We start from the raw sequence: 142,228 nt of genomic DNA on the forward strand, positions 1-142,228 counted from the left end.
TTTATATTTTTATTTCTTATGTAATTTTATTTTGTGGGTCAGCATAACTAAGCTACACGCGACTAACCAACTCTAATAGAGTTAGAGTTGGTAGGTATTTTATCCATGACCAAAGAGGTCATATGTTTAATTTTAACCCCAAATAATATTGTGGAGAAATTGTTTCGTGATTTTGTGGCTTGACTCGATTCGGTTGATGGCTTAGCAGTGCGATTGGCTTAGAGGAGTAACTCAACAGTTTAAAGCAAGTCTCGACGGTATTTGATTCAAAAGAATTATTCGGCAACGCATATGACTTAAAGCCTAGATTAGGAAGCTAAAAGCTTGGTGAGACCTAAGTGCCTCTATATCTAGGGAGGGTTGACCCTTTATCTAGTCCATATCTAGTCTTCGAGTTCATAAATGATTAAAAAACAAACTAAGCCACATGCGTATTTAAAATTGGACTACAGCGGAATCACGTAATCAATTTTAAGCAAATATAATTAAAATATACGTAATCGAATCCTAATTTTATGTGTTTATTACTATCTATCATTCTATCTTTTTATTATTAATTTAACTTTTTTAATAAAAATATTTATAAAATATTTCTTTTGAAAAAAAAAGAAGAAATGCTACGATACAAGACGCTAAAATGTGCTTTTTATAATTTAATAAAGAAATAAAGGGTCAAATTAACAATTAAGAAACTTCATAAAAGAAAGTTTAAACTATTTGGCACATAATATATATATATATATATATATATATATATATATATATATATATATATAGGGTGTGAAATGTGAGTCACATAATAACTTATTCTTCCACGTCATATATAAAATTCAACGTACCATTTTGTACAAAGGAGCGCCGCCACGCTTAGATATTCATTTGGTTGGGTGGACTTCTAGAAGTTTCTCTCTCTCTCTAAAATTAGTAGTTAACGTATATATCCTTATGACCTCCGGCCTTTGACTTTTGAGTACACTTCATTTCTTTAGGCGGAGTTCACTGTGTTAATCTTTCCTTCACATATAAATCAGGATTCAAATAGAAATAGTAATTCCTAATTTTTATTTTCGACAATAAGATTTATTCTAAAAGTAACTATTTTTATGTTTATTTATATTATAAAATAAAAATATAATAATCATGTTTGCTATGATATAAAATGAAGATAAATTTTTTTTTTTACTGAAATACTCTTCAATTGAATTAAAAATAGATCGATAGTATAGACGGAGTAAAATTTACTATATTCTATTTAAGTAATGCATTATTATAGAGCGTTAGGCTTCCAATAATAGAGCACTCTGTATGCAAAGCTAGGGTGATAAATATGTAATGCTACGGAGCAATGTATGTAATGCTAGGGCGCGGAAAGCACTACGTATATGTAATATGGCAAGCCATGGGCAATCCAAAACCGTTACTCGGATCAATAAAAGTATTATAGGAATTTTCGTCCACTGCTTTGAAAGATTCAGATCAGTAATTTTATAAAAAAAGAAAGAGGGGGGGGGAAAGAAAAATCCCCAGATCGAATCGTACGACAGTCAACGCATGAGGAACGCGTGGAGGAGAAGTCTCAAACGTGAGATATCCGGCACTTGATAGGAATAAACAAAGAAGAAAGAAGGAATTAATAGAGGAATTAGTATACTTTGTGACGCATGAGATGATGATGCATTTTGGACGCAGCCAAAGATAAGTATGAACTCGTTCAGACGTTTGGTTGCAGGATTGGGTAGCTCCAGATGGGATGGCATCTCTCATAGATTCTAATTAATTTTAGTCTACTGTTTCATTTATGCAGCATTATGGATGGAATAACTAAACGAAATAATGTTATATTGTCTTTTAAAATAAATAAATTATCAGCTGTTTTTTTTTCTTTTAGCAAAATGAAATAAAAAAAATGTTTTATTCTACCAATTTTTATTAATTTTTTTGGTGTGCAAATGTAGCGTTAGGAAGTTTATAATGCAACGTTTTTTGTTGTTGAAAATTTCCCTTAAAACACTAGTAGAAATATTTTAACTAAATTAAAATTGAAAATTATAATAAAATGCTTAGATATGTAAATATAAAATTTAAGCAATTGAGAAGTATTATAGTTTATAAATTTATATATGGGTAATATAGTAATAAAATTTTTTTATCTCCTCGCAGCTATTATGCCAGTCTAGGAGTGTAAAATTATCGGATCGTGAATTTAATTATCATATCCGCTGAGTACAACCACAAATATAAAATAACTATATAAGATTATTGAAACCCATAAGTAAATATATGCAAAACTAGATGGGAGAACTATATAAAAGCATAAAAAAGTCTTTTGTATCGTTATATTTATAATATTTTAAACTTAATGATATAGTGTAAATATCAATTTAAATATTAATTTTCAACTAATATTTATGTCACTATCTTGGAGTACGAATTTGGATAACATTTAATCTGACTCATTATTACTCGTAGTCCAGCACATTATCTTCATACCAAATAAAAAAATATATAAATTTCACAAATAATTAATTCAATCATACGCTCTATATCCCCTCATGTAAAAGATGAGAAAATTGTTCATAATGGTAGACGCTTATAAGATATTCACACCTATACTTATATATATATATATATATATATATATATATTAAGATTTTATTTTGCATGTGCAATAATAGATAATGTCACGATCCTCAAGTCAATGGAGAAAGATGCACATAATTATATCTTTAAAGTATATTAATTGTAACACCTAAAAACCGAGGACTTGTTCTATAAAAAAGTTTAAAACAATAAATAGATTAAGGACCACTTATTTTACTCTTCCATTCACATCAATCGACAGAAATGTCCTACCAACTGAGTACGGAATCAACTTGTGGTACTTGGGATCTTTAAAGAGTGATCGACTAAACTAGCCTTATTTTAATTTTTATTTATCTTCCAACTCATTAACTAAAGGAGATTTTTGTATTATTAGTACTACCTAAAACGCCAATTTCATAAGCTTTTTAGGTTTTCACTCAATCGTTATAAAAAGCTGAAATATTTAACATTTTATTTATAAAAATTCGTTTAAGTTAGTGTTTTAGTAGTGTTTTACTCTAGAGATACAATGTAGTAGATCCTTTTTAGTAATACGTTTGTTGAGCAATATATATTAATAAAAAATATTTAGAAGAGAGGCCAATTTGGTCAAAAACTCACCTGTTTTTTTGGGTGGGTACAAGAGAGGCCAATTCTAGGGATGACCCTACAATTAAGATTAGAGGGTCATCCCTAGAATCCAAAAAAATAGATGATCTATCAAAATGGGCAATGCAGTTCGTTCGTTGCCCCATTACATTCACAGTAAGTGTGCGAGAAGCTAACATGGGGGAGAGTGGTCAGTATCTGAGTGCATTGGAATATAATACTCCGGATACTTAGAGGAGGCAGGCGAATCTCCAACACTGATTGATAGTGGTTATGACGGAGGATGAATCTCCTTCAATGATAACCTTCTACCAGTCATATACATACGAGGCAAATAAGGAGAGAGACAAAAGTGGAGAGGGCTAAGGCTTTTTGCCAAGAGAGGGGATGAGGTCGATATGATATTTGAGACTGCAATGAGAACTCTGCTCAAGCCAAAGGGTCAAAAGACTCGTCAAAATTAACCTTGAGCACATCTCTAGCGGAGGAGGAATCCAGCTGACTGACTTCCACCAAACTTCTCTTGTGTTGTGAGGGGGGGAGGGGAAGGGGTTGTAATATTCCATCGCCATCTGCATACTTAGCCAAGCAAGCAATGGTATCTACACTGGGATTAAGGTTTTCAAAACATCTCCTATTTCTAGCTTTCCAGATCATCTATATCATAGTAGCTATGATAGCCTTAAACTTGTCAAAGTTATCATTAATATGTGACCAGTCATAGCCTAACCAGTGGGCATTGATATTAAAGGATACATTCAGATTCAGGTGCTGGGCAATCACACCCCAAACCTGAATAGGAGTTCCAAAGTCTCTTCACATAAGTTCGTCGTAAAGTGTAAAATAAATTTCAAACTAATTTAACTATGCTCATTTCTTGTACATGCACAACATCCATGATATTATTTTTTTTTTAAAAATGTCTAAACTATGCTTTGAAAGGATGGACGACGAGAATAAAGATCGATTAACGTAATCTTTTTTTAAAGATAAAATAGAAGTTAGTAAATATAAAATATATATGGAAGATGAGACTAGAAAAGGAAATATTAATAAACTATTATTAAGATAAGCTATTTTTCAGTTAGTATATTAGTAACATACCTCATTGTACTGGAATAAACTAATACTTAGTTGACAAACAAATAGAGTTCACTAGGGCTTGTAATTAGAAGTGCTGATTTATACTGTCTAATCCACTTAACCTACATTTATACCAATAATTTTTTTTTTTAAAGAGAGTACATTTTGTGCTCATACTTAAATAGTTTATTTAATCAATAAGAAAGTGACTTACTATTTGAGTGCTTGACAATGTATAGTTTTGGAGGCCTTATCCTTTATCCCATTCCCCATGGTGTGATTAAGAAACAAATGAGCGTTTTAGCTGCAAAAGTGAGCAAAAGATGAGCAGCAATGCATACTATTTTCATTTCCTTACCTATTTAAAAGCTTACCTTGGTTTACTCATTGTCATGTTTTATTACTGTGAGAAGTTAATAAAGAAACATAGCCAAAGAGCAAAACCTTTCACAATTCTTGAAATGATGATTTTATTAATATACAAACAGCAATTCGGTAAATTATCATAAACATAATGCTTGTCTCTTAGTATAAATAACAGTAACTCTAAACATCTTAACCTGCAGATGTAAATGATATAAATATTTGAGACTGATCAGAATCAGATCATCATCACAAAGTGTGTTTGGTGAAAATAATAACAGTAACGAATAATTGTATTGACTAAAAAAAGCCATAGAGAAAGAATGCCTCCAATTCGAGTTAAGAGAGTCAGGAAACAGGACCTCAAGACTTACTTGTTGGGAAAGCAGTAAAACAGATTTGAAGAGGTAGGAAAGGAAATGATTTAGTACTAAATTGAGATAAGAGTATACCTTCATCATTCTCATGGTAATTGCCTGCAGAAGTACTAAATCAGAAGCAGTTATGTCAATTAGCTACGTCGCTGTAATCATCGATGAGATGGATGACGGCCTTTGCAGTGAAAAAGGAAAATAGAAAACAATACATGGCATACAAGCTCAAGCTATTTTGTCAGAGTTTCTACTTTCTCTATGCACAGTTTTGGACCATCCAACTAGCAAATAGATTCAGGTTTCAAGTGCACAATGACTTTGTTGTACAGTTATTTTTGTATGCTAATCAACTACTTGATTATCCAACCAATCTGAAAACATTTATTGGTATACAATTATCCAAGGCAACAATTAATAGGGGGAAATGTCCCGCTTATTGAATGCTAAAGAGCCTGACATAAAAGTGTAATCCATCTGTTTAAATCAAGTTAGATCTTCCATTGATCCCACAGCTAAGACCTCAAATTTATGCAGGGAAAGGAACCTGCAGTAAAAATAGAAAATCCAATGCTCTACTGATAAGATGCGGAAATCTTAATAGCTATACCTTAAGTTTTTCTAAGTGTGGAACCGAAGTTCCGCAATCTCTCCATTACAGTTCGGATCTGATCTGAAATTGTGGTGTACAGCCATCTTTGTGCGGCCTCATTAAGACCATCAGGAGAGATACTTGGCCAACCATAACTGTGTACTGATGATTCCTGAGATACCGTCCTCGCTGTGTGCCTCAAGCTCTGAAGATCAAACTCAATTGGTTCGCCAACGATTATCTGAATATCCTTGTTGCAAACAGGTAATGGTGGTCGCCTTCCAAAAAATGATTTTTCAGGCATCACCTGGAAGTCCCACAAAAGATGAAACTAAGAAAATATATAGCTGAAAAGAAAAATTGCCGCTGAGAGGTTGTTTGACAAGAATGAACACAACGAAAAGTAAGCATTCATGCAGGATCAAAGTTGCTTCAAATATAATCAGTTCAATGCATTTGCACTGAATGATGCTGTTTACTTGGTGAAATCAATAGTATTGAGAAGTAAGGAAAGGTATTAATACCGCCAGCGGCACTAGAAGTTTTAGCACAAGTTTGATCAATTCCCAGCACAAAATGAATCAGTTACAGTTACGGTGGAAATATTGGTCCAGAAATGAACCAAGACTAATACAAGGGCTAGTTCTGATATTGGTCATGCTTATGTTGTCAATTCAGGTCTCTTTAGGTCCAACTTCAAAAGAAACATCTACAAATGGCATGAAACCTCTATCTTGCATGGCACAAATGAATTACTAATACTCATGAATCAACTAACATAGGTCTCAACTGACATCTTCGTTGGTTAGTCCTTCAGCATTCAGCTTCTGATATCAACCACCCCATGTCTCCATTCCCATATCTTTCTTTAACATGTGTCTCATTGTAACGATGCTTAAAGGACTAGGAATGTGCATCAAAATTGTAAGCTACCTTTCTTTAAAAGGATCCAACTCACAAAGAATGATGCAAATTATAGTACCTGTTGATTTAAATTAGAAATCCAATTGCCAATGTACACCCGGTTTACATAACACAAACATGCACATCTAATAAGGAATAGATGTTTGATATTTGCATGAAATTTGAAAACATCTTTCGCTTACAAAATCATACATTGAGATAAAAATTAGATGATAGACATAACTTCTGATTTACCAGAGCACGATGAAAAGATGAGGCCAGATTCGCCAGAAGCCAGGACTAGCTATTCTGGAGGATGATTAGGAAGTGAGATCATGATTATACTCGTAATAGACTAATAGTATGATTATATTTTATGGGAGTAATTAATTTCCTCACAGATTTGTCTCAGGATACAAGCTAATGAGATATCAAATGCTTCAAATTTGATGATATGATTTGTAATCATCATATTTGTGAAAAGCATAATTAATTTATTACACCTTGTCAGATGCATTTTCATAAGAGAAGCAGTGAAAAAACATGAGATGCTTAAAGAAAAACAGTGAGCTTCCTGCATACCTTCTCAAAGCCAGAGTGGATAATTGGTAAAACTAGAGGTGTTACAGGTGCTCGGACGATAAGACTGGCAGTTCCCCATTTCAAACGTCTTATAGGTGCACTTTCTTGGGACACTTTTCCTTCAGGAAATGTATGCAACTGCTTGAAAGTTTATACTGAGCTTCAGAAACAAATCGTAGTTACTAACATCATTAGGACACTTCATGATAAAGAAGCCAATTATTGTATTTGGCACAAAGATTCAAGGATAACAAAAGACTTAGTACCCAGCCTCCAGCACTCAGTACTTCAAGAGCTTCATTCATATGTTCTTGGTATATTCCACCACCTCTTGTTATAGGTATGCATTTTCCTGCACAATTAAAGAATCTTTGAAAGGGAACTCATGGCCATAACATAAGCCAAACTATGGACTTAAAGTATGCATTAAGGGAAAAGGGCTTATAAGCAACTCAAAATACACAGGCTAAAGAGAGATACAAATATAAATGCCTTCTGTATCTTTAACATTTTAAAAGTACAAATATCATTCATATAATGAATCAATTCAGTTCAATTAGTAGATCCTTGCTTAAAAGGAAAACAATTATCCATACAAGAAATACTAGAGAAATGTTCTAGAATGTCCTAATTCCTATGGTCACAAAGTTCTGTTTTCACTTTGTCAGCAAAGATATGAAAATTTTGAAGATGAATAGGAAGCTTATAAATTGTGGAAAAGTGAGCAGTCGAAAACACAACACAGACTGGTCTGAAAAAAAACCACTACTTACAACAGGAGATATCCAACAGTACAGCAGATTGTAAAATTGATGGTGGTAGAAAGGGAATAATAGTCATTACAAATGTGAAAATGACAAGAAAGGAGACACCAAAGTCAATGAGGGTTTCTAGTGGTACATCTAATAGGATGATAGCAGCATGGTGGCAGTTGCAAGTGCTGGCAACATGCCGATGACTACCATGTTGTAACTGGCAGCAATAGTGCATTGCAAAAAGGAACTAGTAGAACTGATAGTAGCAAGATATATGATTGAAGATCTACTAGTTGTAATAAGGGCCATCATAGCGGTAGCAGTACATAATGAGTCCTGGAGATGAAATGGCAATTGAGTATGTTAAGAGAATAAAATAACAGGTCATGAATTCAAGTCTAGCGAGGCTATATGTCATTTAAAATATAAACTTCCATCCACTTAATTCAAATTTACTTCCTGGGCCAATTAAAAATTTTGAGCCTAGAAGTGTGGGAAATATTACTATATTAGTGTATAAAAGAATAAAACCACCATTTTAGCAAGTAACAACTTAAGGTTTTAAAGCAATTAGTGAGTTAACAGAGTGGCAAAAATGGTAATAATCATATAAACATTTTTTGTTTCAATAGTTTTAACTTTTGGGTGCCAAAACTTTCCAAAGAAACTCAATTCCAAAATAGAAAGAAAAAACAACTTCACAATCTCTACTACTATGTCAAACCAAATTGATAACAATCTCACATAGGCATGTCCAATTCTATTTATTAATATAACAATAAAGAAATGATGTTTTGACCTCTTTATTACTCGAGCATTTTATCATGATACAAAAGTTGTTGAGCTTTATTATTATACATAAGAAGAATCAAACAATATTTTGGTAATATACTACCTTATGTTGAGGCAAAGAAGAAAAGGAGAAGAATGATATAAAATCATATAGTCTGGCTCCTGAACAAAGCAGACATTATGATTTATTCAGTCAACATTTAAGCGCATATCACCATAAAGAAAACTCCCAAACTTCTCTATGTGAAAAGATTTTGGCAGAAGAGACATTGCAATTAAATATGGGCAGCCATGTCAGTCTAAGGCACAAGTACCGACGCATCAAACGAAAAAAATACCAACTTCATTTGTTATATGACTCGTAAAGCATATTATAAGATGACATTACATGACCAATTCTTTTGACATGTAGTTGGTTTGGCTTAATACTCAACATAGTCTGATTAGCAAAAGCACACTTTTCCCTGATTTTGTCAATAAGAGAATCTGGAAAGAATGAAGTAGCCTGTTTGAAAAAACAGACATGAAGCTTCCACCACATTGCAGGTGAGATCAGTTTATAGAATTATAACTTTGACTATTCAACAAGTCAACAAGAAGATATACTCATAAGATAGGCACATCTAAAAATTAGCATCAAAACTTCACATGAGCATTAGAAGCAAAGATTTCCAACCATCTTATTGGTTGCTTTCCATTTGAAAGGCGATTGAAAAAGCCACATTGACCTCAAGTTATGGATATCAAGAATTCAGCTACAGGAGAAATAAAATTAAGATAACAAATACTGCAAGCAAGCTCATCAAATAAGTTGAAAATGAACATCAAAAGAGGGAAGACTTACCTAGTCGGAATATGTATGATAAAAACTTATTTTTGAAGCATATGTCCTCTGCTGCCAGAACCCATCTTCCAAGTTTTGCATCCGCAGAAGGGAAACCGTTAAATCCCCAAATAAGTGGGTCATCCAACCTGCCTTACAATCAGCACACTTAGTAAGATGTGGTACTTTATAACTAGCAATCATCTGTGTTAATCTTTAAGAACATAGGAGTCTAGATTTTTAAAATCCAAAGAAAATAAATGAAGGATTCGGTTCAGTACTTAATGTTTAACATCTTTTATCTCACTCTCTTCCAATCAATCATTGTATCAAACAAAGAGCCAGCTTTTGCAAATCAATTTCATTATCAAGAATCTGGCAGCAATGCATCACACAAATAGTTTATTTTTATGCCAGGTACCTTGTTATTATTAAGGAGACAAAACTATAAGGAAATCCTTTCTTTGATTCAGCCAAACTAAACAACTTTATCCGTTTAATAGACATCTATGTTTAACTGTAACATATTGTTCAGTGCTTCATGTCCAATATCTTCTTCAATAAAAAAGATTTTTTTTAAAGATCAATAATCGGAACTAGAGAGGAAAAGAAAAAAAATTGCTTCTATTTGAATTAGATCTTTAAAACAATAAGTTTTTGAGATGAGGGTAAAAGAGGAGGAACGCACGTGGACATGTGATTGCTGACGGTGATGAGGGGGCGGCCGAGGGGGCGGTAATTGACGAGGCGGAGGAGGGTGTCGGGGTTGTGGACGGAGGTGGAGTTGAGGAGGTTGGTGACCACCTTGGCCAAAGCCCCCACCGCCGTGAACACCACCGCCCGAGGGATGCCGCCGAGATGGTCCGCCCGCCCCGCCCACCGTAACGTCCGCCGCCCCATCGCATCTCCCATTCCCCCCCACCTCGCTTCTTTTCTCCTCTGAAGCTGCAAGTAGTCTGACCTGGTTGCGCTCACTGCTCTCTCACCAAGCTTCACTATTTCTATTTGGATTTTGGACCTCTCTCTCTCTCTCTCTCTCTCTCTCTCTCAACCCTCCTCTCTATTGACTCTCAGAATATTATTCCAAGTCTGCTCACTAGAAAATGTATCCAGATGGATAATTACAAACTTATTTATTACAATATTTGGTAACTTTTAATCCATGTTAGATGCCAATTAAACTATGTAAATAATTTATACATGCATATAAAAATTATTGTCTATTTCAATAACAACTCTTTAATTTGCTAAAGATTATAAAAAAATTATTAATTAAATTAGTGACTTTTATTGAACTTGACTTATTTACCATATGGGACATAATATTTGGTGCTTACATTTGGAATGGTCAAAGACTCTACTTTGGGTGTTTTTTTTTTTTTTACTTTTTTGTCTAAAATTAAATTATCTCTCCCAACTTTTACTTGTAGCTCTTTGTCATTATAGGTTAGATTAATGTGAAATTATTAAAATTTTCATCCAAACTTAACAGAAAAAGGATACATTTTCATAATACACTTATAATATTAATAATCTCTTTGAGTAAATATAAATTTTCTACCCATATTTTTAAGATGGTTGAAAATTTTCATTCCATGAGGATATATAGAAGAAGATAGAAGAGTTTGAAAGTACAATTTTATTTTAACTTCAAAATATAAGATACAATTTAACAGTCAGTTCTGCATCTATAGATACATCATCTAAGCTTAAATATATTATTTGCTTTGGTGTATAGCAGTATTTTGAGATACTATCTATCATCATAAGCACATATGCAGTTCTTTTGACAAGCATTTAATTAAGTGCATTTCAAAAAACAGCATTTTAAATTAACTCCCTCTCGTTCTCTCTCATATAAAAAAAAACATCTGAAATACAATTTTTTGTTTGACACAATTAAATCCCACTCTCTTCTCTCTCTCTTAACTCAAGTATTCTTCTCCAATTTAAACAACTTTTTAACTAATCTAGAATTGAGTTTTGGGTTTCTATGCTGCAATCTTTTTTTTTTTTTTTTTCAAGTAGCTCTCTCTTATCCAACAAGTACTTTAATATTTGATTCTAAATATTTTACTAAGCATTTTAATATATTTAATCTCAAGAGATTTATAGTAAATTAATATTATCCTTGATACCAAATATATTTTTCACAAATAAACTAATAATGTATAAAGCCAAATATGTGTCAACAGAAAAGGTTTCACAAAATATAAACAACAAAACAAGTGATTTGCTTCTGTAGATATAGTTTCTACAAATACATCTATTTTCTAATACATATGCTTCTATATAAACATGAAATCAAACTTATCCAAACTAGAAAGGTGAGCACATAAGAAAGAGAATTTTTCCTTCTCTTCTGGAGTTCCCCTCTGATGGAATTGTGAGCAAATGTGTCCTATTGTAACACTGCTTTAAACATACTTTGAGAGTGAAGTATAAAAGGAATAACAAATATATGCATCTACTTTTTTTTCTCTTTGTTCTTGTAGATAAATTACATATCATTGGTATAAAATATCAGTTGTTCTCTAAAGTGTTCTCTAGCTTACACATCAGACTGCCATCAGTTTTTTCTTTCTTGGAGAATAAAAAGTAATGATAAATACATTTAATAAAAAACATCTTCATACAAGAAAATTCTCATGCCATTAGCCTGAATCGTCAGCTAATGGACCCACTGGAACTGATCAATGTGATGCGACTTACTTCCTGCAAACCTTATCATCATTGCATATAGCCTGAATGTAATGAAAACTCACTCATGTTAGTATGAAAAAGCATTCGTGGATAATTGTGTGTTAATTAAATCATTTTTGCAATATCTCTGAAACTAGAAAAAATGGCAGATTTTTGAGATGTAAGATGTAACTCCTAAATACCATTATTATTCAAAAATATATGCAAAAGACATCAATAAAAAAGAATAACAAACTTTCATGAATAGTTTATAATGAGTCACAGCTAGGATGGCATTTTTCATAATTTAACTTCTAAAACTTTTATTCTGAAATTGTTGCAGAATGATTCCACTAATTTAAACTCTAAATAAAAGTACTTAAGGCAGACTGATACGAATTGGGTCAGGTCGGATCACATCATGAGAATATTGAACTGGATAAATCGAGTCTATTTATTTTTTAATTAATTCATGCTTATGTAAACTATTAAGTCATATAAATCTTAAGACAAGTCTAAATAACTCAAGTAAGTTTTTAAAGTAAATCCTAGTTCGAGTTGTGTAAGCCTTTATAACTAATTATATTAGGATTTATTGTACCCGACCTCTATATATAGAGGGGTTGGGCTGCTTTATTTAATCATCTAAGCATCCAATGAATAATTAAGAATTATATTTTACTCTTAGACTTCCAAAAGTAGGAATAAGATAATCCAAGAGTACAAGTAAATTAATCGTAGCCATTTATTTTTTTAGGAGTAGATCTAACTTAGAACCGTAATTTTACCTCCAATCCATAGCAACAATCACGTCCAGTAGCCACTCTACCTTACGGCCGTCCACCACCACTGTTGGTCATTCGCCACTCTCCGACGACCATTGCAACGTTAGATAATTATCAATCTGTCCAATTCTGACCTTTCTTCTTTATCTTAATTTCATCTTTTCACTTCGACCTCAAAATTACGTGAAACTAAAGACATTCGATCCGTGACTTCTAATGCTTCCTCTCATTAAAATATCATAATTTTTTTACGTCTAGATCATTCTAGATATGATTCGTAACAGAGACGAGAATGTCTCAACGAAGCTTTGCTCCTGTGATAGATCTTCTTTATTGTTATGTTCATTGGTACAAGAGGTGGCGTGCATGACATTTAGTTGAATTTATATTATTTTTCAAAGAAGATATGGAATTAACACTGAACTCCATACTGTTTTTTATTTTTCTATTCTACCCTTGTTAGACATGCTAGTGGATCTATCATTTCAAGTGTGCTGAGGGTAATCCCTTCAGCAGCATCACTTGAACTTGGCTAGCCACATTTGCAACAACTACACACTCTGCCCCTAGCTAGTGGTGATAGAAGATAACACTGAGAGAGATTGAACAAAGAAGAGGCCTCAGACAAAGATTAACCCAACAAATATCCACAATACCTATTACAGCACAGGAACTTTAACAAACAATCAAAGTTAAACCAACAAGGTATCATGAGTTCTACCAATATCAACAAGTAAAACCTAAATAAGCACCAACCACCAACACAAGTAAAATCTAAACAAGCAAGTAAAGTCTTTCAAGTTTAGTTAAAAAGTCTATTCGGCAATATCCTTAAAATGGTCACTGTACTTGGGATAAATTCAATTTTTGGTCATTTAAAAATGTAAACAAGTATAATTAGCTATATCTTAATCATACTGTGGTAATATCGCTACTCTGATATTTGTTACAAAATGCGGGACAACTTACTGTTAGCTTCCTTCTTGATTCCAGAATGTCTTCCAGCGAAGGTCGACCTATGTATAAATTTTGTTAACAACAAGACATTCAAGAAATAAAGTTTTTAATCAAGTAATGAAAAATCAGGAACTTATAACACAATGAATAGCATGCCAGATAAGTATACATGTCCATCTTCATGGGTGATGATTGCCACCACTAGACATCTCAAATATATATATAATCTTTTCTGTTTAAAGATCGTTATGCCTACAGAATCTATTGCTATAATTAGTAATAAAGTTTAAGATTTAATGTATAAGATTAACCTTAGTTGGACTCCAACTCTATATCATTTATATATTTAACTTTAAAGTTTCTCTTCATCATTTAAATTGTATCTACAACCTCAGTGTGCTATCCATAAGAAAAGAAAAACTTTCAACTTAAGAAACCCTCATGCATTAAGATTGCCTTGAATTTAGTCGCTATTCAGTTCCATGGATGTGACATATAATTTCTATTTGCTATTGTCTTGAGAATTTTAGAGAGAGCATTAGTTGCATATTATTATGCAAGGGAAATATTCATCATAATAATCATCAGGTTTCTATAATACAACTAAGTTCAGTAATATTTAGAATATGAAAACTATTTGGTATTTGTTTAATTATACCCTTATATTAGATAGGTAAAATTTTGAAAGACAAACCTGTGATTTGCAAACGATATTTTGCCCAAACACTATAGATCGCATTTGCTATTGTAGCCACCTGTGAAATGTCAGAAGTATTACTTGAACAAATATACCAAAAGAAGAAAACCGATATTCATGGAAAAGATAAGACCTTAAAACTAAGTCAATTTCTTAAACTAGACATACAGGGTTTAATATTCATCGTATTGGTAAATATCACCAATAAAATAGAGGTGATGTTATTTACATTCTCTGTCAAGCATATCAGATCGAACAAACAAAAGGATGACTGACTAACTAGTTATCAATACTTTTACATGATATATAGCTTTAAACGATAAATACATGCACAGCTACAAACCAATTTTTTAGTTCTTGGGCTAAAGATTGCTAATTATTACTACATATTTTACTCGGATAGTATTTTAGTTTGTTCTTAGGCTTACTTCTAAGTTCTAACTACTGGATAAAACATCACTCCTCAAACCAAAGTTACCATCCCCATGCTTTCTCTTAGTCATTTCATGCCTAGACAAATTTAAATAAGGTTGCTCCAAGTGTGAATCTAACTGAACTAGTAGGACACATACTAGAAGCATCACCCGATAATAGTTGGAGAGAGCTTGCTACAAATTACAGATGCCAAAGATAGGGTCATAAGCTCTCCTTTGAACTAAGAAACAGAATATTGAGCTCAATAGAGGTAGACAGGAAGAAGAAAGGAGAGAGAGTTTTCTCTTTTGTATCAGATCAACTCCAAATCATCAAATTTGCTTCCACAGTGACCTTTTCCTCTATGGCAAATGGTGCCTTATAGGCTTATACATTCCATATTAATAGGTCTTCTTCTATACTTCGTTGCTGGATGATGCAAGGATATTTGATTGGCATGACAGAAAAATCTTCAATGGAGCCTTTGTTAGACATTTAGACCATTTGGGTTAGGGGTGAGAAAACACCATGGTGGACCTTACCAGATCATTCAAGACCATGCAAGTTGGTCTGTGAACATGCTAGTGGAGGCTTCCTAAATCTTCCAACCAGTGAATTTCAGAATGCTGGCATGATGGCTTGATGGCACTTTACATATGATAATTGGAAAAAACAATATAAAGTTCTGGCAAATATTCTGTGGAGCAGGCCAGACTTATAAGAAAATTACTTGACCTAATTCTGTTTTTCTTATTGATGTTAATTCAGTGAATTTCAGATGGAAACTCACATATTTATAAGCGGCAGGACAAGTGATGCTATCACTAAGATTGGGAGTGGCTTTATGCCTATATCTGTCATTCTTCAAGAATTTTTAGACATGGAAACGTGAAAGTGTAATATCTGAAGGAATTAATATCAGCTTAAAGGTAACAGAAGAAATGGAGTGCAAGAAAATAAGGGTGATTCACATAGACAAGACACCATCTACGATTAGCCATGCTGACAACATCATTGAACGATCAACAAATTTCTTTCCATCAAGAGATTGTAATAGGGATCAAGTTGAAATGATAAAAGAGTATAATGCATGTTTGAATTATACACATATTCATAAAGTAGGATGCTCATGTTACTGTAGCTAGTAGCATCTTATACAAGAAGTAAACATCAATTTTAACTATAAATTGAACAGACAGATACCACTTACAGGCTCGTATTTTGTAATGGTATAAACCCATCCAAGCCCAATTTCCTCGTACAATCTTCTGAATGCCTGTAAGCACACACACAAATCAAGTGACCTATTATATCTCAAAACCATCATTGAAATAAGTGTCACTGCAGCTTGTCTAATCAGGTTTGTAATTTGTCCTTCTAGAAGAGATGGCGCTCATTCTCTCATGCAACAGCAGCCCAAATAAGAAATATTCCCATATTGGAGAAATAATGCATTATTCTGATGGACTTCAAACTTTATTGATCCGTTCATTCAGACATTTATTTACCATTAAAAAGGACATTAGTTATTTAGGAGATTAAGACTGTACTGAAGATCGCCCATTTCAGGTGCCTGACAATTTACCTAACATGGAATTCCTACAGAAGCTGTTAAGATGTTACATTATTCATATACAGGACAAATTTAAAACTGAATGTCACCGTTATTAAGAGAAATTCAATTTATATAGTCCAGATATCATCATTAATTGAAGTGCAGAACTGTTACGCTTGTGTCGAATAGATATTCTATTATCAGCCTTATAATTTGGCTTCAAATTTCAGCCAAAATGGATTATTTTTTCCTGCTGATAGCAATCCAAACCAAGACAAAGGCCCACGGTTCAAGGCTGAAACCAACAAGAATGTTGTTTCGACCTTGGTTCTAGATCATCCTCAGTCAAAATTATCTGCTTCAGTTGAAATATCTCAGTTTCCAGGTTCAAAGCCAAAAGCAACCCGAACTATAACTTTGTACTATCATTTTCAATTTAAAGTGACAGGATCACTTGTTATGCTTTTTTTATTTTTTTAATTATTTTCCATGAGATAGGAAAAACTCTTATACTATGTGTTTACATGGAACTTTCCTCCTTTTTCCTTTCACATTGAGGAATTAGGGATTTTAAGCTAATCATCTTGACATGGGGCACCCAATTAAGAATCAGGTTGTTGGGAATCCTACTCAGTTGAAAATGTCAATATATTAAGTTTGTTGCCTTTTATTTTATACCCAAATAATTTCTCTTTTACCTTAATTGCACAAAATATGGACACAATTTCTTGTTGATACATCTTATGTTGCTTACTTTTGAACCAAACTAATGGAAGAATATATTTGCTTTTGCATAGTCACCTTGTCTTGCTAACACAGGTGGATGAATGACCCTAACCCTAACTGTATTGTATCCAATGTAGTTAATTATAAATATTCCTCCAGGAATGGAGTACTTGCTGTTAATTGAGTTATGTTAGCAGGATATCTCTATTTGAGGTGCCAAATCCACTTGTAATCTTGTCAGAACCTCGTTCTCTCACACAAACCTCCCAGGCACTTCCTCTTTTATCTTTCTTTAAGAGTTCCAATTCTTCGCATCATTATTGGAATATACTCACACTTCTCGTAAACATCAAAAATGTACTCTAAAACAGAGAACAAATTGAGGACCAATTTAAAAAGAAAATAATGACATCATACAAGAGGGATGTGAATGTCATACTTCAACATCTCTGACAACAGTTCCATCTGAAAGAATCGCATGAATTCTTCCCATTACCTAGACAAGCAAATGAATATCTTAGTTATTTATATATCATAATCATACAAAATTGGAATGTGACTATTGTAGTCAAAGCCCTTTACTAGGAAACAGATTTTGAAATGATAGCATACCGTCTCATAGTCAAGGCCCTCATTCTCCTCAGGTGAGTAATCATTTGAGCTAATATCAACAAACTTTATAGCTCCATAGGATCTATTCCTCTCCTTAAGCATGTTTACCTGGAAAAATGAAAGTCAAATTTTATCAATATTGCATTTAAGATATAATACTTCAATGGAATAGATCTTCGAGTAATGCACAATACAGAAAGTTTAAAGATTTTTTAAATGTATTCAGGATATGAAAAACAATTCTATTTTTGACAGTAGGTCTTCACATGGAAATATAGCTGTAAAATCATCAAGATGTAGGAAAAATAATTCCAGGTGACCTCAATTAGTACATCTAAAGGAGGGGTACAGGCTAATTACACCACAACAAACATGCTATATATGCATATTAGAAGTCAAACTGAAGCAAGATAGTTTTGCTAAACATTACTGGTTTTGCACTGACAAGTTTCCACATATAATAAGATTCTTATTTTAATGGTCTTCTGTGGGTATTCAACAATAAAAAGTTATCACCAAATTCAAATATAGTTTAACATTGGCCATGTGCTTCTACATGACTTTAAGATTGCAATAGCTTCAACTAGTAAATGATAATGAAAGAAGAGAAACAATGTAAGAAATCACATGCCATTGGAAACAAGGTTCCGAAACTCACTATCGCGATCGGGATTGGCCGCTAGAAAAAGCATGTGTATTAGTCGTATTGGTCACCCCTATTAGATTAAACTATTTTTAATTATGTAAAGTTCTAAATATTATTTAAAAATATAAATTTTCTAAAAATTTAGAAAAAATAACAGAAAAAGAAGGAAATAAAGATTAGTTATATATGAAGCCTAAAAACTTAAAAAAAACTCACTCAAAACTATGATAAATTTTGACTTAATTTTTAATAAATTTTTATGCTCGTAAATTACTATTGTAGAACAACAGTAAAGAGAGAGATAGTTAAAAAGTGAGCGGGAAAAAGATAAGAGAAATGAGAAAAAAAAGAATACTCACCCTAGTTCACCAGAGTAGGGAGTAGACGGAGAGGCTTAGCGGATGAGCTTAGTAAAGTGTGAGGGGTGGGAGGAGAGTGTGTGTGAGAGATAGAAAATAGAAATTGAAAACTTAAAAAGAAGATAGCGAAAAATATCAATTCATAATGTCTTCTAGGTTGGATACATTTTAGATATGATCTAAATCTTAAAAAAGTTTATTTTCGGCCAAGACGGATTAGCCGATCCTAGATCGAAACCGGTCATTAGAATAGTTTTGGGTCAGGATTGGCCGATTTTAGAAACTATGGTTAGATAAAATTTAGATACAACCTAAATCTTAAAAAAATTTATTTTCGACCAAGATAGATTGACTGATCCCAGATCGAAACCAATCACTATAATAGTTTTGGGTCAGAATTGACCGATTTTGGAAACCATGGTTGGAACTTGGAAGTTATGCACGTAAGCTCAAATATATGAAGATCAAAAGAAACAGATTTGATACTCAACAATAATATTACATAAACCTATTAGTTTGTGGTGTACTAGCTTATCATATAGACAAAAGTTCCCAAATCCAATAAAAGTGCAATGGTCTTATTCAAGGCTTAACATTTTGTCCAAAATGAAAGCTTTTAAGATATCCCAAATAGAAGCTTGAGTGGATATGATGATTGTAATATTTTAGTAGATACACTGATTTTAGCTTTATGTAATTGTCTAATGGCTCATCATGAACAATAAGACTCATGTATCTAGATGATTTACAGGCCAAAAAAATCATAACCGTGTGGAAGCAACTACATCACAAGAAAAGAGCATTTTATATAACACGGAGATGAGATCACTTGAGCAGAACTTATGTATCTAACAATACTAATACATGACACTCAAAATATGAAAATATATTTCATAGAACAGACCTCACGCATACAAAGCGGGCAATCTCCATCATATAGCATTTTGATCTTCCATGTCTTAGATGAACAATCATCCTTCAATTCTGTCATTCTTTTTGAGGGGGCGTCCGAATGAACTTGACATCTGAAAGCTAAAAGGAGTATATTTGGCCAAAGTAAATAGTAGAAATAACATGAAACTATGAAAGAAATAAGTTTATAATATAAGATTTCCTAATGAAGCAATAAAGACATAAAATAGAAAGACCTCAATTGTAATACTTAAATACTGCCCAACAACATGAGAAAACTTCTATATTAAAGTAAGAAGATTATAGAGGTAGTTATACTATATGTCATATAACAAAAACATTACAAGAAATCTTTTCCTTGGAAAGCTACTTGGACCTGCAAAGTTGCAAGAAACTCATCATCTTACTAAAAATATTTCACTAACACAAATTGGACAGCAGAGTTATGTTTCAATGAAGCAGGATCATTTGACCTGCTGTTGAAAAAAAAAGTGGATGTTGAACCTATATTTCATTACAATTTGAACTAAGAAAGGTCAATTCTAGTAACCTAGCCTAGGGCTCAGACATTAGTCGTTTAGTCACATGATCATAGTCACCCCATTTATCATAGTAGTAAGAAGTAGGATCATTTTTCTTCAATTTGTTTGTAAGAAGTAAATGAGGAAATCTAAAGTCACCAAAACTTACAAATTATTACTGCTGTGAAAAAGATAAATCTCTGAAAGCAGAGAGAGAGAGAGAAGAGAGAGAGATAAGTCTATAAAGATTTGATTTGCCTTTTGAACTCAATCAGCCATTGCATAGATGAGTTCAGACTCCAGCAAGTGAAGACTTACAAACAAGATCCATCTGATCAGCCAACTAGGAAGCTCAACTAGTCTCCAGCATGCAGCTATAGAGAATTTGAACCTTAGAGGGACATTTTATATAGGAGACCAAATTGTAAGTTCAATTAGTGTGTAATGGCAAATTTGTGGACAAATTCATATGTATTATAATTGCATAATTTATATTCAGGTGTATGATCAAATCACATAGCCTATGAATGATCAGATAGCGCAAAGAAATCAAGATAATTCAAGTAAGTAGATTTTCGATTCAACAATGTAGTTTCAGAACCCCATCCGGACAAAGTCATTAGCGTTCTGACGCCGGCTCGAGAACATTAAATGCGTCCTAACGACACTTAAGAGCATTTAGACAATATGCATAGGACAGAAAACGAGAATTTTTGAAACCAAATCCTCTAGTATAACATAAAGTCCTTCCTTACCTCTATGAAAAAAAAATCCAAAGGCTTTATAGGAAGACACTGTATAGAAAGAGAGCCCAAAACAATTTTATACTCATCTTAGAAGAATTTTCTAGTCCCCTCAAAGAATAAATTCTTATCTATTGTGAGGAGAGTCACCATATATGCCCGAGCACTTGTGCTTCAACAGAAGATCTAAAAGTATTGGAGAAGCTAAACGGATGTCGTCTATATCGGCATCTAAACCATCATCAACACTTGTATTTGAGGTTTATCCCTGGTTCGGGTATGGACTAAAGAGAGGTCTTTTATTTCATAAGAATAGTGAGTTCGACAATTTTTATTCAAGAGTTTACTTAAACATTACAGCATTAGAGTGTCAGAATGGATTATAAGTAAGTTTTGTTTCTATTACTTAGTAAAATAAATCAATCGGCTTTGAATGGGTTTGTAGTTTTTTACCTCTCTATACGAGAAATGTTTTCCATGTTAAAAAAAATGTGTCGTGGTATTTGTTGTACTTTACTTTTCCTAGTCAGTCTTGGATTTTTGTTTTCTACTTTTAATCGGATTTTCACCCACCAACTTGAGTTTCGGTTTTCTTAGTTTCAGTACTATTTGGAGTTTCATCTCTCGCTCGGTTTCAATTTTTAAAGTTTGATTATAAATTTTTTTTTTTCTAAACCCGGTGGGATTCAGTTTTCTAAACCAAATCAATTTTGGTTTAGACTTTCCATATCTCTAAACCTAGTCAAACTAGGAATTCTAACCTAATCTGATCAATACGGAACTTCAAAGTCTCCAACAAATACGAACTTCAAGGTCTCCAACAAACTAGCAAACAGATGAGCTAACTAGAAGTAATAGTTATATCATGTATAAATGTAGAAATTTCCATAAGTACAAGGGTATTTTTTCAATTTTTCATAACTGTAATGAATCTTTAGCATCGTACAATGGTATTATTAATCTCTAATAGATAATGTATTTGTTTTCTCCTTCATAGTTAACACTTGAGAGTAGATAAAGAGACATGCTTGTACTAACATATTCTAGACAAACCCGACAATAATCATCCTTGGTTCTCCTTCTTTAATGCAAAATTTAACAACCAAAAGGTAAATTTGGTAATCTAGAAAGAAGAGAGAGAATTTCTATCATTCAGAAGTTAAAGTATTCATCTAGATATAAATTATTAAAATATATTTATTTGGATGAAAAGTTTCATCAAAATCTAACCTAACAATCTATCAGTTAACAAACTACCGGACGAAAGTGAGTCAAGTTGATAACAAAAAAAAAGGTGAGTAGATTTCATAACTCATTAATCGAGATTTGAATCGCAAAATGCCAACCAATTACTCATCCATATGATCAAAGCAAAAGTAAAGCGGAGAGAGATTGCTTACCGTAAAGGGAATTTGACCGAGGGCATGAAATTTTGAACCGGGAAGGCACAGGAGAACCCCAAATTGGAGTTCGGAGAGCAAGGCGAGGACGCATGGCTCTGCAAGCCATTGATGCCATTCTCTCTCTCTCTCTCTCTCTCTCTCTCTCTCTCCCTCGCTTCCACCGCACCTTGGTTACGGTTATGGGAGGGGCAGGGGAAATGTGGAGACTTGCACAAGGGACAGCTGATAGTCTGCAGCCTCGTTTGCAGGAACTTGCTGCAGTCGCGGATCAAGATTTTGTCCGTAAGGGCCTGCACTTTGAAACAATAGAAAGGTTAGTTTCCAATAACTATTTGGTGGAATTGCTTCACGTTTATTTGGCTCTCTAAGAATCGATATTAGCGAACGATTTGATCTTCTCATTAGTGAACCATTTTCTTTATTACTGTCTTTATTTTGTGTCTTAAAATGACTATCTTAATTCTCAAGTCTATTGTTAGAAAAAGGAAATGATATACGTAGACGAAGGATATCGAATGGTTCCGGTTGCAGAAAAGTCCTACACTCCGGTCTTGCAGACGATCTCTCCCACAATGAGAATGTGTTATTGGTACACCAGCTCTGTACGACCGCACCCTCATCCTGTGAGAGCAATTCTCCGCATAGATTGAAAGGGAGGCGTGTAATATATCACATCTCGAGTTCCATATAGCGGTGGCTAAACCGAAGCAACGAATTCGGAATTCGTGTCGCATTGGTGGCCTTTAATAGTCATTGGACGAGGATTGAAGCTGCCCATTATTTTCTTGGCACGTATAAAATAAAAGGAAATAAACAAGACAATGATTCAATATCTAAGGCCTGAAATATATATACTTTATAATAATTGATTAGAAGTATTGAGAGCAATTTGCAGTAAAAATTATTCAGTTTTTTAATTGGCAGAAATAAACTCTTAATTTATTAAATTATAATTTTAGACCTCTTTTTAATGACTTATTTTTTTTTCTTTAGGAATATTTTCTTCTCTCTTACGTGATGCATAAATTAAAATGAACTTCCTAATCCGAAACAAACTGCTTAAGTTTTCACACTAAATTAATTATTTAGCTAAATCATATAAGTAAAATAAAATATTGTTTCAATAATACATTGCTACTTATCGATATCATTGCCCAATTAAGGAATTATTTATAGTGCATTACAAAAAAAGCAATGAGAACATAGTTAAATTGGATCACATTAATTGGATATTGAGCTCAATGTATTGAGTTTATTTATCTTATCTACTTAAATAATTTAGTTAGAGTGTTAGTATATTAAATTTTTATTTAATTAGTTAAACCCAGCTTTGCATAGTTTTAGAAAAATATTGAGAAGATATTTATTAGATATTTGAATATTAGGAAACTACTTGGATAAGATCGGCAATCTTGATATCTAAAATTTCATGGCGAGATGAAAGAATAATTTGAGAATATAAGAAAGACTAGTTTAATTATGTTTGTTTAGGGCTTTTCGATTTAATCTTTATAAATAGGGTCTCGTGGTTTGTATTTAAAAAATAATTAATAAAGAATTAATAAAGAATTAATGAAGGATTATTTATTTCCTATCTATCTCTATCTCTAGGCCGTCTGCCACCAACGTCATTTTCAACGTCTAAACACGAGAGTGCAAATTTGGAATTTCGACAAAGCGTTCAAACACCTGATGTCGAAGTCATTTTGTATTATGATTAATTTAAATATTTTTGAATTTCTGATTAGCTACTAAATATGTGGAGATCACCTATTTTGAGATTATGAAAAAATATGGGTGATTTGCACTATAAATCAAATTGATTTATAATTATGATATGGTTCGGTCCATATTGGCTCCACTCGCAATATTGGATTCATTGGGATGAATCTATTTATTTAGTTAAATTTTTTTTGAAGAAGTTGATTTTTATTTTTTGAAGAAATAAAAGGATTTTGCCGGGGGAGTTTGAACGCAAGGACCGTGTTCAAATGGGCTATGCGAACGCCTGTGCGCGTTCACAAAAATAGAGAACGTAATTTGCGTGTTCGAATGGGCTCGAGCCATTCGAACGCGTAATTGATAGGTCCCTAAGGTGAGCCTCTATAAATATATGAAGGAAATCATAATTGGAGTTTATCTGATAATTGAAAGCAATATTGTATTTTTATTTCCTTCTCTCTTGCTCTAGCCATTGGTACCCTCTCCCACCTCTTTTCTTCCACCGCCCAAGTTTTTTGTCGGCCTCCTCTAACTCCTAATCCCTCTCTTCTACAATAACTTCCGCCCCTTCATTTTAAGAAATTAACTTAGCACCTATCTAGCTATTGAAAGGCTATCAACTAGGGTTTACCCAACCTTCAGCTACTGTTCGACTGATATCTCAAGATCTAGTTATTCAAACTATGCAATCTTGGATTCATTGGAAAGCTCTTTTCAAAGGCGATAACGGATCCAAAATTCAAGAAGATCCAACAGTTATTCGTAGCTTCCTTCAAAAGTCACGTCCTCAAATCTGTCCAGAATCGTTACGGATTGGATCAAACTAATTTGTAACAAATTATGCCTTACTATGTATTTTAATTTTTCTTTGCAGCTCCCAAAATTTTTTATAAATTTTAAAATTACCCCTATACTAGCTTTGAGGATATATCATATTAAATTCAAGAGATCTCATTTGTAAAATAAATAAAAAATTATTTTTACTCTAGTTCTCCCTCTTCTCTGGTGGAGAAAAAAAATCATAACTAATCTTCTCTAATCTCCTCCTTGCCACCAAACTATCTAATCTCCTCCTTTGCCATCAAGAGCTCTCTTGTTTCCGAAATCCACATTTGGTCGTAGTCAATAGAAGGGGCACTAGTGCATGGAGGGTGAGGCTTCCCTATCCTTCGGCAGCACATCTCCTCTTTGTTTTTGTTCCCTTTTTTGTAATGTTAAGCTTTTAGTTAATAAATTGATTAGATGCTCATTTTAGGTGGGATTGAGGATTCTGTAGGATCTTGGATAAAGTATTAATGAGATACCTTTTACGGAGTGGATTGTGAGATTATTTTTTATGGGGTATTAAAGTCTACTGCAGAGTGTTACGCTAATAACATTTGTACAGGATGATATGGCTAGGCTTCATGTAAAAGTTACGACGGAAATTATTATTGATAGAATCGAAAAAGATAAGCATAATAAGAGATCAAGAAAGGGAAGCGAAGCTACAATTACCGCAATAATAAAGTTGTATTTGGAATAATTTGAATGTTATTTTATAAACTATTTGCATACAACAACAATAGATGTTTTTTTTTGAAATATCTGTGTACAACAATAATAATCTATAAATGTCTAAAATGTTTGTGTATGGCAACAAATAATCTATTTCTAAAATATTTGTGTACTATAGCAAATAATCTAGAAGTTCTAAAATAAAAAAATCTTCTCTCTCCTGATTAGTGTAAAACTAAATGAAGGCAAAAATCACATTTAATGCTACAACCTTGTGTGAGATGGTGACTTAATCCACTTAAATGAGTAGAAGAGCATTACGGACATTTACAACTAAAAAATGGGGAAAGCTGCAAAACAAAACTAAAATGGGTAATGAGGTAAAAACATAAATAATTTTAGTTTATAGTGCAAATTGCCCAAATAATATTGATATTTTCTAACCTCTTATCTCTCTCAATCTTCTGATTCAATCTAAGGCCAACTCTTTCAAGCCACCATTGCATTTCTCCTTGACTGTCGGCCCCATTATCCAATAGAGCCGACCATCTTCTTCCCCATTCCTCAAACCCTAAAAATAATAAAAAATTAAGGCACACATGCTCGACATGTGCATTACAGTTCCATCTTCCTCCCCACCACTATTTTGATAATATTTGATCCAAAATCTCCAACGAGATTTTTGATTCAGTCGTTGCATAATCCATAATGAATTTCATATAGAAATATCTTCCTCTCTCTCTCTCTCGCTCTCTTCTTCTTTCTCCTCTCTCTCTCTCTCTCCTTCTTTCTCCTCTCTCTCGCAACCTATCGTTTTACTTTATTTTATTTTTCTCTTCTCTTTCCCATCTCCATTTGAAGGCAAACTCTACCCGTAGGTGAGCCACCGAACCCCTCTAACCACTACATCCTCTTATCTAATTAGCGAACTTGGCATCCTTACGTTTAATTTTTCATCTAATAATAGAGGGTTATATTATTGATTTTCTTATTTTTTTCTTATTCAGTCAAATTCATAGCCTGACAACCGCTATTCGGGCCCACTTCAACTTGGGAAGTTTCCTCCTAGTGCCACGTTATTAGTGGTACTTTCTACTGGCCAACTCAACCTTTAATTGAGGCTAAGCCATGTGGACGTTTTCCACCGGCTTTGTAGCATGCTTCTGGCCACCGCAGTCTATGCTTCTTCTTCGACTAGTATCGCTCCCCTTGCCATCCTCTACCTTGTTATGGGGTTCTTAGGCCGTAGTTGAGTTGGTTAGATTAATTTTTTCATTAATGGAATTTTTTTTGTCTTTCCTGCATGATCTCATTGAGGAAGATGGTGAAGGAGGTGTGATTTAGGGCTAGACCAAACTCCCTCCTTGTGAGCTTGGACATCAAGCAAGGTCGTCTTGGGCCATGACCCAACTTGAGAGAGAGCTAGTGGTGATAGGCTATGGGCAGCCCACAATCCATCCTTTTTATTTGGGCTATGGGCTACTGACTTAGGAGCTAGTGGTGACTTCGACTTAGGAGTGCTCTTCGGAGTCCCAATAAAGGGACTATTGTTTGGCCTAGCTTCGACTCACGAAGTTTTCTTCCAATTTCGCATTGTTAGTGATACCTTCCACCTCTCTGATTGAGGCTAAGTCATATGAATATTTTTCGCCGACTTAGTAGCATACTTCCAGCCATCATCGTAGCCGCTCATGCTTCTTCTTGGGCTAGTATCTTTCTCTTTGCCATCTTCTACTTTGTTGTAGGGTTTCTAGGCTCAAATTTGAGAATCATTGGTTGGATTGATTTTTCTATCTATGATTCCTCGTGATCCTATCGACGAAGATGGTGAAGGAGATGTGTTTTGTGCTGCGCCAAACCCCTTTCTTATGAGCTTGGACATCAAGCAAGGTCAGGTTAGGCCCATTGTCCAACTTGAGAGCTAGTGGTGATGGGACCCATCCCTTTATTTGGGCTATGAGCCATCCTAATTTGCTGATTTTAGTGTTTTTTTTTAATTTCCTTATTGATTTTGTTTAGCATGACTTTGTTTAAATCCAGAGAATCATCATACAAACATTGTGGTATAAACCATGCATTCAATGATAAGGCTCTTATCAATCCTACAATCTCTCTATTTGCATTTAGACACGAATAGAATTGTCAATTATAGAGTAGCTTGACTTTGGGTTGAGCTCAGTTTTGTTCAAGATCAACTCTTCGATACAACTCAAATTTATTTATAATATTAATTTATACTATGCATAATTTATGATCATTAGTCCAATATTAACTTGAACCAAATCTTATTAAATTTAAACTTTAATCAAGCATAATTTGATTTAATCTTAAATTAAATTTTGATCCCACAGGCTTGAGTAAAGCTTGCATTAGGCTTGAATTGTGCTTCTTTATTATGGTTTGAGCTCGAATTAGGCTTGAATTCCTACCGGGCCGGATCAGGGTTTAAAAAAAATCCAAACCCACATCCGACCCGCATCTCCGCTTCATAGACCCCTCTCCCTCTCCCTCTCCCTCTCCGTCCCACCGACCGTCGAATCCCAACGACGCCAATGGAAGAAGCGAAGGCCGCTGCCTACTACGACGAGTTAACCCGCAAGGGGGAGAGAGCCGCTCGCTTCAAGCAAGGCCTCGGCTTCTCCTCCTCCTCCTCTTCCAAAACCTCTTCTTCCTCCTCTCCTCTCTTCTCCAGCTTCATCCGCGCCTCCAGCCCCGGAAAGACCTCCGAGCTCGAGAAGCAAGCGCAGCTCGCATCCATACAGAACAAGCTCCGAAGCAAACCCCACAAAGATGGTTCCGATCGAGACCACCGTCACCGTTCGGAGGAGAGATCGAGCCATCGGCACCGGTCTCGCGAGAGGGAAAGGCGGCGAAGGTCTCGGAGCGATTCGGATGAGGAGGATAGAGAGAGAAGAAGAGGAAAAGGGGGTGGTGAGCGCCGCGAAAGGGACAGGGAGAGGGAGAGGGAGAGGAACTCGTACAATAGGAGTAGCAGAAGAAGTAACAGGAGTCCGTCGCCTTCGAGGAGGGCGAGTTCGAGCTCGAAGAGCAAGAGTAGTAGGGTTGACTATTCAAGTCTCATCGAGGGTTATGATCGAATGGTTAGTTATTTCTCGCATTTCTCTTTAATTTTTGTCTTTCTTTTTTCCTTGATCAAACACCTAATGATGCTTGGTTCATATCTTCATATGTTGAGATCTATGGTAAATTCGGAATTCTAAATTTCATTTGAATATATATAGTCATTTATAAAGGTCAATTTTTTTTTTTTCACAGTTCAGTTGTAATAAGTGGGTTCTATATCCATTAAATTATACGTGGATTAGAGTGTTTTGATGGTTTGTATCTGTCATATATTACCTTATCATCATCAAACTAGTAAAATGGTGAAAGAGGTCATGGGTTGAGATTATTTGGTGTGAATCTGGACCTGGAGGATGTGTGTGAAGCTTATTTTCTTTGAACTGTAACAGTGATAATGTGATACTCACCAATTTATTGATAACAGACTCCTGCTGAAAGAGTTAAAGCAAAGATGAAGCTTCAGCTTTCAGAAACTGGTACATTATATTTCGCTCTTGTATTCTTATTTCTTCAATTATTCTCATTTATAGCTGACCTGCAATTTTTATGTTCTTCTGTACTGTTACATCGGCTATCTTCAATGCACTATCTATTCCATCAGCTGGAGAGCCTGATGGAAAATTCTCTTTAGGGAAGAAGAAATTTACATGATTGTGATATTTTTAGGTCTTGGAATTATGATTTGTTGAATTGATTAACATAGCAAGTTCAATTATAATTCTTTTTTATGTTATACTTTCACCAAGAAAAGAAAAAATAAGAATAATATATTATTTTCTTGTAAGTGTCAATTTGTATACCTAAAATATGAGTTAACTGCAATCTAGTTGATCTAGAATTGGCACTGTTCTTCATTCAGCAGCCAAAAGGCTTCTGTCCATTACTCTTCAAGCTAAAAGTTTATTGATCCTTTATCAGATTGATCTAATTACTGATTTGGTGCAGTTATTTTTTTTATCTTCTGAAGGGAACATCTGAATTTGAATATGCTAGATACAAGCAGTAACATTACTGATGTGGGACCTGAATGATTGCAGTATGGATAAGTATTATCCATCATAATAGCTTCAATTCGATGTAGTTTCTAGTCTATATTATCTAGTTTTATTTTCTGTGGAAATCCCATTGCACGTTAATTACATTCTAAAGTGATAATCTTCCTAAAAAAATTAACTTTGTGTTTACATCTCCACAGCTGCAAAAGATACATCTAGAGGCATGTCAGCAGGATGGGAACGATTTGATTTCAACAAGGATGCACCACTTGATGATGATGATGAGATTGAGGGTTAGTTTTAATTTCCTCCACTTTTTTTGGACATTCTCGCTGTCTTTGTTAGATGATATCTTTTCTTAGATTTCAGTTACAAAGTAATAATTATTTTGTCGTGATTTCACTTCCTTTATTGATTCTCAATGGAATGCCATGAGTGTCAGTCACTGCTGTTTGACTTATTGGACACCACAATCTTTTATTTTGATGTGACTCTAAGTCCTACTAATATTATCCTTTTAGGGGCATCCATTAATGGCTGATGATGGGTGTTGATACTTATATTGGAATTTATGGTGTAATATCAACTGATGGAAGTTTTTAATTTAAAGATCATTGTGATTTTCTTTTTAACTCATTGACCTATTAGGATGTTAGAAAAAGATATTTGAAAAGCATACAAGCAAAGCAACACAAAAAGGCTGTGATTTTCTTTCTCATGCTATTATAGGTGCTAATGTGATGTAACATCTGATGATTGGAAGTTATGATCATATATAAAATTGATGTGGGACTAATTTGTGAAAGAAAAATAAGATTCGTTCTATATCCTAAAACAGTTATAGTTATTGGAAGAATGGTTGAGAGATAAATAAGGTAAATTAGGAAAAGATGTATATATGTATAAACAAAGCCCTATTTCATCCAATGTTACTGTCAAAGTTCTTAAATTTCCTGACCTTATTTATGTATACCTCAAAAACCATAGAATAGTATTCTCTGATCTGCAAAAGATTTAGAACCACTTACCGTGACCAAATTGTTGCAATTTCATCTTGGTGAGCGCTCAAGAGTATTGTTCAAGTAAAATTTCCAGCTCTCACATGTATAGCTGAAAAGATTTGAAATGTGAATGCATCTTGAAGCCAGAATGCGGTGTCTATAAAGAGAAAGGGGCGATATGCTACTATAGTTTCCAAACTGTAAAAGGTGTGCATGTGCCAGTATGAAGGTTTAATTCGCCTTAAAGTGACATCTATTTTGATTCAACCACTAACGAAGGGCATGTGCCTTCTCTGAAAGAGACATTTTTTAGCGCAAGTATAACATTAATTCATTTGAATCTGATGTCCTCGAGAACTGACCCTATATATTCTCTTCCTGAAAATATTATATCCATGTTATGTTATGTTATGATGTTTGGCATTTTTGCAATTAGCATTCTGTTGCTTTTCTCTGCAGCTGCTGATGATGATGCCTCAGTTGTCAAAGATATTGGGAAAAGCTTCCGACTTTCTGCAGTTGAGGTATGACCATTAGTTGTGGAAAATATTGTTGTGTGAAATGCTAGATTCTTGCTTTCAATCTGCTTTGCGGTTCTCTATTTTCTATTCTTTATCTTTTTATAGGCAAAGCATGAGGAAGAACTTAGGGCTGCCCATGACGAGGCTATGTTTGGTGTTTCGAGATCTTCAGTTCCTGAGATGGGATCTACAGATGATACCCTCACAGAAGATCATGAGGATAACAATAAAAGAGCTGGTGAAGATGTGCATGTCGTCAGTGCTCTCGTTAGTGATAAAGTAAATTGTTCGCGATCTTTTTCTATTAGAAAACCAAGGCAAATTAAAATATCTCACAATGCATCTCTGCTCTAGGTCCTTGCCATGCAACAAGGTTCCTGGCGAGATCGAGCTCGCAAATTTCGAAATGACGGAGGTAACTGAAGTATACTGTCTGTTAATGAAGACAAGCAGATAACTGCAGTATACTGTTTGTTAATGAAGACAAGTGCTCTTCCCCTGGACGAAAATAGTGAAATCCATTCTGATCTCATATCCATATCTGAAGGAGAGAAGACAATGGTACAGAATACCATGGATTCATTGGGGATGCGGCATGTGTCTCACCAAATTTCAAGATAAGGGTCCCCTAGGAGAGAGTGGATGTGATGAGGGTGGGAGATGATAGAAGATTACAGCTCATTATATCCGTAAGAGGTGGTGGTGCGGAGTGTTTAAATTATTTAAACAGTTAAACATTTATTCAGTATGATAAATCTTAGATGTGAATCAGAAGTGAAAAAGAACTTTCAGGTTCCAGACTGTTGTTTCCTTCCTGGTCGTTCCATCAGCATTGTTGTCTTGTAGAATTCTTTTATTTGAGAGAGTTGTTGTTTCAATTATTTTGGTGTAATTATGTTGAGTTGTTGCCTTCGTGACATACCAAGTGTAAATGTCTATCATTAAGTAATTTTTTTCCTATTCATGATATCTATGGAGTAATATCATCCTATATATTGCGGGTGATTACTGGACAATTAGCTATTTAATATCATGCCCAAAAATAAAATAACAACAGAGACAAAATTGTTCTCATTTTCAAATTTAAATAACCAAACATCACAAAACGATCAAGAAAAACTATCATAACACTTCCCGGATTATTTGCAGAAATTTTTTTTAGATTTTAGTAATTATAAGATTTAGCTCTTGAAACTAAATGTCTATCTTGTTTATAATAAAATGTGTATAATTTACACAAAACATGCGTACAATTACTTATAAAAACCTGTTTTTACTATTTAAAAGTAAATTTTTTTGCAAACTCCCTCATCTTTAACGCTTCAGATCGGCCAACTATCTTCCATTTTACTCTATGCATTAAGTTGTAATCATTTGATTGGAATGAATGATAGCTCTTGTCTAGAGGCTCTCTCTTTCTCTCTCAAATATATATATCTGTTGGCGGTAACAATCTGATTCCAAAGAGTCACAAAAAATTCGATCAAATTAAATTAAATAAACTTACAGATTACAAAATAAAATTCTGAATAGCCGAGTCTAGTGTTGGACACTATCTCTTTAAGACCAATTTGCCTTCCACTGATTGCTTCTGGAACAGCGGACGTCGGTCTCCCAGGATACAACGACTGCCTTGCACTGGAAAGGAAGCAGCTTTCTAATGCCTTGATTAAACCTAAACAGTGCTGTACTCTCTCTCAAATACAGACTCAAAATTAAAGACTCGACTCTAGAAGGAATGAACCAAGTTTCCCTCTCTGATGTTATGTCTTATTAATGTGTGGGCCCCACTTGAAACTTAGCTCAAATTCATGAAATTACCAACAATCCCCCACATGAATGAATTGGCTAAAACTGCATATAAAATGCAGACTTGATCGAGAGTACAACGAAAAGTTACTGCATCAGGATAGGTAGCTTTTGGCTTTGAACCTTCCATAGTGAAGTATTATCGGGTTATTCGCTAACCAGGGAATATGATGTCTTGAATTGTTCAGCTTTTATATAAACCAAGACAATAATACTCACACAGCTCTTTTCAACACAGTCGATTCTAAATGTTGTGTCCATTTCGGCCCTGGACGCGCTTGGTAATTCTTTGAGTGCTCTAGAGATTTAGTCTAGTCATCTCATAGAAGCGGTCCACTTCACACTCACATAGGTGACCTCTTATTAAGAGTATCCTGCCATACTCCAAGAGCCATTAAAAGCATTGCTTACCCTAACACTTAGTACAAGTTTATCACTATGTCATCATAGGAAAGGTGTAGGAAATTTAATTCCTTAGTGATTTCAGAGAACGCCCCCACAACTCGATTGTCCCTTTGAACCTAGATCTTGGGATCTCCAGTCAACTAGGTTGGGTTGCCGTTGTGTCATTACTCTAGGTGGTAGGCTTCAAACCCATTCCCCTCGATAAACAATATACTTGATCTTTTGTTAAACCCTTAGTTAATGGATCCGCGATGTTATCCTTTGATTTTACATAATCAATGGATATTATACCATTTGAGATCAATTGTCGCACTGTATTATGCCTACGACGTATATGTCGTGACTTACCGTTATACATTTGACTCTGTGCCCTTTCTATAGCCGATTGACTATCGCAATGTATGCAAATTGCGGACACATGTTTTGGCCACATAGGAATATCTTCTAAAAAATTTCGAAGCCATTCTGCTTCTTCTCCAGCTTTATCTAATACTATGAATTCAGATTCCATAGTAGATCTAGCTATACATGTTTGTTTAGAAGATTTCCATGAAATAGATGCACCTCTAAGTGTAAAGATATATCCGCTCGTGGATTTGGTATCTTTTGTATCAGAAATCCAATTTGCATCACTGTACCCTTCAAGTACTGCTGGATATCTTGAATAGTGTAATCCATAGTTAGTAGTGTATCTCAAATATCTGAGTACCCTAACTATCGCCTTCCAGTGATCACTGCCTGGATTACTTGTATATCTACTCAGTTTACTCACAGAGTACGCGATATCCGGACGAGTGCAATTCATGACGTACATCAAACTGCCTATTATCTGAGAATATTCTAACTGAGATATACATACACCTGTATTCTTTGTGAGATGAAGATTCACATCTACAGGTGTTTTAGCTATATTGCTATTATCTTTATCAAATTTATCGAGTAATTTCTCAATATAATGTGATTGAGATATAACATACCCTTCAGTTGCCTTAGTGATCTTTATACTAAGAATCACATCTGCAACTCCCATATCTTTCATATCGAACTTGTTAGCCAACATGTTCTTGGTAGCTTTAATTACATTAATATTGCTACCAGTTATTATCATGTCATCCACATATAAACATATAATGACATAATTATCCGAAGTGCATTTCATATAAACGCATTTATCACATTCATTAATATGAAATTCATTTGACATCATAACTAAGTCAAATTTTTCATGTCATTGTTTAGGTGCTTATTTAAGCCCATAAAGAGACTTAACTAATTTGCACACTTTTCTCTCTTGTCCTGGAGCCACAAACCCTTTGGGTTGTTCCATATAGATTTCTTCATTTAATTCACCATTCAAGAATGTAGTTTTCACATCCATCTGATATATTTCCAGATTATATAATGCCGCAAGAGCAATTATTAATCGGATAGACGTTATTCTTGTTACAGGTGAATATGTATCAAAATAATCTATTCCCTCTGTCTGCCTATATCCTTTGACTACAAGTCTCGCCTTGTATTTGTCAATTGAATCACCTGCTTTCATCTTTCTTTTGAATATCCATTTGTAACCCAAAGGTTTACACCCTGGTGGAAGATCCACCAATTCCCACGTATGATTTTGCAAAATGGATTCGATTTCACTATCAATGGCTTCTTTCCATAAAGGAGCTTTAGGAGTAGACATTGCTTCCTTATAACTCTGAGGTTCTTTTTCTAACAAATATGTTAGAAAATCTGGACCAAAAGACGTAGAAGTCCTTGCCCTCTTACTTCGTCTAGGTTCATTACCATTTCCTTCTTGCATGGACTCTTGGTCCTGCTTATTTTCATAAGTTCTTTTGAGAGAACTTATTTCAGATGTAAATTTATATGAAAATATATTCTTAAAGAATGATGCATTCCTAGACTCAATAATTGTATTCTCATGTATCTCAGAATTATCTGATTTGTGAACCAGGAATCGATATGCACTACTATTATGAGCATAACCAATGAATATACAATCAACAGTTTTAAGTCCAATTTTTGTTCTTTTAGGAGCTAGAATTGCAACCTTTGTTAGGCACCCCGACACTCTTAAGAATTTATAGCTAGGTTCTCGACCTTTCCATAACTCATAAGGTGTTTTATCCAATTTCTTATGGGGTAACCGGTTGAGAATGTAATTTGCAGAAAGCAAAGTTTCCCCCCATAAATTCTGGGGTAAATCAGAACTTATTAACATAACATTCATCATCTCTTTTAGAGTTCTATTCTTACGTTCAGCAAATACCATTTTGCTGTGGAGCATGAGGAGCCATAATTCCATTTTCTGCACATATTTGTGCAAATAGTGACTCATATTCACCACCTCTATCACTTCTTAGCATTTTAATCTTTCTGCTAAGTTGATTCTCAACCTCTATTTTGAAATGTATAAACATTTCTAATGCCTCATCTTTGCTTCTTAGCAAATACACAGTATCTTGTATAATCGTCAATAAAAGTAATAAAATACTTTTTTCCACCTCTAGTTTGAACAAATTTCAAATCACATACATCGGTATGTATAAGTTCTAGAGGTTCTGTACTTCGTTCGATAGAATGAAACAAAGTCTTAGCCAATTTGGCTTCAACACATATTTCACATTTTTTATTTAAATCAATTTGAAAATTAGGCAACATGTTAAGATTAATTAATCTACGTATTGTACCATAATTAACATATCCTAATATACTATGCCAAGTTTCACAAGACTCAAGCAAGTAAGAAAAAGATTCCTCTTTATTTATTTTTGGAGTTACAATCATTACATTCATCTTAAAGAGGCCATTTGACAAGTAGCCCCTTCTAATATACATGCCATTTTTGATAAGTACAAACTTATCAAACTCAAACACCAACTTAAAACCTTTCTTACTCAATAATGATCCTGAAACCAGATTCTTTCGAATGTCGGGCACATGCATTATATCATTAAGAGTAAGTTCTTTCCCTGAAGTCAATTTTAACACAACCTTTCCTATTCCCTCCACTTTGGAAGTTGCTGAATTGCCCATGTAAAGTTTCTCATCTGTTGTAGTTTGATAAGACGAAAACATCCACATATTGGCACAAATGTGTCGAGTAGCTCAAGTGTCTACCCACCATTCTTTATGATTACCACCAATCAGGTTTACTTCCAAGACAATAGCGGAGAGGTGCATATCATCGACATCAAAACGAAGATGTTCTACTTCAGTTACATTGGCTTGTGGCTTCTTCTTTTCAGAGTTCTCCTTTTTTGAGTTCTCCTTCTTTTTTCTCAAGCGGCAGTCCTGAGCACGATGCCCTTGTTTGTCACAGACGTAACATTTGCCCTTGAACTTCTTTGTATTGCCATTTTTAGAGCCTTCGCCAGTATGCTTCCTTTTCTTGTCCTTCGTGGACTCCACAACATTTGCCTTTGACACGTACTGGCTTCTAATTTTCTTTTCAGCAGTACGGTTGTCTTCTTCAATCCTTAATCTGACAATAAATTCTTCAAGTGTCATTTCCTTGCGCTTGTGTTTTAGGTAATTTTTGAAATCCCTCCAAGATGGTGGCAATTTTTCTATAATAGCCGCCACTTGGAATGATTCATTAATCACCATCCCTTCAGCATGAATCTCATGAATTATTACTTGAAGATTTTGCACCTGGTTAATCACTAGTTTAGTGTCAACCATCTTGTACTCAAGAAATTTACCGACTACAAATTTTTTTGCACCGACATCTTCTGTCTTGTACTTCTTGTCTAAAGACTCCCATAATTCCTTAGACGTTTTTACTGAACTATACACGTTATACAACGAGTTGTCCAGTCCATTGAGGATATAGTTTCGGCAAAGAAAGTCGGCATGCTTCCATGCATCCACTACAGCAACTACTTGCCTATCAGTTTCCTCCTTTCAGAGTTCAGGCACATCTTCATGTAAGAATTTAGCCAAATTTAAGATTGTCAAATAAAATAGCATTTTCTGTTGCCATCTCTTAAATTCTGCACCATAGAACTTCTCAGGCTTTTCTCCATGAACTGTAGGTACTAGAGGAGCAGTGATAGGGGAAATAGTACTCTTTACTATTTCAGCCATCTAAAAAAATGAAAGAAAAATAAAATTCGATCGAAGAAAAGAATACCGATTGGAATTAGAGTAACAACCAAGATAACTGGTCTTAAGATTGTTGGCGTTAACAATTTGATTCCAAAGAGTCACAAAATATTCGATCAAATTAAATTAAATAAACTTACAGATTATAAAATAAAATTCTGAATAGCCGAGTCTAGTGTTGGACACTATGCTGACTGACAGCCTATTTATAGAAGTAAACAGGCTTGACGAAAAGATGCAAAATGTCACCGAATGGATGCACCATTTCGGGTCTGAAACTAATTAATAGTTATATTGTAAAGGGATGCATCATTTCAGGTTGGGTTCAACCAACTAACTGATTAACTGTTTATCGAAGGGACACACCACTTCTTGACCCGTGCGTGCGAACTGAACCGAGCCGGGCGGCGCGCATGTGTGAGTTAAGTTGCATAGTAACATTTACCCACAAAATAGGTACCCCTTTTGAGGCCCAAAGCCCATAAGAAGTTTGTTACTTATATATCATACAAACATTTCTCAAATATCTAATATGGTATTAAACTTACTTTTCTTTATTTCCCATTACCATGATACCCACTTTAGAGCCAATTTTTATTCACTTCTCCTTATGGATTTGACTAAGTGAATATATGACAATAAAGTACACTTTGAGCTAAAATAATTTCACCATTAAACCATTTAATAATATGTGCGCCCCACTTAAAACTTAGCTCAAATTCATAAAATTACCAACAATATATATATATATATATATATATATTAGATATTGATATATATTATACGACTTATATATGATTTCTCGGGTATCAGTGTTGGTTCCCCGTATTGCCTTGCTGAAGCGTAACCAACCCGAAGTAAGCTCCTTTCGCCCCCTTCGCCATGAGCGATGCATGAGTCCCCTTCTCCACCACCACCCCCTTCTCCAACACCGCGATGAGATCGCAACCTTGCACCGTACTCAGCCTATGCGCCACCACTATGCTCGTCCTCCCCACCATCACCCTCTCCAGCGCCTCCTGCACCACCTTCTCCGACTGGCTGTCGAGCGCGCTCGTCGCCTCATCCAGAAGAAGGATCGCCGGATTCTTCAGTATCGCCCTCGCGATCGCGATCCGCTGCTTCTGCCCGCCGGACAGCTGCACTCCTCTCTCCCCGCACCACGTGTCGTACCCGTCCTTGAGGTTGCTGATGAAGTCGTGCGCGTTCGCCGCCCTGGCCGCGTCCTCCACCTCCGCCTCTGTCGCCGCCTCCGTCCCGTAGACGATGTTCTCCCGGACTGTCCCGCCAAACAGCGTCGGCTCCTGGCTGACCATTCCGATGTGCCTCCTTAGAGACCGGAGGTGGTACGACCTCACGTCCTTGCCGTCGATCATGACGGCGCCTTTCACCGGGTCGTAGAACCGCTCGATGAGCCCCACGATGGTCGACTTCCCGGACCCGCTCTGCCCGACCAACGCAGTCGACTTGCTCGCCTCGATCCTCAAACTAAACCCTCTAAAAACGTAAACCTCTGGCCTCGCCGGGTAGGCAAAGTCGATGCTTTTAATCTCCACGTCGCCTCTTAACCGCTCCGGCTTGTATCCCTCGTCGTCCTCCGGCTCGATGCGGGTGACCCGGTCGAGCACGTCGAACACTGAGGCGACCGCGTCGGCGCCCTTCGCGAGGTCCGACGTCATGCTGCCGGCGTCGGCGATGACCCTGCCGGTGCTGACGAGGATCATGAAGGTCTGGAAGAGCTCCTTAGAGGTGATGTAGCCGTGGGAGATGAGCCGGCCGCCGTACCAGAAGTCTAGAGCCCAGGACAGGGTCATGAGGCTCATGGAGGTGGCGAGGCCGAGGCCGGCGTACCAGCTCTGCTTGATGGACTCGGCACGGGGACCCTCCTGGGCGGAGTGGAAGAAGCAGAGGATGCGGGACTGGGAGGAGAAGGCGGTGACCGTGCGGAGGTTGCCGACGGCCTCGGCGGCGAGCTTGCTGCTCTCCGACTGGGCCTTGATTGCTTTCTTCGATATGTTCTTTAGCAGGACGCGGCGGGCGTAGAAGGACCCAATGATCAGCGGCTGGACGGCGATCATCACCAGCGCCAATCTCCAAGCGATGACCAGCCCCATCGTGAAGGCAATGATGACGGCCGAGACTGTCTGGATGATCAGGGCCATCCGATCGCCCACAAGAGATCTCACCTGTACGTAGGACAATATATATATATATGTATTTCAACCTCAACTAGATAATATATTATATTTATATATAGAGAGAGAGAGAGAAAGAATGAGAGAGAGAGAGAGTATGTTTGTTGTAATATTACTAACCACATTGGCATCCTTGGCTAGGCGAGAACAAATGGCGCCCGAGGAGTTCTCATCCTGGTCGAACCACCCGACCTCGAAGGTCAAAATCTTGGACAGCATCCTCTCCCTCACCCTCTTGGTCAAGTACTCCCCCATGACTCCAAAATTGTAGTGCTGTAGCACGTTAATCAGGAACATCAGCACCGCGAGTCCAACGAAAACGAGCGCGTAAATCCTCGTCTTCCTCTTGATCTCCTCGTGATCCGGCAAGAAGTACACCGAGATCATACTCCCCATCGCAAACGCGTACGCCGGCTGTACCCCCCCGAACACCACCGCGCCCAGACTACCCAATGCCGCCTGCCTCCACTCTGGCGCGTTAAGCATTAGTAGCCTGCGGAAAGACGGCACCGGCTTAGAAGAAGCCTGCGCCGACTCCTTGCCGTCTGCCGGGTCTTCCGATCTTGCTGAGCTGGAACGGCTGGCCAATGAGAATCTCCTGCTTATGCTGTGGCTGCTGCTGTGCAGCTGTGACGAAGACGTTGGCGTGTTCTCTTTCAACCCCGAGTACTCCTTGGTTTGCTGTAGGCGGACTAGGGAGGAGTAGAGGCCGTTATCGTCGGCGATGAGCTCGTCGTGGGAGCCGAGATCCTTGACGTCCCCGGCTTGCACGACGGCGATCAAGTCCGCGTTGCGGATGGTGGAGAGGCGGTGGGCGATGACGATGGTGGTCCGGCCGACGGAGGCCTGGTCGAGGGCCTCCTGGACGACGTGCTCGGACTCGGTGTCAAGCGCGCTCGTCGCCTCGTCGAGGAGGAGGATCTTGGGCGACTTAATTATTGCTCTCGCTATTGCTATCCTTTGCTTTTGTCCTCCGGACATCTGAACCCCTCGTTCTCCGACCTTTAAGAGTTTAATACGACAAATAAAAATAAACATTAGAAAAAAAAGAAGTAAAATGTGATTAGAGATGGTAAAGACCTTTACGATTAAAGCCGGACTACAAGAAAGTAGTACTTTAAACTAGACATGTTAACCAATTACTGTTGATGTTGAAAGCTTGTCCAAGAAGACCACTCGTACACGGATCTCTTACCAGAACTGATCTAAAAAGGCATCTTTGTAAGCAATCTAATACCTATTAATGAAAGAGATTGGTTCTATATTTCTAATTAATGCATTAAATTAATTGAAAAGCAATTCTATAATCACATTAATTAATTGACGCACATATGCCCTACTACATGAAGGGCGCCTTTAATTAAAATATTCTATGATTTCATGATGTTATCCTGTAGATTACAATATAGAAGAATATAGTTCTAACGAATCATCCTGCTTTTAATCTAAAAAAACTACCAACTTGATTAAAAGGCAGGCAATTTTTAATTTGGTTGACATTCTAGAACATTTATCTGGCAATGGGAATACGACACAGTGACTCACCTGCCATGCCAGTTTATTTCTTAACTAATACACAAACATAATCAGCTGCGTCAAAGCTCTCTTGATAGGGACATAAATAAAGGTAGATTAATGCAACTTATAACTGAAACATGAAATGATAATAGACGTATCCTAATTGCACAATACTAAGCAATCTGAAAGTTCTATAGTTGAAATTCCCTTGCAATTACGAAGATATGCTAAGACTTCAATAGATCGATAACAAGTAATTAAAAGTACTAACCTGGGTGTCATATCCTTGAGGCAACTGAGAGATGAAGTTGTGAGCATTGGCAGCCTTGGCAGCTGCCACCACCTCATCCATGGATGCATCCTCCTTGCCAAACAATATGTTCTCCTTAATGGAAGTCGCAAAGAGAGCTGGCTCCTGGCTCACCAGACCCATCTGTGACCTCAACCACTTGAGCCTAAGCCTCTTGATATCCACTCCATCTAGTAGTATCTCCCCTCCTAGTGGATCATAGAACCTCTCTAAAAGTGCGATCACCGTCGACTTACCGGACCCGCTTCCACCGACGAGCGCCACCGTCCTCCCGGCCGGCACTTTAAGGTTGAAGTTTACGAGTATCGGATTCTCTAGCCGCGAAGGGTATGCGAATTCGACCCTCTTGAACTCCACATCTCCTGATACATTCTGCAGCACCTCGCCTTCCATGCTCTCTGAATCAATCTTGGGTACTCTCTTGATGACCTGCTGGATCCGCTCGCCGGCCGAGCTCGCCTCCGAGAAGTACTTCACATTCGCAAGCCCCGACCCCAGCGCTCTAGAACGAAAAGAAAGAAAGATTCTTTCAGACATGATATACATTGTTGGTCTATTGTGCGTTAGGTAAGAAGTTAAGCTTACAAGCCACCGATGATAATTCCGGCGGAGACGGCGAAGATGGTGCCACCCTTAGCGCCATGGTATATGACCAGACGGCTGCCGTACCAGACATTGAATGCCCAAATGGCAAAACTGATGCCATTGCTACCAATGGCCACGCCCTTCGCCAGTCCTTGCTTAATTCCGAGCATGACGGAGTCGTCGAGCGCGGCGGAGAACTTGGCCATCGTCGAGGACTCCGCGACGAAGGAGTAGACGGTGCGCACGGACGAGACGGCCTGCTCGGCAACGATGCCGGCCTTGTTATACTCGTCGCGAATCTGGCGCGAGAGACCCATGAGGATTTTCCCATACATGAATCCCGGAATCATGAGGAGGAGGATGGTTGGTAAGGCCACCAAGGTTAGCCTCCACATTAGGAAGAATCCAGTTGCATAGCTGCCGAAGAAGGTGGCGGCGTTCATGATGAAGTTTGGGACCTTCTCGCTAATGGTGTCTTGGATGACGAGACTGTCGTTGGAGACGCTGGTGATGACTTCGGAGGTGGAGCCGACGCTGAGGTCGAAGTACTCGACGTCTTGCCGCAGCACCGCCTTGAGGTACCGGGCGCGCATCGTCGACGCCTGCCGCTCGGCCGTTCTCGACCAGCAGTAGCCCTCTGCGGCAATTCATCGAACACCATCATTACCATAAGAGTAAAGAAATTAAGCCCCATTTTATTTACAAAAATGCAAAATTTGTATATGATGGCCTCCCACTCTTTGCTATGACACCCTGTATGTTTAATATTTAAACGAAGAGCTTGAATTGTAAATATCAAATATTCAAAGTGCAAGTGGAGAAAAGCGCAAATTTAACTATAAAAAGTAAATGCTCGTTTACCGAAGAAAGCCACCACCCAGGACCCGCATGCCAAGAACACAAGATTCCTCGCATTCTGAGGCATATCAATAATTCAGACGAACCAAAAAAGTCAATCGGTATTGATCAAGAATTAGAAAGTGGATCGAGTAGACCAAGGTAAAGGTAAAGGTAAAGGTAAACGATCCTCTTACCTCATCGATCTTGTGGGGGAATTCCGCGACGGCGTTCGGCCCATTCCCGAGATTGTTCATGATCTTGCTCGTTATGAAAAGCATGACGGGCGTCGACAAGCCATCGCCGACGGCGCCGAGGAAGCCGATCGCCATCAGCAGCTTGTCCACCGCGTCGGCGTGGTTAAAGATGGTGAAGAATGATCTAACTCCCCCGCCGCCGGAGGCTGCGGCGGCGTTCTCTCTCTTCTCGTTCTTGCTTGCATCCATCTCTTCAATCGGATCGCTCCTCCTCTTCTCTTCTCTCCTCTTCTTCTGAGAAGAGGAGCAGCTGAGAGTTTGGGCGACGAGCGCAAGGACTTCTTAATTGTGACCTTCAAACGTAGGTAGGTGGTGGCCGCCTTGAGATTTCTTGATTCAAAACGGGTCCTAATTCTCCTGTGATTAATTTGGATAGAAGTTTTAGAACGCCACTGATGGGTATATTTATATATACATCAATACATATATTCGATTCTTGGCGAAGAGAAACAAACGAATCGTAAGGTTGAATGAGAGGTTTGACTTCCAATCCTAACAATATATGTCGTCATTCATGACGATTATGTGCTCTACTTTAGTGGTACTTCCTTCCTTATTATTATCCTTTATCATATCATAGTAGTCCTTAAACTTTTTCTTATTCTTATCTTTTATGTGTAAATAGACACTAACTATTAGTTTCTCTCTAAATACTTTTTAAGTCACAGGTGAGGTCAGGGGTGTGATAAAATTATAATACCCATTTTCTTATCAAAACATGCATAGAATTTTAATTCTCACTGTTTAAGACCTATATATTTTCTTTGACATTTTGATTTGCTCAAATATTAAGAAAATAATATTAATTGACTATTTTAGTATTAATTTTTCATCCCTCTACCAAATAAATAATAGATTATACTATGGATTGAAGTATCAGCCGATCCCAAATTATATCGCCGAAACGAATAGGTTAATATAACCGATTTGGCTAATCCCCGATCCGAATCATCCAAAACGAAAGCCCAATCTCCAGACTAATACTTAGTGAGTTTTGGATCATACATGCTCATCTCACCATTGCAACAGTGGTGGAATCTCACCTCTTTGTGAGGAGTAGTCGCAGTGTCGAGCATTTGAGAGTGCATGAGATAATTGTCATCATCTAAAAAACCCAAAGATTACTATCATTTAAAGGAATAAAAAATATTAAGAGTCACATCAAAATCAAAACATTATTTTTGAATTCTACGCTAGCCAATTAATCTAGTTGACTAGTCAAATGGACTAACTTAATATTCTAACCAATGTCTACTAATAGAAGTATTATATAGAGTTAATTACTTCAAGAAGCTAAAATTAAACACCTTAAATCGAGATCACTTGTGGCCTCCCTAGCAACATTGCATGTGGTTCTTATCGAAAGACGTTATTTCTTTACTTATTTATTTATATTGTAGTGTAGGAAGTCCTCATATGATATTTTTCTTAATTTTTATTTCACTCATTTCTTGACAGCACATAAATATTAGAATTTTTTTTTATCAAAGACGTATGAGGTTTTATTATCATTCACACCTTACTATATGAATATTTATCATCCTACATACTAATATATTTTTATTTTTAATCCTCCTAATTTAAAAGTACCTTGGTGTTTGTTTTGTTAAAAATCAACTATCATTTAGATGAGTAAAATTAGAGGAAAATGAGAATAGAGATAGATTTTTAAAGTCAATTGAGATATTAGGTATTTTACCATTTTATTTTTAAGTAATATAATTTATTTTGTTATTTGTTGTTTACTAAAATAAATTTAACTTAGTGTTTATGAGATATTAAAAATAAAATAAAGAAGTAAAATAGTAAATATTTACATGATAGGACGTGAATGACAATATGATATGTTTAATAAATTATATTAATTATTAATTATATAATCTACAAATTTAGTATAGAGTATTCATTCAGTATGTCAGTCAAAATAATTAAGCCGACTTAAACTCCACTCGATCAAGCTCAACCTATATTTGAAATGAGTCAAATGGGATCAATTAGATGTGCATTTGTGCATCTAAATCTTAGATAATGCTCATATTTATACGTATATCTTTCACCACCTATGGTTTTCGCATTGATATCATTCAAGTTTTTTATAACAACTATAAGTTAAAATCTGAGTAATTTAATAATTAAACAAATAAATATAGATATTCTTAATTGAAAACAATATATGCAAATATGAATAAATATGCTTATGTCTGTTTACATGTATATTAATTAAATTTTAACCTGTATCCAAACAAAAGTAGAAGTTTTTAGGGATATCCATATACCACACAACTGTAACATGGATGGAAAGGTACGCTTCAGTGACACAAGTTTTTAGGGTCAATTCGAGGTAGAAATTATGTAGAAAAATTAAATTTGATACAGATGGCTTGGATTGACATTTTGGCATGACGATTCAACTCAATAGTGTTTGGCGGTGCAACGACTTTTAAGATCTTATTTACCGTAACCTCTTCTGAACTGATTCTAGAACTCTTAGTCTGGTTCAATAACTAAATATTTTTTTTCTCGTATCTAACCAAGTTTATAATTCTAAAAATCAAGACTAAAAAATAAAACTAACTAATTATATTCGAGGCTCAAACCAAATAAGACCTAAGTATAGTGGGTTTGTCTGAGGCTTAGTTAACGGGAGGTTGACCTAGTTATCTACCCTATTATCTAGAATGCTTTAAGACCTAAGTATTTTTTATTATTAAAGATGATTGTCCTTTTGTCTCACTTATGTGTAATTTACACTATTAAAATAATAACAAAAAAGAAGAAGAAAAGAAAGAAAAGATATCTATACTAAAACCAAGTATTTTTAACAGATGTACACTCAAATACCAACTTTGAACTGTATTATATATGCGTGCAAAGAGTATACTTTTTTTTTAAAAAAAAGACCTATTTTCTCAGTAGACAAACTTGGTTTGCCAACCTTTTCTTTTGGAAAGGCACATCAATTACTGGTTGGATTGTCTTAAAGGGAAAACATAATAACAGACATTCTTAACTTATAAATGGTGATATCCAACCCAACTACTCCGTCAATGGTGGCATTTGACAGGGACCAAGTAGAATGTTATTATTATAATCAAATATCATGCGTTCAGTTGGAGAAAAAATAACATCAAAATAGATGGTCGTTTACAAAGAGGAGTGTGAAATGGCATATGACATGATTTATATATATATATATATATATATATATTCCAATCAACACTATGTTATAATTAAAGAAATAATTTAACGAGACACTGGAAAAAGATTAGGTGAAGCAAATCTTTAGCTTTTTCTATGCATATTACTTTATTGAAAAGTAGTTGAAGAAATAACTCCTGGGATGAGTAGTGGACTTGCTGATCCCCTTGAAGCAAAAGAGTTAGTGGGGAAAAGAGTATTGGCTTGCCACATTCAAACACTGTGCAGAGATTGGTGTGCAAGTAAGTAGTCCATGAAAATAGATGGTTTGTCTACGTAACTCGGGAACTTGCTTCTATGGAATAATGAAAGAAATATTGGAGTTCGTCAAGTGTTTGATGAAATGCCAACGTCCAGTTTGAGTGGGAACCTGCCATGCCGGTAAAGTACGCGGAAGGAAGGGACAAGACTAAGTGGGGGAGTGAAAGAGTAAGAGATGATAGAGAAAAAAAATACAAATAAATATAAATTTAGTTTTTTTTCCTCAAATTATAGTAATTACTCTGTAAATGTCTTATATTTATGCTTCACAAATTTAATAATAATATTTTTACATGACACATACTTAATTTTTTTAAAATATTTTATTATGTCATATCAAAGTATTAATGATAGTTTTATTTTAACTCATATATTTTTAATTTCTATCCAGAAAAAAGTTATTCCTCGTAACTTATAAAAAGTTATTCCTTGTAACTTATAACGTGGTTGTGAGCTTTTTAAGATGGCATGAGGTTATAAGCTCGCAGTTATTTATTTATTTTTTAATAAAGTTTATAATTCTATAAAGTTATAAAAAAATTAAAAAGATAATGTAACCTGACATTTGGGCTCGTAATAAAAATAAATAAATTTGTGAGACACCAATGACTTATAAACCCACAACCCTAAAAGAAAATTAATTTTTCTTACCTTATACTCTTAAAATGGGGTTAAAGGTTTATAAGCGTGTAATCCCACAAAGACCTTTTTATTACAAAACTTTTTAATATATTTTAACTAGTTAGTTTTATTTAGTAATAATATTTTTGTCTAGTGCTATTAATAGTAACTTGAGCAACTCTAGTGCTCTTTTTTAATGTTAAATATTCTTCGGCACTTAATGCTTTTGTCACTATCTCTTAAGTTAACCTTTCATACCGAGAAAGACATCTTGCATTAAAAATTATAAATGAACTAGACCATTCAGTATTTTACTTCTAATCTATTTCTCTTCTTTAAATAAATTTGAAATCAAAGGTCAAATTAATATAATAATAAAATTTATTAATTAGAATTTAGAATTGACAACTTAATAAGTACAATGATACATTACCTATTTAAATGAGCTTCAATTTCTTTCACAGTTTGAAGAGATATATGTTAAATTAAAAATCTTAATCGAGTAAGGAGCACATATGTCAAACCATTAGAAAGTAATCAAGATGAAAAGACATATGCTTTACTACATATGTCAAACCATTAAATATACCTAGGCTAATATCATCATTGTTAACTTCTCTTGCTAATCTTGTGAAGTCTCCAAAATTTTCGGTGGCATCCTTATGTACTTGCATCTCTACATTTGTAGTTTGTACTTAAATTGACTAATATAGGTAGAAGTTCTTAACACAAGTAAAATGATAGGAATCAGGTCTAATTAGATTAAATCATGATGGCATTGAGGTTCGATGGATCGAGTTTATTTATCTTTTAATTGATCGATATTTATCTCTTATGTAAGCCCTTAAGACAAATCTAATTAAGTCATATAAGTCATTAAAGCAAGTTCAATTAATTCATGTAAGCATTTGAGATTAGTTCAATTAAGTCATATAAGCCTCTAAGACAAGTCCTATAAGCCTTTAAGGCTAAGTTCAAGTAGGACTCATTGCATCCGACCTTTATATATAGAGAAGTTGGGATTTAAGCATCAAAGTATCTGAGCATTAAGAATTAATTGAGTTTAATTATTTTCTTATTCTCGCATTTACCCTTTTTATCATAGCCGTTAAATCATTTTTATTTTTCTAGTAGTAGATCTAAGTTAGAAACTCAAAATTTACCTCCAACCCATAGGCACCATGACCTCCAGCAGCCACCCTACCCTACAGACGTCCACCAACACACTTGGCCGTCTACCACCCTCCGACAACCGCCGCAATGTGGGATATTTACCATTTTACTTATTTCGATCTTGCTCCATTATTTTAATTATATCCTTTCATCCAGATATTCGATAGATATAAAACTAGAGCTATTAGAACCCTATCTTGTGTGATTACAACCACCTAAATTTTCATAGTTTTCTTAAGTCTGAATCGATCCAGATCTAGTCTGTAACATAAAATCACAATCAATTATCTTTAAATCACTCTTTATTTCATCATAATCTCTATAAAATAGTATGGGTTAAGTAATACACAATATATGGAGATGCGTATCAAGTTTTTCATCTGTGTTTTGATCAATTACGTCGAGAAAAGGTTTGAAAAAAGTTTTATTATTACTAAACATTAGGGCTGTCAAAAAGCCCATGGGCTCGTGAGGCTCATGGGCTTACCTAGTTTAGAGCTCAACTCAAGCCGAGCTGATTTTTTAGGCTTGAAATCATACTGAGCTAGCATTGGCTAGCTTGAGCTTGACTTGATTAAGCTCGATACTATATATATATAGTAATTCAAGTTAGATGCATTATAATATATCCATATGAGTAATTAGAATATTTTATGTTAATTATTTCTTGTTTGTATTATTGCATGTGCTAATTTTATATTTTAGGATTTATATTTTTTTTATTTATTTAGCTTTTAGAACTTGTTTTATTATTTATATCAGAGTCAACTCAATAAGCCATTAAGCCTATCGAGCTATCGTGCCAAGCTTGAGTCTCATCGAGTTGGAGATAAGGCGAGACGAACTGAACAAATTCAGCTCTCGAGCAGAGTCGAGCTGGTCATTTACACCTCTATAAAAAAATATTTTTAATTTTTCTTCTTTAACTTCCTTCAATTGACTATATATAAATTCTATTAGTGGCTTTCTTTTATCATCAACAATTTAAAATAACTTCATCAAGGAAGTAAAAATTATAACTTATACTTGCCTCAAAAATTAATAATTGAGAATAGTAAAATAAGATCTTTTTTTAAGTAATTTTTGACCATTTCTATGTTAAATATTCATCACAACTTTTACATTTTTTTTTTCTTCTCCAAAAGATTCTACAATATAATAAAAAAAGAAAAATCTTTGAAAATGCTCTAAAATTCTTTTCCCTTATAAATTTTATGAAAATACCCTTAGCTGCCACATAAAGTGGTATCATGGGATAAATAAACTAAACTACCATACAATAAATATTGCATAGACATTCTCTATGTCTATTATCATTATATATATATATATACATATATGCAACAAACTACATGCTAACATCTAAGCTTGTACAATATTTCTCTTAGAAAAACAACTAAGGAAAATAACCTGCACAAATACCTAACCATATATCTAAAACAACATATTGCATGACTTGATCCAATCATAACATTAATGAAAAAATATAAATAAATATTCAAAGACATAAAGTACCATAATTGACAATCCAATAATAGAAGGACAGAAACAAAAGTTCCTAGTCATACTAGTTATAATAGGAAGTAATAAGCACCTAAGTTTATTACAACTACATGTATATATGAAAATAAACAAATGCCATATCTCAATCCTGTAAGAAATTATATATTAAAATTGTTGTGCAAATTGTATGTCATGACATTGACTTTTCTACTTCATAATTTTCATCTTTCAAAAGATATATCTCCAACTTATAATTTTTTTTTCATTTGTTTTGTTTCCTTTTTTTTTTTTTTGAAGAGGCCATCTATCAATTTTTTATTTTTCTTCTTATTTATCTCTCTGATCCATCTTGATTTTGTATCTTATTATCATATAGTCTGTTGCTACAATATATTTTCATGTTATGCTATTGATGTTCGTTAAGTTGCAAGGTTTGTTCAAATTATCTAATGTTTTTTTTTTATGTATCTAAGTTTATAATCATCTAGGTGAAATAAATAAATTAATTTTCAGGTAGGAGCTTTCGCTAGAGATAAATGTCTAAGTCTTCGTATCCCTTGGAATTACTTAATTTATATTATAATTTTAATCTATTGTTTGGTTTATTCGTGACTCTGTATAAGATAATTAAACAAATTTATATTATTATTCTCAATAAAGAAAATTAGTAACATCAATTACTATTTAAAAATATTATTAATTTTCTCAAACTTAAATTATATCATTAATTATTATTAAATTAAATTGTATTAATAATAAAAATTAAGCACATTCAATTCAAAATAACTAGAAAAACTAAAAGTAATACAGATAATAGAATGAGTTATATAAAATTATTTAATAATAAGAAATAAAAATGTAAATTTATTAATATAGCAATACTTTAAATAAATATAAAATATAAAATAAAAATAAAATTTTGAGTACTTAAGGTTATTAGTTCTGTTATTTATATATCTAAATTTATTAGGATAATATGGTAATAATATGGTAATAATATTAAGGTTATTAGTTCTCTATGCTGGATAATATATCCCCTATTTTTGGGGTATAAAATTTGATCCAAACTTCTAATCATACCTATTAATTTCTTATTAAATATAAGATTATTCGGAGCCCACGAGATAATAGTGTTAATGAAAGGAATAATTCCACTTAGACTCCCTAAACTATCACTATTTTCCGTATACATTTCTTAAACTTTCTTTTTACGGCATATATCCCCTAAACCTATCTTCTTCTTCTTTTATTTAGAGGTTTCTAGAGATATTTTTTTATAATTCAAAAGAGTATACGAAGTGATAGTTTAGATAATTTAAGTGGAATTATCTCTTAATATATGAAAAGCATCAAATGACTATCTTACCTCAACTTTTATATATTTCTTCTTCTAAAATAAAAGTAAAATAATTTCTAGAAAGCCTGAAATTGATCATGTGACACTATTAACAAACTAAAAATAAATAAATAAACTAATAACCAACAAAAGAGACATTTTGAAAGATTTACATAATTAAGGGGTAGTAATTATCTCTATAATTTGAACTAAAATAAAATTTAGAATAAATCATTCCTTTTCATGGGCAACGAGAATAACGTGTCTCCATGGAATCTTGACCTAACTAAATTAGTTATATGAAGTCAATATCCAACGTTTATACTTCTAAATACTTTTAAGTAATTATTTTGCGTTAATAAGAGAGTTTAGTACGAGAATCAGCATCTCTCTTTGTTTGATCTCGACATCCACGTCTTCATATATCTTGCTTTTATAATTGTGGTTGGTTGGTGGAATCTTTCCAACAAAACTATTATTCCAATCGAGAAGTTGGGCAATTAATTCACATCTACACGTTAATTAATAATATACGTGCCAATTCAGGGGAGATCGAGTTATCAGCATCATTATCCCAATTCTTACATATATATATTAAAGCATGACTAACTTCTCTAATTAATCCTTGCTTTAATTTTTTTATTATTTAAAAACTCCTTTCTCACATGGAGATTAATTAATTATCTTATTTTTCTCTCTAATATTGTGTGACGTAGGGTTAAATATAATGACAATAATTAGAAGAGATTAAGAAAAAATAATACAAAGCAAAATAAATAGTTGATGATGTTATCACTTCCGAATCACTGCCTATCTCTTATTCCACCTTTGAGTAATTAATAGTAGCAATCCCAAGTAGGCCACCACTAAAAGGCTAACAGCATCTTGTAATGTTGTGGAAACCCCAAGGCCACAAAAAGAAATCCAACCCAATGAGTCTGGAGAGTGTAAAAGCTTGACTAGAGAAATCCAAATACTTTAATGGAGAAGTTACCGTGTGAAAGAAGTTTGAGCTTTTGTTGAAATCTCACATTAATTCCCTCCATACTAAGTATTAATCATATATGCATGTGTGTACCTTACTTGCAAATAGCTAGCTAGCCCCCATTTCTTTAGTCCAAAAAGAAGGGAATAAAATCTTTGGTTATAAATTTGAGTGCCAATTCTAGCATCACTTGCTCATCTCATCCATCCATCCATCCATCCATCCATCCATCCAGAGAGAGAGAGAGAGAGATAGATGTCTTCAACTAGAGTTTCCAAGAGCAAGAACAAAACCATATGCGAGACGTCTAAGATTGTTGCCTATAGTCTCATCAAGGCATCGTCCTTCACCTTATCCAAGTTGGCGTTAAATCCACCCCTTAGGACTAGGACACAACCATCCAATTCAGTATCGGTTGAGGTGGTGCAGGCGCTGGAGCCTGAGAGCAGTCCGAAGGAGATTGATAAACGAGCAGCTGAGTACATACTGAGATTCCGAGAAAACATGTCCGAACAAATTGTTGAGTTCAAACTGCCACCGCGGACCACCGCTACGACGACGAATTCTTATTCTCATGCTCTTTAGTTATCAGCATATATATATATATATATATATATATATAATATACTGAAGTATGAATAAAGGCTTGTTGGGAAGAGTATTGCATGAAGGCAGGTGCATGCTTTACTATCCTACTAGGAGTTCTGTTCTTCTATATGTGTATAAATATATCCGCATGCAGTTAGAGAATACTATCCCATGATTCTCTATTTATAACTAGTTTTTTTTTTTTTGATCATTTATGAGCCCGAAGGCTAGATATAGACTGGACAAAGGGCCATCGCCGAACAATTACTTCGAATCGAACGCCGCCGAGACTTGCTCCAAGCCGTTGCGTTGCTAAGCTGTTCTTCCAAGTTAACCGCACTGCCGAGCCATCAACCGAATCGAGCCAAGCCACCAAACTACCAATCACCAAACAATTTCTCCACAATATTGTTTGGGGTTGGAGTTGAACTCATGATCTCCTTGGTCATGAGCAAGATACCTACCAACTCTACTAGAGTTGGTTGGTCTATTTATAACTAGTTGTACTAGTACTGTACTATAGCATGTAAGATAAATGCTTGGATTAGGTACAAGGTGTGCCTCTAAATGCATCTAATGCTTAAAAAAAGGGATTTTATCAAAGAAAAAACAAGCTAAAATAGGAAAGAGTCAAGGGAGAGGGACAAAAATGTAGAAGCTGCAGATGCTTTTATCTGGGTCAAACTACTTTATTCTTCCTAAAAAGATTAGGGTGGCTAATATGATTATGCCTGATCAGGTTGTAGGAAGAATACTGAACAGGTCAATGAGCAGAAAAAAATATATATTTTTGCTATTAATTTGGTGTTTTAACCTTTCATTAGCTGCAAAAGGAGTACCAGCAATTGAAGCAAAGATGAATCTCTAAGCAACAAAAGAATTTACTGTCAAAAAGTTAAAACAGTAAATATTGTGATTGTTAGATTACATAAATAAAAGATTAAAAACTATGGTTCTCTGTCTACTCTCAAGAAATTAAAGACTATGGTTTTCTATCAGCTTTAGGCTTTAGAGAAGGTGAATTAACATGATAGCTCACATAAAGGAAGAACTTTTAGTTCATTATCAATAGTTTTCACTTTAGTTCCTTTTTGTTATTGCAGTTCTTCCCTCTTACTAGTCAATACATGGTCTCCCTAAAATGACAACAATTAATTATCATGTCTAAATATCATCCGCGAATATAATGTAATTTACCCAAAAAAGTAGCTGACTACTGTACACAAAATACCAAACTTGAAAAGGTATTTACTTGCAGATAAAGGAGTCTTTAGAGGTGGTACACATAGAAGAAACCCAATAAATGCCATAAGAAGAAGCATGTTTAAAATCCAAAAACTATAAAGAGGAAGATTCTCCCTATCAATTAACCAAAAGGTAGTGCTTTTTGTATCTAAACACTGTAGGAAACGAAAAAAAAAATGAAGATTTACTAATATGACAAGTATCCCTAGCACTGATGAATAGTACATAAATAATAACTAGCATAATGCACAGGCACATGTGATATCTCTATAGTGATTTATAGTTTATACACACCTTTCATAGCCTAAAATGATCATAGTACTCGAGGGGACTCCAACCTGAGAAGCCTCAAATGCTTCTTTCCTTCAGACCATAAATCTACCACAAAAACCAAGGGAATCAGCTTGCAAGGATGCACCGGCCTGGATTGAATACTGGTAACAGCAATTAGCTCAGCTACCAACAGTGGCCCGTGGACTCGACGAAGGCATGCTAAGAGAGGAGGCAAATCGAGAAACAAGTACAGCTTCATTACTGACAGCTTTGGTCGCTGCAACATCTTCCAATCGTTTCCAAGTTAATTCCCTTTTCTCTTGTATCTCCTTCTCCTTAGCCTCCGCTTCTTGGAATCTAAGCAAGCATTCCTCGAAAAGTTCTTGGTCAGAATCTAAAAAGAGCTTCCTCACATTCAATGTTAGACTCTGGACAGCTGGATTCCAATGGCCATGGCCCCTAGTGTTTCTCTCCAAAGCTGGAAAGATTATTGGTAGTATGACCTTCCGATTTTGGGTAATCAGGTTCCCAACATGGTCATTATTCCACAGAAATAAAGCTCGCTCTGCGACCTGAAAGATCACAAGTTAGTTACTTGGTAACCTCATCGGGATGTACAGAAAGAGACACATTAGAATTTAAAAGTATCAGTTCATAGAGAAAAACAGTAGTTAACAGCTTTAAAAGTCACATATAAACATGCAGTGCAACTATGTAGATATATTGCCCATTGAACGGCCAGGAAAAAGTAATACTTTAACTGAAAAAGAACAATGAATATAAGTATAATATACAGGTTGATAGACAAACAAGAAGTCAGCCAACAATGTTGGTATCTTCTAAAAATGAGAACCTGGAGAAGAGATATGACAGTTCAGAAATCACTCAATTCATGGTGTTGAGAACACAAAATAAAGTCAAGCAGTTGGGGCTATAGATGACAAGGAGCCGTATGCACTGAAAAAAGATGGTGCATGCCTACATGGTTATCATCTGTCCAATTGTATGTAAAGCATCCAGAAAAAAAAGGTTGCCTTAGAAAAAAGAAATGAAAATTAGAAGCACATTGACTACATCAAATATGAAGAAGAACCTAGTTGAAAAATGATCACTCTGGTAAAATCATAGATTGTCATGGGGAAAAAAATAGTTGTACAGCACAAATTTAGTCTACAGTTTTTACAGATTTGTCTGCTCAAAAAATAATTTAGTAATATATCCCATTAGAGGTTGCAATTTAAGCTAATTCAGACACAGAACGACCCTCCAAGAAGTTTATCTACATGTCTTGGTTGACTTTCAAGATGAAGTTTAACCTGCAGGAGACACCAATAGCCTCCAATGCCAGAAATTCTTTCATCTTTTAATCTGCCAATAAGTTCAAAAGTTAAGGTTTCCCTAAATTTCTGTGTGGGTGTGTGTTTGTGTGAAGAAATGCAGGTTATATTTCAGATAAAAGACATCAAAAGAATACAAGACATCATAAATGACAAATAGAGCTTAAAGGGAGACCAACTACAATAATGAGGGACTTCAATAGAAAAGAAATCATGAATCACATAGGCAAACAAGTTGTAATAATATTTTAACTCAGAATAGTTCTATGCTGTTTCTTTTGTCTCATTCTCTCTACACACAATTTAGTCAATACAATTGTCCATCAAAAGTTGAAGCTTCTTTGTTTGTTTTGCATGTTTGCTGTTTCGTTTTGCATTCTACATCTACAAGATACTAAATTGAAAATTTTATTAGCAAAACTAACTAATATATTCCTCTTCTTTGTGAGGAAAATATAATGTTCAGCATCGCCACAGGAGCTTTTATGTCTTACATGTTTGAATACTAAATGCAGCTTCATTTAACATGGTCATCCTTGAATCTACTTTCCGGTAGCTCTAGTTCTAACAGTGTGATGCTTCAAGATGTACGCAAGTATCTTCAGGAAAGAACCATATGGCAAGCAGGTGGCAGTAAAGGGAATTCTATTGTGAAAAGGAAATTGAGGTTGTTACTTAGGAAGTTTCATAATTGTGGTTCATTTAAATGCCTATATAAGATCCTATCATGTAATTCGAGAAAGTTTTATCTTCTTATCAGTGCTGAGATCTTGGTCCCTTTTCCATTCTTAACCTGCATCATTCATTTTAGTCATATAATCTCAATGATACACCATGCAAGGGTACCATATTTCCAACTCATGTTAACATTTACCACATTCATCTTACAACAGTTTCCTCACGGCACTACATTTTAACATGAAAATAGACATATCGTATGACTGAAGATGCAGTGAAATTTCAGTGCACCAGATTAAATGGGTTTGCCTAGTAGTATCTATGATTGAATATCATTTGCAATCTAGTTGAAAATTGTAAATTTCTTCATGTAAATTGTCACTCACTAGAACTATAAAGGGTTTCATAAGAATAGATGCAACAAAAAGCAAGAAAGTAATGTAGCTATTTCATATCTTATAAGACGTCCAAATTGTGATTTCATAATCCAATCAATAGTGAGTTCAACCTTTCCAATAAACCCAATTGAATCACAACCATTTGATCAACAGATACCGGAACATGACATATGGAGTTGAAGAACAAGTACAGAACATTTTATAAATCAAGGATTAAAGTATTCAATATCGTGAAAGAGAGAGCCTGAAATCACAAGTAGTCAATAAATGTGCATGTATATCAAATTTTATATGCAAATTGACGAACTAAAATTTTCTTTCAATATTTTTAAATTTCCAAATTATTCTATACTAGAAAAGTTCAAGGTGTCAGTTTGAATCCAAATAGAGGGATCTAAGCAAGAACTACATCCTTTTTATTTGTTTAAAGTCCAAGTCAAAACTATCTCTCTCTCTCTCTCTCTCTCTCTCTCTCTCTCTCTCTCCCTTGCTTCACTTTACCAACACCTTCTCACAACATTTTTCCTCTCTTTATCTGCAATTTCCGATATTCTTCCTTGAGTTCTAGATAGCTGGGAACATTTATTGTTCTCACTGCTGAAATTTCTGTTTGAGACATAACTTTGATAGTACATAATCATATATAATCTAGAAAAAAATAGTCTACGAAGGAAAATCCCTTATTAGTTACAAACAAAACCCTGGCCAAGCCACATTTGAATAATACCTCTTGGATAGTGCTCCATTAAATAACCTAGGAAAAATAAAAAATGTGGCAAATACATTGCCTCTCTAAGTAAATTGTCACTACTAACTACTATATGAAATATCAGTTCTCAATATTGGTTTCAGTTGCTCAGAAGATTCCTAATGTCAGCAATTTCAGGCATTTCATGATGGATTATCATTTTAGTTTCTACCAACAAACTGAAGAATTTAACAGATCTAAAAAGCAAAGCTTATCTTATTCAAAGCCCTCAACTCGGAAATAATTGTAAGAAAATCCAAGAAAATACAGGTTTCACAAAATTTTGGTACATTAAAGAAATGTTTGGATATTCCCATACAAAATATCCTTACCAATTTGAAGTTTATTGAAATATAAAGGAAATTCACGAAGCAAAGAATAAATGGCAATAACATGCTTCTTCATATTTTCAAATGCCATATGTGCAATTAATGAGATCGGCAAGTTAGATAGAAGAAGCTAGAAAAATGGTAGTTTTTCTTTCGTAAGGCATAACTCCAAAACAATGCAAGAAATTTCACAAATATATTCTACTCCTTGATATGCCTTTATTATGCCTTCTCGCCTAAGATATCTATGACTATATGTATGTACATAGTGCCTCTATGTATAAGAACTCTTCGCGACCACTTTGTGGTTGTATAGAGGAAGTCTGGTGCATTGGCCTCAACCAAAACATCGGACAACAACTCATAAGGGCTATGACTGCAATCTATCACGATGTGATGAACCCAGCTTGTTTATTGTGCTTTGGTCTAGAATTATCAGTTTTGTTGGACTAACTGAAATTAATGAAATAAGCAAAAAAATAAAAAAGATTATGCGGATAAAAGGAGTGACCTTTCTCAGGTACACAGCAACCCAAAACAGACTGCATGTGGCTCAAAATTTAAACCTTTCTAGTTTCCACTTAAGTTATCAAATGAGATTCTAGTAATAGCATGTGACAACATGTGTAGACAAGACTACTGTTTGAATCACAAAAGTCAGCATGCAACCATGCATAGATTTAACCTAGTTAATTATACCTCTATGTTACAGTGGCTAACTAAATATACCTCTAGTGCTATTAGTTTTTTAAACAGTGCTACATAAAAGCATACCATCAATAAGATATTTGAATAATGCCACCTAGTTGCCAAAATATAGATAGAGAATTATAAGGATCTTAAAAGTTAAAATAATTCATTCATTGGACTAGAAGAAAACCAAATACTTTTTCAGAAATCTCTGAAGTTGTCATCTCCATTAATGTACCATAAGGATCTTTACCCTCATCTCAACCTGACTAGGAAATAGTGGGCAGGAAACCTTGCACCAGAGTTCCTACCTTCACCAACATAATGAAACAGCATATACTTTATTTGATATTTTTCAAGGTTTCTCTTTACCGGAATTTGGAAATTTGGAATACATATACACAGTATTTTGGAAGGCATCACAAGTAGCAGACATTGTACTTTCTGAAATTGATAATATCAGGTGGATATGTCAGAGACATGTAGCAGAGAAAAAAAAGAAACTCGCAGTGTGTTTTTTGCCCTAACAAAGCACATATACCTATTTTTTAGGGCAAGATGAAATCTTGCTAATTGACATTTATTCATCTAAAGAAAAACAAAGTTCAATTTAAAACAAATGAGTAGGAACACTTCCACAAGTAGCAGGGAAAAATATGGAAAAGGAAGAATCATCTGTTCACAAAATGTAACTTTGACACAGCAACAAAATGACTGAATGTATAAGCATATAATATGGAAATGAACTACATTGTAGCAGAAAAGCAAGAGATGATCTTAATGGCAGAAGTAGAGCAGCTAAGAGAATATACTAACATAAGTGCTCCTGTAAACAATGGATTACCTGGAAGTGCGAGCTATTTAGGCACCGTCCGATCTGCCGGAACAATGGCACCATGCACCTCTGGAACTCCGCTGGTTGCGTTGCCTCAAGAACCTCCTCCAACTCGCCAAGAAACATCACCTCCTTCGTGCTATTCGTGATCGGCCAATACTTGAGGAGCCCCCTGATAACCGTATCGGCCAGCTTGAAATCCTTCTCCACAAACTGCGTAATGCAATAGGACAGCTGCTGGTGATACAATGCCACACATTTGGGCTTATGAAGCGGGATCAGCGCCCGCACCAAGAACAGTTTATGCTCCTCCTTGAGCGGCAGCGCGAACCCGTTAATTATACTCCCCAAAATCTCAAGCAATTCCGCGATCCCATTGTGCTTCTCGGTCTCGAACACGAACCGGTAGAAAATGTTATTGATGGCCTTGCGAATAAACGGGCGGTGCACCATGAACTTCCCGTAGACCCGGTGGAGTATCGTCTTGAGATACTCCCGCTCCCGCTGGTCCTCTGAGTCGAAGAGATCAAGAAGCCGAAGGACGAAGGAGTGATCAATGTAGCGCTTTGCGAGCTTGGCGTCCGTCTCCGACGAGGCGACGAAACGGTGGAAAAATTCGTAGACGACCTGGAGGTGCGGCCAGGCTGGTTCCATCGCCGGCTCCTCCTCCTCGGCGTCGAAGCCATCGGGCCGGAGCCGGCGGCATTCCGAGTAGGACGAAGAAAACGCGCGGAAGATGTTCGCCGCGACCATCCGCGTCGCCGCCTGCATCGCTAACTCGGTGAATTTCCCATTCGCAACGCCGACGTAGTCGACGAGCTCCATCAGCGCCTGCCGCTTCACCTCCTTCTCCTTCGCGTTCCTGCTCGGGTCGGAGAAGTCGAACACCACGCAGCACATGGCGAGCTTCTTGACGAACAGCGCCGGCTTCTCGGAGCTCGCCACGTCGCGGAAGCTCGGGAGCGACTCGTAGGAGTAGTAGCCGTTGCTGGACGGCACTCTGCCGAGGGCGGCGGCCCGGCTGGGGATCGGATCTGAGGACGGAGACGGGTCCGATGAGGAGGAGGAGGACTTCGACGATGGCTTGCGAGGAAGACGGCCGAGGAATTGCTTGATCATTATTTTCTCAAAAGTACGGGATACCGGAACAAACCCTAGGGGAGGCAACTCGACGGCGATTCCCCCCGGATGAGTCAAAGATTCACTCTACGAGGGCATGTGGTTGTAGAGAAATTGGATGAAAGCGGGGGTGTAAAGTGCTAATTTTCACTCATACTACTCCTCGTACGTGGAAAGATTGGGGATTTCTGGTACTGCGAACACGAAGAGGGTGGGAGGAGTGAGGAAGGCGAGTGGTGATTTCCGCCGGCTGAGCCGTTCAAGCGAGTGACAACGCACGTGCAAGTTTAGCGCGTGTGCGACGGCTTTCGCAAAGCTGTCTGATTACACAGTTGGATTTGCCTATAAAAAGTTTAAAACTTTTTTTCAGAAAACACCCTACATTTTACTTTTATTACTATTACATTCTGTTGCACGGCAAAATAGAGAATATTATGTTATTTAAAAAAAATTAAAATTAAACTAAAATACCTAAACATACTCCTCGTTTTATTTAGAATTAGTTTCCTTTTTTTTTAGTCATTAAAAGTAAAATATAGGAATCCAATGATAAATATTTATATAAATAATAATAAATTTTAGGTTGTTTGTGTTGTCCATCAGGTTGAACTAGTAATGGCTATATATATATATATATATATATATATAACTATTCGATATTTCTTACGATTAACTAATTTATAATATTAATCAGTGTTTTTAGAATCGAAACCGAGAACACTCATACAATATAAGTTTTTTTAACTCTCTGAATATTATTATATTGGTATATATTTATCTTTATATTCAGCTCATTTCCTTAATAAATAAGTCAATCTTAGAACAGTTTTGGCAAAACACGAGTTAAACATGAAAGGCCAGGTAGATTAACAATCATACTTTGACATTGACAATGGCACCATCAAATTAAATACTCTATTGTTTTGATATAATGATTACCTTCAAAGAAAGAAATACACATGATGTAATTAATCTAAATGAATACTTTGGTTCTTACAATAGTAATTGAAGATAGATTAGAATACTGTGCATCGAGTTGAAGAGCCTCCTTCAATGTATTTGGTCCTATGCAGATGTAGACATAGCTCCGATTGGTATTAATGGGTTTCAAATGGTACTGTTAACTTCATTCATTTATTTATTTTTTGAAAAGGTACCCTTACCTTGCAGAAAAGAAAAGCATATAATCAATAGACTTTTTTAAGAGCCAAAAGCCATTTGAGGAGTTACTTCAAATGACCTTGCAATAGACTATTTTAAGATTATGTGTCACTGAGAGGCGTCAAAAGAGCTTCCACTTATATAAAGTAAAAGTGGGATGGGAAGGCAAAGGAGACGGAAGTAATACATATGAGACCAAATCTAAGAGTTTGTCAAATGAGCAACCGATCGACACAAGAAAAAAATACATCCATTAGTGGATTCCTCAAAAAAGGGTAACTAGTCTATTCGCTCTTTAAGATTGTTTGCAAATTAGCGAAGTCACTATTTTAGAGGAGATCGAGTGATTGACCTTCACAAGCTCCAAAGGAAGAAACAAAAGGAGAAGACTAGCAACCTTTATTTGATAAGTTTGGAATGCCGTTGTTAGGCTAATTCGCCACGCTCAAGAATGAGGATAAGATGAGTGATAAGAACTGATAGATTCATCCCTAAACCAATGTTTAGATAAAAATTTCGTAACCATTAAACAAGAGCAATTTTTGAACTCATTTTGTATATATTCCACTTCCAAAATAAATATTTTTTAAAGGCCAAATAAATTATATTTCTCAAAGCTAGTAGGTGGTCACTAAACAAAAAAAAAGTGTGTTAGAAGTAAATGACCACTAAACTTCATTAAACGATCAGCACGCAAACTAAGTCAAAAAAAAAAACTAAAGAGACACTAAATTAAATGGCCAGCACACAAACTAAGTCAAAAAAAACTTAAGAGACACTAAAAGATAAACGAAAATCAAAACTTAACCCACATTCTTTTAGTCTTAAAATATGCTGAATCAAGCATGAACGTAACACAAGTTAATTACTCTTACAAATGAGCAAAATGATCATTTGAGGCTTGATCTCTACTTCATTATTTGCTGAGTATTTTATACTACCCATTTTCTCAACAAAGAGCTGCTCAAAAGTAGTTTAGAAAGCCTTAGAATAAGTAATTGACCTAGAATTACGAGCCAATGACCCAACATGGGGCAATCACCTGGATATCCATGTTGATGAAGGTTAATTAGTTTGAGTGCCAAAGGAATGTTGAAAAGGTAAGGATCCTAGGGGAACTTGGAGGATTTGTCATTTGTAATATGTTTAGAAAAGCCCATGAAAAAGATAGATATGGTGTTTACAAATTAGGGACTTTCAGACCTACCTTTTTGCTGGGCTCAAGGATCAGTTAGGTTATATTTAGCCCCTATAGATGAGTCATAATCTCATAAAGTTCATGAATAAGTCGACCTAAGGTTCAATAAGAGCTTTGCTAGCCCGTTAGAGATTGCGGATGCCAATATTTTGAACGGCGACTAAGGGTGGCGGGCGGTCACCCCACCACCTAGCGCCAAGGTGGAAGACGGGTGATAAGGCAATTTAGCATTTTTATATAAAAAATTTTAAAAATTAGATATGCTATAATATATATTATATGTAAAATTTATTAGACTAATTAATATTAATAAGATTAAATTATAGTTTTAAATTCACACTATTTGTCACTTATATAGAGAAATTTGCAGCATATGGTAAGCTCAGTAATTAAAAAAGAAGATGAGAACATTTTCTCCTAAAAATAGGTGTACTAGGACAAAGCTAGTGCTTAGGCCAGCTGCCATTAATCACTTCACATCAATCAATCTAAAATCTACATCACATTTCTCCTAAACCAACTGCCATCCCCTTTGCCTAAACCAACTATCATCCCAGCCCACGAAAACTAGTTGTCGTCCCCTTTTCCTATATCACTTCTCATTTTCTTTCCCCTTTCCCTTCCCCAACCCACGAATAGATATAGTGCTTCATGTCATTCTTCTCTAAGAGGTGTTATTCAAGTTCATCGTTGCCACTGCCACCGTCGCTCTCATTGCTACTGCTAATATAACTTGTTGTCGTTGTTCAAGAGAGGAGAGAGGAGGAAGAGAGCTCAATTAGGTTAGGGTAGAGTGAGATTTTTTTATTTAGTCACTCACTAACTTAGTATCCGTTGGATAGTTCAATTCATTACCGCATTATCTAACCTACTATAATGACTAAGAGGGATATGTGAATTGTCAAAATGACAAATGGCAGCCTGCCTATCATTTGTGGGCTACCAAGATGGAATGTGGGGCGGTTGGCTCACTGGCCCGCCAAAGCGGTTGCCTCGTCGCCCATTAAAAAATTGGCAAATGCCCATGCCCGCACAGGCATTTGAAAGCAGGATGTTGGCCCAGTTAACTAGATGGAGGCATTTGGATAAAGCCCCATTCTCCTACGAATTGGAATGAAAATTAGTGAAAATTATAACACCCCTAACTCTAAACACGTGCATGGCATGAGCCTACATAGCACGTGCGTAGCACCTGACTATTTGGTTAGGTACTAACAATCAAATAACCTGGATCAACATCATAAATTTATCCACAACATCTAGACTAAGAATAACACAAGTCTAACTGTCAACAACAATACATGGATAACCCTACTTGGGCCCCACACAGGCCACAACACATCACAATGGTGATATATACATAATTATACAAGTACGAAGTCACCTGCTAGAATATAAGATAAGGATAAAGACATACTTTGGAGGATGTCCACTGATATATCAAATAAGATAACACATATAGCGCATAATACTAACCACACACTACTCTTCTCCCACTGACAAGATCTCTAAGGGAGTATCCTGCTCCACTCGTTCACTTGGGTTTTTGGAAAGGAGAAAACAAAGAGAGTCATGAGCTAAAGACTCAGTTAATAGACCTTATCTCGAATTAGTGAATCCAAACAAAGAGTAAATCATGTACTGGATAATATGAATCAGAAAGAGCATCATGTTATAAATGAGAATATGAATGTAACCTCAATAATATATAATTAAAATGTAGATAACATGTCATAACTGATAAAATCATATAATTCTCGATAATAAGTAAACAAATCTCTATGTCATAGTATCATTATAACTCTCTCAAATATGACACATGATGCATGTCATTTATGACCATGCTATGATATCAAATGCAATCATATATGATGTAAATTGACCATTTGATAATTAGGTATTCAGATGAGAATAAAATCATATGCAATTCTCAATATTCCAATCATCAATATCATCTCTATATGTCATCATCATACTAGACCACTATGCACAGTCAACACCCGATACCCGGTCTCAACATCATGCCTGAAAGATCAGAGCATACTCTGCTATCCGCAAGGAATATCTCAAATATAATCATACTCTGCCATCCGTTAAGGATATCAACATCCATCCAGACCGAGCACCTTTCTAGTTGATAGAAATCTCGTGAGGATAACTCGCCACATATGCCCTAGCAAACGGAATGTGTCTGAATGTTTGCTGCGCACACAGATTAACGACCTCGGACGTAAGGCCAACAGGATCACGACTATGTCGAGCGATCAATCATCCACCAAGCGCGTCCTAACCCTCGCGCCTACTCAGGTATCCTCATGCTTTCTATCAACTATCCTACCAATCATATTTCATGCTTTCCTTCTAGATGACAAATTATATGCATATATCCAGTAAAATAATAAGTCAATGCATAATAGGAATTTAGGTAGAACAGAAATCAAAAGAAAAATAATGCAATGTAGTTTCCGATCATGTAGTCAACCCATGCATACTCATGCTAATCTATTACATGCATACTCGTGCTACAGATCAACTGGACATAACATTATAATAATATAATCATCTCTCATCGTCTCTATTTATCATCATCATACTCATATCCAATATCAGCCTAATTATATGCATGATAAAAATATGCTCGACTATAATCATCTCTAGATAAAGACATATAATCATGCTAGAGACCAAAACATGCATGTATATAATATATAATATAACCTAATTTGAGAAATGTGTCTAGGGGATAAGACTACTCACCACCATCGCAAATACTAAACAACCACTCGTTCACGTTGTTACGACAATGATCAAACATCGATAGCTAAGTCCACGGGGTCTTGAACAGGGGGGTCAGAATCTGAAATTATTTAAGTACTATGATGTTAGCCGTTTATCTGATTAAAATCCGTTTATGTAATATATGATGATTTAGAAGGTTTTAGAATTTCTACTTATCTTTATAACTAGCTAGATTTTTAATTACAAATAAAAATAAAAATATAAATATAGATGAAAACCTAACTATAATTATATCTTGATTAATTATAGATTACTTTATAAAATAATAAATAAATACATAAGCTTAGTATTTTATTTGTTACAAAAATAACAATATATAATAAATTAATAGAATTACTTAAAATGTATATCATAAGAATATTAGAATATAAATCTAATAATTATAACTTACAATATTAGAAAGGAAGAAGGAAGAAGAAGGAAGAAGAAGAAGAGAAGAGAAGAAGGGAAGGAAGAGGAGGGAGGTGCAGACCCGGGCCGGCGGGGAGGGCATCGGCCGTTGCTGGTCAGCCAGCGGCTCGGCTCCGACGAGCCTGAGCTCAGGGCAAGAGAGAGAGAGAGAGAGAGAGGAAGAAAAGGAAAGAGAGAGGGAATGAGGGATCTCACCGGTGACGGCGGCTTCGGGGAGGTGGCGGTGGGCCGACATCGGCAATGAGAAGAGGAAGGAGTGCAAGGGAGTAGAGAGAGAGAGAGTAGAGCGAGAGAGTGACTGAGAGAGAGATAGAGAGAGAGATTTAGAGAGAGAGAGGGAAGGCGGTGGCGCTGGGGCCTGCCGCGGCCAGCTGACCGCAGCTGGTTGGTTGCGACAGCGACAGTGGGCGCCTGGCGCCCCACCATGCATGGGCACGAGGTCGACAATAGTGTGGCCAGTCATGTCGTGCCCAAAATTAATTAAATAATTTTTATTTTTTTTTAACCCTACTTGGGTTATTACAAAAATAGAAGAGAGAAAGGGGTCATCGTAGCTTCAAGAAAATAATTTGGTAGGGAGGATATCAAGGAAGAGATGAGAGTGGCTCAGCTAGCCTGGGATAGGGTGGCATGTTTCCATCTATGCATCTTGGCCTTAGCAAGATCTTAGAGGAAGAAAAAAAATCTTTCCATATGGGGTGTCCAGGATGGATGGCAACAACCAAATACTTGAAAAGAAGAGAGTACCATAACAAATATTAAGATTATCCGGCCACTGATCCATCATGTGAGGAGGAAAGATGATTTGTATCGATTAGTGACTTGATTAGTGATGGACCTATAGGTGGTGAAGATTGTTTATGGAGTAAGGAAATTGGAGTGGGTGGCTTGAGTGGCAAGTAAGATATTATCGATGAACATGAGGTGATTTGAGTGAAGAGTAAGATATTATTGACAAACATGAGGTGACATGATACACTTAGTTAGGATATTTTTTTATTGCATTAGGTGTTTATTTTTATTAAAATAAAATTTCTGTAGGTCACGTTCGAACACAGGAAGAGTCACGTTTGAACGTCCTTACGTACGCCTGCATCAGGTTCGCAAACATAGAGAACGCATATTGTGCGTTTGAACGTGGTCGGGCAAGTTCGAACGTTTGCGTTCAAAATGTCTGCATCACGTTCGCACATACAGAGAACGTCTTTTGGTGCGTTCGAACGCGATTGACGGGAATCCTTTAGAATTAGGGTTTCATATTATTTTAGGACTTGTTGGCTAGCCTCCATATATATGTGGATGGCAGCCAAATTCATAATGCTATTGAAATATTAATTTCTTGCCTTTTATCTTCTCTTTAGACTCTATCCCTCCTTATTCATCATCCTTCCACATCTACTATTGGCAAGATTTCTCCTAACTTCTAATCTCCCTCGACTGTCAAGCCACCCCTCTTATTTGAGATCTCGACCACTTCGTTTCCTTCGTCTATATTCCTAAATCACATCCACAATTCACATTCATCTCTATATCCATCTATAACCCTAACATCCATTCCACCCATCACCACCACCATCATCCACATTATTCTGTGTTTTCCTCCCTACTATAGTTCGAATCTACAAAGGGCGTAAATACAAAAGTTTTAGATCAGGAAATTATGGATCTAATCCTGTAATTTTTTAATTACCAAAGAATATTTAACGAATATTTTCCCACGATTGCACGGACTGATTCCTGTAATACATCTAGATCTTGAAGGAATTGTTGCGTAGCCTATCTTTTTGGTTCTAGATTTTATCAAGTGATATCAGAGCTTATCAATTTAGTATTAGAGCTTATCAATTTAGTATCAAAGCTTATCAATGTGGTATCATAGCCTATCATAATAGAGCGATTGGGACGAGAATAAGGGAAAACTTTCAAAGCGGCCAACCAACGTTACTGACATTTTAGTATGCTAAGAAACACTTATACATATGATAAAGAAACAGGGTGAAAGAGGGGATTGTCTTATTGAATGCCCCATCATCTAAGAACTATGGAGAGGTGGAGCCATTAATGAGGAAAGAGAACAATAAAAAAATGATGCAAGTTTTGAAATAATGAAGTTAAACATAAGGGAAGTCCATATGATGACGAATATATAATATATCAATATGATGCACACAGTTGAAGAATTTTCCATGTCAATCTTGATAGTGAAGAAAGAAGAGTGATCTTTATGCTTAAGGGACTAAATAAGTTCTTGGGCAAGGATGGACTAGTTAGTAACAAAAATAATAATTGCTTATATGAGATAAAAGCTGTGTTAAATATTAAATATAAAAATCACTATTTTTTAATAACTTAAGCTCGAATTTCTTCGGCAACTAAGATTCGCTACAAAGATGTAAACTCACGAGAATATTTAATGAATTTTAGAATATGATATCCAAGTTCATCAACAAATTTAAAAACTTCAAGCTCGGGATGTGAAGCAGCCAATCATTCTGATTCATGCATTTGTTATTAACATAGTATCAGAGCAGGAATTCTGCTATACATAGCTATTATTTAGATATAAAACAGTTATTCATTTAACATCAACTTCACATTTTGGGCCATCAAAATATCTCATCCCCAAAATGAGATAGAATGTTAAATAGAAATATAAAATCTATCATTCTCTAACAATTTAAATTTTTAAATAAGGAAAGGTTTAAGCTTATCAATGATGATCTTAGTCAAAACCTGGTAAATAATATTACACAAGTAGAGATGGTAGACGTGAGAGACGCATGCTATATTAGATTTTATTTTATTTTACTTTTACTTTTTGCATGAGGGCAATATAAGTTTTTTATAAATCTTACCCACAGGATTCGGGCAGAAGACGATTTCTTCTGGAATTGGAGAAGGGCAGCATAGGGAGGTACTTTACTTTGAAAGCTTAAGTAGATAAAGATGGACGATTCTTTTTTTTTTCTTTCTTAATAGTACTTTTACATCAACCTTGATATAAAGAGAACGGTGATTTTAACCCTTGATGGACAAAGACGTAGATAAATGAAATATAATTAATTTTTAATCACGATTTCTTATCTCACAGCTTTACTCCACTCTAACTAAATATAATCCGTTGGATCATCAGTTCCATCTATTGGACGGACGAGATAAAGTGGACCACCGCATGTAAGCCGTCGCGCTCACGGAACCCGATCGCTACATGAGCACATGGCCAAGAAACGCGTAGCGATGACGTCACCACCAAAGTTACACGAATTTGTTGCACATACACGTGTCGAAACGCCGGCAACTTGGTGAACTAAGTCGTGAGGTTTCGCGTCCCGTGAGAATATTCCGGTGTCGCCTGCGCGGGCCCCAGAGCAAGATAAGGAATAGTCGAATCTGTTGGACGGTGACCGCGGGTCCCGCGTGAGTTAGTCGACCTCAGCTGCATCCCCTCAAACAGCAAACACTTTTTCTCTCCCACGTAAGGATTAACTCCCTAGCTCGCTGTGCGACGCCAAACAGCGGATCTGACCGACGCGAGTACCGCGCCATCCCCGAGTGTTCGCGCGGGAGTACGGCGACACCTTCCTCCTCCCTATTTTATACTTTCTCACTCAAAAAAAAAAAAAAAAAAAATTAAATTAAAATAAGACTCCACCTAAATTTTATAATAATAATAACTGCAATAAAAACCAGTTAATTACACCCACCTCTACGGAGAAAAAGAGGGCCATATATATAAATAACAAGAGAACAGGACATTAAAGACGAAGAAATAACCTCGTATTCAATTTTGAGGTAGAAAAAGAAAACCGAAGGAAACGAGAGAGTGATCCATCGACCCATCGATCTACCAAGATCTGAGACTTTTTCACCGATCCAATTCGATCGACTTTTGGGGGAAACGCTCGAATTCCCCCCTTTTGATCCCACCAAATTGAGAGCCCCTGGTTTCCAAATGTGGAAACCTACAACAATCTGATCGGTTGTTGCAGATTCGAGGAAGAATTCTTTGATCTGAGATCGCTAATTTTTGTGATCGGATCGCGGAGGAGGTGGTAGGTGATAATTGTAGGGTTTGTTTTCGGATCGCCTAATCGATGCCGGACACCGGGCAGGGTCAGGACAATGCAGTGTCGAATTCAACCAATGCATCTCCGGAAAACCTTGAAGGTAGTTTCTGTTTTTGTCTGGTTGCTTCTTTCTAAATCGATCTGTGCGTGTTACTTCGTAACATATTTCCTGAAATGTGTTTCCTATTTTGCTAATTTTCTCGCAGAGGTGATGTGGCGGCTAGAGGTGGATGATGGACAGGAGAACGGCGATGGCAGCGGGAATCAGTACCCCGATCGCCCTGGCGAGCCCGATTGCATTTTCTACTTGAGGACGGGCATGTGCGGTTACGGAGCAAATTGTCGGTACAATCATCCTACTTTCACAGGGGAGGTGAGAGCACAAAATTTATTTTTGCCGTTAATAAAGGATGTAAAAGTAGCTAATTATGTTGATCTTTGTTGAATTTAAGTCTCTATAAATGTACAGTTTGTTTCTGTTATTCAGTTATTATTTGGTTGTCTTATGCAACTTGCTTGACATGCTATTAATTTGTTGGATTTCTTCAGGGAACTCAGTATAGGGGTGAACTTCCGCAGCGAGAAGGTCAGCCTGATTGCCAGGTAATAAGATGATGCTTTCGATGCATAGTGGCTAATTTTATATGTGCTTATTACATGGGAAAGTACTTTTTTTTTTCAAAGTAGGAAACCTTGCCATCTATTGATCAGACCGATTAGAGGAATAGAAGAAAAGAGTAACTGAACTAATATAGTTTCCATGCATGGTTTAAAAAGATGAAACTGCAACTTGGGTGTCAGGAAGTAGTAAAGATCTCTCATCCCTAGAATGCTCTGTCGTGTTTCATCGCTTTCATGTCATTAGTTATCAAAGAATGTCGATTGTCAATGGCACTTCTAGCTTTTCCATATAGTAAACAATCTTTATGAACCAGTTGTTTAATCCCCGCATGTCTTTGATAGAGTTCATTTACAGGATTCTTGGATTCATTTTATAGATTGGTAGTACCTGCAGCATTTATGAAATTATTTAAGGCAAAATGAAAAATCAAAATAAGCTTGTTATCAGTCGAACACAATTTAGAGTATAAGAATTCAGCATAAAATTGCTTGTGTTAGAAGTGGTAACAGATTGGTTCTTTCAGAACCTTGCCAGATAAGATATTTTGTCAGGAAGTCATGTTTGTCCTTCAGCTTCTACTATTCAGTTTGTTAATGAGAGAAATATATCAAACTTTTCCCTATTTCTAAATGCAGCACCACATATTTACAGTTAAACAAAATTTGTATTCCTCAATTCTGAATTGTTTTGCGCTCTTGAAAATCTGAACATTCTCCAATTATTACGCCTTCTATTCCTTTATTTAAGTTTGTTCTGCAATTATAATGCCTTTACTTCCTTTAGTTGAGCTGGTTCTCCAATTACAATGCCTTGTATTTTTTTGGTTGAGCTAAACATCACTTCAACTTGACCTATCACTTTAATTGTTGTTGCTTTTGTCCCCAGTTCCTTTAATTGAGCTAGACATCACTTCTGAGCCTGCTTCTGCACTTAACTAGTTCATTTCATAAAAAAAACATCTTTATTTATTTGGAAGAAGCAGGCTTTCCTGTTTTATGTTAGACAAGGTTAAGACCACCACTTTTCTCTCCTTAAAGGCCTTTGGTAGGTTTCAGCTCTCCACAATATGGATACTCATTCGACTCGCTTCGACAGCTCCACTAACTAAGTTAGCATGTAATGTTTCCACTTGCCACCATCTTACTTGAAACAAGGATTGTCAAGGCTCATATCCAGCTGACTCAACTCACTTGACAGCAAATGATGAAGCTACTAGCATGAAAGACAAGAAGGTAAATAAGGCAGGGAAGAAAATAAATTCCCTTTGTTCATCCATTTCTGTCTAACAAGAGGGTCTTACCTCTTGTGGATCGAAGACAAGTATAGTCGAATATACTTTTGGATAGACCTAAGTTAATGTTAAAACAGTACAGATGATGAGGTTTGGCTTCTGGATTTTCCAAACTTTTTTCCCTTCTTAATCCAGGTAACATTGTGATTGAATCTTAGCTGTTTCTTTTCATTGCATAAATTATTTTCTGTACATACACATCATGATTTGTAGTTTTTATTTTTATTTTTTTGTTACCTTTTTCCTAGCAATACTTTATTTCTGTCAAACCCTTTTACTTTTCTGTTCCTCTACCTTAGACTTTGAAGTTTGAACTCACATAACGCTAAAATTTCTTTTATCTTGTTCTTGTTACCCTGTTTATTGTCCTAACCCAAAGAGTCATCCATCAGTTCTTTATTCACTTTTGTGTCCTTTCATTTTGATTATCCCATGATTATTTGCACAATTGACTTGTCCCAAGCATAGATTATTAAATTTACAAAGAGTGTAACAAGCTATGTTATTGCAGTTTTTCCTTAAGACAGGAACATGCAAATTTGGAGCAACATGTAAGTACCATCATCCACGAGATAAGTTCAATGCACGATCTGTCCCACTGAACATTTTGGGCCTGCCAATGCGAGAGGTATCTCACATGTATATACTTTTTCCAGTTATACCTTCAAATGTTATTTTACCACTTCCTGGAGTTTTTATTTTGTAGACAAGAGAAGTTACAATCAAATTCTATCACAAATTACATTTTGAATGTTCAATTTTTATTGTCAAAATTTCAATTGTAGGATGAGAAATCATGTCCCTACTACATGAGGACAGGACTCTGTAAATTTGGTGTTGGTTGCAAGTTTAATCACCCTCAGCCCACTACTGCAAATATGTTTCCTGCAATGGGGCCTTCATCATATGGATCTACCTCTTCGTCAATAATGCCTCAATCTAGTTTATCTTTGGTTGGTGGACTTTCATCATGGCCTTCGTCAAGAAGTCCTTACATGTCCAGTGGACAAATGCAAGGTCTGCCAGCTTACATGCCTCTTGTTCTTCCACCAACCCAAGGCAATATACCCATGCAACAAGGCTGGAGCACGTATATGGTTAGTTACTACCCTTAAACTTGAAATTAAAGCTCGAGAGCAAGAGAATATTAGAAGTTCATAATTTTATAGGTGCTGATTCACTTTTACTTATAATGTTAATCTTTTCTCTTATCTTGCATGCATCATTTATTCATTTTATCTATTATTTTATGCTGATAGGAAAAAATGTTTGGCAACTTTAGAATTTACTTGACAACATATATCTCATTTCATGCATTAAAAGTAGCAAAGGCAATGATGCTTCCTTTTCCTTCAAGGAGCCCTTTCATACATGTGACATTGTTGAAAACTTTAGCTTTGACGTAAGTTAGCCAACATCCCATACCCTAAGGCCATCTTGGCAAAATAAACTTAATGATAAAAGTCCTTCTTGAAACAGTGGTATGATAAAAAAAAATTGATAATATGCATTGTTGTTAGGTATTAACAACTATAAGTAAAGGATTTATGAGCCCCTAACACAGTTTTGCTTAGCACAATACAGTTGTTGTGCTTATCATGAGGGAAAGATGATAGAGACATGGAGAGGCAGAGGAACCTAAGTAATTGGAGGAGAAGATGGTAATGGCTGCTTGGATTGAAATATAGATCATAGGGGAGAAAGAGGAAGGTGGGAAGAAGTTAGGTGTGGCTGACATATGTCGGAAGAAAACTAATTTAACTTGAGCTAATTTATTTCTGATGTGATTGGGTTGGATAGGTGCAGACATGATATTTACCAAGACCTTTTAACTTGACTTGTTCCACTCCCTCCACCTCTCTATCTATCTATCTATATATCTAGATATCTAGATATATAGATAGATAGATAGTTAGATTGCAAATTTCATGTTTAAACTTAGAAAAAAAGGATTAAATTTTTTGTAGTTGTTGTGCACCTAGATATCAACAAAAAACCCATTCCCAGCATGAGAAAATGTAAGAGTGCTTCTATCTCTATCTTGGGACATTGTGGGAATCATGAGGTGTACAACATGGCTAGGAAAGTGTTGAAACACAAAGAAAACACACACACATGTATAAATATATATATATGTGTCTGTGTGTATACTTCTTGTTAGCATGGCATGAAGTGCTTTCTCGTTTTTGTAGCTTGTCATCATGAATTGGTTTCTTTATAGCTTATAGCTTGAAACAGTGGTATGATAAAAAAAATTTGATAATATGCATTGTAGTGTCTGTTGGCACATGAATCCTTGCCTACGAGTAGTTTGTTAATCTAGCATTTTCTATACTATCAATTTATCATTTGTTCTTATTTCATTTTGTCAACATTATTTGTTGGATCGCTGATCGCACACCTTCTCGTGACAGTAATTTATTACAATATTAATATTAATTTAAACCAAAAGATGTTCGTAGTTAGTTTACATGAAACTTTTCTATAATATCCTTGGTTATTATATAGATTTTCTCTTATCAGATGAAACTTTGAACAGTATTTTTGGGCACTCATATCAGTAATGACATATATTGCTGACTTGCAAAAGGGTTTGTTGAAAATATATTGAAATCATGAAGTTTTATTCTTTGACTAGTTTAGTTTTTTCTTTAGTGATTGATAAAATTTTATAACTTTAAAATTTATTTGTTTAGTTTTTTATGTTTCTTTATGGTACATCGAAGTGCGCAAAGATGTACATTTAGATTTGAATATCTTTTCTACGTCAAAGATGATGCCAAGAATGTCACTTGAGTACAAAAAAGGAGAAAATAACAGACATTTTTCTGTAACCTTGTATATCTATTATAATGCAAATTTTGTGCAATGATCATGCTTCATACAATTCCCTATACAATTGTAATCTAACACATGAGAACTCCTCAATACTAACTTACTAAGCCTGACATAGACGTGGCATAATAAAGTAGCTTACAGGTAAGCCTCAATTAACCTATGAGCTGCACTTCAAATCATTTCACGCAAGTTACTTCATTGTGTACCTTAACCCTGTTCATGCTTGTTCCTCGATCATAACTACATTCCAAAATCTTCACGACAATTTTCTTTTTTATGATATAAAGTTATATCTATTGCTTTTTTCCTTCTGAAATTCATGTTGACCACCATCTATTGGCCAAACCCTTGCTTCATATTATTGGGCAGCTTGTGAAAACCGTTCTCCTGGATGTAATCTAGAAAAGAGTAGTCATTCAATACTTTACCTGAGATCATCTCACAAGTGGTGACTAGATGATATTAGTTTGGGAGGTTTGTGCAATATAGCCAACAGATACTATGCAGTTACATGGATCTGCAAATTTACAATTTAGAGAGGATCTGTTGATGTTCAATATGATAACATACAGAAGACCCAAGAAGTATATCAGTTATTTGGGAAGGTACATCCTCATGTTATACTTCTTCTACTTACTATGAAAGGATAATCATTGTACTGGGTACCTGGCTTTATTAAATGACTCCTAGAAGATGAACAACGGACTATTTTCATATCATTTATTGAGAAGAAAAATCAAGCTATCATTTAGTGACTCACTTGGGGAAACAAACCAACTAATGATTAAACATATGCATGGACTTGTAAACATAATGCTAGTAGTCTGGAAAAGTGGTAAAACATAAGAACCAATTTTGTTCAGGAAGAATGTGTGGTATTGAATTAAAATATGCTAGTTTGTTTATTTAACCACTTATAAAGCTCTTTGTTCATCAAGTATATTGTTTCTTGAATGTTAGCTTTCAGACAACCTTTACTAATCTAAAACAGGACATATCTTATGACTACCACCCATCTTACATATGATTGTAGGCATTTGTTTAAGGTAATCTTCTTATCTCTCTTGAAAGTTCCAGAAAAGGGTGTCAAATATTTAATAAAAAGGTGTGGCGAGATCCTTGTTCATGAAATAGAGCTTATTCCCTCGTAACACGCAGTTCTATGTAGTTGCTTAACAGGAATAGCTCATGAAAATGATTTACAGAGCTACACAAAGTTGAGATACAAATTGAATTTGATAGTATTTGATTATTCGTGCATCCATGGTAATGCATGTCGTTAGGTTTCTTAATTAATATGGCAAGTCAATAAAGTTCTTGTTTTACTAGCCTCTATTGTTTAATTTCAAAAGAAATAAATTAAGGACTCTTATGGACATTAGATAATCTGGGAACTTCTCCCAGATATTGCATTCTTGGAACTATAGATTGCAGAGGATAACATTTGTGGGTTCGTTTGTGATCAGCAGTTGTTGAGTGTTAATGTGAAAACAGCCAATATCAGATAACTCTTTGATTTTTTTTTTCTTGTTGTTTATGTTTATTAGTCCTAGAATAAATGTATAATAGAAAGTCTCTTGCAGATCAATTGTTCATAATAAGATCATGTGTTACTTGAACAGGATTATTACAAGTCAAAAGAAGTCCTCTGAAAGATAGTGTAGATTTTGGCACTTATTAGTTATTACTGGTGGATGGAATATCAAATTCTACTTTTGCTTCATAGTGTACCTTAACTTAGTTTGAGAACAAACTGAATTAAGATAGTAGCACAATTTCTTTTAGCTCGTTTGGGAACAAACTGAATAAAACCATGTAAGGCTGACTTATAATTAGCTAGTAGCACAGTTTCTTTTAGCTCGTTTTATCTGCCAAGTTGTCATTTATTATCTCTTAGGAACAAATTTGGTGTATGGAAATCCTTGTCAGAGAATCCCTGAGAAATGATGACCAGTGTCTTACTTTGTGGATTCCTACACTTTGTTAATGATTTTATTGTTTATAACTTAAACATACCAAACATGGATTTTCTGCTATGGAAAATTGAGATTTGACCACATTGTTGTATAGTTATCATTCATGGCTTGTGTCATGTATCATACTACTGCTTGTTTTGTGATTTTGAGCATAAAATTGTACAGTTGATTGGAATATCATTCCCCCTTTTTGCATCTGGGCAAGATGATGAAAGGTCATCCACCCGGCCTTAGTTTGATGACCTACATCACTGTCTCTTCTTTTATTATCAGCACCAGAAGCAATCCTATGGTTTTGATCATTTAATCTTAAGATTAAGATTCATTTCGACTTGGCTAAAGAACATATTTATTAGATGTTCCTAAATTTCTACATGGATTGAGACTTCCGAGTCTTTTATTAAATATTTAAATTTATTATGCCCCTCCAGGGGCTATTATTTCTGGAAGAATTGAACTAACTTCATTATATAGCAGAGATGGCAGAGTTGGTCCAAAGCACATCATCTGCAATGCCTTTTTCATATACTTCGTTATCTGTTTAATTAAATTATTTCCTAAGCATGCTTTTCACATATAGCAGGGCAGTGTGAGCCATATTTCCAATACTGACGTGCTCGGGCCTAATCAGATGTCCAGTACCAAGAATCATTCTCAATCAAGTTTTAGCACCTCATCAAATCTTCCAGAAAGACCTGATCAGCCAGAATGCCAATATTATATGAGATTGGGAAGATGCAAATACGGAAGTTCCTGCAAGTACCATCATCCAAAAGAGAGGAATCAAGTCGCTGCGAGTACCATTGGACCTTATGGGCTTCCTCTAAGACCAGTAAATATGATACTCATCCATGTTCTTTTGTCAAAAATTAGCACTTTTGTAGTCCCTAGTTGCTAACACTTTCCTTCTCTTGACTCATGTGATTGTGGCTTGATAATGAAGGGTCAGCCTGTTTGCAACTTCTACAGTCTGTACGGGAGTTGCAAGTATGGTCCTGCTTGCAAGTTTGATCATCCTCTGGTTGGATATTACAATTATGCCCTGCCTGCATACTCTATTACCGATCCATCTCTCTTCGTCCCTGATCAAAGGAGTTCGCACGTTGTATTGGCATCACCGGAACGTTTGCAGGCCAAGACATCAAGGTCACCTGACCAGTACGTAAAACCTGAAACTAGCGATGATGATGTGCAAGACAACGAGCATGTCGATCCTTCTCCAACAACTCCTTCATCACATACATCTCAGCTCTCACAATCTCCAAAAAATCACACTGATTGACATTAAATTATATCATTTTTCCAAGGTATCAGAATGGAAAATTTTGGCTCTGGCTTCCTCTTTCCGCACCATTGCCACATGCTTGCTTCAAGAATTACTTTCTGAAGAAGGTCTATATGGTGGGTGATGTTTGGAGGCTTGAAGATGTTTGTGGTGAATAAATTGCAGGTTGGAGTTAAGTTAAATTTACTTTGTTGAACTGATTTACGTCAACAACTCCGTCAACGTCAAGTCACGAGTACACTTTTTGTTTCTATCATATATATATATATAGAGCATATATCAAAATAAGGATCTATGCTACACTAATAAAATGCTCTCAGGAACCACACATTTAACTTTATGTGCCGATGAGCTTTACTAGTTATACGAACAATATATGAAGGCCATGTACTGAGGCTTAGTAATTGTATCTGAAGCTTTGGATCTGCAGGTAATATGATTTTTGACAACTTGCCTTCTGGTGGCAAAACTTGCTTCAGTGGGCAATTTTGTAAACAAGAGTTTTTTGGAAGTCTTCTCTTGTGCAGCATATACTGTATGAGACTAGCTCATGTTACAGTGCAAGTGAATTGAAATGGAGCAGTTTGTGTAAAGACAAGCTCATATAATAGTACCCATCAGAAATCTCTCTGGGCAGGCTGCTGGATAAGCCTTTTCTTCTCAAGGCTCAAGGCTCAAGGCTGGGATAAACACTGGCCCAAATTAAGTTTGGGGAACTAAAGATGATTCATTCTCATCTTTTTTTTAAAAAAAAAATCCATAAGTATACCATCATTACTTATTTATTTTTGATTAATTAAGAGAGTGAGGAAGTTAGCTTAAGTACAAAGCATCCGAAACATCAAAAGCATAGTTGTCCAAAAATCATGAGCCATGACAAGAACCCTCAATTTTTTTTTTATCTAAATTATTGCCCGATCGGCAGCCCTATCTTTTGAATAATCATGAACCATGACAAGATAATGTATTGAATAATCTTTTGATCAAACCTTATTCAAAACCTGGCTAGATTGACTACGGCTTGAATTGAACTTTACATCGATCGATTCGCTTTAAGGCTCTGAGTTTGAATCGGCTTAAGAGTTTACTGACGACCTAAAACAACAAATTTAGGGTCGAAAGTAATTTCGAGGCGGATCATGCTCGGCTCATTTACACCCTAAGAGGAAACAGAAGTGGTGGTCTTTGGCTTGCAGGCTCTTGGAAGCTATGAGAATTTAATATTACTGACAACGCAAATGTAAGTTTCAACGAAGAAAGACAGCAACTATAAATTATTCAGTTAAAAGACAACTACATTCTTGGGATCTACAAAAGAATTTTCCCTTAATTTGACAAGGGAAGCATGACTGCTTTATACTGATGCACAATAAATTTTGTCCAAGATGATCACGTAGTTAACATGCGTGGACTTGTCGCAACGCTTGAGCAACACTAGAAATTGCGATAGTACGAATTGTTTTCCAATATCTGCAGCTATGCTCTGCAATTGATACTAACTCACGTTTATTGGGACATCAAAATGAGATTTTTGGTGGACGAAAAATCTATGATGCACTATATTTGCCATGTAACACATCGATATGCTTGAATTAATTACATCATCTTCACTACCGAGAAGTTATAGACTTCTTAACACAATCCACAATGCCTTCGCAATCAGCTCCAGGCAATACACACCCTGAATCATCTTCAGAATTCTGATTTGAGTGAGGTGAGCGGAGACTTCCATGGGTTTGACAGGCCTTCATTGTTTTACAGTGTTCAGCCTCATCATCCCGGATGTTCACAAACACGTCGTACAAGTTTTCTGAACAATTTTTTTGAAAAATTTAGCATTTCCACTGATGAATCCTAAACTTCGTACAAACTCGTCTCTACTTGTGCATTATCCTTAGGAAAGAAGAATGAATAAAACGATGACACAATAGTAAGATGAAGCAATATAAGCTTCTAAAGATTGAGTAGTAGTAGCTTTAAAGGGGACACCTATCCTACTAGTTGCCAAGTCTGATAACTAACCTAAAGAAAAAGCTATAGTAGCAGATTTTGGCTTCTTACATAGTAGTGTAGCTACTGTCATGAATTTGACCGTCATTCAAGGGGACAAAAGCACATGACACAATGAGGAATCTAAGATTGCCATGACGATTGACATGATAGCCCCATGAAAGGAGAAAAAGAGAGCTAGCATCATAAAAGTACTAATAAAAGGAAATAGGGGTTATAGGGTTATAATTATACTTTCACTAGCCAATCCTTGGGAAAATGATAGTCTAAAATAAACGACACATTAAAAATTATAGTAAGAACTTCGTGACTTAGAAGTAATGATTTCTCAGTCTATCGAACTAACAGGTAAAGTGATATAAAAGATTTTGAAAAAACCTCAAGCTCTCTAAGAAGGTTATGGAACAAAAGTAAACTATCAAGAATAGAAATATAAAGGTGACGACAGAAACCTTACCTATTTTTGGCCTCCTAGAGCAAGGAGTTCTTGCTGTTTGGAATTCATCTGGAAAGATGCAGACAAGACAAATGAGAAATACTTAAAAGAATAGCAAATAGCTAGAGGAAGGCCCAAAAATATATGAAACTTACCAAACAAATAGAGATCTTCATTCATATAGTACTTTATTGCTACCTCTGGAGCAGGTAACTTCTTCAGCTCTTCTGCACCACCAAATGAGGCACATTATGCATTAAATAACATTAGAGAAATAAAATGAACACTATTTGCTCTACTTAGAAAAGTTAAAAGGTTTCACGAATCTGACTATATGAGAGAGCAGGGAGCCAGTTAAGTATTTAAATTACTTACTGCAGATACGGTACCATGCAATTATGGTACATCTTTTTCAGATAATGTGCCCTTTTTAATGGCACATACCCTAAATAATACACGTGATAGATATGCAAGGACAGAACTATTGAATCTTTTGCTGACCTTCAACGTCTTGCAGTTCTTGACATGAGAACCAAGAGGTATTTTCTAATGGATAATGTCAACACAAACATGTCCACAAATGGTGCACAGCTAATTAATGAAATGATTCCATCCAAACTGTCTCTCTAGTTAAGATAATAAACATCAATGCTTCATTAGGGAGTCAATTCCCTTGCTCATCCATGTCATGTTTCCAAGCACTAGCCCCTGTGTATTGCTTTTTATTGGAGCAATTTGTTGCATTCACTGGGGAGCTACATATGCTTCCTTTTTAATATATATTATTTTCTGATATAAATAATAATCAACCATGCTAGCAATCAACTTTGGATGCTGTGACGCTTTTAAATAGCTAATCCTAATTCCAGTACAATAAAAAGATAGAAAAGAGAGCTCTGAGAGGGAAAATAAAGAGAACCAGTTTTACCAAATTGACATAAATGTTATAATTTCAGTTATTTCTTTATTTACAATTGTAAATATTAAACATAATAAAGCATAGAGCTCTTGGTGTTGGTAATCACAGTAAATTTTAAATCTATACTTGAAAGAAAAGTAAGATCATGAAAAGTATCAATGTATCATTACCTCCCTGAAGCTTTAGGAACTTGTCATAAGTCGAATACGCATGCCTCTCAACACATTCAGAAAAATGATCTGTGGAGAAGCATGGACGGAGCATATATAAGTGCATCATATCTTTCTACACCTCAGTGACAAGATTGAGATTATTTTATATGCCAATTCCAGTGGGATGTTCAAAGATTGCTCTTTACAAGATTTAATGCAATTACTCTTAGAACTGGAAATGAACAGCTTAATCTTTTTCTTGAATAACTCAGAGGAAAAATGATTCATACCAACTATTAAATTTACAAAGGTTCTTTCAAGGATGCTTGCATTAACTTACCACTGAATTACCACTTGATAACAGTTATAATTGTGATTTTGGAAAATGTGGAAGCAATAATAAGAAGGCATTAAATTTATGGACACTTGAAAGCAATTACAGCGCAACAAAAGAAATGATGAACTCACTAAAAAAATTGATAGGTCCTACAGGGGAATAGAATGCCATCCGTGTGACTATCAGTCCCTTTGCTATCTTATTTCTAACAAGCTAAAATTATTTTCATTTCATGTCCTTAAAAACACAGTGAAACATTGACGTACACCAACCATTTTGAGCCAAAATCAACTGTTATTCTAGTGTCTCAGTCTATGGCAAACTGCAATCAATACTAATCTCTGTGAGCTGGAAAGGCTTCTTTTGTAAGTCAGTTACTTACCTTGTGTAATGTGGATGATGCTACTTTTTATTCATGATGTTCTTTTCCAAACTATTAGCATCTTTTATATTATTATATATTCATTTGAAACATTTATGGTTTCAAGCTATCTTCCTCATCATTTAGTCATAAGCTCAAAGATCATATGATGCTTATTGGGGCGTTACTGATTATTCTTCCATTAAAGTAATGCTTAACTATGTTTGCATGTGTTTAAAAAGTTCACTTTTGCCTCTATCATACAGCTCGGTATTGTTATGACTGTTGTCATTGTTAGGGAAATTGTTCATAGCGCCTATCATCTACTGAGCACCATAAACCCTACTAGCTGTATATGGCTATGAACAATTTCCCTAACAATGACAACAGTCATAACAATACCGAGCTGTATTCAACAGCTGTGCTTACATGTACATATCCAATTTTGGACGAGCTATTGATATCCCAGGGTTAGAGGATACACCTGTAGGTCAGAGGAGATGATAGTTTTAAGCAAACAAAACCCTCAACTCTCCAAAAACCTATCAAAGTGTTCCTAGGATGGTAATATTGTGGCTTTCCTAATATGAGGGTCAAAGCACTGGTCTCCCAGTTGAACCAATTCAAAGTAAAATATATGAACTTTGAATTTGAATCCTAATTTTTCATCATATGTTTCCATTGCAAGGCTCAATATCCATTTCAGTTGCATTGCTACCTTAGTAGATGCACTGATACTTTAGTAGATCATCACATAAGAGTCTCTTTACCATCAAGCAACATCATTAGTTAGACAACTTAGTTCAAAACTAATAAAGAACTATATCTAGATTACAAGTTGATATCGACGAGTGATAGATTTTTAGTCTGCTGAACAAAACAGTTCACTTACATGCCATTCTTGGGCTCAGTGCATACATAACAACCGTCATGAAGTAGTAAAATATTGCTATGTGCTGAGCAAGGAAACGATCAAACCAGTAAGAATTGCCCCCTAGTTCCTGTAAGATGACAAAAAGAAGAAAGCCAGGATACAATTAAGGGATGTAAGATTCATCATGTGAAGTGAGACGTAAATAAGATTATGACTCATAAAAAAAAGAATGCATCTAACTAGCAATGTTCCAACATTGGCCTACTATATAAGCATGCATGACAGTATAATATGTTAGATAACCAAGAGATAAAACTTTTAAAACAGATATATAAATAAACAAATTCTTCTTTTATTGATGTTGAATTTTTGTCACTTTATGTGCTAGTAGAAGATATCCAATAGATTTTGATGGTTGAGACAAGCATCTTCTGTCTTCTTTGTCTCAAGGAATATGTACAAGTAGTACTTGTTAGTGGGGATCATCAGTTATAAGTAATTTTAATATGCCTTTTATTTTTAAAGAAACTTGACATTGGATAAAAACTGCAGTGGAGCATTAGCAATGGATATCATGAAATAGATGATACACGACTAGTAATTCATGTAAACAAGCCTTCATTGAAGGAGAAGAATGCAGTTAATACATATAGGAATAAGAATCCAGAACTTTGTATAGAGGCGCATGAGAGAGCAGTACCTCCATGATTAGTAGATGGTGCAACTCATTCCAGCTTTCAGCGAAGTGCACTTTCAAATAATCAGCTCTTCTCCACCAGCCAAAGCTCTCGTACATGTGAAGAACAGATATAAAAGCTGCTCCAGAATGAGTCAAGTTATTCTCAGCATTAGTTTTTTCAGAATGTATTAGAAAAACTATGCCGTATAAATTGCTAATAGATGCTGAAATCTTCACTATGGTAAAAAGAATTCTAGTAAAACTCTATTTTGGGACACTACAGAGATTCATGAAGTGAATTGTAAATGCTCACAGAAGTATGGGACCCGAGCAATCGTTTCCAACACAAAAAATCTGGCATAATGACGATCGTGATATAGTGCATCAAGTATCTTGATGACGATGTCCTACAAAAGAGAACAAAATTCTAAATTACGCACAAACTTAGAGATCAAATTATGAATTTAGGTGGACTTTCTATATTACTGAAAAGGAGCTATGTATAAGCAAGCTTGAAAAAGAAACCTATAAAAACGCACTAATAATTTATGAATTAATTCAATCTCATAAGTAGTAGTCGCACATGCTTAAGTTTCATTGGGGCAATTCATCAAGCACACGGTAATAACGATTTCACATGCTAAGAACCTCATAGATGCTCATGACAAACTTATGATTTTTGGGGTAATCATGCGTAATACCGTGAGAAAAACATTAATAGATTGCTCAAATCTTATAACCCATCCTTCAAACAATCCAGGAGGACTAGTGGTCGGATCATCATCATCAACCATTCCTCCAACATCAGGAGATGCCTCTACTCGAAGAGATTCTTCAACAACGACCTTGTCATCTTTCTCTTGCAACGTCGCCGCCCTCACGACAAACGGCTTCCTACAAAGATCGACCGAAGGATTGGAGAAGCCGCAACAGAATTCCATCGATGGGATACCAATTGAGACCTTAAATTTCAAACACTTACCTCGAAATGAGCTCACGAGAAGGCCGAACCGACGCAGAAGAGTGAAGCGAGAGGGGATTATAGAGAAAGGAGGTGGAGATAGAAAGCGGCGTGTGCTTGACATTTCTTAGCTTGGGGTTGGATAAGGAAGAACAAGAAGCAGGAGAAGAAGAGGAGGAGAAGGAGAAATAGGAGAGCGAAGCCGCAGCCATCTTCTCTCCACCACCTTTCGAATTCTTTCCTTCTTTCTTTCGCTGGTTTGCTATCTGGAAGGACTATTTTGCCGGGGGGAACGACGAACGAGGCATAATATTCCTCGCCGCCCAAGCGAGCATAGGTTGTTGTCCGTGTCTACTACCGCTACATAGATGAAAGAGTTTCTTTTTTTTTTTTCATGATAGCCCTCTACATTTCTTTATACTAGCTTTGCACCCTCCAAGCAAGGGTATACACATAAATAAAATAAAGAAAAATTATATTTTTACGGGCTAAATTCACTTCACTACATATATTATTATTTATATCACTTTACCCCTCCAGATATTTATTAGAGATAAATAATTTAATTTCAGAGGATAAAAATATGACAAATATTATTTTAAATATTTAAAAAATTTATCTAATAATAAAATTACAAGGGACCCTAAAAATATCTCGTTGGTTATATTTGAAACAAGCTGTCGACTGTCGTGGAAGATAGTGAAGCAGAAATAGGAAATGGTAGTATAGAGGCGTAAGTAATACATAGTAGGAAATAGCTTTCGACTCTTTTGACCACCAATTGTTTCTAGGTTTCCGGTGGGCGAATTTTTTTTTAATTAAAAAAAAAAGAGAGAATTTGATGGACTCCGCTGAAACGTTGGGAAAATACAAGAGGCGGAGGAGAGAGCAGCGGATTTGGATGGGGGGCGTCAAAAAGGGTAACTTTTATTTTATAGATTATATTATATTATATTGAAGCCATAACGCTTGCGCCTGCACGCACGACCACCGAAAATTTCGGCTACTCGTCGAGAACTTTGATACTGGGGATATAATATGTGTATTTATATTTTTATATAATGCCCTATTGTTACTTTAATTAATTATCATTCACCATGGTGTTTATAGTAAGTACTTTAGTAATTAAACTACTAAAATATCCTTGTTGTAAAAATTCTAACTTTGACTCGTGCTAACTAAACCTTTTTTAAAATATATCTCATCTTATTTCTCCCTAACAAATCAAAAATCTCTTTCAATCTTTAATCAACCTACCATACCCTGTCAAAGGGTAATTTAGGAATTTAAAAAGTTATCTTTAATAGTTTAACATAATAGTGTTTAGTTGATACCCTTCTATTTGAAAATAGTTGGATTAAGTTAACTCAAGGTATTATATAAAATTATAGGTAAGGGGTTGGATTATAAAATGCTAAGAGAAAGTGTTAAGTGAAAAAAATGATAAAAATGGAGGGCGTTATTTGAAATTTTCACTATATTTTATAACTTCTTATTCTGAGGTCAAATCTAGGGGTTGTGCACGGATTTGGTGAACTCTCAAGAAACTATTCCAATTAGCACAAATTGTGTATCAATAATACAAGAGGATCAAATCACATGCCTCATGATCATAAACTGGTAAACTAGAAGGTGGTATAAAAGTTAGATTACATCGGCTGCAAAATATTCGATAATACCTGAGCTAATGCTGAAACTTGATATCTAACTCATGCAAAGTCAACCTGATTCAAAATATAAAGTTCAATAACTGAATCAGATCATCCAGAGGAACAGATAATTCAAGTCAACTTAGTTTCTTCAGAATGAAACTATTCCAGCTCCCCTCCTAATTATCACGGTCTATTCAAATGAAATAAAATAAAATAAAATACATAAATAACCTTCTTGGCCAGAGAAACCCTTGATGAGGATGCACAAGGCAAAGACGCCAGAGTTTGAAGCGAAAATTATCAGCGGTATAAAACCTTTCAATGCCAGCAACCAAACCATCAATCATAGTTCCACATTAGTTCCAACCACCAATAAATAACTTGATCCAAACTTCAACTTCCTTTTGTTATGTCCAAATTATGACTATCAACAACAGTCATACATACTCACAGGCTGCTTCTTTGGAACTTACCTAGGTAAACCAAAATTGACAATGTTATGGACTAACAAGATTTCTGTACATGCTGTGTTGTAAGTGATTCAGCATTAGCCTTGGGAAGGGTCCCAGTAGTTTTAAGGACAGGACGAGCACTTCTGAATCTTACAAGATGTCTTCCCAGAAATTGCCATCTATGTGGTTTCATCTGACCCATAAGTTTGAGTTGCTCTTTTCGGAATTTCCTATTAGTATACCAAGCTCCACCTCGCCAACCTAGACCATACCTGCATTTGCATGGTAAGAAAAGAAAAAGAAATATTCAGTCTATGCACGAAAATTTTCATGGCAATAACATCTATACATCAGTAACAGAAAGCATATGCATAAACGCTATTTGCAATCCATCATAATGCTAGAGGGAAAGAACTTGCCAGTTACAGTAAAAATGTTCTATAATATAGGTGAATATCATTCAGATGCATATGGCTGTTCACATCACATTGTACGGATCAATGTCACATTTCACCAATCATTTAGCTACCTCTATGTGTAGTAAGAGATAGCGGAGTTGGATGGGAGGCATTAAATGTTGCATAGAGATCAAGTAAAACAATATTCTCCAGATATATGCACTGCATTGTAAGCACCAAGAGATATCACAGGAATACAATCCAGCAACTTCAGCTTGAATTATATCTCTACCCTACACAGTTTTACCAATTCTCAAAACTTTTTACATCAAGCAATGGCTTGATTACTAAAAAAACTCAAGTATGAGAGGAAAGTCATGCTCCTTGAATATAGCTAACTTATTACACAAGGGTAGTCCCTGCAAGACAAGGAAAAAGGGGGTTTACACTTTGCACCTTTATAACAGCTTTAGTGTCTTCCAGTATCCTCACAACTGTGCAACAAGAAACAATAAAGGGCTAGACCAAATCACTGTGGTACCAGTGGCATGTGGCATGCCGGTTAGCCATTGGTGTAATGTCAATTGATATGCAGACTATCAATCTCGATAGAGCCTTTTGGGTGTAGGCAAGTACATGTCCCACCATTTACATCTATCAGCAAAGTTCAATAACTAATAACTATGAAGGAAATAAATAGTTAAGCAACCATGGCGTATGCCAGAATCAGCATTAAGTTCCTAGGTTCCAACCATAAGATCAACTAGGGCACTTGCTATTCACCTGTTACGTCCAATATTCAGATACTTGAATACAAGTTCGTGATAAATGTACCATTAACCATAATATTGACTACAATTCCAAGGATGTTCAGAACTTCAGATGAAGACCTGTAATCTGTGCCATGCTTTGAAATTTCAGTTTCGGTTTTGGTTTGGACCCACACAAAATATGAACAATTAGGGCCGTAACAGACTAAAACCAAGGTGAGAACCAACAGTCTCACTGGTCCCGTTCTTAAACACAATCAGTTTCAGACTTGGTTTTCAATAAGTTTAGCTTGTGTTGTTCCATCTGGTGGAAAACTTCAAACCATAACAGCATATCAAAAAGTCAAATGTAAATGCCAGCATATCAAGAAGTCAAATGTAAAGGTCAGAATATTGAGAAGTCAAATGTAAAGGTCAGCATATCAAGAAGTCAAGTGTAAAGGAAACTTTATTCCCTAAAGAAGAAATTAATTAAGTTTGCTTAATAATTATTCTCATCCGATAACATTACAGCATAGATGATTAAACTGATTCACAAGAACTTAGTCAGTCCATAATGCATTTATTGACAATGGCCTAACTGTAAATACACAACATCAATCTAAATGTCCAAATAGAAAGCAAAGAAGTGATACAACTATTATTTACCCAAGAACCAAGGATGTACAAGCAGTGGCAATGCAGGCTGTTGTGCTAACATTTCCAGAGCTCACAATTTTTTTAATCTCTTCATGCTCAACATTATAACTGTTTTTCAACTGCACATAAAACAAAATCAAGTCACATTAACTTCACAAAGTTAAAGCCTGCTATGCATTAAATATAAAGACAGGTAAAGAGAAAAAAATTGCACATATTCTTCAGGAGCAAAATAGACAACAATAACACAAATACCGAGTCTATTACTAAAGAATGCTGCAATTAATTATAACCTGACTGATGAGAACCAACTTATAACCTGACAATGTTGTTTACCTGTTCCCATGTCAATCGATCATCGTGCACCCAAGAATTGATGTATAATCTTGATTCTAGCAACTATACATATTAAGTAGCACTATTGAAGAAGTCCTCCAATCTCGTCAAGCTAATGCATGCCATTTAGTCTTAGTACTACCTCAATTGTCTCAAAATATTGACTATCTATAGTATCCTCCTGGATCTTAGGTATATTATACCTTTAGATGTCAGATGCTAAGTTAGAACCAAAAACTTAAATGTAGTAACAACTAACAACTGATATTTATCTCACACAAAAAATAGTCAGAACTTATTCGGAATCTCAAAGATTAAGAATAAAGTAACAGATTTTAGAACAACAAAACAAATTTCAAAGTGTATGCATTAATAAAATTAAATCAGGAGTCAAAATAATATCGTCTAGATATTCACCACAAAGGACTTAAAGGCGGGATTCAATAAATATCAATGGCAGCTTTAAAAACCCACATTCACATCACCTGTGACATTACATTCTCTAGTTCATGCATGGTTTGCGTAAGATACTGCAGGACAGAAATGATGATAGGTTTCTGATTCACTGCACATGCATGTCAAGTATATGAAGATCTGTCCCACATTATTCATAGTGAAAAGATTAACATATGCCACAGTTTCTTATTCTAGTAGTTGGCTATGAATAGTACCTTTTCCATAACAAGAATTTTAAGGCTGTCAGTTTGAGAAGATTGCAAAATAAGATTAAAAAGGTTAGCTGGAATGAGGATATTAAAATATTAAAAAAATCCAATAACAGGAGCCTTCCGTTAAGTGCAAAACTAGAGAAACAAAGTCTTCACATCAAATGTAAGAGAAATCACTTGTTGAAATGATAATGAGGTGGAAAACATTGGGCCATATGGAGAGCCATAAGAGACTTAAAGTTAAAATGGACAAAAAAAGATAGGCAAGGTCAAAGAGAAAGGTGATAGAGTTACCTATATCCACAATCTATATTCAACTACAGAAGATCAAAGAATGACTTTATTGAGAAAGAATAAATAGGAAACAACTGAATCGACTGACATCCCAATGACAGCAAAATGGTTGGCATTATTTAATAGGGTGTTAATATGCAGGCACAACAATTGCTTGGGATACATATGTTAATGTATATTCTTATATATATACATTTATTCTTAATGAGAAAATGATTTAGGGCTTTTATCTTGTTTCATGGTGTCAGAGCCATTCATCGTCGATGGCGTCCTCGTTGCCAACACTGTACCATAGTAGCTTGAGCTTTGGCAAGGCAAACACCCGTTCTGAAGCCAGAGTAGAAGCAGCTGGTGAAGCTTTGTCCCTTTTTCCTCCTCGGCCTCTCTTAGTTTTTTGTATCTTGATGAAGCAAGAAATAAGATGTTATCTCTCTCTCTCTCTCTCTCTCTCTCTCTCTCTCTCTCTCTCTCTCTCTCTAATATTGAAGCAGAGTATAAAGTCTTGTCCACTACTTCTCCAGAGATTAATCATCCTCGTTGTCTATTAAGGGATTTTAGCATGTCAACTCATTTGCCCACTACTCTTTATTGTGATAACACGAGTGCTATATAGATTGCAAGTAATCCTATATTACATTATAGAACAAAACACATTGAGGTGGAATGTCATTTTATTCGATATCAGCTTTTAACTAGCACCGTCAGTCTTCCTCATATATCATCTACGGAACCAATAACTGATTTCTTTACTAAGTTGCATCCCACTCCACGTTTTAAATATCTAATTGGCAAAGTCCTTATGTTTGATCCACCTTGAGTTTAAAAGAGTGTGTTAATGTATATACTCTTATATTGTACCTGAGGGATAACCTGCCCTACATATGACATTTATTCTTAATGAGAAAATGCTTTAGGGCTTCTACTCTTATTACAATATATTAGATAACCACTAAGAAATCTATAGGCAATGGAAACTGCTTAACAATAAGTATATTCTCCAAGAGACTAAGACTATAATGGACCCGATTTTCATAGAAGACAAGGAGATAAATGGTTTCTTTTATCATAAGTTGTGGTATTCAAGATCTTTTACTGCTGTATGAGAAGGTGGAGAGCATAAAAACCAAAATAGTTGACAACAATACTCTATTAGCTTAACCTAAAATCAAACAGCTAACAACTGTTTCACCCAAGGATTTATGTATCGGCGAAATCAGTGCGACCTTTGTGCCAACTGGCATTTTCGGCCACTCTGCACTGGTTTTTGAGCAGCATCAGTCCGCGCCTCCTGATAATAACATGTGCTGACCTGAAAATTAATGTTTCAAGCAGCACACTGATACAATACATTCATGTATTACAACCTATTTCTTGTGCTGAATTCCTGTCTACAGGAGAGTTCTTGGGCAGCACAGAATGTGTCATCTGCTACTTAAATCCTTGGTTAAACTTTCACCAACTAGAATGGAATAAAAAAGAAAAAAAAAGACTTCTGAAACTAGCCAAATTTATATGATAGAGTTGAAAACTTGAAATACCATATAAATATATTACAGATAGATCTTTCTAACAATTTTTTTCACAAATAAATTTTCAGAATGTTGCAAAAGATATGGACTACCTAATCAGGGATCATAACCAAGTCTGTGGTCAAGAATATATTTCACTTCGTGCCGAACCTAAATAGTTCATACTAAGGGCTTTGTTGCTGTTTTTATTTTATATATATATATATCCAAAATCTTCCCATTTACCTATCATGTTAAGAAAACTTGGTCTAAGTGGTAGATTGATGATTTTTGTGGGATAAAATAAATTCCCATTTACAGTTGGGTCGATCCGATATCAATGCTATAAATGCATTTGATATGGCACATAAAGCATGTCATCCTGACACAACTGCTAGCAGACATGGGCACACCAAATTTTTCATCAAACACAGATTCTGATGGAGGCAAATCCCTAAGTCCAGTAAAAAAAGAGAAGGTGCACAATTTCTGGGCATACATGCTCACTTGCAGAATATATCATATAGTGTCAAAGCAATCCTTGAATAATCTAATTATTCTTCCCTTCTTTTTTCTTCTTTCTTTCTTTCTTTCAAGTACTAATTCAATACTGTCGTCCTTCATATATAAACAAATGTAACAAGTCAGATTAGTATGGCGAATATATCCCATATTACAATTGATTAGTTATAGATAATTATCAGTAAATGGTTAGTGCAGTGTCTTATTTCCTCTATTCCATAAGCTCTTTCCAACAGATTCAATGTCTAAAATCAAAATACATCTGAAAACCAATATTTCGTGCATCCATCAAAATTGAAGTGATGGATACTTGTAAAGCGACTACAAAGAGAGCAACACTTACAGATTGTTCAATTGATTCTAGCCTTCTCTCAACTTTTGACTGATGAAGCTGACGCAAAGAATAACCTGTATTATATATACGCTCAAAAAACTCAGGAATGTCAGACTGTCAACCAACAGTAACATATAGTCATAGCAAGCTTAATGAGATAAGACCTTTTCAAATCATCTGTGATTTTTAACCTTTTATGGATAGAATACACAACACATGCAGTGAGGAAAGGAATTAAACCTATAAAAGTTCCTGGTAGTTAAGATTATGATTAATGTAGAACAATCTCTAAGGTTCTGATAATGTAAATCAAGAATCCATGGTTTAAGTTTTGGCCAAAAGGGATTAGTTTTGGTTGAGATTGGTTTTAAAACCAAGGCTGAAGCTCACTGTTGAAGAATGAAACAGGCAAAATAGCCAGTTTCCACCTTGGTTTGGATTGAATTGTGTCTAAATTTTACTCCCTGTACACACTTAAAATCGGCTTTTCTTTTTCTAAAAGCTTATATATTTGCAAGTATCACTGTTCCGCAATTTTCCCTAGTGATCACCTCCAGCAATTAATTTATCTTTTAACTTAGTATACCATAGATACGTAGTATAAAATTCCTACAAACACATGACACAACACAAAATAAATTCCCAACTTAGTTGTATCACCGTATTGTAGTATAAAAGCGACAACTTTATAACCATCACAAAGTCCAGTAAACAATGGTTTCTTGAAGTCATCCCTTTGGAAGCAAACAGGTAATACGTCCAAAGATTTGCTATAGAGAAAGAAGAACAAGAGGGAGTAAGACTAACCAGCCCACGCAGTCAGAATAGATGCTATAGACGTGCCAATAGTAAACACAACTCGGTGGCTCTCAAAAACCTCCTGCACAATTCAACACGCAGGATCAAAGGCCACAACACTGATCTCTTATAAAATCGACCCAAAATTAACATAAACAAATCAGGAACTCAAATTCCAAGATATAAGGGAAAAGGGAAAGGAACCGTCAACCCAAAATTCCTAACCAATTTGTAGGTAGCAAACCTTGGTTGAGAGGAAGGTGTCTTGGACTGCCGACCAGGTGTTCGACGCTTTTCTCTTGAGATTGGGAAGCGCCAAGCTCTCGCCGGTCCAAGTACTCGGGCTCGCAGTGCGGAACAAAGCGCTTCCAGAACTACGTAATCGCTGGACAACCATCCCTTGTTCGATCGATCCGATAGCTGGGAGGGAGGAGAGCGAGAAGAGAAGGAATCGCGACGAGGCGAGGCGAGGCCGCGAGGGGAGTGCGTCCTCCTTTGCCCGCCCGGCCTCTAGTCACCACCCCGTTGCTTGCATCGCACGGTGGACAGTGGATAGTGGATCTTGGAAGCAATTAAAAGCAATGAACTTGGACCCGTTTATCCAACCCGTTACTATATGGGTTGGATCGGTTCTATTTCCCTCGTGGATTTGATCCGACTCTGGTTCTAGTCAAAGTTGCAACAACCCGTTGGTGCAGCATCCAGCTGCAAAACCATTTGGGCATTTTTTGCAAACTAAATAATTTTTTATTTAGCTGATAAGAGTAACTGAGTTTGCAAACTTTCTTTTTGGAAGAATAGGTTCCAGCTGGGGGGCTGTTCGGTGTGATGCTTATAAAGATGTTGCATCAATATATGTTTTTATTCTTTCTTTCTTTTTTGCGAGAGAGAGTTTGTAGACAGATCATTTAGCAATTAGAATAAGGTTTATAAAATTAAAGTTACCATTGAGGAGGGTTAGCCTACAGATAAAAAAAAAAACCATGGTCAGCTAAAAAATAAGCTTTGATGTTGACAAACTACACTAAGGAGAAGGGCCATCCAATTTTGACATTCTAAAATAATTAGTATAATCATCAAACTTATGTTCTCACTAAGACTGTTCTCACTAAGACTATTAACAGTTCGTAACAGCTGAAAGTGATACACTAAATATCCAGCCTGAAGATATTAGTTTCAGAGAATAGAGCTCTTTACGACTTTGCACAAGGGTTAGGGTCTAATAAGAGCTCCTTCACAATGAGGTAATAAAACTGACTTGCTCAAACAACATTCATGAGGATATCTTTAGATGACAATACTTATCTCGCTGAAATTACTGCCATGCTAGGAGGCATCAAACTAACAAGAGAGATTATCAACACTAGGGGCAAAAAAATGAGAAACAAGACTATTATTAATAAGTGAAGTAGCAGCATTCAGCAACAGGTTGGAGGCATGAATACTCGACCAAGAGACCACTACTCTTGAAACAACTTCTTCAAAAAGTTCCACGTTGAATCCATATAAACACTCAATTATTTCTAGCCTTTCAAATTGCCCAAAAGACGTAGGTTACATCTTCCTCAAAAAAGAAGAATTGAGAGAGAAGATCCATTCATCCAAACAAGTCCAATTTAATATCAAGTATATAAATGAACCAAACATCACTCGCATGAGTGCAGTTGAGGAACATATGGTCTATAGTTTCAGCTGTAGAAGTGCAAATAGGATATAGATTATCTATTCCAGGGATATGACGACTGAGATATGCCAACATCGGTAGGGCTTCGGCTAGGCACCTCTATATGAAAGTTTTCATTTCAGGTTCTTGCACTTGTAGACCAGATTGATGGGTTTTTTTTAGTGTAGAAGTTGGAAAATGATCATGTCAAATCATGCTAGAGAGGAATTTATAGTCAAACTTGGCCGAAAAGAAACCTGAATTACTTGCAATCCAAACGAAGAGCATCAGCACTAGTAGTTGAAGCTCGTTTACTATGTGTGTGCAGAATCATATTAGTAACATCATGAAAAAATAGCTTCCATGAGATGAATGTTACAGCATGACCCATGTATAAGATGACTAACTCGAGAGATTTCCACTAGTAGCTGCTAAGTAGGAATGATAAGCACAAGAGCTATGTGTGACACCCCCATCAAAATTTTGGTCGAAATCGAAGTGTCATAGTAACCCAAGAGCCTAAGCAATGCAATAACAAAGCCTGACTTAAGAGTCACTATAATAATTTGGCTAGAATTGAGCTTATTCGTTATTGGATGAGCCTTGAGCTTATTCATTGGATGGATGGATAAGAATAATAGATAGTCTCTCTTGATCTTATCATTAGCTCCTATTATTTTACTTATATAAGAGCATGAAATTTTTATTGTAATTAATATAAAGACTAGTGAATGAAAAAGAAGTGAGAATTTTAATAAGAAAGCTTGTCTTTTCTGTAACGCCCTCGCCCGACACGGACACGTGCACGCCCATGCGCCCACACAACACGCGCGGTGCACCCGACAAGACGGGCGGGGCCCGTCACGCACATATACTATCATGTACACATACAATCATGGCATCATCAAATACTATCTGCTAACATATCCATGATCACATAATCTATCACCAATTAAATCATACTATTAACCAAATAAACATGTTAACATATGAATATCCCAGTCTACAATAATATACATTAAATCACTACATAATCTGGCAGGACCCACACAGGCCACAACAAACTATCAAGATATAACTAAAACGACTAATATAAGAGTACACTATGATTCGACATGTATTATACAATTCATCGTCTAATACAATAGAGTACAAATATCAAATACTGGTACAACTCAATTCCTATATAAACTATCATCTATACTGTAATAACAAAAAAAAAATATTAATAATAATAATTATTATAATTAATATAATAAATAATAATAATGTATAAATTAAAAAAAAAGACAAAAAGAAAGAAATAAAAATAATAATAAAATTAAAAAATATATTGGTGTTGCATGGCACGAGCTCGTGCCATGCAACGTGGGCGCGTGTTGGGGGCGCCACGTGCGCCCACAACCGCCGGCCTGGCCAACCGGGCCGGACCAGCTAGCTGCGGCGAGCCCCGCTGCTGCCACAGCCGTCGCCCTTCCCCCTCCTCCACCGTCTTCCCTCTCTCTCTTTATTTCTCTCTCTCTCTTTCTCTCTTACATATTCTCTCTCTCTCTCTCCCTCTCTCTCTCTTCTCACATATTTTCTTGTCGACGCCGGTCTACCACCGTCGTCGCTGCCGTCGCCGCCGCAGCACCACCCTCACCGCCTCTCTCTTTCTCCCTCTAAATCTATCTCTCTTTCGATCTCTCTCTCTCTCTCGAGCTCTCTCTTTTTCTCCCTTCCATTGCCGACGTCGGCCTACCGCCGCCGTCGCTGTCGTCGCCGCCACACCACCTTCTCTTTCTCTAACTCCGTCATTCTCTCTCTTACCCTCCTCTCTTTCTCTCTCTCTATCACCTCTCCCTTTCTCACCACCTTCTCTCTCTCTAACTCCCTCGTTCTCTCTCTACCCTCCTCTCTTTCTCTCTCTCTTGCACCGCTCTCTTTTTCTCCTCGCCGACGACTTCTCATTCTTGCCGTCGTCGCCGCCGCACCACCTTCTCTCTCTCTCTCTTACCCTCCTCCTCTCTCTCTCTCTCTATCACCTCTCTCTCTTGAGCTCTCTCTCTTCTCTTATCAATGCCAGCCGCCGCTGTCGCTGTCGCCGCCGCCACCGCCGCAGCCTAGGTGAGCCTCCCTTCCTTCTTCTTCTCTTCTTCTTCTTCTTCTTTCTTCTTTCTTTCTTTCTCTTCTTCTTCCTCTCTTCTTCTTCTCCATTCTTGGCCCTCCTCCTCCTCTTGTTGTGTAGCAGAAAGTGTTGGAAGAGGACTATTATAAGTAACATAGTCTATTTAGGTAATTAATTATTTTGATAATTTATAACTAATATAATTTTAATAAGAATTTTAGTATAATAATTTATTAATTACAATTATAAATATTGCCTATAAATTTATTTAGAGTTTTAGTTATTATTTATTAGTGAATATATGTAGTCTTATATTTATATTTAACTTATATTATATATGTCTATTTTTAGTATATTAGTATTGTCTAATAGTTTGTATAAAATGGAATACTAGAATGTCATAACTAATAAAAGTATATAATCTTCGACAATGTATAAATAAATCTCTATGTCATACTATCATCATAACTCTCTCTCAAATATGACACATGATGCATGCCTACCATGACCATGCTATGATATCAAATGCAACCATATATAATGCATATCGATCACTCGATAATCAGTTAACCAAATGATAATGAAATCATATGCATTTCTCAACATCACAATCATCACCGACATCTCGGTATAATATCATCATACTAGACCACTATGCACAGTCACCACCCGGTACCCGGTCTCAACATCATATCCGAAGGCTTAGAGCATACTCCGCTACCCGCAAGAGTATCTCAAATATAATCATACCCCGCCACCTGCTAGGGTATCAACATCCATCCAGATCGGGCACCCACATAGTTGATAGAAACCTCGTGAGGATAACTCGCCACATATGCCATGGCGAACGGCATGTGTCCAAATGTCTGCTGCGCACACAGACTAACGACCTCGGACGTAAGGCCAACAGGATCGCGACTATGTCAAGCGATCAATCATCCACCAAGCGCGTCCTAACTCTCGCGCCCACTCGAGTATCCTCACGCTTTCTATCAACTATCATATCAATCATATTTCATGCTTTCCTTCTAAATGACAGATCATATGCATATATTTAGTATGATAATAAGTCAATACATAACAGAAATTTAGGTGAAATAGGAATCAAGAGAAAATGATACAATGTAGTCTCCGACTATATCGTCAACACATGCATACTCATATTAATCTATTACATGCATACTCATGCTACAGATCAACTCGGTATATAATCATAATAGTAGAATCATCTCTAATCATCTCTATATATATCACCAATGTACTCATATCCCAAATCAGCATAATCGAATGCATGATAAAATATGCTCGACTGTAATCATCTCTAGATAAAATCATATAATCATGCTAGAGGCCAAAACATGCATATACATCATATATACTATAACCTAATTTGAGAAAGGCGTCTAGGAGATAAGACTACTCACCACTACTGCAATTACCAAACCACCACTCGTTCACGTTGCTACGACCATGATCAAGCCTCAATTGCTAAATCCAAAGGGTCTTGAACAGGGGGGTCAGAATATGAAATTATTTAAGTAGTATGATGTTAGTCGTTTATCTGATTAAAATCCGTTCATATAATATATGATAATTTAAAAGGTTTTAGAATTCATGCTTATCTTTATAACTAGTTAGATTTTTAATTACAAGTAAAAAATATAAATATAAATATAGATGAAAACCTAACTATAATTATATCTTGATTAATTAGAAATTACTTTATAAAATAATAAATAAATACATAAGCCTAGTATTTTATTTGTTACAAAAATAACAATATATAATAAATTAATAGAATTACTTAAAATGTATGTCATAAGAATATTAGAATATAAATCTGATAATTATAATTTACAAATCTATCTATTAATCTAATATACATATAAGTAAATAAATAACTAAATAAATATACGTATGACCTATATTTATGTGTAATAGTTTATAACTTAATCAATCATTAATTAATTATAATTAGCAATAATCATAATGATGAATATGTATTAACATAAATAATGTCTAAATATATTTGTATTAATTAATACAAAAATACCTAAGTAAAATAATGAATAATAAAAATTAACAAAAACATTAAGGGATCACTAGTACTAGTGCTGGCTTGGCCCAACACTGGCCTGCTACAGTGCTGGGCCGAGCCCAGCACTGTTGCAGAAAATAAGGAGAGAAGAAGCAGCTGAGGAAGAAGAAGAAGAAAGGGAGAAGGAAGAAGAAGGAAGAAGAAAAAGAGAAGAGAAGAAGGGGAGGGAGGTGCCGACCCGGGCCGGCGGGGAGGGCACCGGCACTGCTGGCCAGCCAGTGGCCGGCCTCTCGTCGGCGGCTCGACTCCGACGAGCCCAACCCCGGGCAAGAAAGAGGAAAGAGAGAAAGAGAGAAAGATGTCTCACTGGCGACGGCGGCTCCAGGGAAGGTGTCAATATAGAGAGAGAGTAGAGTGAGAGGGTGGCGAGGAGGGGGAGAGAGAAAGAGAGAGAGAGAGAGCGAGAGAGATTTAGAGAGAGAGAAGGCGGTGGAGAAGGGGTAGCGGCGGTGCTGGGGTCGCTAGGGCCAACTGGCCGTAGCCGGTTGGCTGCGGCAGTGGCCGCAAGCGCGTGGCGCCCCACCATGCAAGTTGCGTGAGTAGCTTGCATGGGCATGAGGCCGGCCATAGTGTGGCCGATCGTGTCGTGCCCCTTAATTTTTTCTTTTTTTTAAAGATTGGGTTGTTACATTTTCTAAGTATTATTAAAGTTTCTTTTATTTTCTTACTTCTACACTATCTTTAATTTGAGGCTTACTTCATCTTGCGAACAAAGTAGAGTGCTGTGTGGACTTACCAACTGATCGAAAAGGTTAAGTCTATAACACATGGATCTCTAGAGAGGGGAAAAAAAGTTTTAATCACTAATGACTTAGAAAGAATTAGATATAACTCCTTGGCTTCGGAGTTTGCCAACCAAGTCCATAATAATTTAGGTTTCATAATATAATTCCAAAATGATTATTTAAGATGTGTTTTGTTACAAAAAACTAAGGAAAGTGAAGAGGGCAATTTTAAAAACTATCTCACTTTGTATTGTTTAGCTGTAGAGAATAAGGAATAATTTTTCTAACTTACCCTAAATTAATGAACTTTCCTATTTTTAGCTAAGTCCAATTTTTATCATAGGGAGGGATAGTCCCACTTCATAACTCTACTTTCCAAATTGCATATTTTGCATGTGATATCAAGTTCTCAATCATAATCTACAACTTCCCTAATTTATAATCTTTGCATCTTCCTCTTCTAAGAATGACATTTATCCTGCCAACATAATATTTTTTTAAATAAAATTATTATAGTTTTGACAAATTTTCTAAAGTGCTTTTCTTTTTAATTTTATTACTTGACATGTATTACTCATTATTTTAAATCCATAAACACCCGAAATCAACAACCTTACCTCAACCATGGCTAAATCATAAACCATGGCAAGCCCATAGCAAAGTTTTAGCCAAGCACTACCCGACCACGTTCAAGAGGGGTATGACGATTATTGATCAGAGAAGAGCAACGATTGTGATGAAAAATGCAGTAGAAGCAGACAAAGCTCAGCCTTCGGACAAAAAGAGTGCGGGAGGAGGTAGTTGACATAGAGGAAGATGAGAGAAAATCGGTGAATCAAATCGAAAAGAATAAAGAAGGAGAAAAGATGAGAGATGGAGACCAAAGCAAGATAATAAGGACCAAAGTTAGAGAGCTCTAGAAGAAGAGGGAGAAGCACATATCTCCTTCACTCACCACGTGGGTTAAGAAAGAGGAGGAGGCGAGAAAGCATCGTCAACGATAGGGAGAGAGCTCTCTAAAGAAATGAAAAGAGATGTGGTCAAAACCCTAGCAGAGCAGTTTCGACTGCAACACTTTAGAATTGGACTTGAGTTTAAGAAATTTTGATATGATATTAGAGGACTCTTCAGTTAAAAATTTGTCTTGATTCACATTCAAATCCATATCTAATATAGAAAAGTTTAACATATCAGGTACAATAATGATGAAAAATTGAAGGGGACAATCTAAATTTTTTAGTATAATAAGCAAAACGAATCTAGATCAAAAATTTTATTTGATTTGTTTATTCAAAGAAAATTCCAAATCAAATCCATGAATAATAGAGAAAAATTTCAATCTTATTGAATAATGATAAAATGAACTTAATTTTAATTGGGGTATAATCCCATTTTCTTGCAAAAGAAAATAATAAAATGGATTTCATGAAACCCTAACTACGCTATGCACTCACAGGGCTTCAACACAGTGCCTGAACCGTAATATCGTTAAAGTACAGGGTGTGAAATGAAATTTCCGAAATAAGAAAAAAGGAGGAGAAAGAAAATAAATAAATAAATAAAGGGTTGGGAGGAGGGTCATGTGGGGGTGGTAGAAAAGAAAGCAATCAACTCTGCTTGTGGAGGGCATTCCACGCCATCGTCAAGAAAGGGAAGCTCCCCGGAGCGAAACAAATCGGCATCTCCACCCTTTGTTTCTCGATCCCTCTCTACTTATTTTTCCTGATCGCCGATGCGGAAGGGTGCAGAGGCGATGGAGCCGCGCTTCCGCGGTGTCCGGAAACGCCCCTGGGGCCGATTCGCTGCCGAGATCCGCGATCCGGTCAAGAAAACGCGGGTCTGGCTCGGCACCTTCGACTCCGCTGAGGCCGCCGCCCGCGCGTACGACGCCGCCGCCGTCGCCCTCCGTGGCCCCGCCGCCAAGACCAACTTCCCCTTTTACCCCTCCTCCTCCTCCACCCCGCTCCTCCAGCACCACCCTTCTCCTTTGCCCCAGATTCCGGCGACGAGCAGCCACAGCTCCACCGTGGAATCCTTCAGCGGCCCCCGCCGGCCGCCTGCGCCGGCGTCGGCCGTCCTCCGGCGTCTTCCCCCTCCGCCGCCGGAGGAAGGCAGCGATTGTGGCTCGTCGGCTTCCGTGGTCGACGACGATACTGGAGACGTCGCATCGGTTTGCAGAATGCCCCCGATGCCGTTTGATCTCAATCTCCCTCCGCTGCCGCTTGATATGGGTGGTGATGATGAGTTGACGGCGTTAAGACTCTGATGACGCCGAGAGATGAAAGAAAGGAAAGAAGGAGAAGAAAAAAATGGTTCCTTTTTTTCACTTCTCTTTAAATTATTGTTTGATGGATTTTGCTATGTGGAACGTGGACAATTGTTGAGTTCAATATTCGAGGGTGTGAGGATATTGTGGTTTTAGATTAGATCTGGTGTTTTTTCTTTAGATCTGCTGCTCCTCTCCACCCATTTCCTCTCAACAATGATCTTGTATAAAAGAAGCACATTTATCTAATTTGATGAATGAGAAAGAAAGCTAGAGAAGTACTTCTATAATCATGTAGTGATACCTGTTGCATGTGAATCTTTTACTTTCTTTTTTGTTTTTGTTAATGAGTTTTTGAGAAGAATGAGTACCTTAGTGTTGTTTAGTTAATTTTAAAGAGATGATCTATGAAGCTAATTGTGTCTTTCTGTTGTACTCTTTTCACTACTGAACAGTTTGGTGGAAGAAGTTCACTGGTTAATTAGTAATGTTATCATTTAGGGAACACGTGATAATTAAATGAGGATCTTTTTCTACAAGGCTACCTAAGTTGAAAGGATTTGTACACACTACACATATTGGTTATAAACATTAAGTCTGAAGATTTTTTTGGGTTTAATTCTGTTCCATTTATGTATCAAGTGTTGTTTGTACTTTATACTATAGTTGAATCCCCTATCTCGCAATTCAAGAGATATTAGAGAGTGATTGTTAAAGGCATTCATCTTGCTATCTAACTTGCTGAGGGCCTTTAGGAGTTGAAAATGATGTGGATTTTGGAGTTAGAGTTGTTCACTGTTATGGGAGTGGAACACTTTACCTTGGAGAGGTGAATGAGCGACTCTGCCACTGGGTATCCCAACTTTGACACATTCCATACAAGTAGTGGAGGAAATAATAAGATTAATAATCCTTGTTGCTCTATGAAAATTGATATCGTGATATTGAGGAATTAGTTGTACATGCTAACTGTTTCTTGCGTGAGCACATGAAATCTGTTTCTTACGTGAGAACATGAAATCTGTTTCTTACATGAGAACATGAAATCTGTTTCTTACGTCAGAGCATGAAATCTGTTTCTTACGTAAGAGATGCAAACGACAAAGTGGAGTAACTTCATCAGATAAAGTTTTCCTTTTAACTCATTGAATTAATACAGGGAGTAATGTTTTCCTGTTTCATTCCAATAAAACTGAAAAAAAAAATGCCAAAAAGAGAGTGACAGTAAGGAGTCAACTTAGAGATAGGTAGAAAAGCGTAAAAACAAGGAACCTTGAGGTGAAAAGTTCTCTTTGGTTAATGAGGGCCCATAGTCTGAATAAAGAAGTGCTTCTGAAATTTTAGTTAATGTTCATTGGTACTTAAAATAGATGCTAGGAAAAGGAGAAAGGGTTAATACCTGTTTGAAGGTACATATAAATGTAACTGGGACCTCCATTGAAGATCATATCCCACTTCTTTATTCTAGCTGCCATGTTCCTGTCCTCTCTGTTAGCTCATGAACAAAACTTGATTCACAATGCATTTGTTCAAAAGCTAGAGGAACCCAACTGTACATAAACCAGACATGATTTATAAGTCAAATCCAATTGAAGTATTGAACCCGACAAAACTGGCTGAAGTTTTGGGCTTAATAGCATATATCAGTCTTTCAAGTTAGATTGTCTCACTCATGATCATAAATAATGTAGCACTTAATGAAGTCTTGAAAGCATATTGAGAGCTTTATGGGAGAAAATCTCTCACTTCAATTGCTCGCATGTGGATTGTGTTTCAATGATTTGGTATCTAAAACCTGATTGTGGCCTGATATTCCTGGTTCTGAAGTAATAACATATTGATGGAAGAAGTAGCTGTTTATCAAATAGATCAAGATAAGCAGTATTGATAATGAGGCAATTACCCAAAAAGATATGATGTTGGATCTGACTCAGGAAGCTAGCTCTCTACTTCCTTTTTCCCTTAGTTCATGCCCATTACTACTGGGGCAGTACCCATGTTTAGAAAGTTGCTTAATTTAGAATGGTACAACCTGAGTGTTTGGAGTATCAAAGCGAGTAAAAGATCTGGCGATTTGCAATTACATTGATTATGCTCTTGCATTCTAATTTGGCGCAATGGTTATGAATGTATTACACAATCTGTTCCTTGTGAACCTTTTCTTTTCTTTTCGAGTCATGGAAGACTGTTATTGTGGTTGCATTAGGAGAATGATGGCATCTTCTTCCTTGTTTTCCGTATTTAGTTAATTATTTTATCTAATATTAAAGTATGTTGTGGTTTACCTTGTGTTGAAGTTTGAGCAAACTATGTAATTTGATGTTAAATTGTTCCCAGTGCATAAAAATGTACTCCAACACTTGCTGATGATCACAATATCGCTTAGGTCGTTGCTACTTTCTCGTGTTATTATTTTACTTGTGTATCGTTGCTACTACTGTGTGGTACAGTAGCAACCTTGCAATTGTATTTGGTTTCGCTCGATCTTGAAGTTTCTTTGTAGACCTTTTCTGGAGGGAGTTTCGGGTTTCAGAATATGACTTAATGGACATCTTTCTGCAAGTTGAGCAATTTTTGGTAGCTGGTACCAGGTTCTTTTATATAAAAATGAGTTTATATTTTGTAAGTCACCAAGTTTCTTTCATAGTTGAACTCTGTTGTGAAGATCTTAAACTCTCAACAGGAGCTATTGCTAAGCTGATACATTGTATCGGTCATTTATCCAACCCTACAATCACAGGGATAGAGGTCAGCAATGAGCTGTATCTTTTGAATATCATGTAAGGACAAATTTGTTGCAAGGAGATTTACATAGTCAAATAGATCTGTCATGTTCTTTACAAATGGTTGCAGTTATGTGGGATGTGTGAGGATAGCTCCTTATTTGGAGGTAAATATCTGTCAGCATGATTCCTCATAAGATTTTTGTTTGTTCTCATTTATCTTCGCTTAACATTGATGGATAAGTTGTGGGAAAATTTACTAGTTAAAATATTAACTTATACTAAGCTGCATCACATCTCTGCTACTTTCTTTGAAATGCATTCTGGTTGTATATACAAGCCATTCTCGTTATTTTACAATCTTGATATGTTCAATCATTCATAGTTAGCTTATGTAAATTAAATCTCCAATTATTTGTAGCAATCATGTATCTATTGTAAGCACTAATTCATTCGATTTTATCAGCAGTATACCAGTTTTATACATTTAGACTGGCCCTTTCACTTTGATCTGATTTCTTGATCATATTGATGTTTGTAGAAGCTTCTGCTTTTCATCATATTCTTGTTACAACTACTCATCTGTTTTCTGTTTTGTGATATCTAGCCAATGTATTAAATAGCCTGCACAAATTTGTAGTTTAATTTCCAAATGCAATAACCATGGAATCAACTTTCTTATATTATTCTTGGAGCAGAAGTGATCGACTGCTAGAATGGAAGAACTGAAGTAATGTAAATGTGTTACTGCGTCTGTCTTGTGAAATTGCTTGTTTTATCCTGTTTTCAGCCACCCTGTTTCATTCTTCTTAGATGCAACTGAGTGCTTACATTTTGGTCTAGCTTTTGGTCAATGATATCCAGATATGAGTTGAGTTGTTACCACAGGAATGATGTATTATTGGGGTATGTGGTTATTGTAGCCTCATTCTTTCCTGATTCAAAGTTTCTGAAATTTTAGAAGTTTATTGATCTGATACCCTTTGAACATGCATCCTGAGATATTTTCTCTTTTTTTCCTATTTAAATGATCTTTCAAAGTTTGGAGATCTCACTGCATTATTTACCCCCAGGACTTTATCTCCTTAGTCGATCTTTGTTAATGTCATTTTATAAACTCAGTACATTTATTTTCTACATTAGATGCATAATTATTTTTTATTACAGAATGTGCACAATCTATATAGAAGGTATGTAATAATCTATGGGTTTTCTAGTACAAATGCCCCGTTAATGTCTAATGTGATGAATATTTCAAAATTTGGCTTGCAACTTAATGAAATAATTCCCTGGTAGATGTGTGTGAACTTGCTCACGAGTTGCTCGACTCTAAATCAATAAATGGCTGGCCTGATCCTGTTTAGTTGTATTCTCCTTGTTAACATTCATACGTTGGTGCATAAAGTATATTTGTGCTTCTCATGTTTTACATGTGAGAATGTTTTTTAAGTCAATGATCCGCCGAGTTAAACTGCTCCAAAACTTACACACCATTGAATCGTCGAACTGAGCTAAACCGTTGACCTAAATTAAACTATTTGGAGTCAACTTTGTAACCGCTTTTCAAAACTTACACACCAACTACTTGGTTACTACTTGGAGTCAACCGCCAACTAAACAATTATTATTGAGGTAATAAAACCGTACAACTGCCAACTTTCTAAACTTAGCTGGATGTTAAATGTGAGAATGATATAAGTGCAGTTGCAACCTCTGCAGCCAAGGAGCCATCCAGGCTCAACTTCTGCCGCTCTATTGATAGAATGACTGTAAACTCCACCCAACAACCGATTACATCACTTTGGTTGTCACAACAGCATGCCAGAATGTAGCTACATCATCTCTTCTTCCAAGGAAATTTATAGAAAACTACCTATATTTTGCTTTATTATCATCAAAGGTAATAATGAGCTTCTATCCTACTCACTACCAAACACTTAATTTTCTCAAACTAGTTTAGACTATATAAAATGAGATTAAAAAATAAGACTAGCTCGCTGCTTTCAAGTGCTAGACTCTGTTAGTAATTTCATGTTTTGACATGAATTTTTATTAACTTTGAGCTAAGTTTTAAGTGGGGCCCACACATTATTAATGATGGTTTAATGGTGGAATTAATTTAGCTCAAAGTGTACTTTATTGTCAAATATTCATTTAGTCAAATCCATGAAGAGAAGTGAATGAAAATTGGCTCTAAAGTAGGTATCATGGCAATGGAAAATAAAGAAAAATGAAGTTTAGTACCATATTGGATATTTGAGAAATATTAGTATGGTATATAAGTAACAAACTTCTTATGGGCTTTGGGCCCCAAAAGGGGTACCTATTTTGTGGGTAAAGGTTACTATGCAACTTAACTCACACACGCGCGCTGCCCGGCTCGGTTCGGTTTGGTTCGCACGCACGGGTCAAGTCCAATTTTAATTTTTTGCCTGATACGGGTTCAAATCTGGTTTGGTTCGGGGTCGAAGTGGAATCAGTTTGGTTAAACTCGACCCAAATGGTGCATCCACACGCGCCCGGCCCGGCTCAAGTCCAATTTTAATTTTTTGCCTGATACGGGTTCAAATCTGGTTTGGTTCGGGGTCGAAGTGGAATCAGTTTGGTTAAACTCGACCCAAATGGTGCATCCATTCGGTGATTTTGCATCTTTTCGTCAAGCCTCTTTACCTCTATAAATAGGCTGTCAGTCTGCATAATTTAAAAAAAAAACATCAGAGAAGAAAACTTGGTTCATTCCTTATAGGGTCGAGTCTGCATCCGAAAGAGAGTACAGCACAGTTCAGGTTCAATCAAGGTATTAGAAAGCTGCTTCCTTTCCAGTGCAAGGCAGTCGTTGTATCCTGGGAGACCGACGTCCACTGTTCTAGAAGCAATCGGTGGATGGCGAATTGGTCTTAAGGAGATAGTGTCCAACACTAGACTCGACTATGCAGAATTTTATATTCTGTAATCTGTAAGTTATTTATATTATTTTGATCGAATTTATTGTGACTCTTTGGAATCAGATTGTTACCGCCAATAGACTCATTCTACCGAGAATTAATGATGATAATAATATAAATATGCTACATGCATTGAGAATATTCATTGAGAAATTGCAAAAATTAATATTATATACATTTCATATTAAAGAAAGTCCTTTTTTATTATATTTTCAGAAAAAAATATAAGCATTATGATTCTTTTATATTTCGGATAAACTGAAAATATTACGAAGCTTAGGGAATCTTAGTATCATATATAATTGCAATATGAATAAAATGTTATTATTATTATTATTATTATTATTATTATCAGTAACTCAAAATAAAATCATAAAGAGCGTTTCTATTAAAATAAAATAAAATAAAAAATACTCTAACATATATAGCTAAAAATAATTGTGAATGCAATTCGGATTTTATCAGCTTATCCTCATATCCTATCCTCTTATCCACTGTCAAAGGATATACATGTAAATAGGATAGCCCCAGTGCGGGGGACTTTTATGGTGATTGCAAAATGATAGGGTGTAAATTGTAAAAAGAACGATAATATATGGTGCTCAATAAGAACTCTCCATAAAACACCCAACTTCTATACAACGAGATATAGGACTTAATAATAGATTACTAATGGTCCCTCTTTCGAAAATATTAAAAATAAAAATAAAAATAAATAGTAGATTACTAGTACTACCAAACAATCCCATAATTACATAGTATGTTTTACTATATCTTTACATAAAAATAATATCATTTTAGTTATTTTAAAAACAAAATATTTTTACTTAACATAATATTATTATGGTAGTAGCTAAATTATAGGTTTCAATTCGTAAATAGTAAATTATAAATCATAATTTTATTAAAAATCAGGTGTTATATGCAAATCTCCCTAGATATAAATAGATAACTCTTAAAATAAATTAAACTTCCCCTCTTTTACTCCGTCACGAGTCTCTCGTGTAGCTGGGATCCAAATTTCCAAATCGGTTTCTAGAGAGAGAGGGCCATGGAGATGAAGAGGTTAGAAGGGAAGGTGGCTGTCGTTACGGCCTCGACCCAAGGCATCGGCTTTGCCATCGCCGAGCGGTTCGGCCTCGAAGGGGCTTCCGTCGTCGTCTCCTCTCGTAAGCAGGTCCAGTTCCAAGTCTTTCTTTATTTCTCCTCTCTCTAAAATTGAACCCCATCTTTTCAATTTCATCACTGTGGAGTGTTAGATGGTTGCAGAAGAACGTGGATGAAGCGGTGGAGAAGCTGCGATCGAAGGGAATCGAGGTGATGGGGGTCGTTTGCCACGTCTCCAACGCGCAGCACCGGAAGGACCTCATGGAGAAAACCATTCAGGTGAGTGAATTCCTTTGTTTTGGTGGCATGCATCTTTGTTCAAGGTGCGATTTGGAGTTAGGACTTCATATTTCTGAGGAATTCCCTATTGGTTTTACTGATTGGTTGGCGATGAAATGTTCCTCTTGTTTGGCTCAGCGAATAATACACAGCTATGAGACTTCGTTACTTGCTTTTGTATGAGTGTTTGGAATCGAATCCTTGCACTTGAGCATAATAAGTAGTATGTTGTTCCCTTCCTTTGTTATGATCTGACGTTAGTTTCCTATACTGGCGATGTCTTGCTTTTGCTAATGTCAAATTTGGGCAGAACTTGTTTCAAACTGTTATGATCTGATGATCTGGTGTTTTTTTATATATTTTATATTCTAAACACTCTCTCTGGGTAATGAGACACTATGACTTGAATTAAATAAGTGCGAGTTTTATATTTTAAATAACAAATGTGTCTGACAAGGTTTGATCTTAGGAACTTTGTTCTATACCATGTTATTCATCAACTACTCTAAAAATTTAAGCCATTGGAGAATGGTGATTTCTATATTTGATATTTTAACACAAACTTCACAACTTGATGCAGTCCTGATAGCCAAGAAAAATCTCAGATCTAAGTAAAATCAAGTGGAGCATAAAGGATGAAAAGAAAAAGAATACTTTCAGAGAATACTTAATTAGTTAATTTTGTTTGTAAAAGAAAACAAAGGAAAGGTGGAAAATTGAAAAATCCAGAAAATTTAAAGACAAATATAGTATAAGACCAACATTCAAAAGGGTTGCCTTCAGGATATAGTAGAAAGTTCTGAATGTTAACTTTTGAAGTTTGTGTACATCTTGCCATCTTAGACCTCCTATAGTTAGGAGTTCTGAACTGAATCACCCTTTGAGCATTTTTCGAGTCCAAATTGTTGACGAAATAAAACTTGGTTGATTAGTTATCTTCCAGTAGCTATCCTTCGAAGCACAGTGGAAGCAAATTCTATTTTCACAAGTCTAGACAGCAGGAACCATGTCATAACGATTAAATTGAGGATTTGAACTAACAGAAGACACTGAGTTTTCATTTTCTGATGAAACATCTGATTGTTCTATTGTAGTTTCAGCTCTCATTGATGTGTGGCTTCTTTAAAATTCTTCTAATATTATGGTCTGCACATATCCATATTTTCTTTTATAGATTTGTATACTTTTTTATACTTATAATTATTGATATTCATAACTTAATTAAGCTGTTCATTTAATGTAGAGGTACGGACATATTGATATAATTGTGTCCAATGCTGCTGCTAATCCATCAGTGGATAACATCTTGGATATGCAAGAGTCAGTTCTTGATAAACTTTGGGAGATCAATGTGAAGGCTTCAATCCTGCTTCTGCAGGTAGGTCACATGTTACATTAAATTCTAGCTTCTGATAATTAATGACTGCAATGCTTAATTGCATTTCTTCTGCAGGCTGCTGCTCCCCACTTACGCAATGGATCATCTGTTATCATTATTTCTTCTATCACTGGTTATCAACCAGCAGCATCCATGGCTATGTATGGTGTCACAAAAACTGCTCTTCTTGGACTAACAAAGGTACTTTAATATTTAAATAGCCTTCACAAGTTCATGATGCTCTACCAATTGCTTTAAGATCTTCCCTATTACCTTACAGGCCCTTGCTGCTGAAATTGGTCCACAAACCCGTGTCAACTGCATAGCTCCTGGATTTGTCCCTACACATTTTGCTGATTTCCTTACGAGTAATGAAGTCCTGGTAAGTTTTTAAATATTCTTAAATCTTCTGATGCTTTATCTAGCTTCCTTCTTATGTAAAAGCACTTGCATTCCACAATATAAATGACCTTCATGCACTGTTACTTGTGTGGAAAAGGTAGTTGATTAGTTGTTTATGCTAGGTACTCCTACCTGGTTCAATAACCAAATATTTTTTTTTATCTTTTTTATATCTAACCAAGTTCAATCTCCAAAAAATAAAGACTAAAAAATAAAATAAACTAATCAAGTTCAGGGCTTAGCCTCAAATCAAACAAGGCCATAGGAAATAAGGGCTCTTATTGTTTGCAAAACATAACTCGTGAAGTATTAATGTTTCAATTGATTTGCTGTCTTGATATATGATAGATAACCGTCATTACCTTTTAAGAACATGTCAAATACATCTTTGTAGTATATTATTCTTTAATAAGAGTATCAACAAATCATGGCTTGGGTTCATCTTGGATATGGTTGCTATGCTCAGATGGAGTAAATTATGATGCTCACTAATGATGATTAAATCTGTATAAAAGTAGATCAAATCAAAGAGAGGCCTTTTAATAGTTGTAGGGTAAGGAGGATTTGTTAGCGATGTTTTTCTTTTTTTGGAGAAAGAGAAGTTTTTGTGATAAATGTGGTTAAACAATAGGTCTTTGAATTTGGAGGCATAAATTTGGACCTAATATTATTGTGATAACTATTATGATTTACATGTTTTGTAATTTCTATTGTATTAAATATTATGTTTCTCTTTCTCATAACTTTGGATAATAATTGAACAAATCAGAGCTATCTCTTGGTTATTTACCATATTAAGTTGCAGCTGTAGCATTGTTAAGCAAAATCCATTTCATTTTAGATAGATAAGCACACAATACTTGTACATAAATTGTTAAAGCAACTGAGACACAACTTTTACACATAATCGGATATCGTCTCTCTTTTTCTTTCCCTGAAAAAAAAAGATCAACTTGCTTCTTCTGGATCAGAGGATTTAATCTTGCAATGCAGGCATCTTTAAATATGAACATGCAGACTATGTGGATAATCTTTTTACACAAATAAATGTATTTTCTGTGTATGGGGTCCATGGTATTGTTAATCCAATCCCTTAGCTCATCATGCCCCTTACATAAATATGCTCCTAGGGTTGTCAGCAATGTGTATTAGTGAACTCATGAGCACTGAAGCTGTTATGTATCTTGCCCTGAGATCTCTTGTTTACAACACTTGTTTGATAACTTCATATTTCTTTGTTTCATTTGATTCTACTCATCTGGATAACCGTGGTCGCCAATTTGCTAAATTTATTCAGAGAAAAACGTTACAAGATCAAACCTTGCTGAAGAGATTGGGAACCACACAAGACATGGCTGCAGCGGCAGCCTTCCTGGCATCTGATGACTCATCATATATTACAGGAGAAACCCTTGTGGTTGCTGGAGGGCTTCCTTCAAGACTCTAAGTCCCTTTGAAGTCCACTTTGTGATGATACATACAAGCCTTTTCACCAAGGATAAGATCATCTCTTATTCGATTTTCCCCCATTGTAGCTAATAAATAAGGAAGTTTCAGCGCTAGAACTATGTATACTTCTCTCAGAGCTTCACTAAATTATGGTCTAAGATATACAGTTGCTAATATTTTATAATTTCGGTGGTAGCATGTCAGTTCTATTGTCATATGAATTGAAGTTTATATCGTTCATCTTAAGTACTAAACAAGGATCAATTTGTATAAATGGTTAGCTTTGTACTTCTCTTATTTGAGAAGTAGTATTGTGCAACTGTAGATTTTGGTTCACTGATTTGAAGGTAGAAAGTTGATGTTTGTGCTTTATTTTTTATTTTCCGTTGATTGATAATTTTGACTGCCACATAACCTTCCATCTGCCAAGGAAAAAGTATAAACTTATTTCAGTATAAGTATTTATATTGCTATATAACTAAATAACAGCTTTATCTCAATACCAATTTATTAATATCTACTTATCTCTTCTCGTCTTCCATTTAATATTCGTATATTTATCAATTAACATTTTACACGTGAAAAAAATATCATCTTAATCAATCATCATTTTAATCATTTTCGCTTTTATCTTTCATCTATGAGTGTAATCACACCAGATCAGCCAGCTTTGGTTAAGTTTGAATTAAAAATTATTCGAGCTTAGATTTGTGATGAAGTTTGAATTAAAATTATTTTAATTTAAGGCAATTTTAAACTAATTTCGAGTTCGAGCCTAATCAATAAGTAATGTTAACCCTTAATCAATCCAAGTATAATTTTGAGCCTGATTAAGATTGAAAAAAAACAGGTCTAATCTCTATGTATTTGAAAAAAAAGAAGATATTGTAGGATTATAATCAAAAGACCAGTTTGTCCAAGTCATAGAATTCTCAATTATTAGTTTATTATCCTCAGTAATAACTATCCTTTCAAGTTATGAATGGTTCCTATGATCTCCTACCTGAGGGTGAACGGATAAACCCCAGTTATCTGCATCTTATGGGTCGTGTTATCCCACTTGTATTACGAACTTATCTGCATCTTATGGGTTGTATTATCCCACTTGTATTACGAACTATTCCCATCATCCTGCTCATCTCTGGTCCAACTAGCACGCGGATTCCAGTGGCCCATGATCTTGGATAACTTTCAAATGGACACTCGAGAAGGCAATGCTTAGATTGCCTCATGCAAGGGGAAGGATTAGGATTAATAAATATACTACTGAGGGAGGTAGACAAGGAAAGTAGATATGAAGGCGACTTTACGATTGGAAATGAGTCAATAAGGCATCTTAATTTCCAACCACATGAACTTGTTGCTTGGTAATTAGATTACTGCAAGGGGAGTGGATAATATATCCGTGAGATTATTAATCTCATATTCTAATAATTAATTAGATAAATATTATTTTAAACTAATATTGATTATCTCAAAATTAAATTATATCATTAAATATCATTAATCATCATTCAATTCAAAATTTCTTATATAAGATCAATGTAGTAATAAAACCAACAACATTTTCATTCTGCGTATATGGTCCCACCTCCTAGATAGTGGACATGTTCTTGTACCAAATATAAAACTATATCTTTATATATCTTTTAAACAAAAGCACACTTAGTGGGTCAGGCAGTAGTTTCTTTGGATAATTCTCTTTTTAGCTACTGAGACATTCTCTTTCTTTCTTAGTATTGCATCTTTAAGAATTGGAACCCTAGTTTGATAGTGCTTTTAAATAAGCATCTTAGGCTAAACCATGCATGAGATTAGTTTATCAAGCGCTAAGATTCGTGCGTGCTCATCACCTTTTTGATAGATGACAGGTAAAGGTAGTTGAGACCCAAAAAAAAAAAACAACGAGAGAAGAACCCCTGACTGCGGTAGAAGAAGATACCACCCTCCTCCCTTTACTCTCTTTCCCATGAACCCCAAAAGGGGAAAAGGGATTGAAGAGAAAGTGCCCCCCAAGATTGCAATGCATAAAAAGGAGGAGAAGAACCCAAAAGAATGCAAAAAGTTGGTGCTCTTTTTAGCTACTAACTCACGAGACATCCTTGATACCTTTCAAAGTTTCACTCTTTCTCTCTTCCTCCTCTGCTTCAGCAAAATCCATAAAAACTCACTAGTAACAGAGAAAAGTGCAACAAAAGGAGAAAAAGAAGAATAGAAGCTGCTGCACTTTGTCCTTTCCACAATGGATGGTTCTCATTTGAAACCAATCCTCCCTCCACCATTCTTCTAGAGAGGAGAAGAAGAAGAAGAAGAAGAAAGAGAGTTGTTGAAGCAATGGATTCTCTTTTCCACAATAACAAGTTGGAATTGCTCCTGATTCTTCCTTACCTTCACAACTCCAACTGAAATTTCTCTTGAACACCAAGAAGATTCCTGGGCTCTGAATCTTTCCTTTATTCCTTCCCCCTTTGCCCTCCAATACAAAAATCTTAGATTGCCCAAATGGCCAAGCTGCTTCCAGTTGTGTCCCTCAAGAAGGCGTCCGTATACATGTTTTCTTTGCCTCCCTTTCTGATTCTCTCTTCTCCTCTATAGCAAGTTCTCCGTAGATTCTTTCCTGAAGTTAAATCGATCATGTCTTCAGAACCTCCTCTGGTGAGCTTTGTTTGTGCCTTCTGCCATTTTCTCACAAGGATGCAGTCATGCAGCTGCAGCTCTTCAAATGTCTCAAGTCTCATACGCTTCTACTTTAGCTAGTTGATTCATTTGATCCTCCTCACATATGGCTTCCTGTTTGTGGACCCTGAGGTTAAAGAAGAGCAAGGCCAATTCACTCCCTCTTCCACCTCCTCATAATCCTCCTTCTTTGCCTTGCTCTTCCTTCCCTTCCTCTTCCGGGTTGACTGCGAGGAACCCATTGCCTGCCGAGATGGAGATCATGGAGAAGAAGAGGTGGGATAGCTTGGAGTCATGGTCTATGCTGTTAGATCCCGGAGGCGCTGAGAGTTCGGAGGCGAATGCGGGAGGGCAACGAGAGGAGTGGATGGCGGATCTCTCGCAGCTCTTTATTGGGAATAAATTCGCTTCGGGGGCGAACAGTAGGATCTATAGAGGGATTTATAAGCAGAGGGCAGTGGCTATCAAAATGGTGAAGATTCCAGACCAGGATGATGAGAGGAGAGAAGTGCTGGAGAAGCAGTTCAATTCAGAAGTCGCGTTCCTCTCTCGCCTTTATCATCCCAACATTGTGCAGGTTGGATTTATAGACTCTCCTGAGTTGTTCTTGTGAAGTTTGTTATGGTTATATTTATTCACTTCAACTTTGTTGTAGCTCATGAACAATTGTGCTATGCAGTTATTAATTCAGTGGGATGAAATATTTGATTTTGAATGATTGTAATGCAGAGGAATTTTTTTTCTAAAGGTCTTAGAATAAGTTGATATCTAATAGCAAAGATCTTCTTAATCAAACTTGTCTAAGATCTCTTTTCTAAATTTATAGCTTTATGATTCTTATACAATACATTGTAAGCCTTTTTTATGTACTCCTTTCTCATTGTGATCAAGAGAACAGATTATCTATCCTATGGATTTAGTTTAGCATCCTTCAACTAAGAAATGACCCTTTAGAGTGTCTCTGAAGAAGAAAATTTTTTCTTTGCCATCGAGATTTCTCTTCATATCTAGAGCACTAATAACACAAAGTACAGATTAAAAGACAATCCTACATAAGCTGTCTTTCTTTGTTGAAGATTTCACATTTTGTGGCAATATGTCTTTAGTATTTGTTTGCTTTGTGCCATATATTCATAAATTTTGACACACTTTTATCTCACAAATTCATCTCTGTAAATGAAAACTACTTAATATTCTTTTCTGGAAAATACTCTTCTAATCTTGAAACCTTTCCATGGCAGATACTGCTTTGCACTGAATGCTTCTGTTATAGATTGCAACGAGGTTTACTTTGCATCCTTGGTTATTGATCTCATATTTTCTTCGCCATGCCTCTTGCAGTTTATAGCAGCCTGCAAGAAGCCACCTGTTTACTCTATCATCACAGAGTATATGTCTCAAGGAACTTTAAGGATGTATCTTCATAAGAAAGAGCCATATTCTCTATCGACTGAAACAATCTTAAGGTTAGCACTTGACATTTCTCGAGGAATGCAGTACCTCCATGCACAAGGTGTGATACACAGAGATCTCAAATCTCATAATTTGCTCCTTAATGATGAAATGCGTGTTAAGGTTGCTGATTTTGGCACCTCGTGCCTGGAAACTCAGTGCCAAGCTTCCAAAGGTAACATGGGAACTTACCGTTGGATGGCTCCAGAAATGATCAAGGAAAAACCTTATACTAGAAAGGTCGACGTGTACAGCTTCGGTATCGTGCTCTGGGAATTAACAACTGCACTTGTTCCTTTCCAGGGAATGACACCTGTGCAGGCTGCATATGCTGCTTCGGAGAAGGTTGGTTCTTTAGTCATGCAGTTTAATGATGTCTTAGTTGTATCATGTTTATCTATCCTCAGTTTTCTTTTATCAATTTAACAGATTTTTTCGCATGCTTCTTCTCTTTAACAAATTAATTCAAGTACAGTTACCTGTTTGTACCAATAATATGTCTTGAGAAGTGAAGGTGATTGAACCAAATCAAATTTCAAATACATAAAAATTATGAATCTAGATAAGGTTGGATTGCAGATTTATGCTTTCTCATTTCCTTGATCCAAGGAAGCTGAAATTTTAATCTGTGAAATGGCTGTTCATACCATTTTTGAATATTCATAGGATACAGTTGAAATTTTAATCGGTGAAATTTCTTTGATTTATGCCTTTTTTATTTCTTATTTTAGTATAAGAGAAGTGAAAAACTTAGTATGTAGAATGACAGACTCAAACTTTTAACAAGGGAAGGAAACAACCTAAACTCATGCATCATAATAGTGTGATGGCTAGGTATTCATCATTATCATTCTATCACCAAACAAGAACAGAAATGATTTCAAGTGTATAGAGTAAAAGAATGGCATCCCAATGCATGAGGATCTTGCCAATGCGAGTCTTGGAGGATAAGATCTGTTAATTATTCCACATAGCCTTAACTCTATTTCAGCAACTATCTGATTGTTTTAGATATGCTAGAAATTAAGGACTAGCCTAATTCAATTATTCCATACTGCTTTACTTGATCCATGATAAGGGTTGGTTGGATATGTTAATTGCACTGATTTGAAGGAAAGTTTTGGAACTGCAGCAAAAGTATATTTCTTAAGCATGTTGTTAGTTATATCTAACTTCATAATGAAGCTTAAGCATGCTCTTATAATAAATAGATTCACAATGAAGCTCTCTTTTATTTGTAATAGCTGACAATCTATTATCCTCAAACACGTTTTTTGCTTCCGCAGCTTTTCCCTATCTATGTTGCATATCAAACTGAACTACTAATTTAGTAATTTATGATCTTAATGAAAATTATAATTGGGTCTCCCCGCTTCTTCTAAGAGACCCCTAGCATTAACCCGGAAGGTAAACACTTTAACTTCTTCAGCTCCTCTATAAGTTTTGTACCTAAATGGAACTAACATTCCGTTGCATTTGTTATGTTTACTGCTTTAATCAAACGTTTTCTTTTTTCTTTCTTGGGTATCTACCTTATATTGGTCTCTTTGTTCAGAATTTACGACCTCCCCTGTCAACTACCTGTTCACCGGCCCTTAACCATCTTATTAAGAGCTGCTGGTCTGCGGATCCTGCAAAGAGGCCAGATTTTAGTTATATTGTTACAATCTTAGAGAAGTATGACCACTGTCTTAAAGAAGGGCTGCCTATGCTTGCACACCAAGAGTTGAGAATCAAGAGCTCGTTGATCGCCCTCTTTAAGGGCTGCATAACTACAAATTCAATGATACCTATGCGTGCATGACAGAGGCAAACAGATGAGTTATCTTTCCTGTAAGTAAATTTTTAGATTATGTTGCTGTTGATGTTGTTGATGTTGTTGATGTTGTTGTTGTTGCCGTTGTTGTTGTCGATGATATGTTGCTATGTATCATTATTTTTCTAGAGTCCTTGAAACTGTGGGCATTGTGAAAAATAACATAATAAGATAGAAACTAGTGATATCTGATGTGCAAACAAATAATAACATCATATCCTCACGCTTAGTTGGATCTTAGAATCACTTGAAGTTTTGTTGCTCTAAATAATAACGAGAAGCATTGTGTATGTAAGCGGCGATATTTATGTGGATATCAGTGCAATTGCACACAATCCTCTAATTTTTTTTCTTCTTCTTTTCTGAGAAAAGCATGCAATCCTCCATTCTTGTCATTCTTATGCAGCTGTGAGAGTGAGAGTGGATGATAGATGTAATTTTTTATGTGAAGTGAAATGACTTTTTCCACCCAATTGATGAACTGTGACATAGTGAAAAATGAGTGATAAGATAGAAATTTAATGATGTTTGATATGTCAATTGAGAATCTTTTCATAATTTTATGCACAATGGTTGGAATTATACTGTTATAAGAAATCACATAATTTAGATGAATGCTTTGATTATAACTGATCAAGATTATATCATGTATGTTCACAATCATGGTGGTTGCTCCATTGAATTCAGGATAGTGATTAATGAGCTCGAGTCACTTTCCACCATCAATTTTTCAACCCCCGAGCTAATCAACTTGCTGCAGAGCTTTCTAAAGTGCCATTGCCTCTCTAGCTAAACCCTAATTGCTAAAAATGAGTTGGATGTTCTTCTCATTTGTAGCATTTAATAGGACATTGCAGAGGACAGAAGCATTTTCCTTGATGTCTTCCCTTTTAAAAGAAAGAAGAAACTTTTTTTTCACATAATTCTCATTGATTTTTTTTTAGATAATTTCATTTTCACTTTTTAAGCTATCATTATTTTTTATCACAGGACCCACTTAACTATTTTTTTTTTTCATGATGACTCTTAAACATTTATTTTTAGTACATAATGACCCTCTAAACTTTTATTTTTAGTTCATAATGACCTCCAAATAAAAAAGTGTCACGTGAAATATTTCTGATAGTTAAGAGAGTTATTATGTACTGAAAAGAAGTTTAAATGATCATTGTAGAAAACAGTAATAGTTCGAGAGGTAAAAAAAGTATATTATTTTTTTAAATAATATATTTGCTGTTAAGAAAAGACTTGATATCCTTGATTGGCTGTGATTGCACCTAATTGTAGGAGAAGAATATCTATCTCCTAATTACTTCCCTCTCTCCAAATTACAAGGCTTTATCTCCATATCATTTTAGAAACCTTTTCTTGCTATCAGGGCCATAGATCCAAACAAACTACTTCACAACCTCACAGACTCTATTGTCCAAACTCTGGTGCATATGGTTTCAATACAGTTAATTTTTTTTTAATAAAATAAAACTTCATTAAGAATGCAATGCAAAACTGCACAAAAATAATTACACTCACCCATGGCGGCGAACTGAAACCCTACTCTATCATTATATAAAATGATCCTAAGCTCAAGCTCAATCATGCCCGGCTAAGGACACAAAAAGGTGGCCCAATTAGTCCGAGCAAAATTAGCCGAAAAATTAGCAATTTGATTGGTCTCTCGCAAAATATGAACGAGAGAAATATGCTAAAAAATTTTAATCAAGTCTTTATAGTCTTCTAGTTATTTGTCACGGGGTATGATCATATTTGCATAAGTACTAGCAATTTCGAGTCCAATTCGATCTCTAAGTAGGTGATTTTTAGGTTCTCAGAGATCTTCAAAATCTCGTTCAATGCTACTGACCCCACTTTTGATCACGGGTAATATTTGTGTTTATTACATCAATTAATCGTTTATGATCTGATTAATTTATTTATGATTCAATTAATCTATTTATAATATCAAAAAAAACTAATTTATAATTCAAAATATATATATCTATTATCCAAAAATTTTTATTAATAATCTAAATTTATTTATATAAATTGTGTCACTTGATGACTAATTTAACAAATGGATAGTATTAATTAGTATTAGCATTATATGATTATGATTAGACACAAACCTGCTAACCCAAACTTTATTACCATTTCTACTCTCATTTACATCTAATACGACGTCACCCATGACGTGGCACCCGAATTCCTTCATCTCCGACTTTTCTCCCGAACCTTCTCCTATTGCAACGGCGACGGGGGGGATTCACGAAGCCTAGTGCCCGCTTCGGCGATCGCTATCGAGGAGATCGAGGAAGTAAAATTCGCGCCGCCCACCATCTGGAGGTCAGTTTCCAGGTCTCGTGATTGTTAGAGTCTATGGACCTTTGCTTCTTTTCCCCTTTCTACGTTCCTCGAATTTGATGAGCTGCTCGTCTGATTCTAGTGAAGATGTAGTGCAAATTGGCTCCTTTCTATGAATTGATGAAATGGATTTAGGGTTTTCTTTCATTTTGGATATCCAAGATGGCTTTTTTTTTTTTTGGTGTGGATTGCTCACTGTTGAGAGAAAATTATCTTAGAAGATAATACCTCTTATTCCAGTAGATTTAGTTGTATTCAGTGAGGATACGTGGAAATTCCTGTAAATTTGTGAAGCTCCATGAGGTCATTTTTATTTATCTTTTCATTTTTGTAATTCGTATATTTTGTTCAGCTCGAACTTGTGCTGGTGATTTTAGACTTACTCGTTAAGAAAAGTCATTTTAGATACTGTTCGATAGTCATGGAGGTTTTGAATATTTGAAATGAGAGATGAGATAGTTGGAAGAAGGAGGAGCTCATTTACATCTTTTTCACTTGATATGATTCCCCTTTTTTTTTATGTTAGGTGTTTAAATACAACATTTGTTCTGCCTTAGAATCACAAGAATGGTCACAGCCTTCTGATAGCAAGAGAAAAATTGCCTGAGTGAAATACACCGTGATCTCTTATAGTTGCTTTGACAATGCAGTACCACTTTCAGATATCAGTGCTAGATTATACCCAGGGACTCAGAAAGAATGCTAATAACTTTCTAGATGTTATGCTTCCTCTGGAACTCGTAATCCTAAATGTGAGAGGTTCAAATCAACCAAGTTTTCTTAATTTGATCAGTTTATCACATAATATGGATGATTTTGTAAGATAAATATCACACCATCTTGTTTTATTGATCCAAGTTGACTCCGCTGAGTTTGATTTGTAGTAACCTCGTGCACTAATACAAAAAGAATTTCGCATTGTATTGAGGTTACGTTTGATTGATTTTTTTCTTCCAATTCTCTGACAAGATCCTTTTTGTTCATTTAGTTCATAAATGAAGTAGGATACAGGGAACTGTCTTGTGGGAAAGAGAGTGCCTCTTTCTCTTCCTCTGAGTTGCCCCAAGTGTTCTTCTTCTTTCATTCTCATCATGTTCCTTGTGACTCCGTAGTTCTGCTCATATGACTTTTACCTTGTACGACTTCCTTTGCTCTCTACCACTGCAGCTTGTCTAGATATGGTGAGCTGTTGAAGGGTAATTTGTCTTGTTGATTTCTCCTATTATCCAATGTTGATCTTTTTTAGTATGTAATCTTTCTATTGCTTTTGTCAACTTTATTTGTAGTTACTCCAACCCTTAGAAAAGGCCTGTCAGATAGATTTGTTTAGTCAATAGAAGTATAAAACTCTCTCTCTCTCTCTCTCTCTCGATATATATATATATATATACACCTAAAGTCATTGTAACTTAGTGCATGAGGTTGCCATAAGGTCTGTTACCAGGCTTATTCCAGTCAAACAGGCATTTTTTTAAGACATAAGTAGTCGCAGTTATTATGCTAACCATTCTGTCTTCACTTGTCAATTCTTACTAATAGCCCTGCTTTACCTTAGGTTTCGTTTCTTCTTGCATACATGCTCATGCATGCTTGTCAGGACATGGATCCTGGGTCAGTATATTTTGACTTTCGAGGATGGTTTGGCATCCAAAGATGTATGGTTATAGAGAGGGATGATTTTAAGACAGAGAGCGAACTGTTTCCATTTATTAGACAAGTTAGAATTTAGCCATTGTCTGCCCTGGAAAGGTAATATCAAGGATGACTCCAAATTTTTTCTCTTTATGGAAATATTGTTTTGTAGTTAGCTGTTATCGCTGATGGCTCCATATACATGATCAGCTGCCCTGATGAGATATTGCAGTTTGTAGATGAATTATTGCATTTATAGATGTAAGCAGTGTTTTGAAGATGGACAACTGAACTACTGAAGTATGTCCAAGTGCATAAACTCTTAAGCAGCTTTAGTTTTCATCGAGTAACAAAATAATCATGTATTGCACCTCTCTTTTTCTTTTTCTTTTTCTTTTTAAAGTCAATACTTGAAATACCATTGACCTTCTTCATGATTTTTCTTCTTTTGTTTGTACTCTTCTCAATTAAGTGAATGATCTCTTCTCTTTGAATATCAGTGTTTCCTCTCTAGATCTAGGTGCTCAAAGCTAAATAATCGAATTAGTGCAATGTTCTTATTAAACTTCACCCAAAGTCTATAAGCATGGCAAGGTCAATCATCTGTTCTCCTGATATTGTCTGTGCCACGTTTTGGAGGTGATAGGATGGAGAATAAGGAGTCATTTAGCTAAACACAATTAACCAGGATGGGTAGTCACAGACCTTCAGTCAGTAGTCTCCTTTACTAGCTTCTTTTTAATAAAACCCTTCACAAAGTGGTTGCATAAGAGGTAACTGGTTGTGATCTTAGATTCAGGTGTTGTCATGGGGGAATCTTATACCATTCAGATAAGCAGCAAGTTAGTTAGTCAACTAGCTCGTGATGAGGACAAGGTGAAAAGGAGAATCAAGAGACCCAAGCCAAAGATCTCACTAGAGCATGACCAGTCCTACAGCAAGCCAAAGCAAGTCCCTGCTGCACCACAGGGTAGCTCCGCCAGCGGATGGCCGCTCCAGCCTCCTATATTTTTACCAATAACTCCTGAACCACCCCCAGTTGCAATACCAGAGGTGGAAGCTATCCGTGCCATCTACCAGGAGAGCGAAAAGGTTGTGGAGAAGCTGGAGAAGAAAGAGGCGGAGATGCTTCAGGAGCTCACTGAGAGAGCAAAAGAGCTACATGAGAAGGAGTTCAAGCTGCCATACCAGAATCCTTTGCCCTGTACAGCTGAGAGAGAGAACTGCCTCCATTGTTACAAGGATCATACAAAAGAGCCATTGAAGTGCGCACAAGCTGTAAAAGCTTTTGCTGACTGTGCTCGTCAGGCAAGGCATAGTTCCAGTTCAACAGTTGACCCATAGAACGTCAAGCTTGGAGTCCACTCTGAACCTTTTCTTTCTCTAATTATGAATGTTTCAATAACTACGGTTACAATGGAACTTGGGTCATTTTTAATTCAGTGATCCCTTTTCTCCACAGATTTTACTAACTCATTGTATCTTATGGATAATGACGTTCTTAAGTATGAGGTCATATTTCCATTTTTGGTACATATACATATCAAACTTCAAGCTTATGAGCGTTAACAATTACCAACTTGATTTCTTATTGAGTCTGGATACATATAAACACAATTCAGACCTCAGGAACATTGGGCATTTTGTTTTACTTCAGGTTAATCTTTTATTGAACCAGTTAGAAATTAACAGTAAATAATGTAACAGTACTCATCGTCATTGATGAAGTAAGATATTAAATGTGGAAAAAAAAGGCAGAATTAAGTATCAAAGGGTCAATGCTTGTCATTTACTGATTGACGAACTTAATTTCTGCGTTTTAAGTGCTAATGCTTTCATATGCGGATGGAGCACGTATTTTGCACAGGTATAAGATGTTTCAGCAAACAGTATCTTTGCTTCACCATCAACTAGCATGATCGTGACCAAGCTCGTGTTCAAAACTCTTCAGAAAAAGAAAAAAAAATCCCATTCCTTTTCCTTTTCTTTTTCTTCTTCTGAGAAAAAAAAAATTAATAAAGGATTTGAAGCCAGGATTCTCACTTGGTAAACAAAACCAGTAACCAAGAACAATCGCTCCCTTTGCCGGCAAAGAAATATATAAATCATAAAAGGAAGCAACTGACGATTGTCAATGGACCACTAAGTTCAAGTGGAATAGCGCATTACTTGATTGGTATAAGTTCACAACAAGCTTGGCATGTCTAAAGAACAACCAAGCAGTATCTAGCAAATCAATAACAAGATACAGAACCTTGAGTTAAAAACTACTTCAATCACTCCCTTTCTTCTACCAATGATGCTTGGATCTCCTCTTTCCTTTTTATTTTTCCTGAACTTTTCTTCTCCTTTATCCTCAGAACAGTGGCTCCTTGAAGTAGATGCATCATCAAATGTGGGCTCCTCTCCTCATGGCAAGTTACTCCGATGGATTTAAATTTCATAAATTCTGGCTTCTCTGGACCAAGAACCCGGTGTTCCCAGTCTTCTTCCACCCGCACATAAGGGCCTAGGTAAGAGACCCACATTATGATGCAATGATGATGAGGGATATGGACAGGCTTCATCCATCCTGGACCTATGGCACCTCTTCCTCGCTTGGCCCTGAAACAATAGAGGATATTTATTTTAGCACACAAGCATGAAAGGAAAGAAAAGGTTCAGTTTGCAACTAGATTCAACACTAACTGTGAACACTAAAAGTCAATCTTTTCCACCAAGACAGAAGCACTAAAAGTCAATATTTTCCACCAAGACAGAAGCACCGCTGGATTAAAACTAGGAGAAAACAGCAAAAAAGTTGGCCTCATGGTCTGGGGAAATTTTCAACATGGTAACTCTAAAGAAATTTACTTAGGAATCATACATTTCCTATTTATTAAGGAAAATAACTCTTTAATAAACCTCGATTGAAGAAATTCTTCAATTTCTTTATCCTCTAAACCACCATCCTCATATGAATAGCTCTCATGATCCAATTTGCTCAATGAGCAAGAGTCTGAAGAATCTCTATTTTCTTCCTGCGACCTCAACTTCAAACTCTGTTTTCTTGGATCACTCTGGCATTTCTCGTTCCTGCATTCATGTCTATCTTTAGATCTCTTTTTAAGCTTATATTCCAAATCCCAAATCCAGCTCCTCCCTAGCGTGCCATATTTCATTAACCTCGACAGCTCAATTTGCTGCAGTCTATAAAGCACGAATACTTCATTTAGACCTCCTTACCGTATCAAATACTAATATGGCTCCGATACGTATCGAATATGGCTAAAAAAGTATCTGATTTAAAATAAATAATTTTAAATCTGATACGGCGAGGATACGGTGGATACGGCATGATACAGTAGGGATACGCTTTTGAGTTATTTAGGTTAAATAGGTCGGGCATGCAATTAAAACTGGTTCAAAACCCGCTAATCGACCCATTAACATTTTACTAATAACATTGAAACCTAACCTGCCCTCGTACATTGAGCTCTCTCTTGTTCCTCTCCCTCACGCAACCTATTCGGCTGGTGAATTTCTCCCTTCCTCCCTCCTGCACACCAACAACGAAGCCTCCCCCTCCCTCACACACTAGTGACAAAAAGCTTCCTCCCTCTCACACGAGGCAACCACGGTCTCTCTTCCATATGCATGCCAATAACAAAAAGCCTTCTCCCTTACGCACCAGAGACAAAAAGGCTTCTTGCCTCCCTTTTGCACCAGCAATGAAGGCCTTTCTCCCTCACTCATGCACCAGTGATGAAAGCTTCCTCCCCTTCGCACATGATGATTCCCTCATTGGACAGCAGCTCCCTCACGCAACGGTGACTCCCTCTCACAACGACGACTCCCTCCGGTGACTGAGGTACCCTACTTCATCTCTCTCTGTCTCTCTATCTCTTAGTGTGACTTTAGAATTTAAGGTTTTGATCACAGTGAGTTGATCATGCTGCTAAATGACTATAGACTAATTTAGGATGCTTATGCTCCTGCTAAATGCCATTAATTTATGTTTCTCTCTGTCTTAATATGAGAATTTGGGTTTTTTTTTCATATTATTCTGAAAGAATTTAGAATATCAAATTAGGTCACTATGATCCTAATTGATGCTAAACAATTAATTTAGGATGATATTTGAGTGCTCACTACTCCAGTGCTCTGCCTCACTACTCACTGCCATGTTTTCGAAATTAATTGATGTTTTTTCTAACTAAAGCATGCATTATTGATCAATGTAGTCATTGTGATACTATGATCATTGTTATGTTATTGTTTATACATTGCACAAATATCTATTATGCTATTAAATATGGGACAAACTCTATTTGCCTTTTCTTTTGCTAACAAGTTCATAAGGTCGCCGCTTTTCAACCCTTGATAGAAAGTTACCTACAAAATATTCACAAGATAAGTTAAAATGATATGCATTAAACCATATGTTATATTAGTTTTCAATATATTAAAAACATATTTTTTAATTAATTTTTTATTGTTGTATCCATGCCATATATGTATCCTAGTTTTTTAAATTTATTGTATCACTGTATCCTGTATCGGTATCCATGCTTCACAAGCTGCAGTATATCAAAAAAAATTGATCAACTAATCAGAAAGGAGAAGTAATGAATTAGAGAAAATACTGGTCCCTGAAGAAAATAATTTGCAACCAAGAGAGGTCAACACACTAGAACTAAGAAAAGTATGTTGTTTCGCTAGCAAATCCAATTATGGGAAAAGTTGACATCACAACACTAACTAGATTCTGGTTGAAGATCTATTTTATCTCTTATTCTAATTTTAAAAATCTGATAATTCAAAGAGGAAACTTCAAAACCTCATTGCAAAAGCATCCAAGCAGACATATCTTCTAGTTTACTAGATCGACATATCCAAGAACTACAAGCATGCCAACAACAGTATCTTGCAATCTGGTCAATAAACAAATCTGCATTGTTACTTCAGGATGCCTGCCATCAAGACATCTATAACTTCTGCAGATGCATCCATAATGGATATCTCTTCCAATGTATGCAACTTGGTACAAGATTGTCAGACCATTCAAATAAGGCCCGAGGGGGTAGAAAGTCAGAAACCCTCCAATGTCCCATAGTGAATGCCTAAGCAGTAGACTTAAAATGAATGTAAGTCATGTATGATAACTGAAACTCCATGTACATGATAATTGTTGGACAAAACTAACTAATGTGTACATCACTTCTCTTTATAAGGATGGTACATCATGCTTGATACATCCACTACAGTGGTAATATTATTTCTATTGTCCATGAAGGTGTTAGAAAAATAGCTTACTAGTGCTTCAATGTATTATTCATTGACAATGGTTCACCAGTAGTACTTAGGCCTCATTTAGTTAAAGAATAAAATAATTCATGAATAGTATTATACTATTATACTCATTTTTTATCCATTGTTTAGAGGAGAGTTATTGTTAATTACATTTTTTGTGTTTGGTTGCCATACTAAAATAGAGGATGTCATGTATAAAAAGGTATCTAAATGTTAGAATATAAAATATGGAGGACTAAAGCCAAATATCAAAAATCCCCTTGATGCTTTTAACAGAGTGTAGTTGTTATTTGTTTTTAGGAGTACTTTGATAAATACCAATGTTAATCTTAAATATGGTTAATTCTCCCCTCCCTAATTCCGACTCTAAGTTGAAATAAGAAAATAGAGATAAGATGTCTAGTATCCATGGTATTAGTAATACTTTGGAAATGTTAGCTATAGTATTAGTTATACCAGATTTAGGTGGTGTTTGGTAATAAACCATGAATAAGAGATCCTTAATATATAGGTAGGGGTCCCTTATTTTTCAACCAACTGGGCACTTACTAAAGTTATTCCCAAACCTTGAGAGACTTCATCATGAAAAAAGGAACTCAATACTTTACAAGCATACTCCCTTTAGGTTGTTAGTTATTAGGTAATTTCAAGATTGTGAATTTGCTCCGCTGGGGTTGTTTTAACCCCACTATGCCTGCAATTATTGCTTAAAAACCATACTATGCAATAAGGTCATAATGACTCTCAACCACGTTTTCCATATCCAAGAGAAAATCAGCTATGGATTCCTTAATCTACTTAGACTCAATCAGTTACGTAGAGGAAATATACTTTGTTCCCATGAAACAATTTAACCAATTTGTAGTAACCAATATGAGTCATTCATGCTATTCTATGGTTACATCAGCTCTTTATTAAATAACCTAACTTGGACTTTGTCTCAGTAGCACGAACACTGCTCAAACTTAGCCCCCTTTTTATTAAACAGGTTTAAGTTTGAAGGCAAGTACTGAAATAAGTTATATTCCCAGGAGAAACAAACTTGAAAGATAACCAAGAAGTGCAATCCGAATCAATTGTTCTTAATAAAAAAAAATCATGACTAACCTTGCTGCACCCCGAGAACAGTTGCGGTGAGAATCGTGGATTCCGGTGACTTCTTACATTAGTCTGTTGCAGATAAACGTGGACACCTTCTTTGTCAGCTGTAACCGCATCCTCCGTGCCTCTTCTAGTAGTAAGGCAGCAAGGCGATTCTCCGTCCCTAAATCCATTGATTATGGGGCTTGTGATCCACTAATACATGAGAATTATATATAGAGAGATCATTATGAAATTCATACAGGATAAATGAGTACGAACGAAACTAAAAGAAGCATTATTAGCAAAAATGTATAGCACGGAAGAGATAAAGCAAATGCGAAATACTTCAATGAAAAAGAAAATCATAAGCAACAAAACCTATTGTATATTAACATGAGCAAATTAGGAGATTTAATATACCAGTTCCAGACATGGGGAGGAAAAGAAATTTAAGACACTAGATCAAATACAAACATACACAAAGAAAGCAAGAAAGCAATCATGTCCTCACTCCTCAATGTTGAACTGCTCTTTGGTAAAAAAAAACAAACAAACAAATCAAAAAAAAAAAAAACTCAAATTTAAACAATCTTAGTTTTTACACTACGAAGCAATGAGGAGTGGACACGAGATATAGGTACGATTAAATATGCCAATACAACAAATCCTAAAAAATAAGGATATGATATGCCAAGGATACATAGCTCATATAAATTTATATAGAACATGTATGAATTAGTGAACTTGTGTACTTTCATTTTCTTAATTGAGGAATTCTATAATATTTGTGTATCACAGTTTATATAAGGAGATCTTCAATTAGTTTATTATAAGAACTACCATTCATAACAAAGATTACTAAGATGTAAGGTAAACAACAATTTAATCTATAAATCAAAAGAAATTGGTCATTGTAATATGATTTCCTAATCTACATTATAAAATAAACAAGCAAACTCAATCTTTTCACAAAAGAAATCTTCTCGATCCAATAAGAAAATAAAGGTGATCGTCTCCTTCGATTGGACTTCTATTGATAAGAATCCTAGAGTATCCAAAATATATCTAGGAAGCATATCTAAGAAGCATCCGAGAAATATCCACAATATTAATTTTTTTTTAAAGAAAAATTAGATACTTTACAGATGTATTTGTAATTATCCAACGAATATCCTATCCAATACGGATACGGCAAGGGTATAGAAGTATATGTGTTTCCTATTTTACATAATAACAATATCCTTTGTTTGTTGAACAAATGTATCAAAACTTTATAAGCTTGTTAGTGGGGACACCACTTTTTGTCACGTTTATTCTCGTAAGCACAAAAGGGCTACACCCGTGGCCCTTAGGCTTAACGAGGGTTGTGACTAGTCACCTTCTAGGGCTATTTTTCATCTTGTCTTTTAGTCACCTTCTAGGGCTATTTTCGTCTTTTATCTTTTACTTTATTTGGCCTATATAAAGGCTTGTAATCATCTTTTATGAGTTAGTGAATATTTTGAGAGCTTTTGCCTATTGAGTGTTTGTTGGTAGATTCCAACGTCGGTAGATTCCGACACCCCGATTGGTGGATTCCTCGGGTTTGATTATTTCTTCCTACTTTTTCTTCTTAACTCTACAATCAAGACGTTGTTCTGCATCACTTGTAAGATATTACCAATGCACTCATACAGAGGTCCTACACTATTACATTACCACTGATTGAAAGTTAGGAAAACTTTACTTGTAGAATGACTTAAGTACTGTCAGTGAAGATTACTATAACACAGCAAGTGCAATTACATATCATCCCTTGAAAAAAAGGATTTTCTAGAATCCAGTCTAACAACTCTCATTCTATTTCACATCCATAGTTGAAGAAATCTCATTCTGCAAAAAGTAGATCTACATGACTGCAGTACAGTAGTATCCACTTATATGCATGCCAGAAAAGAAAAGTTATTTCTTCCAGAAAGATGGTTTGTTAAAAGAAATTTTGTGGAAATGCCTAAAAATAGCTAACTTGCAGCTGAGCTAGTAAAAAAAACTTATGTTTCACAGATTGTTTGCATATCCTTCATAGTATATTTTACAACTGCCAACACTAACTTGTAATACAGTAACATACCTCAGAGTAGATAATCTTTCAAAATTCTGAATTAAGTTTTGATCACCAACATAAACTAGATCTAACACATGTCTCTCTTGAGAACTTCAAGTGCATTCAGCATTTCTAGTTCGTGCTTCTCATTTCAAATAAGCATAAATGCTTTATCCGTCAAGTTGAAACAAATTGCCACCTTCCTTCTTAACTTTTCCTTTCCATTAAAACTCAATCAAAAGAGGAACAAAGAACAACCAACATCAGCATCAGCATCAGCGTCAACATCAGTTACTCCCTCTATTTCTCGTCCGCAAACTCTCAATTAAGTAATCCTCCAAACTGAGACCCACTTGCACTATCCTCGTCCCCTTACGCCATTCCTCCTCATTCACCACCCTCAGAATAATTTCCCCCAACTTCTCTTCATCGATATCACAAACACTAGCAACCACCAATTCCCAACTCTCCACATGCGGCGCCACCCCCAATTCCAACATTCTCTCTATCACTTTTCTAGCCTCAACGATCTTCCCAACACCACAATACCCCTTAATCAGCGCATGGGACATCGAGAAATGCGGCACAAGCCCCTTCTCCACCATCTCCTCCAAATACCTATCTGCCCGCTCAAACAATCCACGTGAGCAGAGTCCATGAATAACCGTAGCATAAGACACTAGATTTGGAGCGCATCCACCGTTAGGCATATCATCAATCACCTTGCAAGCGTCGAGCGGTCGGCCCTCGCGACAAAGCCCAACGATGACTGTGTTGTAATGGACTATGTCAGGATTACACCCACGCACCCGCATGCGGCAGAGCAGTCGATAGGCCTCACGAAGTCGCTTCTTGCGGAGGAGGGCATTGAGAATTGAGGTGTAGGCAAACCGATCGGGGGTGAGGCCACGATGGAGCATTTCGTCGAGCAGGCGAGAAGCAGTGGCAACCTGGCTACGACGGCAGAGGCCCTGCATAAGGAAACGATAGGAGGTAGCATCGGGGGTAAGGCCAAGGGTGGTGAGACGGTTGAAGAGTGAGAAGGCGACGGCTAGGTTACCAGCACGAGCGAAGGCAAGGATGAGGATGTTTTGGGCAGGGACAGAGTGGGGGATGCCAAGGGAAGAGGAAGAGTTGAGGAGGGAGAGGGCGGCAGAGAGGGAGGATGGGTGGGAGGAGAGGGAGGAGAGGAGGCGGAGGAAGAGCTTGGGAGGGAGAGGGGAGGGGAGGAGGGGAAGCAAGGAATGGAAGAGGTCGGGGCGGGAATGGCGGGAGAAGAGGAGGAGGAGGGAGGAGAGGAGGGAGGGGGGAAGAGGGCGGGGGAGGCGGCGAAGGAGAGATAGAGAAAGGGAGAAATGGCGGGAGCGTGCGAGCTTGAGGATTACAAAATGGAAAGTAGAACGGTGGGGAACAATAGGGGAAGTGGAAGTGGAAGTGGTGGCGAGAGAAAGGAGTTCTTTGGCAAGTAGGGGGTCAGACTGGGCAGTGATTAGCTTGTGGAGGCGAGCTGAAGAAATGGTGGGGGATGAAGAAGAGGAGAAGGATTGGGAGAGAAGATAAGAGAATAGGTAGGGATAGGGAGAAGATTTGAGGGGAACGGAGTAGAGCGGAGGCTTCAACATTTGCTGCTTCTTCAATAAAATAAATCACGTTGAGAATATGTTAGAACATCATATAGGAGAATAACTACATGACAAACATACTAATCCATCAAAAATATAAAATGACGCTCACTGTTCATGTAGTGATTATTTGCATCTCTAGTGTTATTCTCTCTTTTGAATGTGTGGGGCTGTGAAGCATGGATACGGATGCTAGATACGGGGATACGATAAATTTTAAAAACTAAGATACGGATACGGTGTGGATACGGCAATAAAAAAATTAATTAAAAAATATATCTTAATATATTGAAAATTAATATAACATATGATTTAATGCATGTCATTCTAACTTATTTTGTGAATATTTTGCAGGTAACTTTCTAACAAGGGTTGAAAAGCTGCAAACTTATGAATTTGTGAGCAAAAGAAGAGGGAAATAGAGTTTGTCCCACATTTAACTAGCACAATAGATATTTGTGCAATGTAACGATAGACTGATCAAAACAACTATACAACAACGATCACAGTATCACAGTGACTACACTGATTAATAAGACATGCTTTAGTCAGAGAAAACATCAATTAATTTCTAAAGCATGGCAATGAGGCAGTGCGGCACAGCATTGGACCATTGGGCACGAATACTCAAATAACATCCTAAATTAGTTTAGCATCAATTAGGACCATAGTGACCTAATTTGATATCCTAAATTATTTCAGAACAATATGAAAAAAACCCCAAATTCTCATATCAAGACAGAGAGAAACATAAACCAATAGCATTTGCCAGCGAGCATAAGCATCCTAAATGAGTCAATAGTCATTTAGCAGCAATTAGGATCAGCTCACTATGATCAAAACCCCAAATTCTAAAATCAGAGAGAGACAGAGAGTCAGGGAGATGAAGTAGGGCACCTCAGTCACTGGAGGAAGCCGCCGTCGCGAGAGGGAGTCGCTGTCGAGGGAGTCACCGTAACGTGAGGGAGCCGCCGACCAACGAGGGAATCATCACGCGCGAGGGGGAGGAAGGCCTTCTTCGCCGGCGCGTGAGGGAGGCAGCAAGGCTATTCGTCGCCGGCTAGTGAGGGAGAGAAGGCTTTTCGTCGTCGGCGTGCGAAAGGAAGGGAGACCGTCGCCTCCTCGTGCAAGAGGGAGGAAGCCTTTCGTCGCTAGCGTGTTCGGGAGGGGGCGAGCCTTCGTTGCCGGCGTGCGGGAGGGAGGAAGGGAGAAAATCGCCGGCTAGGTCGTGAGAGGGAGAGTAACGCGGGAGAGCTTAGCGAACGCGGGTGGGTTAGGTGTCGTTGTTATTAGTAAAATGTTAACGGGTCGGTTAGCGGGTTTTGAATCAGTTTTAATTGGATACCCGACCCGTTTAATCTAAATAACACGAAAACGTATCCCTAACGCATCAGATAATTAAAATTATTTATTTTAAATTGCATTTATCCGATACGAAGGTCTAAATAAAGCATCGGTGTTTCACTATTATTTGAAGTTGTTTATGGATTTGATTTATGTACAGGTTAAAGTTTGTTGTAGTTTATTTCTTACCGACATTAATTCAGTTGTCCAATTTATATATCACATAAATTTAATTTGTAGCTCTTCTGTCTAATCTATACTTAGCTTATGAATTTGTGTACCATCATAATTATTGTAAAGAAATTAATAAAAAATTGTAACTAATTATAAATACCAATAATAATGTTGACTTATCATTGTTTTTGGATCATTTCTTATGATGTCGTTCTAAGTTCCATTTCACTAAACATAGTGAAAATTTATTAATGATGTCAGTTAGATATCATTTAACTCAATACAGTGGAAATTTAATGATGAAGTATTCCGATGATTGTTCAGACATTTAGCATGAGATGACTTGAGAGATTATCATTGCCTCGATTCAGGGTTTGAGAATAGAAGCTTATAGTTCTAACCCATATACAACTGTCTCACAAACGATAATTTTAATATTAAAAAAAATAAATACCCTTTTTAATTTACAATGACTAAGTAAAAAAATAATTTTTTGAGTGAAAATTATTTTGTCTTATGTTTCTTTAATCTTAATGTTTCTCCTTTTTTACATTTTAGACATTGCAATATCTCAAAATAAAATTATATAAAGAGCATATGATCGAGCTCAAATTAAAATATAGATCTAACAAAGATGGTCTATATATAGTTCCCTAGAATGAGTGTAAATAAGGATGCCATCAAATAATATGACCAAAAATTATCCCGTAAAGATTTGTAGTACTTGAGTTATTACTCTCATAAAAATATTCGGAGCATTTGTCAAACCAAAAAGCATAATTATTTATTTGTATATTTAAAGGCAATAATCCACTCGTCACCAAGGCAGATGTGAATTTGATAATAACCACTTTTTAAATTTATCTTTAAAAATATTCATGACCTCTTTCATCATATCCAACATATCATTCAACGGTGAATGGGAAAATAATATTTTACCATTATTAAGAGCATCTCCAACGCTAGCTCCAAAGGCTCCAAATATGGAGCCAAAATTGGAGCAAGAGCCCGATGCAATACAACGCACCGAGCTCCATATATATTAAAATAATAATATAATATATATTATCATATTAGCTATTTTAAATTACTTAATAGATCATCTTAGCGTTATTATTTTTAATAAAAAATATATGGTTAGAAAACTCTCATCGAGATCTTTAAAATAAGACTAATATTCAATAGTTTCAGAAATAATTTTAAATTACTAATTTTTAATTAAACGCATCAAAATTACATTACACGAAATAAACATCGAAATAAGCATTACATGTCATTAATTAAAAATATCAAAATTGCATTACATAAAATAAGCAGAAATTAACCAAACATAATAAAAGCAATAGATGTTTAATATTATGGTAAAATTTAAATTAACTTAAAAATAATTTAATATTAGACTCATTTTTATAAATAATAAAAAATTTTAAATTTAAATTAACTCAAAACTAATTTAATATTATATTGATTTTAAAGGTCTCAATGAGACCTTTCCAATGGTATTATTTTTGTTAAAAACTGATTAGTAAAACTAATTATATACTCAATTTAACTAACTAAATTATTTAATAAAGGATACAAATGAAATTAAAATTATTAAATATAATAATTAGTGGGCAATTTTGTCATTTTCAAAAAGTTGAAATGAATGGAGCCCGGCTCCATTTTCATAGTGGGGCTCCAAATTTGGAGCCCCACTATTCCTAACTCCAAATTTGGAGCTAGGTTTAGAGCCCCATTGGAGTTCAACCGGGCTCCAAATTTAGAATTTGGAGCTCGGTTGGAGTTGCTCTTAGAGCATCTCCAATGCTTGTATGGAGCCAAAAATGGAGCAAGAGCCCAGTGCACTCCAATGCACCGGGCTCCATATATATTATAATAATAATATAATATATATTATTATATTAGCTATTTTAAATTGCTTAATAGATCATCTTAGCGTTATTATTTTTTTTATTAAAAATATATGGTTAGAAAACTCTCATCGAGATCTTTAAAATAAGATTAATATTCAATAGTTTTAGAAGTAATTTTAAATTACTAATTTTTTAATCAAACGCATCGAAATTACATTACATGAAATAAACATCGAAATAAGCATTACATGTCATTAACTAAAAATATCAAAATTACATTACCTAAAATAAGCAAAAATTAATCAAACATAATAAAAGCAATAGATGTTTAATATTCTGGTAAGTCATCTCCGTAGCCACCGGTTCCGGTTCCGTAGCCATCGTTTCTGGTTCCGTAGCCACCTTCTCTTTCTTGACTGTGTTCACCTTCTTGTAATGAACCTCCGACTTGAAAATGAAAATGAATATTGCTTATGGAAGAGGCACGGGAATGAAGGAATATAAATTTTAATGTAATTTTTATTTGATGTATTTCATGTTTGATGTATTTCATATCTAATGTATTTTAATTTTTAATATTTACATTGGGGATAATTTTGAGTAATTATATTTTAGGATACATAATTTATTAGACTCATTTTTATAAATAATAAAAAAAATTAATTTTAAATTAACTCAAAAATAATTTAATATTAGACTCATTTTTATAAATAATAAAAAAATTAAAATTAAAATTAACTCAAAAATAATTTAATATTAGACTCATTTTAAAGGTCTCAATGAGACCTTTCCAATGATATTATTTTTGTTAAAATATGATTAGTAAAACTAATTATATACTTAGTTTAACTAACTAAATTATTTAACAAAAGATACAAATAAAATTAAAATGATTAAATATAACACTTATTGGCCAATTTTGACATTTTCAAAAAGTTGATATGACAAATGGAGCCCGGCTCCATTTTCATGGTGGGGCTCCAAATTTGAAGCCCCACTATTCATGGCTCCAAATTTGGAGCCCCATTTAGAGCTCGGTTGGAGCTCCACCGGGCTCAAAATTTGGAGTTTTGGAGCCCGATTGGAGATGCTCTTAGTTAATAACATGACTATCCACACACATATGCATGTTCTATCCTTCTAATAATGTAGAAATTGGCTCCCTCAAGCTCAGCTCAATAGGCTAGGCTTAAATATAATATTTATTAATATTATATATATATTAATTTATATTATATATAAATTAACCATTAGATCTTTGATTATACTAACCCTAACCCTAAATTTAATAAAAATATCCCAACAAACCCATTGCCCAATCTCCTCATTTCCTTCTCCTCCTCCTCCTCTATTGATTGGCAACTCCGACCTCTTCCGGTAGCCTCTTCCTCTACTGGCGTCAACCTCCTCATCTTCCTCCTCCGCCACCTCAGTCTCCTTCACCTCATCTAACCTCCTCGTCCTCCACTGACAAACCACTGCCGCCACCTTCTCTCCGTCGTCCTCCTCTAGCCTCGACAAGTTGTTATCGCCTTCTCCTCTCTGTTGGCATCCTCCTTCTCATTCAGCCTCCTCATCCTCTTTTGGCCTCGGCAAGCTGTGCCTTCTCCTCTCATTTGGCCTCCTCGTCCTCCTTCAGCCTCGGCAAGCTGTCATCTCCGCTACCCCTCCCTCCTCTTTCTCTAATCAAGCTCGAACTCGGCTTGAACTCGATATGGCTTGGCTCGAGCTCGACTTGAGTTGAGTTAAGCCGAGCCTAAACATCTTAGAGGGCTCGAAATTAACTTGGGGTTAGGTTTGAGTTTAATGGATTTGTAAAGGTGAGGGAATTTTTGGGTTTTTTGGAGGAAAATTAAAATCCGAAATTTGATAAAATATGGTAAGGGAGAAAAGGAGGGATCATTAGTATTTCGGGAAAGGCTTTTAGTTTTATTTAGTTAGAATTTGATTGGAAGATTACCCAAAAAATTTGTTAACATATCAATAAACGATAAGACTAAAAATTATTTTTTAAGTAGTTGCTGTAAAATAAAAAAGATATTTTAATTTTTTTTTCAATATTAAAATTACTTTTTGCGAGAAAATTTTACATAGGTTAGTTATAAGCTTAGAAATTATAGTGAAGCAAGCATTAGAAATATAAGCTTCTATCCTCAAACCCTGAATCGAGTCGATGATAATCTCCATCTCATGCCAAGTGTCTAAACAATCATCAGAATACTTCATCATTAAATTTTCACTGTATTTAGTTAAATAATATCCAACTGGCATTATTAATAAATTTTCACTATGTTTAGTTAAATGGAACTTATAGAATGACATCATAAAAGATGATCCAAAAAAAAAAAGAGTCAACATTATTGTTGGTATTTATAATTCATTACAATTTTCTATTAATTTCTTCACAAGAGATGCGATAATAAAAAAACTCATAAGCTAAGCACAGATTAGACAGAAATACATGATCATTTCAGCGTTTTTATTAGGGCTACAGTAAATTAGACCCCATTTGGTAAATAAGTTTGAGGATAGTCCATTTTAGTAAAAAATTTAAAAACTGAGGCTATTTTGGTCAAGAACTCCCTTACTTCTAGACAAAATCCAAAACAATCATACTTTTATGAGATCTGAGATATGATGGGATCATCAATATATCATCTTCAACAATTGTGCGGTAAGCATATTATAGCATTCCATCATTTATAGCATTCAATCATACTTCTGACAGTCATATTATAGCATTCCATCATTTGTCTGACAGTTATCTTAAATAACTGAAATTTGATAACATAGATAGCAGAATGAAGTTGTTCACTTGTTCAGTATAGTTGAGGAGAGAAGCATGAGAGTAGAATGATGGTTTCAGGAGGAGCTCTGTAGACGGCTCTTAATCCACGACTCGAGAGATCGTAGCTCTTCGTCAGTAATTGAATGGCCCAGATCAGGATAAGCCTGTAATTTCAGAAAACAATTAGTTGCCAAACCTCCACTAAAGCAAGTCCAAAACTCATCTTTAAACCGCTAAGATAGAAAAATAAGCTAAATAGAATTGGATGTGAAAATTACCTTGAATTCACAACTCATACCAGCTTGTCCTAAAAATGGTGGCCCAGCTTGTCCAGCTTCAAATAATACAGTTCTGTCAGCCATACCATGAGACCACAAAATAGGTGTCTGCAAATTGTCAGATCAAAACCTCACATTCAAAAGAGAGTATGCGATTGATCACTGCATGAACAGGAAGCGTCATATTAAATATTTTATAGTAGTTACTACAACTTAATTGGATAAGGCTTGCAATTTAAAGACACCAGAGGGGTTCCTAATCCAAATGCAGGGTGACTATAAATAAAGTGAGCATTGGATGTAGTCATTGAAAAGTTTCATCAAAACACTGATCTGAATTTTCAAAGAATATAAGAAATATCTCCATTTCATAAATTCTAGAGAGGACATACAATGATCTGGTTTCAAGGCGAAGGCTTATATTTATAGCTCATTTGTATTAAGATTAAAGCTCCAGGTTCCAATCAAAAGATTCACTAGAGAGGACTCAAAGTTGTTTCAGTATTACTTTTCTCCTGAGACCCCCTTGACCTGTAACAGACACCGCAAAGTTTTCTTGTCAAACTTACTGAGGTGTAATCTAGGATGATCTCAGAGAGAATGCTTAGAATTCAAATCGTAATTTAGTAAAGCACAGAATAAGAGTTGCTAGTTTAATTAGTTGTACAGGAGTTCAGTAGTAGACTATGCAAATCAAATCTGATTATATATGAAATAAATTACATACTATCTTTTCAAGTTCTTTTACAATTGCAAACAGGTGTCCATCACACCACCATAAGAAATAATCATGCACAAGGAAATCTGCTAGATATTAAATATACATCTCCTACACATGGCAAAAAGTGTGGTTCTTAAGTACCTTTCTTGCTTCAGGTGAAATACGTTGAATGAAGGATGAATTAAAAGGAACCCATCCACTAAAGACAGCGCCCCCTCCTAAAGTTTTCGGATAAAGCAATACGCTTGCCAAGGTCAAGGCACCTGCGAAGTCATTGCCAGCATGAATACAGCATCCATGTTTGTGCAAATTTCAAGTGAAGATCAAAAACGATATGAGAGAATATCTACCTCCTTGGCTAAATCCACAAACAAATATGTTTTCAGGACTTATGCCAGCAGTAACCTCCTTATCTATCATTGCATGCACTTTCTGAACAGCTTTATGAACTCCCTCTTCATCTTTTGGGGATTCCTGTTTGCCAGATTCCATGCGAAAAACAAAGTTAATGACACGTATAAGAAGAAATTTAAGTACAATTTGATTGGGTTTAACTAGATAGAGCTACAGCTAACATTGACTTTTTCTTTACTCGACATAAAATGCTCTTTCTGCTGATAAATGGAGGCCAAGTTTTATGAAACAGGCAAATATGGCTAGCCAGATAGGGAACCCATCAGGAAGAAAGAAGAGTGCCTGGGGAAAATAGGTGCAAAATAGAGGGTGTACAAGTAGACTGTAAAGATACAATCACGGTAAGCTGTAACACTATTCTCTTCAAATAGCCGAAGGTTCCATTCAAGCTAACATTACCTAAATGAAGCTTTATATGTAACACAGTGTGGCTGTTGTTAAGGCTCCTTTTTTTCAATAGACAGAATCACTTTCCAAGTAAAACTTACAGCAGTCACAGGTATCTCGTGAATGTCAAACCATGAAGGCATGACAGCACCATCTGCAGGCAAAAACAAAATAATACAATGAAACAACGTAGGAGACTTCTACTGAAAAAAAAAATCATAAGAGACTAAAAGTAAGCAATAAGTCTAAGCAAGATCTAAACTGCAGACCAACATACATACATGTATAAACATGAAAGTCTGTTCTTGCAGTATTATTTGCAAGGGGACTGCAAAACTGGGAAAATAAGCAGTCAAAGAATTACATATAGATAGCAACCAGCATCATTAAAATACAAATGTGGACAACCCAAATAGGTGATCATGGTTGTGAGCAGCACATGTCGTCATACCAGGTCCAGCACAAGGGTATATGGCAAACCCCTATGCCCACCCAGGAATATTTGAAAAAAAGTATTGTACTTTAATTTCTGTCTAATATGGTCAATTATTGTTAAAATAGCATGTAGGAATGACAATCATGAAAAGAAAAAGAGAATATCAGAGTTTCAACTAAAATCAGATGAAAACAATATATCACTTTTCCAAGATTTGCAGCCTAAAAATGAAAATCCAGGAAACTTAGACAATAATGAAATGGGTGACTAATTGAACAAAGGATCATGTAGATAAACTTGAAAGAATTTCCCAACTTTCAGCTCCATTTTCTAGTACAATTAGGAAGAACCAGATTTCCTAACTTTTTAATCCAAGCATAGAAGTCTGGAAAGAAGGGTGATTGGTGACCAATTGAATTATCGAGGGCAAGATCGTGTAGATTTTTTGTCTGCAGTCCCTGTTTCATTAAAACTTAAAAAAGCGGTAACCTTCCACCAAGATTAATCGCACAAAACAGCAAATATCCTGTCACAGAACATGGACCACAAAGGCCTTACAATATCATTCAAAAACAAAACAAACACTTACCAGCTCCAACTAATATACTAAACTATCAAACATAACCAGAACAACTACCACAATTAAACATCCAGACACAATCCCAACAAAACACAAAACCAGCACAGCAGTAGCAAGATCGTGTAGATTTACCTTCAAAATTTTCATCTCAACCAGGTTCCCCAATTCTGGACTCCAATTTCAGATAAATTTGGAACAAATAGACCTTCACAAACTTTTATGCCCAAGACAAAAGATTCTAGGAAAATTTGGGAAAGTTTTAAAATTGGTGATCAATAGAAGGAAAGATTGTGTAGATCTACAACAAATTGTTCCACTCAAATGAAATTATCCGACTTTTAGACTCAAAATTCAATTAACAGCAACTAAAAGTGCAATGGGGACAACAACAATACTTTGTAAGTTATAAAGATTTAGAAGTATGCAAAACCAGCTGTTGACAACAAAGCGATGAAATTGAATTAACTTTTAAGCTAATACCTAGACGTAACAACACTATATTCTGGACAAACGCCAATGTACAACCACCACACCAAACATAAAGGCATATTAAGACTTTTAACAAAACAATCGAACTCCGAATTAAACTGCATTCCTGAAACCATTTGGGTATATCCGCTACGATCGATAAACGATACGCCGACTAAAATGGGCAATACTCAAGTGAGATCTCCAATCAAAAGCAGAGTTGATGGGCAAAAGGAAATCGATT

General features: G+C 35.8%; 14 protein-coding genes and 2 long non-coding RNA genes across 23 annotated transcripts in view; 7 read left to right on the forward strand and 9 right to left on the reverse strand.

The window, feature by feature from the left end:
• Positions 1–3,482: 3,482 nt before the first annotated feature.
• On the reverse strand, positions 3,483–4,695 carry LOC140789608 (uncharacterized). The gene is made up of 3 exons (XR_012109215.1): positions 4,490–4,695; positions 3,949–3,984; positions 3,483–3,794 (listed from the first exon to the last, which is right to left on the reverse strand). It is a non-coding gene; the product is annotated as an uncharacterized lncRNA (long non-coding RNA).
• A 616-nt stretch (positions 4,696–5,311) lies between these two features.
• Positions 5,312–10,561, reverse strand: LOC140789958 (N-acylphosphatidylethanolamine synthase). Of its 2 annotated transcripts, XM_073139886.1 has the most exons (6): positions 10,145–10,561; positions 9,478–9,605; positions 7,353–7,438; positions 7,087–7,224; positions 6,760–6,813; positions 5,330–5,908 (listed from the first exon to the last, which is right to left on the reverse strand). In XM_073139886.1, the coding sequence occupies exons 1-5, from the start codon at positions 10,366–10,368 to the stop codon at positions 6,805–6,807; spliced, it is 585 nt and encodes a 194-aa protein (XP_072995987.1). In that variant the 5' UTR covers positions 10,369–10,561; the 3' UTR covers positions 5,330–5,908; positions 6,760–6,804. The 2 variants fall into 2 exon arrangements, with proteins under 2 accessions (XP_072995986.1, XP_072995987.1); XM_073139885.1 differs by lacking the exon at positions 6,760–6,813 and having other exon boundaries at positions 5,312–5,908.
• Positions 10,562–11,898: 1,337 nt separating this feature from the next.
• LOC140788994 (uncharacterized protein At5g50100, chloroplastic) lies at positions 11,899–22,676 on the reverse strand. Its single transcript, XM_073138561.1, has 8 exons — positions 22,466–22,676; positions 19,794–19,921; positions 17,885–17,992; positions 17,712–17,768; positions 16,202–16,267; positions 14,575–14,635; positions 13,893–13,939; positions 11,899–12,200 (listed from the first exon to the last, which is right to left on the reverse strand). Exons 1-8 carry the CDS (start codon positions 22,581–22,583, stop codon positions 12,165–12,167), a joined length of 621 nt encoding a protein of 206 aa, XP_072994662.1. The 5' UTR covers positions 22,584–22,676; the 3' UTR covers positions 11,899–12,164.
• A 5,519-nt stretch (positions 22,677–28,195) lies between these two features.
• LOC140789857 (uncharacterized) lies at positions 28,196–32,257 on the forward strand. Its single transcript, XM_073139731.1, has 6 exons — positions 28,196–28,788; positions 29,196–29,247; positions 29,967–30,059; positions 31,227–31,291; positions 31,394–31,567; positions 31,643–32,257. Exons 1-6 carry the CDS (start codon positions 28,240–28,242, stop codon positions 31,709–31,711), a joined length of 1,002 nt encoding a protein of 333 aa, XP_072995832.1. The 5' UTR covers positions 28,196–28,239; the 3' UTR covers positions 31,712–32,257.
• Positions 32,258–38,148: 5,891 nt separating this feature from the next.
• Positions 38,149–43,698, reverse strand: LOC140789945 (putative multidrug resistance protein). Its single transcript, XM_073139868.1, has 6 exons — positions 43,258–43,698; positions 43,085–43,139; positions 42,224–42,860; positions 41,600–42,140; positions 39,931–40,812; positions 38,149–39,801 (listed from the first exon to the last, which is right to left on the reverse strand). Exons 1-6 carry the CDS (start codon positions 43,504–43,506, stop codon positions 38,425–38,427), a joined length of 3,741 nt encoding a protein of 1,246 aa, XP_072995969.1. The 5' UTR covers positions 43,507–43,698; the 3' UTR covers positions 38,149–38,424.
• A 9,339-nt stretch (positions 43,699–53,037) lies between these two features.
• On the forward strand, positions 53,038–53,533 carry LOC140789326 (uncharacterized). Its single transcript, XR_012109150.1, has 2 exons — positions 53,038–53,069; positions 53,209–53,533. It is a non-coding gene; the product is annotated as an uncharacterized lncRNA (long non-coding RNA).
• Positions 53,534–54,305: 772 nt separating this feature from the next.
• On the reverse strand, positions 54,306–60,952 carry LOC140789720 (serine/threonine protein phosphatase 2A 59 kDa regulatory subunit B' gamma isoform-like). Its single transcript, XM_073139522.1, has 2 exons — positions 59,525–60,952; positions 54,306–55,072 (listed from the first exon to the last, which is right to left on the reverse strand). Exons 1-2 carry the CDS (start codon positions 60,632–60,634, stop codon positions 54,680–54,682), a joined length of 1,503 nt encoding a protein of 500 aa, XP_072995623.1. The 5' UTR covers positions 60,635–60,952; the 3' UTR covers positions 54,306–54,679.
• An 8,961-nt stretch (positions 60,953–69,913) lies between these two features.
• Positions 69,914–78,793, forward strand: LOC140788545 (zinc finger CCCH domain-containing protein 3). 2 transcript variants are annotated; one of them, XM_073137818.1, is made up of 7 exons: positions 69,914–70,370; positions 70,477–70,643; positions 70,820–70,873; positions 72,695–72,811; positions 72,969–73,280; positions 77,578–77,829; positions 77,941–78,793. In XM_073137818.1, exons 1-7 carry the CDS (start codon positions 70,298–70,300, stop codon positions 78,277–78,279), a joined length of 1,314 nt encoding a protein of 437 aa, XP_072993919.1. In that variant the 5' UTR covers positions 69,914–70,297; the 3' UTR covers positions 78,280–78,793. The 2 variants fall into 2 exon arrangements, with proteins under 2 accessions (XP_072993919.1, XP_072993920.1); XM_073137819.1 differs by having other exon boundaries at positions 77,581–77,829.
• Positions 78,794–79,738: 945 nt separating this feature from the next.
• On the reverse strand, positions 79,739–85,392 carry LOC140788546 (ubiquinol oxidase 4, chloroplastic/chromoplastic). The gene is made up of 9 exons (XM_073137820.1): positions 85,033–85,392; positions 84,752–84,944; positions 84,364–84,457; positions 84,072–84,187; positions 83,390–83,498; positions 81,818–81,886; positions 80,884–80,955; positions 80,750–80,797; positions 79,739–80,092 (listed from the first exon to the last, which is right to left on the reverse strand). The coding sequence occupies exons 1-9, from the start codon at positions 85,221–85,223 to the stop codon at positions 79,893–79,895; spliced, it is 1,092 nt and encodes a 363-aa protein (XP_072993921.1). The 5' UTR covers positions 85,224–85,392; the 3' UTR covers positions 79,739–79,892.
• A 1,146-nt stretch (positions 85,393–86,538) lies between these two features.
• Positions 86,539–93,965, reverse strand: LOC140789428 (uncharacterized). The gene is made up of 6 exons (XM_073139130.1): positions 93,627–93,965; positions 93,392–93,464; positions 92,594–92,658; positions 88,932–89,041; positions 86,895–87,387; positions 86,539–86,735 (listed from the first exon to the last, which is right to left on the reverse strand). The coding sequence occupies exons 1-5, from the start codon at positions 93,777–93,779 to the stop codon at positions 87,168–87,170; spliced, it is 621 nt and encodes a 206-aa protein (XP_072995231.1). The 5' UTR covers positions 93,780–93,965; the 3' UTR covers positions 86,539–86,735; positions 86,895–87,167.
• A 7,587-nt stretch (positions 93,966–101,552) lies between these two features.
• LOC140788127 (ethylene-responsive transcription factor 3-like) lies at positions 101,553–102,531 on the forward strand. The gene has a single exon (XM_073137254.1). The coding sequence runs from the start codon at positions 101,708–101,710 to the stop codon at positions 102,239–102,241; it is 534 nt and encodes a 177-aa protein (XP_072993355.1). The 5' UTR covers positions 101,553–101,707; the 3' UTR covers positions 102,242–102,531.
• A 6,345-nt stretch (positions 102,532–108,876) lies between these two features.
• On the forward strand, positions 108,877–112,843 carry LOC140789705 (tropinone reductase-like 3). The gene is made up of 6 exons (XM_073139501.1): positions 108,877–109,086; positions 109,179–109,295; positions 110,539–110,673; positions 110,749–110,874; positions 110,954–111,055; positions 112,373–112,843. Exons 1-6 carry the CDS (start codon positions 108,961–108,963, stop codon positions 112,520–112,522), a joined length of 756 nt encoding a protein of 251 aa, XP_072995602.1. The 5' UTR covers positions 108,877–108,960; the 3' UTR covers positions 112,523–112,843.
• A 1,718-nt stretch (positions 112,844–114,561) lies between these two features.
• On the forward strand, positions 114,562–119,210 carry LOC140789354 (serine/threonine/tyrosine-protein kinase HT1). 2 transcript variants are annotated; one of them, XM_073139020.1, is made up of 4 exons: positions 114,562–115,777; positions 116,542–116,997; positions 118,208–118,485; positions 119,156–119,210. In XM_073139020.1, the coding sequence occupies exons 1-3, from the start codon at positions 115,307–115,309 to the stop codon at positions 118,454–118,456; spliced, it is 1,176 nt and encodes a 391-aa protein (XP_072995121.1). In that variant the 5' UTR covers positions 114,562–115,306; the 3' UTR covers positions 118,457–118,485; positions 119,156–119,210. The 2 variants fall into 2 exon arrangements, with proteins under 2 accessions (XP_072995121.1, XP_072995120.1); XM_073139019.1 differs by lacking the exon at positions 119,156–119,210 and having other exon boundaries at positions 118,208–118,711.
• A 1,429-nt stretch (positions 119,211–120,639) lies between these two features.
• On the forward strand, positions 120,640–123,993 carry LOC140789610 (uncharacterized). 3 transcript variants are annotated; one of them, XM_073139376.1, is made up of 2 exons: positions 120,640–120,808; positions 123,252–123,993. In XM_073139376.1, the coding sequence occupies exon 2, from the start codon at positions 123,266–123,268 to the stop codon at positions 123,800–123,802; it is 537 nt and encodes a 178-aa protein (XP_072995477.1). In that variant the 5' UTR covers positions 120,640–120,808; positions 123,252–123,265; the 3' UTR covers positions 123,803–123,993. The 3 variants fall into 3 exon arrangements, with proteins under 3 accessions (XP_072995477.1, XP_072995478.1, XP_072995479.1); XM_073139377.1 differs by having other exon boundaries at positions 120,657–120,808; positions 123,258–123,993; XM_073139378.1 differs by having other exon boundaries at positions 120,714–120,820; positions 123,258–123,993.
• Positions 123,994–124,586: 593 nt separating this feature from the next.
• Positions 124,587–133,802, reverse strand: LOC140789633 (uncharacterized). Of its 3 annotated transcripts, none has more exons than XM_073139404.1 (4): positions 133,436–133,802; positions 130,944–132,541; positions 128,858–129,046; positions 124,587–125,062 (listed from the first exon to the last, which is right to left on the reverse strand). In XM_073139404.1, the coding sequence occupies exon 2, from the start codon at positions 132,536–132,538 to the stop codon at positions 131,204–131,206; it is 1,335 nt and encodes a 444-aa protein (XP_072995505.1). In that variant the 5' UTR covers positions 132,539–132,541; positions 133,436–133,802; the 3' UTR covers positions 124,587–125,062; positions 128,858–129,046; positions 130,944–131,203. The 3 variants fall into 3 exon arrangements, with proteins under 3 accessions (XP_072995505.1, XP_072995506.1, XP_072995503.1); XM_073139405.1 differs by having other exon boundaries at positions 128,858–129,014; positions 130,944–132,547; XM_073139402.1 differs by having other exon boundaries at positions 130,944–132,547.
• A 4,762-nt stretch (positions 133,803–138,564) lies between these two features.
• LOC140789137 (probable carboxylesterase SOBER1-like) overlaps positions 138,565–142,228 on the reverse strand; it is a 9,656-nt gene continuing 5,992 nt past the window's right edge. Inside the window, exons 9-13 of the mRNA XM_073138744.1 lie at positions 140,602–140,654; positions 140,050–140,173; positions 139,841–139,962; positions 138,979–139,086; positions 138,565–138,864 (exon numbers count right to left, since the gene is read on the reverse strand). Of these exons, the coding sequence (XP_072994845.1) occupies positions 138,775–138,864; positions 138,979–139,086; positions 139,841–139,962; positions 140,050–140,173; positions 140,602–140,654 (497 nt within the window). The 3' untranslated portion in view covers positions 138,565–138,774. The remainder of the gene's footprint in view (positions 138,865–138,978; positions 139,087–139,840; positions 139,963–140,049; positions 140,174–140,601; positions 140,655–142,228) is intronic.

This window comes from Typha latifolia, chromosome 5 (assembly GCF_019914945.1).
Source record: "Typha latifolia isolate L0001 chromosome 5, TyphaL0001v2, whole genome shotgun sequence".
Lineage (NCBI taxonomy): Eukaryota > Viridiplantae > Streptophyta > Magnoliopsida > Poales > Typhaceae > Typha > Typha latifolia.

Bases quoted from the DNA above. Each gene is read 5' to 3' on its own strand.
- LOC140789958 (XM_073139885.1), bottom strand. From the start codon at position 10,368: ATGGGAGATGCGATGGGGCGGCGGACGTTACGGTGGGCGGGGCGGGCG. The intron at 9,606-10,144 runs GTGCGTTCCTCC...ATTGTAAGGCAG, and splicing joins GTCAGCAATCACATGTCCAC to GTTGGATGACCCACTTATTT. The intron at 7,225-7,352 runs GTACTAAGTCTT...ACTTTCAAGCAG, and splicing joins TACTGAGTGCTGGAGGCTGG to TTGCATACATTTCCTGAAGG.
- LOC140788994 (XM_073138561.1), bottom strand. From the start codon at position 22,583: ATGGCATCAATGGCTTGCAGAGCCATGCGTCCTCGCCTTGCTCTCCGA. The intron at 19,922-22,465 runs GTAAGCAATCTC...TACTCCTTTTAG, and splicing joins TCGGTCAAATTCCCTTTACG to CTTTCAGATGTCAAGTTCAT. The intron at 16,268-17,711 runs GTATGACATTCA...GTGTGCTTACAG, and splicing joins CTGTTGTCAGAGATGTTGAA to GCATTCAGAAGATTGTACGA.
- LOC140789857 (XM_073139731.1), top strand. From the start codon at position 28,240: ATGGAAGAAGCGAAGGCCGCTGCCTACTACGACGAGTTAACCCGCAAG. The intron at 29,248-29,966 runs GTACATTATATT...ACATCTCCACAG, and splicing joins GCTTCAGCTTTCAGAAACTG to CTGCAAAAGATACATCTAGA. The intron at 31,568-31,642 runs GTAAATTGTTCG...TCTCTGCTCTAG, and splicing joins GTGCTCTCGTTAGTGATAAA to GTCCTTGCCATGCAACAAGG.
- LOC140789945 (XM_073139868.1), bottom strand. From the start codon at position 43,506: ATGGATGCAAGCAAGAACGAGAAGAGAGAGAACGCCGCCGCAGCCTCC. The intron at 43,140-43,257 runs GTAAGAGGATCG...GATATGCCTCAG, and splicing joins TCCCCCACAAGATCGATGAG to AATGCGAGGAATCTTGTGTT. The intron at 40,813-41,599 runs GTTAGTACTTTT...AAACTCTTAAAG, and splicing joins CTCAAGGATATGACACCCAG to GTCGGAGAACGAGGGGTTCA.
- LOC140789720 (XM_073139522.1), bottom strand. From the start codon at position 60,634: ATGATCAAGCAATTCCTCGGCCGTCTTCCTCGCAAGCCATCGTCGAAG. The intron at 55,073-59,524 runs GTAATCCATTGT...GTGATCTTTCAG, and splicing joins TAAATAGCTCGCACTTCCAG to GTCGCAGAGCGAGCTTTATT.
- LOC140788545 (XM_073137818.1), top strand. From the start codon at position 70,298: ATGCCGGACACCGGGCAGGGTCAGGACAATGCAGTGTCGAATTCAACC. The intron at 72,812-72,968 runs GTATCTCACATG...TTTCAATTGTAG, and splicing joins TGGGCCTGCCAATGCGAGAG to GATGAGAAATCATGTCCCTA. The intron at 73,281-77,577 runs GTTAGTTACTAC...TTTCACATATAG, and splicing joins AAGGCTGGAGCACGTATATG to CAGGGCAGTGTGAGCCATAT.
- LOC140788546 (XM_073137820.1), bottom strand. From the start codon at position 85,223: ATGGCTGCGGCTTCGCTCTCCTATTTCTCCTTCTCCTCCTCTTCTTCT. The intron at 84,458-84,751 runs GTATTACGCATG...TCTCTTTTGTAG, and splicing joins CTATTAATGTTTTTCTCACG to GACATCGTCATCAAGATACT. The intron at 80,798-80,883 runs GTAAGTTTCATA...GCATCTTTCCAG, and splicing joins TGAAGATCTCTATTTGTTTG to ATGAATTCCAAACAGCAAGA.
- LOC140789428 (XM_073139130.1), bottom strand. From the start codon at position 93,779: ATGGTTGTCCAGCGATTACGTAGTTCTGGAAGCGCTTTGTTCCGCACT. The intron at 92,659-93,391 runs GTTAGTCTTACT...TATATAATACAG, and splicing joins TATTCTGACTGCGTGGGCTG to GTTATTCTTTGCGTCAGCTT. The intron at 87,388-88,931 runs GTAAATAATAGT...ATGCAAATGCAG, and splicing joins TGTACATCCTTGGTTCTTGG to GTATGGTCTAGGTTGGCGAG.
- LOC140788127 (XM_073137254.1), top strand. From the start codon at position 101,708: ATGCGGAAGGGTGCAGAGGCGATGGAGCCGCGCTTCCGCGGTGTCCGG.
- LOC140789705 (XM_073139501.1), top strand. From the start codon at position 108,961: ATGGAGATGAAGAGGTTAGAAGGGAAGGTGGCTGTCGTTACGGCCTCG. The intron at 110,674-110,748 runs GTAGGTCACATG...TTTCTTCTGCAG, and splicing joins CTTCAATCCTGCTTCTGCAG to GCTGCTGCTCCCCACTTACG. The intron at 110,875-110,953 runs GTACTTTAATAT...ATTACCTTACAG, and splicing joins CTCTTCTTGGACTAACAAAG to GCCCTTGCTGCTGAAATTGG.
- LOC140789354 (XM_073139020.1), top strand. From the start codon at position 115,307: ATGGCTTCCTGTTTGTGGACCCTGAGGTTAAAGAAGAGCAAGGCCAAT. The intron at 115,778-116,541 runs GTTGGATTTATA...TGCCTCTTGCAG, and splicing joins ATCATCCCAACATTGTGCAG to TTTATAGCAGCCTGCAAGAA. The intron at 116,998-118,207 runs GTTGGTTCTTTA...CTCTTTGTTCAG, and splicing joins CATATGCTGCTTCGGAGAAG to AATTTACGACCTCCCCTGTC.
- LOC140789610 (XM_073139376.1), top strand. From the start codon at position 123,266: ATGGGGGAATCTTATACCATTCAGATAAGCAGCAAGTTAGTTAGTCAA.
- LOC140789633 (XM_073139404.1), bottom strand. From the start codon at position 132,538: ATGTTGAAGCCTCCGCTCTACTCCGTTCCCCTCAAATCTTCTCCCTAT.